Source organism: Saccopteryx leptura, chromosome 1 (genome assembly GCF_036850995.1).
Source record: "Saccopteryx leptura isolate mSacLep1 chromosome 1, mSacLep1_pri_phased_curated, whole genome shotgun sequence".
Lineage (NCBI taxonomy): Eukaryota > Metazoa > Chordata > Mammalia > Chiroptera > Emballonuridae > Saccopteryx > Saccopteryx leptura.
Window position 1 is genome coordinate 239752804 of NC_089503.1, and position 142370 is coordinate 239895173.

The window sequence follows — 142370 nt, forward strand, 5'->3', positions numbered from 1 at the left end:
GGGCTGGTGACACGCCCTCTCCAAGATCCCTCTCTCTGTCTAAGCCCACCTGGCCTCCAGAAGTGGTCTGACTTTGCCTAGAAACACAGAGACTCAGGCATGCCTTAGGTAGCAAGACCTAGAAGTGTCTGTGGTCACGGAAAGACGGACATGATAACGACAGAGAGAGCTGCACTACGGTCCTTCCGTCGCGAACAAGGAGCATGCTGCAGAATGCAGAGGTGACAGCTGGCCTGGGAAGAGGCAGTAGGAGGTAACGTCCTTTCTGCCCTGATCTCGGTGCCCCGTTCACTTGTATTTATATGTCTGCAACAGCCAACAACTGCGGGATCTGTGTGGCTGTTTGCGTGAGGTACACGCCTCAGGGGAAAGAACACAGAAATCAGCGACTGGAGGTCTGAGTTCTAGTCCTCGTTCACTCACTGCCTCACTGAGTGACTTGGAGTAAATACTCCACACTCCTTGAGCCTTGAACCCCCTTACAAATGGAAATAGCAAAACCTGACTTCATCTATCTCCTCGAGTGTGGAAGATGGACCTCAGACACCTGCCAGGAACTCACCCACTTGACACAAGAGAGAGCTGGGGCCCAGAGACAGAAGGGGCATATGCAAGGTCATGCAGTAGACCACACAGGTCACACAGCAGCGGAGTTGGGTTTGAAGCCAGATCTCTGACCTCGAAGACAGCGCCTGCTCCCTTGACTCAGTCTGAACAGTGTAGATCTTCCCAGTTCTCAGAAGCATGAGGCTCTGTGTCCTCCAGCAGAGAGACCAGTGTGTGCAGAGCAAGCTGCAGGCGGTCGATTCTGTCATGGCAATCTCAGGAAGAAACAGAACCGCAGGTCCTGTTCTCCTCATGCTAGCAACAGAACTAATGTGTCAGCTGGAAGTCCTTCTTGGTGTCCGGTGTCACCGCTACTTTTACCTGCTTCAACCCACTGGTGGTATTCTGTCTTCAGTGTCTAAACTCAGGCTTAGTCAAGCAGGGATGCTTGCCTGCCCACCAGACACTGAGCCCTGTTCTTAGCAGGGAAGAATAGCCTTCTTATCTGGGTTAGATTTTCAGGTGGTAGATGATGCTTTCCAGAAAGAAGACAGAGATAAGATGATAAGTGGTGTTTCATTTCTTTTAATCGCTAGAAATCTCTGATCTATCGGGTGCCGAGCATGTCGTGTAATACTTCCATGATTGTCAATGGATCTTCCTCGACCAGAGTCTTTTAGACAATGGACACCAGGGGTTCTACTTTTTGCCTTTTGCTTTCTTTCCTTTTTTTGCTTTGTTGAACTTCAGAGTTTCGTCTTGGCCTGGCTGACCAGTGATTGAGAGTGGGAAAGGGACAGGAGCATTGAGATTTAAAGTCTTCTTCTGAAGTTTCAGGTCCAAGATATCGAAAGTTATCTGTATCTCATACTGCAGCAGCTCCTTCAGGCATTCGATCTGGATGTGAATGGCCTCACTGATGAGATTTTCTAACTCCTGGAAGAAATGGAACACAGCTGGGGGACAGGGCTCAGGGGAGGGTTAAAGCCATCCGCAGACAGAGATCGTCAACAGGATCCAATTCTCTCCTTCCACTGGGTGCTAGGATCTCCCATTATTCCCTCCAGACCTCCTCTCTACCCTTCTCCACCCTTTGCTGGGCCCTGGGAGGCTGACTTATGGAGGCAGCGTCAAGCAGCTACCTTGACCTTTGTTTGGCTTCCGGTGGAGTTCCATCAGTGGGAGGTTCTGGCAAGAGGTCTGAGTGTGGGAGGAGAATGAGGTGTCTCATCTTCCTCCCAACCAGCTCTGAGTTGGCCATGGCTATGGTCCTCTAACTATAACCAGACCTCCAGTCCCATGGCCTCTCCTGTGGCTACAGCTCTCTTTTGCTCCCCTCCCCCCCTTCAGGCCTATTTTGGTGATAACGCTGTCTGAGTATGTCATTTATTGCTAACATTGTTCTGGGACCACAGGCCAGTGTCATATCCCCTCCTTTCCTTTTAGGTCAATGCAAGCTCCATTTGGGTATCAGTCTCCTTTGTTTTCCTCCTGACCTCATCTCATTCTCACATCTCGAAGTTCTAATAGCTTCTTTGTAGGGGATGGGAAATCTCTTAAGAGAGTGGGTATGTCCCCCCATCAGCCACCCACCAACTTCCATGTTAAACAGGAGACCCTCTCTGTCATGTAAATCAGGAGCATGGAGACATGGACTGTGTCGCTGTTTCTCCCAGTTCTCTGCTCAAGCAGTCCCACAGCAGAGGAGAGTTGACACTTGACCTCAGGGTGTGGGGGACATAGGTGGAGTAGCCAGTTGCCTAGAAGACAGTTCTTTGAGCTCTCATATTTTAACTTAAAATACCATGCAAAATCTTACATTTGCCTCAAAATGTCACCTTGATTGTTTTTTTAAATATAAAAATAATGTTCTTTCCCTAAATCTTTGGAAGGGTTGTGCTCCAAGAGGATGCACCATGTTTATTTTATGGCGTTGAGTGTTCCCAGCTCAGGCACACCATCAGGGACACACAGCAAAAGGGAGCGTAGCCACAATCCACCAGGCAGGGACTGGCAGCAAAGTGATGGAGGCCCACAGGGGAGCTGGGAGGAGCAGGGAGAAACAGCTGTGTGTGTGTTGGGGGCAAGAGCTCGACAGGAAGGACCCCCTTCTACCCCAGGCCTTGCCCACATCTTCTAGAGCAAGGTCCCTGGAAGAGGGTGGAAGGAGGCTGTCACTTGGGGTCTGTTGGTCCCTGTTGGAGGTGTTAATGCACCAGGATTATGTAGCAGCCTGATGTGCTATTCAGCTGGGACACTTGACCTTAGAAGAGTATCATTCATTCTGTCGTGTCAATTGTTCTTTAGAGATCTCCCCCCCACTGTTTTATATATACTGCTCACAAAAATTAGGGGATCAGGAAATGTGCAGATGCTCCAGTACTTTCAGCCTTTTTTGTAGAGTGCATTTTCACCAATGAAATAAAAGTTGGTTTTGCATCTCATTTGCCTAATTGAACAACTTTCTTTGACTTGTTATTTGCTTTTCTGATGTTCTGATGTTTAATAAAAAAAGATCAAATGCTTCTCTTTTTTTTATCGCTTCATATTCATTTTGAAATATCCCCTAATTTTTGTGAGCAGTAGCCACTCGCTCTTTGGCTGACAATTCAGAAACCAAAACCCTTTTGGAACACACAGGCCCTGTGACTCCCAACACCACACCCAGTCCCCCCTCTCCCATATGTGCTTACATGCACGTCATATCTCTGTGTTCAAAGATGATGTAACAATGATAATATCGGTGCTTATGTATAGTTAAAGAACAAGTTTCTACTCTGCCAGGTCTGCAAGAAGTTGTATGCCCTGGGGCCAAGCTAGTCACTACTTATTGAAGAGCTGGTCACTGAAGATGGGCTCTTTAGACCTATGAAGAGGGCAGCCCAATTTCTTAGATCCAAACACCAGACTCTTCTAGGTCCTCCCTGTACCAACTAGCCACACTCCTTTGCCCATCTGGTCACATCGCCTGCCCTGAGCTGTGGCCCAGGGCCCTTTCTTCATCATCCCCCCCTCAGGCCTTGCTGCAGGCAGGCAAAGGGCACCGAGAGACCCCGTGTGGTTCAGAGCCTGGGGGTCTTTCTTGGTGGAATCAATCACTGTTTGATGGTACAGCGGAAAGAAGTTGGACTTTGGAGTCAGCCAGGCCTCAGTCCTAATCTAAACTCTACCACATGCTAGCTTAGTGACCTGGGACGACTTGGTGAAATCCTCTGAGCCTCAGTTTTCTCATCACGAAAATGGGGGCATGAATTACACTTTATTATAGGGATGTTTCGTGAATGTGCATACAAAGCCTGTAGCAGATGGTCAGTGACTCGCTATCCTTTTCTGCCCCCTCCCATGTGTGCAGACAATTGGGGTCTTGTCTGTGCACCTGACTCCAGCCTGGACATTCTCTTGGTGGGAACAGGTGTTTGCTCACAGCTGGTGAGCAGCCTCCCACCTTGCGGGCACCGCCTTACCTCTCTCTTCAGAACTCGGCTCTGCTGCGCAGGCTCTTGGGAGAACATCTTCTGTAGCGTGTGCTCCAGCTCCAGCTGCAGCGTCTCCTTCAGGAGCAGCACGTTGGCGCGCTTCTGCACTTCAGCCAGATTGAGCTCAGCCACCTGCTGCTCATGCTTCCACAGCTCCCTGTCCTTGCCCTCAGCCAGCGGGAGGGGCCGGGGCGGGGCACATACCTCCAGGTGGGCGACGGTCAGGTTGACTTCCTGGTCCTGGCCCAGGACGTATTGGTAGAGTTTGTAGTGGCGGATAAAGGTGTTGTGGAGGTAGTCGCAAAGGGCCAGCAGATGGGTGGTGTTGAACTGCCCCTGGTAATCTCTGAGTTTGTTTCTTAGAATCATCACAGCTTCAGTGATGGAGCAGCCTGTGGGCAAAGAGTGGCAGGGCCTGGAGTGCGAGGCGGGGCACAGCTGCATTGATGGCTGATCAATACAGGCTCTACTGCCTTTTTTTTTTTTCTTAAGTGAGAGAAGGGTAGTGAGACAGACTCTTGCATGGGCCCTGACCGGGATCCACCTGGAAAACCCCATCTGAGGAATCAACTGAGCCATCCTCAGCACCCAGGGTTGGCTCAAACCAATCCAGCTACTGGTTTCTAGAGGGAAAGAGGACGAGAAGGGGGAGAAGGAGGGGAAGAGAATCAGATGGTTGCTTCTCATTTGTGCTCTGACCAGGAATCGAACCTGGGACAGCTGCATGCACACCAGGCCGACACTCTACCCACTGAGCCAATGGGCCAGAGCCCTACCTGCTATTTTGTATGACAGTTTATTAGCTTTTGAAAGCTATAGGGTGTATCATATTTCCCTTTTTACCTTGGATTCTTGGAAGCTCAAAGCCAACTTTATGTAATAGCGTATATTTATCCCATTTTTCCCCTTATGTGATTATTCCATCTCTTTAGTGTTATTTTTACTTTTAACTCTTGTTTTAGAGCCTTGACAGCTGTGCTTTCTATTGTTTCCACTTCAAACCCTTTGAGAAGGAGAGGAGAATGTAAAAAAGGGTGTCTGATAGAGTGGAGCATGAGATGATTGGAGAGACATCTCAAATTTATCAATTTTTTTTAGAGAGAGAGGGAAAGAAAAAACATCAATTTGTTATTCCACTTATTTATAAATTCATTGGTTGGTTCTTGTATGCGCCTGACCAGGGATCAAACCTACAACCCTGGCATATGGGGACAACATTCTAACCAACTAAGTTATTAATTTTTTAAAATTTTTCTTAAGTAAAAAACAGGAAGACAGAGAGATAGACTCCTGCATGTGCCCTGACCAGGATCCACCCAGCAAGCCCCCTATGGGGCGATGCTCTGCTCATCTGGGGCTGTTGCTCAGTTGCTCTGCAACTGAGCTATTTTAGCACCTTGAGGTGAGGCCATGGAACCATCCTCAGAGCTTGGGGCCAACTTGCTCCAACCAAGCCATGGCTGTGGGAGGGGAAGAGAGAGAGAGAGTGGGAAGGGAGAGGGAGAGAAGGAGGGGGTGGAGAAGCAGATGTTCACTCCTCCTGTGTGCCTTGACTAGGAATCGAACCTGGGACTTGCACATGCCGGGCTGGGCTGATGCTCTACTGCTGAGACAACTGGCAGGGGTCCAACTAAGTTATATCTGGCCAAGAATTTGTGTCACAGAGTCAAGCAAATTCTGTTTATACCAGAATGAAAAGACCAGCTCTGAGGGAGGTGCCACTGGCATCCCTCACACTTTGACTCTCACGGTATTCAGTCATTTATCTCTTCCCTCTGACCTCTGTGCTGCCCACCCACTCCCGGGACACGGCGTTGGCCTGGGACACCCTTCCTGCACAGCACCCACTCCTCACCCCAGGAGTGCCACTTCCCCTCAGAGTTCTCTCAGGTCACCCCACCCTGCTCCGTATCAGGCAGAAGTTAAAAGTTAAGTTTACTGAAAAGAATTTTTAAGAAATTAATTGTATCAATGGTTTTACTAAAAAAAATAACAACTTTGAATGATAGAAAAAAATGACAGCTTTGATTGCATTGCTGTTATCATTATGTATTTATGTAAATTGCTGCTTTGCAATGCAATTTAATAATTGCAATTTAGGTAAATAGATAAATTACATTAAATATTATTCAGAAAGTATAGTTACAATGTTAAGTTAGAGGTTGATAGCTTTTATTTTTTGACTTAAATTTTTTATTTAGTCTTCTTTAGCTCTGAATCAGATACAGAGGGTAGGCTTTGTATTAAGCAGGTACTGTACACCTACAGTATGTAATCAGATACACAGACTATGGTATCACAACTTGGTGGCGGTGGGCAATTGGAAAAAAAGGTCTAAAACACCTCCTCAATATGATCCAGCAATCCCACTTCTGACTATATAAATCCAAAGGTAATTAAATCAGGCTCTTGAAGAGATATCCACATTCCCATGTTGATTGCAGCATTATTTATACTAGCCAAGATTTTTTACACACAAAAAAGATTATTTACACACACACACTGGAATGTTATTCAGCCTTAAAAAATAAGGCCATCCTGTCATGCTGCAACATGGATGGACCTGGAAGACATTATGCTTATTAAAATAAGACACAGAGAGACAAATACTGCATGACCTCAGTTAGACATGAAATCTTAGAAAGTGGAACTCTGTGGGAGTTGATGCTTCCTGCTCCCTCCTTCCTCTCTAAAATTAATAAATAAATAATGAAAAAATTAAAAAAAAAAAAGAAACCTGACCCGTGGTGGCACAGTGGATAAAGCATTGACCTGGAACGCTGAGGTCACTGGTTTGAAACCTGGGACTTGCCTGGTCAAGGCACATATGGGAGTTGATGCTTCCTGCTCTTCCCGCCCTGCCCTCTCTCTCTCTTTCTCCCCCCCTTTCCTCTCTAAAATGAATAAATAAAAAAATTAAAAAGGAAAGTGGAACTCATAGAAGCAGAGAATAGAGTGATGGTTGCCAAGGGCTGGGGGTGGAGGAATGGAGAGATGTTGGCTGGTCAGGGAGGACAAAGTTCCAGTTACGCAGGAAGAACAGGTACTGGAGTCAACTCTATAGCATAGTGCCGATAGCTAGCAATACTATTCTGAGTACTTGAAATTTGTTAAGAGTAGATCTTAAATGTTCTCACTATAGGCTCTGGCTGGGTGGCTCAATGGATAGAGTGTCATCCTGGTACCCTGAAGTCAATGGTTTGATCCCCGGTCAGGGCATGTACGAGACCAATCAATGAATGAACAACTAAGTGGAACAATGCTTCTCTCTCTCTCTTTCTCTCTCCTTCTTTCTCTCTCTCTCTCTCTCTCTCTCTTAAATCAATGGATAAAAATGTTCTTACTACAAATAAAAGTGATAACTACATGATAGATATGTTAATTAGCCTGATGGTGGTCATCATTTCACAGTGTATATCAAAATAGAATACTTGTGAATTATTGACAATTGACAAAGTATTTGTCGATACCTCAATAAAGTTGGGAAAACACACACACACACAAATATTTTTAAAAAATAACTCCTAAGGAAAACAATAACAACAACCACAGTAAAAGGTTGAGATGCTGCTTTGGCATAAGCTACAGTGTGCAATGCACTTACTCCCCGTTTTCTCATTTCTTCCTGCATCCTCTCATCTGTGTCACAGACACCCAGTGGCAATGGGTCAGCGATCTCTGAATTCCTTGGCCTTGTTCTGGGAAACCAGCCAGCCAGGTTGCTGATCCCCGGGACCTTTTCAACCCTAAACCTGTGTAGCAAGTTGGTGGTGGGAAGGGGCCCAGGGTCAGTAGGAACCCTATGCTCCAGAATTGCCTGGAGCTTTCTAAAAATACAGAGCTCTGCCCCACCCACACAAGCACACACACATGCATGCACACACCAGATGGGGGCTGGCTTGGGCGTTGCTGCCTCCTAACTTTGACCGATGAGCCAGGTTGAGCCAAAAGAACTCAGACATTGACACACAGGGTCCACTGAGTCATCAAATGACCAACTGCAGAAGGATGGTGCCAAAGGTCCCTAATGCCCTGTTCTGCTGAGTGACCCTGACACGTGGTGTCTGCCCTCAAGACCCAGGTTCCCTCACCTGTGACATGACTGCTGGGTCCCTTCCTGCACATGTGTAAGCTTTGTGCTATTCATATTTAGTGGGCATTTTGTTTTATTTTGTTGTTTTTTTTTGGTTTGTTGTTTTTTATTTTTGGAGAGAGGGGTTAAAAATGACAATATAGAGTTTCTCTATTCTTTTTATGGTGCTCATGTACATTGTATGATTACAGAACAAGAGTTGAGGACTTCTCTAAAGGCAACATGCAAATTGGTGTCCAGAGCAAAACTGGGCACCCAAGTACAAAGAGGAGGAAGGGGAAGCACCGTAAGGCCAGGTAGGGGAGGCGCTCTTATCTCCGAGGCTGGGAGCCAGGGAAGCCTTCCTGCAGAGAGGACGCTGGGGCCCAGAAACAGGAAGAGTTTGGAAGAAATGACAGAAGGAATAAAGACTAAAGGCAAGTGGAGTACAGGGGGTCCTCGTGTTACTACACAGTTCCGTTCCTACGACAATGATATAACCCGAATTTTGGTGTAAGTTGAAACATACCCTAGCCTAACACAAACAGAACACTTGCACTTTTAACAGTTCAAACTGGCGGTAAACGTACTGAGGGACGCCAACTGCTTCACTCATAGGCTGCGTTACTGCATATCCTTCCGCTGTGCGCAACCGAACAAGTTTACCCATGTAGTCCATAAGCAGGCTGCTGATGGCGTAAGGCAGGATACTCATGTCTCAACTTTGTAAAAGTTTTTATGGGAGTAAGCATCGTAAACTTGAAATGTTGTTAAGTCGAGACTGTAGTAACCCGAGGACCCCCTGTGCTGAGTGGCTGTGTGCATAGACCCGCATAGTGCAGAGCTCCTGGAAGGCAAAAGCTGGAGCCCCGGGGACTGGGCTGAGCGACAGAGGGCTTGAGGTCTTCAGTTTGCAAAAGGCAAACATGCATAAGGCACAAGAAAGAGCTACACTTCAGGACAGAAGCCAAAATTCATTAAACCCAAGGACATCCAAGGATGGGCTTCAAGACCCTCTGGGACCCCTAGGAATTGCATCCAGGATTTTGCATGCACTTAGTGTCTGGGGAGATATGAACAGAGAGAATCATCAAATTAAGAGCAGCAGGAAAGTTAAGAATGGCACCGGTCGGTCGAGAGCTGCAGAGCCTCTCACAAGTGTTAAGAAGTGAGAGGTGAGATGGATGTTTCTGAGGGCTGGTGGTGGCACCTAGAGGAAGGCAGGGAGGAACAGTACAGGCTTCTCAGAGAGCAGGGACAGGGGGTGGGGTGAGGTCATCGGTTTGATCATCAAAGCTGGCCTGTGTGGAAGTCCAGGCCTGTGTGGAAGTGAGTGTGGACCAACTTTGTGAGGTGAATCACTGCCCCTCTGGGCTCCTTAGGAAGGTGCCCTGCCCCTTGGTGGCAGCTCGTGGGGCTGGCTCACAGGCTCCTCCACATGATAGCCCCACCACCAAGGCCAGCCCCTAGAATTCTCTGTTCTCTTGGCAGCCATTCACCCAGCTCTGGTTTAAACTGAGAAGTCTACAGACCCAGCAGTGCCGAGAGCTCCCAGTGTGTGCACGTGCTCACAGCCACCTGCCATCCTGGTAGAGACGCTAGCTGCTATGGGCATGAGCTATGGCCTCAGCTACGGGTCACAAAAAATAGTGGGGACCTTGTCCCAGGTCAACAGGGAAGGAGCCCCTGGGACAAATTCTAACTTTCAGTCCCAAGACACCCAAGCTGGCTCATGAGACACGCTTTCCTGGCCCCCAGACTGCTCTCCGTTTGCCGCAGGTTGAGAAGTCCTGATGACTCAGAGAGAGCAGAGGATTAAGTCTCAGGGAGCAGCCTCTGGCTGCCAGGGAGACAGATCTGTACCTGCAAGTGGCTCTTCAATAACAGGGAGTGGCCTTCATTTGCATTGGCTGCTGGGAACTTCCTGAAGATGGTCCCCAAGCCCCTGGAGGCCAGCACCTGCCTGGAGACAAGGGCACAGGAGTGGAGGAGAGCAGTGAGCAGGAAAGCGCGGGGGTGGGATGACAACACCAGATGCTCCAGAATCAAGGCGAAAAGGCACTGGGCTTGGACCAGGTGCTCTGGGCATCCTCCCACTGCCCCTCACGTGGGGGTCGGGACTGGGCAGGAGTAGGGAGACGCGCCACGTCCTGGTGGGGCTGCTCCTTCAGGGTGGGCGTGAGGGGGAGGATCCAGGTGCCTCTGGTGCCCCCTGACAAACCAGTTTGGTTGTCTCCACCTTGGCTCCCAGGGGAGGAACCAAGTCAGGCTGCAGCCTGGTTGGCTTAGCTTCCCAAGTCCCTGAGCGCAGCCCAGGGCTGACCCCTGATGGTGGGAAGTGAGCGAAAGCACAGGGCCCACACCGCCACCCCCATCCTGTGTCCCAAATGCTGCTCCTGCCCATCTTTCTGCTCTGGGCAAGGTCCTGCTGAACTCTGGCACGCTGGGATGCCAGGACAGTGACAGCTCAGAGGACAGGGTGTGCATTCCTTGAGGTAGCAGAGGACTGTCCTGTGAGGAGCTCCCACTGTGCCCCTCATGTCCTGGGTCACCTCAGGCCCCACCCAGCCGTTCCCGGCTCTTGAGGCAGGTGTCAGCACCATCCTGATATTTTCTGAGAAAAAATCCGAGGCTCAGAAAGGTCAGGGAGTTTACTCAAGGGCCCACTACAGGTGAGTGGCAGGGCCAGTATTCAGACTGGGGCCTGACCGGGAGGTCCCTTTCAGCCATCCAGCTCCAAGTGGCTTTGGGCTCTCATTGCAGACCTTTGGAGGTGGATACTGAGAGGAGCCCCCATCCTCTCTGTCCAAACAGCTTTCCAAACGATAGTCTGTCACAGGTAGTGATTATGTAGGAGTGAATGCTCCATGGCCAGAAGCCTTGAAAATACAGGGGGGTCCTATGGTTATGACACAGTTCCGTTCCTACAAAGACGTAACCCGAATTTTGGTGTAAATCAAAACACACCCTAGCCTAAGTCACTTACCTATCCTAACACAGTTGTGAAATCATAATCTAGAACACAAAAACACAGCTGAGCTGCAGGAAAAGGAAAAGAACATAAATACACTGTACTGTACACTGTACTGCGTATTCTTCTGCCACGCACAACCAAACTAGCTCGCCCACGTAGCCCATAAATACGGCACTAATGGCGTAAGCTGAAATACTCATGTCTCAATTTTTAAGTTTTTATGAGAGTGAGGGTTGTAAACTCGAAACTTCATATGTCAAGACTGTCGTAACCTAAGGACCCCTGTATATTGGATTAAGAGAAATTAAATAGAGTCCTTAATATGCTAATATGCTCAGTAAATGGCCAGAAAATGTTCAGCATATATAATGCTTCTCAAATTTATTTGCTTTGAATAGTTTCTTGGGACCAAAGAGCATAGTTTGGCAACTATTGAGCTGGTCTAGACGTTTCATTCTACAGATGGGAAACTGAGGCTCAGGGAAAGGAAAGGACTTGCCTAAGGCTCGTTGTGACAGTCAGGACCCGTGCTCCAGCCCAGGAGTTGGTGGTCTGAGACCTGTTGCCACTTGCATGTGGGGAAGAGACTGGTTTTGATTTTCATCATTGCCCCCTGGCCCTGGGGCTTCCTGGCAGGTCAGAAGTGTCTCAGAAGGGGGAGCTGAGGCCTTGCCTGCCCAGGGGAGGGAGCAGCTAGGTCAGGAGAAACGGATTGGGTTCTGCTCTGGGAAGTCTGCTCTGTGGCTACCCTGCTGACCCCTGGCCCCAGGGACAAGCAGGAATCTGGGCTGAGAGCCAGAGAGCTCTCCACCTCCTGTGGCTCCTGCCTGTCCCAAGGTGTCTGGGCTGCGGAAAATTTTCTGGGTTCCAGAAAATTTGGGACATGTGGTGCTGCCCAGTGCTAAGCTCTCAGTAAGTAATGCCACCCATCTTCCCTGGTATACTACTGTACAGTTTTATAGCACTTTAATTATCTGTCAATTTATTTAATTGTTTATAATCAAGCAACGAAATAGGTAAATTGCTACCATTTAACAGAAGAGGAAACTGAAGCTTAGAGAACTTGCAGAAAATCAGGACTCAAACCCAGGTTCCCCAAACCCAAGGCGAGCGTAACCACAGCTGCTGAAGTAGTTTTGAGGAGCTAACAGAAGAGATAGGGAACACACAGAACTATACTTTTTCCACTGGGGCTTTTTAATTTTAATTTCATGTTCATTGCAGTAAAACAGACATAACACAAACTTGACCATCTTAACCATTTTTTTTTTTTTTCTGAAGCTGGAAACGGGGAGAGACAGTCAGACAGACTCCCACACGCGCCCGACCGGGATCCACCCGGCACGCCCACCAGGGGCGACGCTCTGCCCACCAGGGGGCGATGCTCTGCCCCTCTGGGGCATCGCTCCGCCGCGACCAGAGCCACTCTAGTACCTGGGGCAGAGGCCGAGGAGCAGCGCCCGGGCCATCTTTGCTCCAATGGAGCCTTGGCTGCGGGAGGGGAAGAGAGAGAGACAGAGAGGAAGGGGGGGGGGTGGAGAAGCAAATGGGCGCTTCTCCTATGTGCCCTGGCCGGGAATCAAACCCGGGTCCCCCACATGCCAGGCCGACGCTCTACCGCTGAGCCAACCGGCCAGGGCCCATCTTAACCATTTTGAAATGTACAGTCCAAAGGCATCACGTACATTTTCACTGTTGTTTGGCTGTCACCACCAGCCAGCTCGGGGATAATTTTCATATTGCAGAACTGAAACTCCATGGCAGTTAAGGATGAACTCCCCACCCCCGCTCCCAGTCCCTGGCAACCACCATTCTACTTCTGACTTTGAACCTTCTAGGTGCCTCATGTAAGTGGAATCTACAGGATTTGTCTTTCTGTGAATGGATTCTTTTTACCTAACAGAGTATCTTCAAGGGTCACCCATGTTGTAGCATGCATCAGGACGCCCCTTTTTTTATAAGGCTTTATGATATTCCACAGTGTAGACGTACCACATTTTGTTTATCCATTCATCCATCGATGGACATTTGGGTTGTTTCCACCTTTTGGCTGTTGTGAATAATGCTGCTATGAATGTTGATGGACAAGTATCTGTTCAAGTCTCTGCCTTCGGTTCTTTTGGGTGTACACCCCGAAGTGGAATGGCTCATATGGCACTTCTATGTTTAATTTATTGAGGAACTGCTACTCTATTTTCCTGTTCACTATGTCTTTTTGTTTTCTTTTTTGGATTAGAGAGAATGTTGTCTTTTAAAAGAATTCTTCTCTGTCCACTTACCTGGGGCTCAAAGGGTAAACACAGGGCCACGTATTTTAAAGACTGTCAAGGGCTTTTGTTCAAGCTCTTCTCTTTGCCTACGGTGGTCTCCCTACTTTGTCTGTTTAGCAAATGCACTACTCACTGTTCCTTGCTCCCATTCCTCAGAAAGTCAGTATGCTCAAGGCTAAAGAAGTTTGGCAGGAAGAACAGACTCTGGGAGCAAAAGGTCTCAGGGTTAAAGCTGGTTCTGCTTTTTACTGTGTGGTGATTTGCAAGTTACCTAACCTCTCTGAACCTCAGCTTCATCATCGTGAAATGAGAACAGTACCCAGCCACCACGATTGATGTGAACAGTAAATGAGCTGATCTGTGAAGAGAGCTTAGCGTGTCATGGCTGCTGAGTGAATGTTTTTTCTTCTCTGTCCCCGAGCACAGTGCTCTGGCAACGCTTGCTGGAGAATGGCAGTGTGAGTAGAGCAGGCTTACGCAGATCTGGGGGTTGAGAGGGCAGGTGCCATTAGGCAGAAGGCTCAAAGAGACAGAATTCAGTTCAGCAGCAGGAATAACTTTCTAGAAGCAAACACTTTGTCTGTAGAATGCCTCTTGTTTTGAGTAGTGAGGAAGCATTTAGTTGGAGAGAGAGTCCCTGAATGATGTGTGTGTGGTGGTGATGAGGCTTGGATCAGGTGACCTGTTGGGTCTCTTTTGACTCTAAGAAGCTATGGTGTCTTCCATGAAGCCAACAGTTCTTCAAAGCCACATCTGGGCACTGTGTGTCCTCCTGGCTGACCTCTCAGCTGTCTGAGGGTTGGTGAGGGGAGACCTGCTTGTAAATCTCTGTCACCAACCTTGTTGTCATCATCCCTGCGATGAAAGCAACCAAGTCATCCCACCGGGTCAGGGACAGGGCATTTCATATCTGTCCCTCACCCCTTTGATATGAGGGCCCTTCAGGACCACCAAGCATGTCCAGCAGACTGAGGAAGAACATAAGAAATTAAAAGTAGGGCATGGGGTCACTCTAAAGGGCTAGGGGTCTGGTCTCACGGCACCAGTATCATCTGCCCACACACTGGTGGCACCTTTAGACCCAGCTCACCCTCTCAACTGGTCCTGCGCCACCCACCACATTGGAGCCGTCCCACTGGGGGCCAGAGTCCCAGGCCCATGTGAGTAACTCCAGGTGACTCAGTTAGGACCCCAGCCCCCGGGGCTGCCCCTGGTTCCTCCGGGTTCTCAGCTCTCCCTGCACTGCACTGCAGTGCCTGCGGCCCTCCCGGCTCCTTAGGCCCTCTCGTGCCCGGTGTTCAGATGCCTCTGCTTAAGATGGAAGGTTGCATGGTGGGGCTTGTGCTCTGCCCTCAGGCAGACCTGGGTTCAAATCCCAACTTCACTACTGGAGATGCAGCCTGGGCTAAGTTACTTAAACACTCTGGGCCTCAGTTCCTTCATTTTTAAAATAATTCTTATGATGCAGGGTCTCAGTGAAGATTACTGATGATGCCATGTGTGAAAATGCCAGGTTTTGTTGTTTCCCTCTCTGCTGGAGGCATAGTTCCTCAGGGAATGTTCGGGAAGATTTCTATGGCACAGTCTTTATCACTGGCCTAACTGGAACAGTCTCTCCTAGTGAGCTAAGACTCCACTCAGTGCTATAGGCTGAATTCACATGATGTCCCCCTACCCCATGCCAATTTATATGTTGAAGTTCTAACACTCAGGACCCTCAAAATGTGACTGTACTCGGAGATAGGGTCTTTAAAGAGGTGATTCGGGTTACATGAAATCATGTGGGTAAGCCGTAATCTGATAGGACTGGTGTCCTTGTAAGAACAGGAGATTAGGACACAGACACACACACAGAGGGAAGATCATGTGAGGTGAGTAGCATGATGATGGCTGTCTACAAACCAAGGAAGGAGGTCTCAGAAGAAACCAATCCTGCTGACACCTTGATCTCGGACTTCCAGCCTCCAGAACTATGAGACAATACATTTCTATGGTTGAAACTGCCCAGTTTGTGTACTTTGTAGGGCAGCCTGAGAAGGCTAATGCATTCAGGGAGGTGATCTCTGAAATGATAGTTTCTCATTTGCCCCAAGAAATGTTCTCCCAAGATATCAGTCAGTGATCTCTATGGACACTTCTTCTGTCCATCAACAAAGAACCTGCTTCCAAAGGTCCCTCCTCTGGGTTTAGTGTGAGGGACATTGGGTTTATGCTGGGAAGGTGCTCCTGCTCCCTGCTGGTCTTGAATCACCGGAGGCTCCCCTATGTGGGGTGGGGTATTTAGGGGCTGGCAGATAGACCCTGGGCATGGCCATGAGCATGTTGGGAGGAAGGGTTTGTGCAGGGGAGGTCAGGGGGAGTAATTGCTTCCTGCCAGCCCCAGGCTGTTGGGGATGGATGGGGTGGTTGCCTTCCATCCTAAGGTTGCCTGGATGATATTTCCTGGAGAATCAGGAGTGGCGTAGGTGGGCTGCAGATACCAGTGCTGTGACACACTTCACCAGGCACGCACCTGGCCACCGTGTACCTCCACTGACTGATCAGCAAGACCCACTCCCTGACAGCCCAGATGTCTAGGTGGAGCATCAGAGAGAGGCCAGTGCTCACCAGATACAGATGATGACAAGGGGCAGAAACTACAAAGTGGCCACAGTGATGGTTGGTACAGAAGGCTCTGTGGATGAGCAGCGGTCCTGGGTCTCAGGCAAGTGTCTGCGCTGGCTTGCACATCCCAGCCCTCAACGCCCTGCTGAGTGGAGTCTGGGGCAGGGGGGCTGTTCCTCCTTTTCCTGTCCCCTGTTGCAATGTGCCAATCACAGAAAGGAAGTGTACCCTAACTCTCTGCAGCTCCCCCAAGTGGAGGAGGAGGCCTCATATGCCCCAACATCTCTCTCCATTTCTGGTCTTGGCAAGGTATGCAAAATCTGCCCATATCCTGCAACTTCCTCCCACTAGGACAGAGCTGGCAGCCTCTGTCCCTCTGTGCTGTGCCTGGTGACTTCATGAAGGGATCTACCCAGGGCTTCCGGGAGGCTGGCAGAGAAGGTGTGATGAAAGAACTCATTCTTCTGGCCTGGGGTTGAGACCAGAATGTCCTAGTGAGCCATTTGCCAGGATGTAGAATCAGCTTATGCTTTTGAATAATGAGCCACCCTTTCCCTCCTGGTCCTGAGGCTCGATTGAGCGATTGAGGGGAGAGATAAGCAGAGCTGTTGGCTGTCCTGGCAGAGCTCTGATTCATTGTTGTGCAAACATGAGTCTCCTTAAATGCTGTCTGCCAAATTTGTTATCTACTATGCAAGCAGAGCTCAACCATCTTTAGCCCCAGATTAACACACACACACACACACACACACACACACACACACACACACAGAAGCTACCTTCTGAGAATCATGACAGATCTGTGTGGATTTTAACTGAAATAGCAACTTAAATGTGAGCTGGTCAGCCAGCGGGACCCCATGACCTGTGTGATAGGTGGAGCATGTGCCCAGGCGGAGGGCGGGAGGGGGGGGGGATGTAGGATGGGAGGGACCTGACCTGCCATCTTCACACTTCCTGCCTCTGAATGCTTGGATCCCTAATGAGAGCAGTGAACAGATGTCTTGGCCAAGGATGCCTCCTAACATGTATACCTGAGGGTGGGTCACAGGTGTGGGGCCAGGCTAGAGTGTGCCTGGACCTCCATTCTGCTGTTCCCTGATTTGCACCCATCTTCAGTCTTGTTTGCAGGGTGAGGGGAAGATGAGAAATGGCACAGACAGCAAGCCCCCTGAGGGGCAGCATGCAGTAACTCCTAGTCCTGGACCACCAGCAGCTGCTGTGCGTCCCGCGGCAACTCCATGCATGACGGACACATGCAGCTAACGCTTGCCGAGCACTTACTCTGCGCCTGTCACTCTGAAATACATTTGGTGTACCCTGTCTCATTTAATCCTGCTAACTCTCCTAGGAGTTAGAATTATTATTGCCTTCATTTTAGAGATGAGGAAATGAAGGCTCAGAGAGGTAATGTTTTCAAGATTACACAGTAATAAGTGATGGAGGTGGGATTGGAAACCAGATCTTCTGATTGTAGAGTTTTGGTGTTTAATCACTCCGTTGTGCTGCTTCTAACATCACCTGGGCACTCAGCCCTCAGTGAAGTAACCCTGGGAGGAGGCAAGCAACCCACCCTCCTCTCTGAAAACAGAACATATTGTCTCCACGAGCATCAATAATCCATCCATTCATTCATTTCTTCATGCAACACCTACTGTGCACCACATGCATTATTCAGCACTGAGAAGATAGATGGAGAAAACAAATATAAAGAGGGGATAGACAGCCTCTTCAGGGGCTCAGGCCTCCCTTAGTCAGCCCTTTTTTCTGTCCACTTATAGGTCTTTGGGGGAGGAGTTTAGGTTTGAACGGCTCTAAACTCTCGGATGGCCTGAGGGAAACAGGGTTTGAGAAGGGTGAACAACAGCCATCACAGGCAGGAGGACCATGAGCATGCATGCAGGTGCTCAGAGAGGATGCACGGCAGAAATCCGGTCCCTGTGGCTCCCTCCCACAGAGCAGAGCTAGCGCTCACTGAGTATTTACCGGACGCCAAGCCCCATACTATGGGCTTTACCCACATAACCTTATTTAATCTTTAAAACAATCCTCAAGAGTGGGTGCTCTCGTGTTTCCCACACAGAGATGTGTAATCAGAGGTTCAGAGGTGATGTGACTTACTCAGGGCCTCACAACCAGTAGGGAATTGAATTAGGATTTGAATCTTCCCTTTGGATGCTGAACTTCTCTATGGCTTCTATTTTCAAGGAATTGAATTCCAAGTATGGGGAGCCCACCCAAGAGCTTTTCTATTCCCTGTTTGTACCAATAGTGCTCCACACATTTTGAGATAACTTAAAGCTAAGAGAAATTTAAAATTTAAAATGCTCAAAGTTTAAAGATGTCAGGAGAAAAGAAAAGATGGGCCAACATCGACAAGAGGGAACCAACGGGGATGATTGTAAAGTCCTGTGTGTACACGCAAAGTCGCCATTGCACAGGGGGCAGAATCGAAAAAACCGGTTTCCTTATGGGACCGCATGACCAATATGAATCAGTGTGACCTTGATGCTGATAAAGTAAATGCACCCGTAGGCTATATTAACAGCAACATCATCACCACGACAGGGGAGGTGATTCCTCCCTGATCATGTTGCTGATCAAATTGCAAGTTGTATTGTGTTTAGATCTGGATGCCATATTTTTAGAATGATACCGAAAGGCACAAGTGTTCCCAGAGAAGGGCAACAAGAAAGGGGGCAGTGGTGGGAAGACGCGGTGAAGGGGTCTGTGGAAATAATACTGTATTAAGAATAATAAGGCCCTAGCCAGTTGGCTCAGTGGTAGAGCGTTGGCCTGGCGTGCAGAAGTCCTGGGTTCGATTCCCGGCCAGGGCACACAGGAGAAGCGCCCATCTGCTTCTCCACCCCTCCCCCTCTCCTTCCTCTCTGTCTCTCTCTTCCCCTCCCGCAGCCAGGCTCCATTGGAGCAAAGATGGCCTGGGCACTGGGGATGGCTCCTTGGCCTCTGCCCCAGGCACTAGAGTGGCTCTAGTCGCAACAGAGCGACCCCCCCCCCCCGAGGGACAGAGCATCGCCCCCTGGTGGGCGTGCCGGGTGGATCCCGGTCAGGCACATGTGGGAGTCTGTCTGACTGTCTCTCCCCGTTTCCAGCTTCAGAAAAAAAAAAATCAATAAATAAAAAAGAATAATAAAAGGCAAGGGGGATGTCTAGTCTAAAGGCAAAGACATGATAGTCACATTATATAAAAAGTAAAAGGTATAAAAGGAAGATGTAGCTAGCTATAAAAAAAGAACTTCTTAATCTCAAAAGTGGTATACCAGGGAATGAATTGTCACAGAAGGGGGAGCTCCCTGTTGCTCTGGTGGTGCCCAAGAAGCTGGAAGAACCTCATTGTCTGGCTGGACTCTGCAGAGAGAGAATTTAGCGTTCTGATCACTACATTTTCTTCCAAATCTAAGGTTTTAGAAGCCTAGGAGACACAGACAGGTTGTGTTGGCAGGGCGTGTGATAACTAGGTATGCCAATAGCTCCAGTGCGATCTAATCTCCCCAGTTTGAAGTTTGGGTCTGCATCATCACCCACTGTTTTTCAAGGGTTTGGCTTCTGGAAGGCTCTGATGGAAACTTGAAAGAACCCGAGTTCCCACCTGCTTGGGCTGACATTCTTCTTCTCTCTAGTCAGTGTTTGTTCTGGCCATGAGCCACCTGCAGAGCTCAACCGAGGGAGTTGAACTCTGGTACCCATGCATTGCTGTGAGCAGCAGGAGCGGGACCCAGAGGGATGCCAGGAAGGCCCCGGGGTGCAGGGACTGGGGGGTGGCTGGGGTGGGATGATGTTTCTCAAGATCTCTGAAACCAGTCCAGGAGCAATGCTGTGTATTTCTCAAGCCTTCAGACCAGGACCACTGGGAGGGCATAAGGAAGTGGAAGGGCACAAGAAATAAAAAGTGGTCTTGGCTGGTTGGCTCAGTGGTAGAGCATCGGCCCAGTGTGCAGATGTCTTGGATTCATACCCAGTCAGGGCACACACAAGAAGCGACCATCTACTTCTCCACCCCTCTGCCTCCCCCTTATCTGTCGCTCTTCCCCTTCTGCAGCCATGGCTTGATTGGTTTGAGTGCATTGGCCCCGGGAGCTGGGGATGGCGCTGTGGATCCTCCCCCTCAGGTGCTAAAAGTAGCTTGGTTGTGAGCATGACCCTAGATGGGCAGAGCATCAGCCCCTGATGGGGGTGCTGGGTGGATCTCTGTTAGGGCGCATGTGGGAGTCTGTCTTTCAATCTCCCCTCCTTTCACTTGGAAAAGAAGAAAAAAAAAGAAAAAGAGGCTGGTTCAAGTACATGTAAGATGTGTGATGGGAACAATGAATGGCTGAAAGTGGAGAAGTGACAAAATTTTATTTGTCTCTATAAAAGAATCACTGTATTGTTTGGTGAATGGGTTCAGAAGTACAAGATTTGAAAGGTCAAGAGATGGGTTAGAAAGGGTGGTAGACGAAGGTGGTAAAAAGTGGTAGGATTCGTTGAGGTGCTCCTGATAGAACTGGTGGGTGAGCTTAGGGTGCATTGGGGACACCACACATCAGATACAGTAAGTATGACTTGAACACAAGCACTGCGATACCACCACAGTCAGAGAGAGCCACTAAGTGAACAACACAGGGGAGCATATACAGTGTGGGTATACTGGACAAAGGTATGGCTCATGTCTCAAGAAGGACAGAGCAGGAGGGCACAAGATTTAATCAGACTACTCAGAATGGTGCACAGACTACTCAGAATGGTGTGATAACTAAGTATGCCAATAGCTCCAGTGCAATCTAAGCTCTAAAATTATTTCTGGAACTTTCCATTTAATACTTTCAAACTGCAGTTAAATGCAGGTAACTGAATCTACAGAGAGCAAAACTGTGAACAAGGTGGGACCACTGTATACAAAAAACTCTTGAAGTTCAACAAGAAAACAAACTGATTGAAAAATGGGTAAAGATCTTAACAGACACTTAACCCAAAGAAGATATACAGATGACAAATAAGCATATAAAAAGATGCTTTACATCATATGTCACCAGAGAAGTGCAAATTAAGACATTGAGCTACTATTATACACCTATCAGAATGGCCAAAATCCAGAACACTAACAGCACCAAATGCTGAGGAGGATGTAGAGCAGTGTTTTTCAACCAGTGTGCCATGGTACACTAGTGTGCCATGAGACATGCTCAGGTGTGCCATGGGGAAATTAAACATGGGTCCCCAAACTACGGCCCGCTGCCAGCTGCCTCCCTCCGAACATAAACATTCCCCTCACAATCCCTCCAGCTATCAGCGACAGGAAGAGTGGAGGCACAGGGAATGCTCACTGACCAATCACCTTCTAGGATTCATCCTGACTACTAGCGATGAACCAATAGTAGGCCGCCTCTCATCCACACCCAAGAAGGTCCTCGCTAGGGCTGCCGCGCACTTGTCATTGTGTGGCCACGGCGAGTAGTTGAAGCTGTTACTCCTCCCCATGGTCCCGATTTCTAATCCTGGTCAGGACTGGAGGTAAATGTTGCCACCACTAGATGAAGCCTCAGCCTCAGCTGGTTATGTCTCTCCTGATGGTGTATATAGATATTTGACCTTTTTCTTTTTAAAAGAGGCCCCTGCAGAGGGTGATATACAATGCATCACAATGTTATCTAACTTTAAAGCTAAAGTTTGCTGATCTTCCTTTGGACAGTTTTTGGTTATCTGTTGCCAAGGAGTTCCCCATTCTGGCCAACAAAGCTATTTTGACATTGCTCCTGTTTTCAACCACATATCTATGTGAGCTGAGCTTCTCAAGCTTGACTGTGATAAAACTAAAAACATAGAGAGACTGAGAACTGTTGAGGAAGAGCTTCGTGTGTGTCTTTCTACCATTCCTGCCAGGATATCCCTTTTGTGTTCATCGAAACAGGTCCAGGTTTCACACTAAGTGAGTATAAATACATTTAGAAACTATATTATTAACTATATGTATAATATGTACTGTGTTAGAGTGTCATTTTGTGTCATTTTGGTAGGTGGTGTGCCCCAGGATTTTGTAAATGTAAAAAATGTGCCACGGCTCAAAAAAGGTTGAAAATCGCTGATGTAGAGTAACAGGAACTCTCATCCATTGCTGGTGGCAATGCAGCACTTTGGAAGACAGTCTGGTGGTGATTTCTTATAAAACTATATGCTTACCATTTGATCCAGCAAGTACACTCCTTGGTATTTACTTACAGAAGTTGAAAACTTATGTTCACACAAAACCTTGCATGCAGATATTTATTGGAGCATTATTCAAAATTGCCAAACCTTGGAACCAACCAAGATGTCCTTTGTAGGTGAGTGAATGAATGAACTATGGTACATCTAGAAAGTAGAATAATAGTCACCTTTAAAAAGAAATGAGCTCTCAGGCCATGAAAAGACATGAAGGAAACTTATACGTGTATTACTAAGGGGAAAAGGCCAATATAAAAAGGCTGCCCCCTATTGTGTGACATTCTGAACAAGGTAAAACCATGGAGACAGTAATAAGATCAGTAGTTGCCAGGGGTTGGGTAGGGGGACAGGTGACTAGGGGAGGCACAGAGGATTTCTAGGGCATTGACACTACTCGGTATGATACTTTAATGGTGGATACAAGTCATTATACATTTGTTAAAGCTCATAATTACAACAGCAGGAGTGAACCCTAATGTAAACTATGGACTTTGGGCAATGATGTGTCAATATAGGTTCACCCATTGTAAGAAATGTGCCACTTTGGAGGGAGATGTTGACAAATAGGGAAGCTGTGTGTATGAAGGTAAGATGTCTGTGGGAAATCTCTGTACCTTCTGCTCTATTTCATTGAGAACCTATAAGTCTCTAAAAAATAGTCTATTTTTCAAAAAGTACAAGCCTGACCTGGATTGACACAGTGGATAAAGCATTGGTCCAGAACACTGAGGTCACTGATTCAAAACCTGAGGTTGCCGGCTTGATCCTAGGATTGCTGGCTTGAGCCTAGGGTCACCAACACAATTTCAAGGTTGCTTGTTTGAGTACAAGGTCACCAGCTTGAGCCTGGGGTGGCTAGCTCAATCCATGGTCAAGGCATATAGAAGAGGCAATCAAGGGACAACAAAGTGAAACAATGAGTTGATCTTTCTCTCTCTCCCCCTTCCCCTCTCTCTCCCCCTTCCTCTCTCTCTCCCCCTTCCTCTCTCTCTCTCCTTCTCTCTCTCTCTCTCTCAAACAAACAACAAAATAGTACAACCTGAAGCCATACAAATCCTAGAGGAAAACAGAGGAGAAGCTCCTTGACATTGGTCTTGACAATGCTTTTTTGGGGGGATATGACATCTAAAGCACAAGCAGCAAAAGTGGGACACATCATAATAAAAAGCTTCTTCACAACAAAATAAATGATCAACAAAATAAAAAGGCAACCTATGGAATGGGAGAAAATACTGGCAAACCGCATATCTAATAAAATGTTAATATCCAAAATACATAAGGGACTAATACAACTCATTAGCAAAAACTTAAATAATCCAATTAAAAATGAGCAAAAAACCTAAATCTACATTTTCCCAAAGGAGATATTCAAATGGCCAACAAGTATATGGAAAAGGGGCTTAACATTGCTAATCATCAGGGAGATGCAAGGCAAAACCACAATGAGATATTACGTCACACCTGCTAGGTTGTTACCAAAAAGCTTAGAGATAGCAAGTACTGGAGAAAAGGGGACCCTCATGCACTTTTGGTGTGATGTAAACTGGTGCAGCCACTGTGGCAAACAGCATGGAGGTTCCTCAAAAATTAAAAATAGAACTATCATATGATCTGGAAATCCTACTTTTTTTTTTCTTGTGGGAGAGACAGAGAGAGTCAGAGAAAGGGACAGATAGGGATAGACAGACAGGAAGGGAGAGAGATGAGAAACATCAATTCTTCCTTGCGGTTCCTTAGTTGTTCATTGATTGATTTATCATATGTGCCTTGACCGGGGACTACAGCAGATGGAGTGACCCCTTGCTCGAGCCAGCAACCTTGGGCTCAAGCTGGTGAGCCTTGCTCAAACCAGATGAGCTTGCACTCAAGCTGGCGACCTCGGGGTCTCGAACCTGGGTCCTCTGCATCCCAGTCCGACACTCTATCCACTGCGCAACCATCTGCACTCTATCCACTGCACAACTGTGGTCACCTGGTCAGGCCAGAAATCCTACTTTTTAATATATGACTGAAGGAGATAAAATTACTGATTTGAAGAGGTAGCTGTACTCTGATGTTCACTGCATCATTATTCATAAACACACAGAAATATTATTTATCCATAAAAGAGAAGGAAATCCTAACATTTGTGGCAACATGATGAACCTTGAGGGCATAATGCTAAGTGAAATAAATCGGACAGAGAAAGGCAAACACTATGATTTCACTTACACGTAGAATTTTAAAAATGAACACAACCTTGGCTAGCTGGCTCAGTGGATAGAGACTATAAATGTCCTGGGTCTGATCACAGGTCAAAGCACACATGAGAAGCTACCATCAGCTTCTCTCTCCCTCCCTCTCCCCCTTCTCTCCCTCTTCTCCTCCTGCATCCAGTGGCTAAACTGGTTTGAGTGTCAGCCCCAGGCACTGAGGCTAGCTCGATTGGTCCAAGCCTCAGCCTCAGGCACTAAAAATAGCTTGGTTGATTTGAGCATCGGCTCCAGATGGGGGTTGCCAAGTAAACACCAGTCAGGGTTCATGTGGGATTGTGTCTCATTTTTTTCCCTTTCTCTCACCTAAACCAACCAACCAACCAACCAACCAACCAACCAACCAACCAACCAACCACCAAGCAAGCAAACAAACAAGAAACAAAGAACTGAACACATGGAAACAAAAAACAAACTGATGGTTGCCAGGCATGGGAGTAAGGGTTGGGGAAGTGGGTCCAACTGGTCTAAAGGTATGAACTTTGAGTTATAAATAATTTCTGGGGATGTAGTATACAGACTGGTGACTATTGTTAACAATACTGTATTGTGTATTTGAAAGCAGCAAAGAGAGTGGAGCTAAAAAGTTCCCAGTATAAGAAAAAAATTATAACTAGGCATTTTGTAATATATATACATGTATCAAATCATTATGTTGTACATTTTAAACTAATACAACATAATATTTCAATTATATTGCAATGAAACTGGAATAAATAGTGTAAAAATTTCCCCAAACTATTTAAAGTGACCCAATAATGTCCCATCAGCCTAGAGTCTTTTCACGTGCATTTGCCAACACAAGGACAGCCATCAGAATCAGGTCACCCTTGACTTACCACTACCATCTAATCCTCAAACTTTGTTCAAGTTTCTCCAGTTGTCACATTAATGTCCTTTATAACAAACAGATCCATTTAGTGGCCACATCTCCTCAGTGCCTCCCAGTTTGGAACACTACCTCTGTCTTTCCTTGGCTCTCAGGACCTTAGTATTTTTTTTTTAATAATTTTATTTTTTTAATGGGGTGACATCAATAAATCAGGATACATATATTCAAAGATAACAAGTCCAGGTTATCTTGTCGTTCAATTATGTTGCATACCCATCACCCAAAGTCAGATTGTCCTCTGTCACCTTCTATCTTGTTTTCTTTGTGCCCCTCCCCACCCCCTTTCCCTCTCCCTCTCCCCCCTCCCCCCCCCGTAACCACCACACTCTTATCAATGTCTCTTAGTTTCACTATTATGTCCCACCTACGTATGGAATAATACAGTTCCTGGTTTTTTCTGATTTACTTATTTCGCTTCGTATCATGTTATCAAGATCCCACCATTTTGCTGTAAATGTTCCGATGTCATCATTTCTTATGGCTGAGTAGTATTCCATAGTGTATATGTGCCACATCTTCTTTATCCAGTCATCTATTGATGGGCTTTTTGGTTGTTTCCATGTCCTGGCCACTGTGAACAATGCTGCAATAAACATGGGGCTGCATGTGTCTTTACGTATCAATGTTTCTGAGTTTTTGGGATATATACCCAGTAGAGCGATTGCTGGGTCATAAGGTAGTTCTATTTTCAGTTTTTTGAGGAACCACCATACTTTCTTCCATAATGGTTGTACTACTTTACATTCCCACCAACAGTGTATGAGGGTTCCTTTTTCTCCACAGCCTCTCCAACATTTGCTATTACCTGTCTTGCTAATGACAGCTAATCGAACAGGTGTGAGGTGGTATCTCATTGCCGTTTTGATTTGCATTTCTCTAATAGCTAAAGAAGATGAGCATCTTTTCATATATCTGTTGGCCATTTGTATTTCTTCCTGGGAGAAGTGTCTATTCATATCCTCTTCCCATTTTTTTATTGGATTGTTTGTTTGTTTGTTGTTGAGTTTTATGAGTTCTTTGTATATTTTGGATATTAGGCCCTTATCTGAGCTGTTGTTTGAAAATATCATTTCCCATTTAGTTGGCTTTCTGTTTATTTTGTTATCAGTTTCTCTTGCTGAGCAAAAACTTCTTAGTCTGATGTAGTCCCATTCATTAATTTTTGCCTTCACTTCTCTTGCCATTGGAGTCAAATTCATAAAATGCTCTTTAAAACCCAGGTCCATGAGTTGAGTACCTATGTCTTCTTCTATGTACTTAATTGTTTCAGGTCTTATGTTTAGATCTTTGATCCATTTTGAGTTAATTTTTGTACAGGGGAGAGACTGTAGTCCAGTTTCATTCTTTTGCATGTGGCTTTCCAGTTTTCCCAGCACCATTTATTGAAGAGGCTTTCTTTTCTCCATTGTGTGTTGTTGGCCCCTTTATCAAAAATTATTTGACTATATATATGTGGTTTTATTTCTGGACTTTCTATTCTGTTCCATTGGTCTGAGTGTCTATTTTTCTGCCAATGCCATGCTGTTTTGATTGTCGTGGCCCTATAATATAGTTTGAAGTCAGGTATTGTAATGCCCCCAGCTTCATTCTTTTTCTTTAGGATTGCTTTGGCTATTTGGGGTTTTTTATAGTTCCATATAAATCTGATGATTTTTTGCTCTATTTCTTTAAAAAAACGTCATTGGAAGTTTGATGGGAATTGCATTAAATTTGTATATCGCTTTGGGTAATATAGCCATCTTGATTATATTTATTCTTCCTAGCCAAGAACAAGGTATATTCTTCCATCTCATTATATCTTTTTCGATTTCCCTTAACAATGGTTTATAGTTTTCATTATATAAGTCCTTTACATTCTTTGTTATGTTTATTCCTAAGTATTTTATTTTTTTTGTTGCAATCGTGAAGGGGATTATTCTTTTGAGTTCCTTCTCAATTGTTTCATTGTTGGCATATAGAAAGGCTATTGACTTCTGTATGTTAATTTTGTATCCTGCGACCTTACTGTATTGGCTTATTGTTTCTAGTAGTCTTTTTGTGGATTCTTTGGGGTTTTCGATGTATAGGATCATATCATCTGCAAAAAGTGATACCTTTACTTCTTCTTTTCTGATATGGATGCCTTTTATTTCTTTGTCTTGTCTGATTGCTCTGGCTAGAACCTCTAGTACCACATTAAATAAGAGTGGAGAGAGTGGACAACCCTGTCTTGTTCCTGATTTAAGGGGGAAAGCCTTCAGTTTAGTGCCATTTAATATGATGTTAGCTGATGGTTTATCATATATGGCCTTTATCATGTTGAAATATTTTCCTTCTATACCCATTTTGTTGAGAGTCTTAAACATAAAATTGTGTTGTATTTTATCAAAAGCCTTTTCTGCGTCTATTGATAAGATCATGTGGTTTTTGTTCTTTGCTTTGTTGATATGGTGTATTACGTTAACCGTTTTACGTATGTTGAACCATCCTTGAGATTCTGGGATGAATCCCACTTGATCATGATGTATTATTTTTTTAATATGTTGTTGTATTCGATTTGCTAGTATTTTGTTTAGTATTTTAGCATCTGTATTCATTAGAGATATTGGTCTGTAGTTTTCTTTTTTTGTGCCATCCTTGCCTGGTTTTGGTATGAGGGTTATGTTGGCCTCATAAAATGTGTTTGGAAGTATTGCTTCTTCTTCAATTTTTTGGAAGACTTTGAGTAGAATAGGAACCAAGTCTTCTTTGAATGTTTGATAAAATTCGCTGGTATAGCCGTCAGGGCCTGGACTTTTATTTTTGGGGAGGTTTTTAATGGTTTTTTCTATTTCTTCTCTACTGATAGGTCTGTTTAGGCTTTCTGCTTCTTCTTGACTCAGTCTAGGAAGGTTGTATTGTTCTAGGAATTTATCCATTTCTTCTAGGTTGTTGAATTTAGTGGCATAAAGTTTTTCATAGTATTCTACAATAATTCTTTGTATATCTACGGTGTCCGTGGTGATTTCTCCTCTTTCATTTTGGATTTTGTTTATATGAGTTCTTTCTCTTTTTTCCTTGGTAAGTCTTGCCAAGGGTTTGTCAATTTTGTTGATCTTTTCAAAGATCCAGCTCCTTGTTCTATTAATTTTTTCTATAGTTTTTCTGTTCTCTAATTCATTTATTTCTGCTCTGATTTTTATTATCTCCTTTCTTCGGCTGGTTTTGGGTTGTCTTTGTTCTTCTTTTTCTAGTTCCTTAAGGTGGGAAGTTAAGTGGTTCACTTGGGCTCTCTCTTGTTTGTTCATATATGCCTGAAGTGATATGAACTTCCCTCTTATCACTGCTTTTGCTACATCCATAGATTCTGATATGTCGTATTGTCATTTTCATTAGTCTGTATATATCTTTTGATCTCTGCTCTTATTTCTTCTTTGACCCATTCATTTTTTAAAAGTATGTTGTTTAGTTTCCACATTTTTGTGGGATTTTTTTCCTCTTTTTTGCAGTTGAATTCTAGTTTCAAGGCTTTATGATCAGAAAATATGCTTGGTACAACTTCAATTTTTCTGAATTTGCTGATGTTGTTTTTGTGGCCCAACATATGGTCAATTCTTGAGAATGATCCATGTACACTGGAGAAAAATGTATACTCAGTCACTTTGGGATGAAATGTCCTGTAGATGTCTATCATATCCAGGTGCTCTAGTGTTTTGTTTAAGGCCACTATGTCTTTGTTGATTCTCTGTTTGGATGACCGATCTAGAGCCGCCAGCGGTGTATTGAGGTCTCCAAGTATGATTGTGTTTTTGTCAGTTTTTGTTTTAAGATCAATAAGTAGCTGTCTTATATATTTTGGTGGTCCTTGGTTTGGTGCATATATATTAAGAATTGTTATGTCTTCTTGATTCAGTGTCCCCTTAGCCATTATGAAATGGCCATTTTTGTCTCTGAGTACTTTTGCTGTCTTGTAGTCAGCATTATTCGATATGAGTATTGCTACACCTGCTTTTTTTTTTTTATGTTATTTGCTTGGAGTATTGTTTTCCAGCTTTTCACTTTGAATTTGTTTTTATCCTTGTTACTTAGATGAGTTTCCTGTAGGCAGCATACAGTTGGATTTTCTTTTTTAATCCATTCTGCTACTCTGTGCCTTTTTATTGGTGAGTTTAATCTGTTTACATTTAGTGTAATTATTGATACTTGTGAGTTCCCTATTGCCATTTTATATCTTGCTTTCTGTTAGTTTTGTGTCTTGTTTGATCCTTCTCTTTCATTTTTCTATCTTTTATTTTTATTTGGTTGTATTCCATACATCTTTCCTCTGTTGCTATCTTTTTTATCTCATGTGCTTCTGTGGTGGTTTTTTCAATGGTGGTTACCTTTGAGTAATGAAAAGGGTCCCTACCCTGTTCATTGTAGCGAACTATTTTGTGAGTACTTTTGCACTCCATCGTCCTTTGCTACTGTTAATCTCCATCTTCTCCCCCTCTTTCTTTTTGTTGTTGTCACAGTTTAAATTTGGTTTTATTGTGTTCTTCTTGGAGCTTTTACTTGTGGCTCTGTTTTTTTTTTGTTCTTTGTATCTGATTGGAGAACCCCCTTTAGTAATTCCTGGAGTGGGGGTTTTCTGATGATAAATTCCCTCATCTTTTCTGTATTTGTGAATGTTTTTATTTCTCCTTCATATTTGAAGGATAGCTTTATTGGGTATAGTATTCGTGGCTGAAAGTTCCTCTCTTTCAGGACTTTAAATATTGGGGTCCACTCTCTTCTAGCTTGTAGAGTTTCTGCTGAGAAATCTGATGATAATCTAATGGGCCTTCCTTTATATGTTGTATTCTTCTTTTCCCTGGCTGCCTTGAGAATTTTTTCTTTGCTGTTGGTTTGTGTCAATTTCATTATGATATGCCTTGGAGTAGGTTTGTTGGGGTTAAGAAAACTCGGAGTTCTGTTTGCTTCTTGAACTTGAGGCTTTAGTTCTTTCCACAGGCTTGGGAAGTTCTCATCTATTATTTGTTTGAGTATGTTCTCCATTCCATTTTCTCTCTCTTCTCCCTCTGATATACCTATTATTCTTATGTTATTCTTTTTGATGGAGTCAGATAATTCTTGTAGGGCTATCTCATTTTTCTTAATTTTTGAGTCTCTTTCTTCTTCTCTCTGTTGTGCCTCAAGTTGCTTGTCTTCTATTTCACTAATCCTCTCTTCTATCTGACCTGTTCTATTAGCTAAGCTTGTTACTTCGTTTTTCAGCTCGTGAATTGAGTTTTTCATCTCTGTTTGATTTGTTTTTATAGTTTCAATTTCCTTGGACATATATTCTTTGTGTTCATTGAGTTGTTTTCTGAGCTCCCTAAATTGCCTTTCTGTATTTTCTTGTATATCTCGGAGGATTTTTAGGATTTCTATCTTGAATTCTCTGTCATTTAGCTCCAAGGTTTCCAATATATTAAATTTTTTCTCCATAGATTTTTCCTCATCTAGCTGTGCTACCTCTTTCTTTTGTATCCATGATATTCAATTTTCTCTTCCTTAATGGCATCTGAGGGTGGTTTTGTTGATAGTATTAATGAGATTTAATAAAGAATAAAAAGTTAAAAAAATAATTAAAAAAATAAAAAATCAAAAGAGTTTTTTTTTTAAAAAATTAATAATGAAATAAAGAAAAATAAAATAAAATAAAAATTTTAAAAAAAGGAAATTATTCCCCCCCTCTTTTTTTCCTCTCCTCTCCTCTCCCCTCTTTCTTGAAAAAATCTTGTGGTGAACTGTGAATTATAACAAACAATGCCTGTGATGGAGGGCCTGAATTGGGGAAAAGTAATAAAGGAGCAAAAAAAAAAAAAAGAAAAAAAAAGGAAAAAGAAAAAAAAAGAGCGTATGGACCCACAAATAGCAAATAAGGAAAAAATTTGGGTCAAGAATAAAATGATTTGCTTTTAGGTGTTGGTTGCCTAAGAGTTATGATGAGAGGAATAAGAGGAAAATGGAAAAATTGGGGGACAAATTAAAAAATTACTATTGTATTTAGTGGAACAAGAACTAGATAAAATGGAGAGCCAGGGATGGGAGCACTGCTAGTGAGTTAAAAAGGTGAAGTAAAACCCCCCCAAAATGCCACAAACATAAGTTTGAGTCCCAGATAAGATGATTTGTTTGTTATTGAGGTTTGAATGAGAGGAGATGTAAAGGAGAAAGGAAGAAACTAATATAGAGGGAGAAAAGAAAGAGAGAGAGAGAAAAAAAGAGGGAACCACTAAAAGAAGAAAAAAGCGAGGAAAGAGAGAGAGAGAGAGAGATAAGGGTTTTGGAGTGCAACCCTCATAGAGAGAAAGGAAGAGAAGAGAAAAGATAATGGGAGATGTAACACTTATGGGTAGTGTAGTTCAAGGAGAGGAGAGAGTAAGACCGGCAGAGAGTTAATTGGCCAAATTGGAGGAGGAAAAAAAGTATCAAGAATGAAGATAAGAGAAACAAACGAACAAATATAATAAAATGGGATAGGTTATAAAGTCTGCAGATTATTCTTGATTTTGAGAGGTTATCTTCTTGCTTTTTCTTTTCTCTCCCTCTTCCTGGTCGGTGACTCTGTACCCTGGGTTCTGCCCCTTTGGCACGCTCAGGTAGAGGTTTGCAGTTGATAAGTCTCTATGGCGATGTCATGTATTGTGCTTTAGTCTCGTTGGCAGTCAAGGCTCATTAGCATTTATAGGCTCCGACAGTGAGAGAGTCCGTGTTCCTGGAGCCTTTCTCCTAGTCTTTCCTTCCTCAATTAGTAGCCTGATAATCCAGCTATGGGGTTGCTGCTGCCTCTGCCTGGATAGTAAGAGGCTCAAAGAGCTGGCAACTCCCCACTCTATTTCCACTCAGCACAGGGCTCTGGGTAAGGCTCAGTCAGTCAGAGCTGCTAGCATAATCAGGCGGGCTTTCCGCCCACTCAAAGACCTCTGGCTCTGCCACTCTGTCCGGTAACACAGGCGGGCGCCCACTTCCCGGGCGCTTGGAGGAAACTCTCACTCACTGTCTGCGCGCGCAGACCAGGATATCCAGCCAGCAGTCTCACGCTCTGAGTGAAACCCCCAACCGCAGGGAAAAGTTGCAGCGTTGGAATTGAGTCTCGCTCAGTCCCTGTGCGCGGCTTTTGCAAGGTGCTGGGGCGGCCCGAGATTCCGCTTTGCCCCACACAAAGGCCCCTGACTCTGTCCCTCTGTGCGAGGCGCGCACTGCCGAGGCACTTGGAGGAATCTCTCATCCACTATCTGCGCGCGCAGACCAGGATATGAGGCCGGCCGCGTTTCCCTCTGAGTGAAACCCCCTCCAGCACGGAAAATCTCCACCATTGGAATTAGTTCTCACTCCCTCTCGTGTGTGGCTTTCCCAGGGCATTGGGGCTGCCCAGAGACTCTGCCCTCGGCCCACAGAAAGGCCTCTGACCCTGCCTCTCCGTGGGGCAACACGGGCACCCACTCCCGGGGCCTAGGAAGAAATCTCTCGCCCACTAACTGTGCGCACGCCGACCAGGAGACCGGGTAAAATGGCCGCCCCGCTTGTCTTTCTTTGTTTGGGTTTGGTGCGAGTGTTAGCTTGTATTGCCCGGGTTGCCACAGGATCAGTTTTTCATCGGCTTGGATCTCCGTGCCACAGCCTGGTTCGGCCGTTTGTGCCGCGGCCTGGATCTATTCACCCCCTTTGCCCGCCTCAGTTTCTATATTCACAGTTACCAGAGAAAGCCGCCCTGTTTAGGTTAGTGAGGAAGGCGGAGCATTTCTTACTCCCTATTTCCTTCGGGGTTTGGTTATATATTTAGCCAATTTTTCACTCGATCATACCTTTGGGTGTATTGCGAAGCATCTGGAGGCTCCAAGTATAGGTTTTTCTGTTTCTGGTTGAAGCTCTTGTTGAGTTTTGGGGGAGATTTATCGGTATCGCTTCCTACCCCGCCATTACTCTGACGTCATCTCTCAGGACCTTAGTATTTTTAAAGCATACAGGAGAGGGACTCTGTTTACACCCCTAACTTGATGTTTTCTCATGATCAGATCAGGTTCTGAGTCTTTGCTAGAACCATGGCAGAAGGATGCTGGCTTCTTTTGCATCCTACCAAATGGCACAAGATTCTTACTGATGTCCTCTTACTGATTATGTCCACTTGGATCATTTGACTAAGGAGGTGTCTTCCAGGCTCCCCTACTGCCTAAGTGTTCCCTTCCCCCTTGTGATCAGTAAGGATGTTGTGGGGAGGTTCTTACGAAATATGAAAATATCCCATTTCTTATTAAGTATTCTCCCACTGGTTTTAAATATCTACTGATGATTCTTGGCTGAGTATTACTGTGATGGTGGCCATAGAAGACCTGCTCCATATATTGTTCAATAAATGAATCTGCATTTCACAGCCCAAGAAGTCGACAGGTGTGAGAACATCCCTGTGTGCCAAGAGTCTCAGAGAGAGAGGCTCATTCTCTTCTTATGAAGCTCAGCATAGGGCAGGGTTCCCGCCATAATCTACCTATAGATGCTCCATCAGTAAACTGACCTGACTATGCCTGACCAGGTGGTGGCACAGTGGATAGAGCATTGGATTGGGATGCAGAGGATACAGGTTCGAAAACTCGAGGTCGCTGGCTTGAAGCCCAAGGTTGTTGGCTTGAGCAAGTGGTCCCTTGCTCTGCTGTAGCCCCCCGCCCCGCCATCAAGGCACATATGAAAAAGCAATCAATGAACAACTAAGGAGACAAAAGAGCCGCAATGAAGAATTGATGCTTCTCATCTCTCTCCTTTCCTGTCTGTCTGTCCTTATCTGTCCCTCTCTCTGTCTCTGTCATAAATAAATACATAAATAAATAAATAAATAAATAAATGCACCTGACTGCTATATCCTCATCCCTGCCAGCAAACTGATGCCTGTATAAGATTCCCTCGAGACTCTCAGCAGAACAAAACCTGATACTGGGAACAATCAACAGTCTTCTAGGAGTGCAATGGGAAGTCAATGAAAGGTTTTAAGCAGAGGCGTGACACGTTTGATTTATGGTAAGCAGAAACAAAACAAAACAAAACAAAAATTCTGAATTACAATCCTTTCTCTCTCCTCCCTAAAAAAATTTGACTTCCCTCTGAGACTACTCTCATCTAGCTGCCCCAGAGATATTGATCTGATGATGAAATTCATACTAAAATGTCAATGTCTGACTGGGAAGCGAACACCCTGGCTGCTGTGTGAACAGCTAGGAGTGGTACAAGCTTTTTAGCTAGGGGGACTGGTGAAAAGACTCAGTGAGAACATTTTGTTTGCTCCACTTACAAGAGAGCCTGGACAGGGACCCTGATGGTGTGCGTGTGAGTCAGGTAAATGCCAGGGGGAAAAGGAAGGCGCTCCCAGCTCTTTAGAGGGCTCCTGGGACGGTGGACTGCAGGACGGAGCTGTGCATCCCTCTCCCCCTGCAAGCCTTCGACTCCGCCCTGCATGCCCCATACCTTTGCTTTCCTTGAGCATCTCTTCTGTGAACTTGACCACCTTGACCACCTCCACCCATGGGAAGCCTTTGCCCACGGCAAAGATGACGCTTTCGTAGAGGGTATCCAGCAGGATGCTTCTGCGGGAGTCTCTCACTTCGTCAAACTTTTCCCAGTTCAGCAGTCTCCGTAGGTGCTCCAGACCTTCTGGTTTCTGTGAGGCATGATGAGAGGGGTGGAGGGTGACACTGAGGAATCAGGGTTACTGGACAGAACACACCTGAGGCCCCACGTGGCTCCCCACTGTTCTGAAGAGTGACCAAGAACAATGCTCTCATTTCTGGACAGCTTTCCCTCCCCTTTCTGGGGATGTACTCTTCTCTCTAGCACTACTCATCCCTCTGAGAGTTCTCACGCTTAGCCATGGCAGCTCTGAGTGTGCAAACCTCCTGCAGGCTTCAAGTCCTGAATTACGGTCCTTCCTTCCTCTTCTCTAAAACAAAATTTGACTATTCCTTGAGCCTACTCTTCCTTAGCTGCCCTAGAACTATTGATCTGATAATGAAATTTATACTAAAGTGCAAATGACTGACAAGAGGCTTAGTGAGGCAAGAAAGAATGTATCTTGCTTCATGAAACTCAGGCACACTGGCAGGCCAGGGGGTAAAGATTGATTAGGGTGGTTTGTTTTTCTTCCTATCTCTAGGTAAGAACCCATTTTACTCGAGAATTTATCTAGCCTTTCTAGAAAGTTCTTATAGATCACCAACAGATATAGAAGAAGCGAGTGCCTTAAAGAGAGAGGGAGTAAGAAATGGTGCAGCATGGAGTGGCAACCATGAACACTGGGGTGGGAGGAGGCTCTGGCTGGGCAGAGACTGTAGATGAGGCACTGATGGCTGACTCAGCGCCAGAGGGAGGCCCGGTCCCAGGGCTTCCTGTCCACCACCACCACTCTCCTGCCTGACCCGGCAGTCCTTCCCACAACCCTCACACATCCGCAGGTTGGTGTTTGATGAAATAACTGATTGGAAGATGTAGAGAAGGTGGCAAAAGCCATGTCCCAGGGCAGGGGCAGAGACCCCACCAGGGGCAGCCTTTGCCCGGTGCCTGACCATCAGCTCATAGCTGTGGCTCAGAAGCTGTCCTGAGCACACAGCTGGCATGGGACCCTCTTGCCTGAGGTCTGCAGCAGTGGTCTGATCCCCCTCTGTGGACAGCCCTGTTCTAGAAGGAGCTTACTGAGAGGTCCAGGCCCTGCGGGTTGGGCCTCATCACTCCCTGCCATACCTTTTGACTTCAAATTGGCCTGAGACACCAAGGAAAACTGTCCCTTCCCTGCCCTAAAGCAATACCCTCCCCACCACATTTCTTACACACTCTGGTATATGAACCCAGAGGGCTCACAGGGTCCTGAGGCTTCTTGGTAAGAAGTGCCACCCTCTGTGACCAGCCCCAAGGGCCTCCCTGGCCCTCCTCGAGTGGAGGCAGGCGCAGAGCCAGCCTGCACACCATTCCCTCCTTCTTTCCAGCGGGCTCTGGGCCTCAGGGGCCCTCACTGTGGGCTCTGAAGACAGCTCCCAGCTCCAGGGGCTCGTGGGCCTTGGCCAGGCATTCCAGAGTGTGCACACCCATTGCAGGCCTCAAGGTGGTGTGCCGGGAAAAGGGGTGGTGTCCAAGGTGTCAGTCTGAAGAGGCACTGCGGAGGGGCCACTTCTCACACACACCTCACCCTAGACCAGCCTGAGCAAATGTCCTTTTAAGGCCACGTTTCCTCTTCACCTGAAGTTGGAAGACTCTTTTCACTCCCTGGGGTGTTAAGAGTGCCATGGCCCCTGCATCCAGTTGCTAGGAGACCCAACCAGACTGACTCAGAGTTCCCAGAACCTGGGGTGAGGGCGCGGCTTCGTGAGGTCATAAAGACCTGCTTCGAGGAGGCTGTTTTTCAGGCTCCTTTCCTCCAGGGGCCCCTCCACAGCTGGGCTCTGGTCTCCTCCCACCTGACTGGGGACCCTGATCTCTTTCCTAGCTCCACCTTCTCCCTCACAGCCCGTTTGCCTTCCGCAGGTGAGCCTTCTCATGCTTCCCTGCAAGCACACCCATCCCCCCATCCCATAGGAGCCCCGTTTTTCTTCTGGCTTCCACAGTCACAGATTTCTTTCCATGAATAGACGGGCCTCAGTTTGCTCTCTCTACTGGAATCTGGCTCCCCCCACTTCTTCACTGACCAGTGGCATAGGCGACTTCGTTTCTCACATCCTGACTTTGCTTGGGGTTCAGGAAACAACTTCGACAGGCTGTCCCCAAGTGCAGTGCCCACGCACCCATGGGCCGAGATTCATAAGGCTCCAGTCTCTCACTCCCAGCTCATTTTATACTTCTCTGTCCTGGAAGCCCTGGTGCCTGTTGGTCACCTGAGAGACAAGTCCTGTTCTCCCCTGCTTCCTTGACTCTGTGCCCAAGAGCCTCAGTGAGAAAAGCCTGGGGTGTTGGCTGTTGGTGACTGAGCCATCTGGCCCTGGAGTAGCCTCCACTGGTACCTGGCCAAGCTTCTTTGTTTATTTGGGTTAGAGGCTGGCTGGGGGTATTCCTGTCTGGGGGTGAGGGCAGCCACATTAAAGCTCTTCCCCCTGTAGAGGAAGGTGTAAATGCTTCAAAGTTTCCAGCATCTGCCACCTAAACTACTCAGGGCCACCTCCCAGTTGGCCACATGACTCCACCAAGGCTTGTTGCATGGCCCACCTTCCTTACCCTTGTGGTCATGCTACTTCCGGGCCCTCACTGTTCTTCCCACCAAGAGGAAGGCTTTGGTTAGGGCCACTGTGTTCCACCATTGCAGATTACTAGGAGAAGAGGATGGAGATAGGTATCTTTTCCTTCTGTGAGGCTCCTGGGATCCTCATGTAATCTTACCCCATGCTTTCTTCAACAACTTTCACACTCTGGTTTATCCACGGAGGGAATGAATGTACAAAGCATACCCCTTTGCAACATGTAGTTGCTAAGTCATGGGACCCTTTCCATCTTTGTCATCCTTGGTAGATGCGTCTGTTGAACATACGTTTACTTCTTGGCTTCTAATAAGCTGCTCTCTCCTGAAAAAGCTTCTGTCTCTCCATCCATTCCTTCCTGGCCTTCCATGAAGACTTCTCTTCCTCTGTTCATCCCTTACATGGTAATGCACTCCAGGATTCTGCCTGTACTCTTTTTTCTTTCTAGATTGCATATTCCTTTTTAAAAGTCTGTGGAGCCTGACCAGGTGGTGGCACAGTAGATAGAGAGTAGGGTTGGGATGTAGAGAACCCAGGTTCGAAACCCTGAGGTCGCCAGCTTGAGCACGGGCTCATCTGGTTTGAGCAAGGCTCACCAGCTTGAGCCCAAGGTCGCTGGCTTGAGCAAGGGGTCACTCACTCTGCTATAGCCCCATAGCCGCCCCCCAGCCGCTCCGGTCAAGGCACATATGAGAAAGCAATCAATAAACAACTAAGGTGCCGCAACGAAGAATTGATGCTTCTCATCTCCCTTCCTGTCTGTCTGTCCCTATCTGTCCCTCTCTCTGTCTCTGTCACACACACAAAAAAGTCTGTGGCAACTAGAACACAACATGAGATCTACCTTCGATCCATTTTTAAGTACACAATACAGTATTGTTAACAACAGGCACAATGCTATCCACAGATCTCTAGAACTTTCCATCTTGCATAATTGAAACTTTATGCCTCTTGATGAGCAGCACTCCGTCCTCCTCTCCCCCAGACTCGGGCGACCACCATCCTGCTCCCTGATTCTGGGAGTTTGACTGTTTTAAATATCTCATAGGAGTGGAACTGAGCAGCACGTGTCCTCTGTGACTGGCTTATTCCGCTTAGCATAATGTCTTCAAGACTCATCCTACAAACTCTTTTTATTTTTTATACTTATAATTTATTTTTTCTGTTGGGGTAAAATATACATAAGATTTACTTTTTAGACCAGTTCAGTTAGCAGCGCTGAAGGCATTGATGTGTGCAGCCCTCGCCACCAGGCATCTCCAGAACGTCCCCCAGTTCCCAACCCGCAATTGTCCCCATTAAACACTCCCCACTCTCCCCTCCCCAGCTCCTTTCAAACCAGCATTCTACTTCCTGTCTCTATGGACCTGACTACTCTGGGCATTAATATAAGTGGAATTATATGGTAGTTGCCCATTTGTGACTGGCTTCTTTGGGTTTTTTTTTTTTTTTTTTTTGGACAGTCATACCACAGAGCCCCACATTTCCCAAGGGCAGAATGTGCACAGCTAAAAACATTTCCCTGCCTCCCTTGCAGATAGGAGTGGTCCTGTGACATAGCTCCTCAATGAATGTTCTAGGCTTTGGAATGTCCATTTGATCTTTTATATGTCTTCCTTCTGAGCATGTAGAGGTGGTTTTCTGAAGCAGCAGAAGCCGTGTTGCAGGTACGTGAATGAGAACCCCATCCTGGGGACCCTGATGATAGCCAAGTTCTGCTGTACCGGCCACGGACTACTGACCTCTGCACTTTTTGTGATATAAAAGAAAACAAAAAGAACACCCACGTCTTGTTTGAAACACTGTTATTTGGATTTAGTGTTACGTGTAACTACAACTTAATCTCTCAGAACTATAGCGACTAACATCTGAGGCTCAACTTGGGTCAAATCAGGTCATGAGATGAACCAGGCAATGAGGGGTTCTTGTTCACAGAAGTAAAGCGATTTGCCAGAATCAGGAAGTGGGAGCATTTAGGTTGCAGGATATCTCCCCTGGTCACCAATGTGAGCTGCGCGTCTGACTTCCTGTCAGAGTCCTGAGAAAGAGACAGTCGGTCATCTTGGGAGACGTTTTCAGGGCTGGGGGAGGGTGGGAATTCTGCTCATTAACATAAAAGGAGCCCCATCAAGGACAAATCACCAGGATGAGCCAAGAACCTGCCCTATTGTGGACACTGCTCAGGAGATAAATTTAGGCTTTGTGGACGTGCAGCCTATTAGACAGGTAGGAGCCCTTAGTTCCCCTGAGGAAGAGCCCCTGGAGGTGGGGCAGGGAGATAAACAATCAAGAAAGGTCATTTTTAGGACACATTAAATCTTAGCATATTTCTAAGCAATCATTCATTCATTCTCTCATAAAATTGTTTATTGCACATTGAAGAGTCGCCGTCCTATTAAAAGCACGAGCCACAGAGATGCCTGTAAAGTCCTCTATGACGTGGCCCCTGACTTCCTCTTCCACCCCGTTTCCCAGCACTGTTTGAACTCCTCCTTCGCTTTATCTGCTCTGATGGACTTTCTAGGTCTTGGGGCATGCTCCTTCCTGGGGTTTTGGTGCACTTTCTTGCCTCTATTTTGAGGGTTCTCCCAGGTAGTGGCTCGGCCAGCTTGCTTCACTCGGGCCTTGACTACAGGTCACCTCCTCAGTGACACTTCCCCTGATCTCATCTTTACAGTGGTGGCTCCTCCCTCTCTATCCCCTCATTCTGCTTTATTTTCCTTCACAGCAGCATTACCGCTTTACGTATGCTTATTTACGATGTGTTTGTTGTCCTGCACTGGAATGGAGTGTCCGTGAGGGGAGGGTGTCTGCTTTGCTCACTGTGGGGACCCCGTGCCTAGAAGAGTGTCTGGTGGGAAACGGACACTCCATATGTGCTTATTAAATGACGGAACCTGGGCCTTGCCCTTTAGATGTGCCCCCTCCAGGGGAGGAGCAGACCGAGTCACAAATGTGCTGTCTAATGTACCAACAATGCATGGTGGGGGTGGGGGATGATGGAAGTGAGATGGAGAGCCCAATCCGGATGGGGATGGCTTCTTGGAGAAACTGACAAGGCCTTCCTGCCTGGGGTAATGAAGGATTAGTTGAGGGAGGAGCAGTGGCAGACCTCAGGGGGTGTAGGGCTCCCGGGTGGGGGGAACACAGTGGAGGGAGCTGGGTCTGAGGGGGGAGGCCACCATGGAAAGTCCTCAGCGGTGGGGAGGGGTGAGGACCAAAGGCCGTCATGTACCGCGGTGTGTCAGAGTCACTTTAAGATGTCCTTCCTCGTTGTGCTGTGAGGTAACCCTGACAGCTCTTCCTCACCCCCAAAGTCACAGATGTCTATTTTTGTGCACACCAGGCTGGTTATGGAGAAATCAAGATCAGTGAGGGAGGAAAGGTAGCAACTCCAAAGCCACTCTGTGTAGGACTGGGAATTTAGCAGTAGTACATGAGACTTGGGGGCTTAGAAGTAAATGTTCTAGCCCCCCAAATTCCTTCAGAGATGTGGGGAAGGGTGCTGAGTTGTCCGCCCATGTGCGGAGGGGTCAGGGTCTGTTTAACAGCTTTTCTTAGAAGAGAGAGTGACTGGGGTCTAATGGTGCTTTACAATAGAAGGGCTCAGATGAAGTGGTTGCTGAGAGGGAGGGGTGGGGTGGGGTTCGGGGCAGTGGGGCGAGCAGAGGTTTGGAAGAGCAGCTGGTGGAGAGCAGGATGGTGGTGGATGTACCAATAGCTCTGGTTCCCTCGAACTCACATGGTGGAAAATGTAACTCAATCAAAGCCTCACCACACTGAGCAGATGACTTGGTCAATGTCTTCAGTTCCCAGCAGGCCTCTCTTGAGAGGGGGGTGTGGCAGGAGGCCAGAGGCACCAGGACCCAGAGGCTGGCAAAGTGGGAGCCTGGGAACCTAAGGGGGGAGAAGAGACCGGAGACCCAGGACATTGGCCCTGAAAACGCCTTTTGTTTATTTGGCATCTCCAGTGCTTAGAACAGAATCAGACACATAATAACTAAATTAATATTTGTTAAATCATGAGAGAACCCTGGCTGGTTGGCTAAATGGTAGACCATTAGCCTAGCATATGGATACCCTAGGTTTAATTCCATTTCAGGGCACACAGGAGAAGTGATCATCTGCTTCTTCACCCCTTCCCCTCCCCCTGCTTTCTTCCTCTCTCTCTTCCCCTCCAGCAGCCATGGCTTGATTGGTTTGAACGCATCAGGTCCACTGCTGAGGATGGCTCCGTGGAGCCTCTGCCTTAGGCACTAAAGATAACTCTGTTGCGAGCACGGCCCCAGATGGGCAGAGTATCAGCCCCAGATGGGGGTTGCCGGGTGGAGCCTGGTTGGGGTGCACACTAGATTCTGTCTCTTTGTCTCCCCTCCTCTCACTTGGAAAAGAAGAAAAAATAATCAGTGAAGGAAGTTCCCTGCATCACTTCAATTTTGCCACTGGTGGCCCTGTTGGTTTCTAGTTTACAACTGGACAGATACTTCAAAACTGAGCCACGGTCCTCTAAGTTCTGCCTTATTTGCTATTCTGAAATAACTAAAGAGCTCATGTGTTGAGGTAGTGGGAGTAGGGTGGAGAAGCTGCAAAAAGCCAGAAGGATGATGTCTGTGTGGTTTCATTTGTACCATGGGCTGAATTGTGCTCCCCACAAGTTCCCATGGTGAAGCCCTCATCCCCAGGACCTCACAGTGCAAACTGCATTTGGTGATAGAGCCATTATAGAAGTAATTAAGGTAAAAAGAAGGCATATGGTGGGCCCTAATCCTATCTGACTTATGTCCTTATAAGAACAGGTTAGGACACAGACACTGGCAGAGGGAAGACCCTGTGAGGACATGGGGAGAAGATCGTCATTTACAAGCTAAGAAGAGAGGCCTCAGAAGAAACCAGCCCTGCTGATACCTTGGTCTTGGACTTCCAGCCTCCAGAACTTTGAGAAAATAATTTGTTATTTAAGCCCCTGGTCTGTGGTACTCTGTTATGGTAGTCTGAGCAGACTCACACGATGTGAAAGCTAGCACTTTATAAGTAGAATGGAGAGAGATGTGCACAATTAACAATAAGATTCCTTCCTTTCAAAGAAAAGGGAAGGATACTGTGACTTCTAGGGCAGAGAAGTGGTTCTGAAACAAACAATCTTCAGGGAAGAAACTGCTTGTGTTTTAAATTTTCAATCTGTTGCAGGTCAATATGTAAAAGACTATAACGTGAACTATTAGAAAACGTGTTATCCCTGTGCTGCTGGCTGACTGGCATTGGTGCTTCCTGGCCATGAAGAGGATGATGACTGAGAGCAGGGAGAAGCAGCAGCAGATGCCAATGCCATGAGCTTCTGGAAACTTTCCACAACCGGAGCCCTACGGTCAAGCACAAGTAGGGCCTGACCAGGCAGTGGCACAGTGGATAGAGTGTTAGACTGGGATGCAGAGGACCCAGGTTCGAATCCCCGAGGTTGCCGGCTTGAGTGCAGGTTTATCTGGCTTGAGCACGGGCTCACCAGCTTGGGCTTAGGGTCACTGGCTTGAGCGTGGGATCATAGACATGACCCCATGGTCGCTGGCTTGAGCCCAAAGGTCTCGGCTTGAGCAAGGGTTCAATTGCTCTGCTGTAGTCCTCACCCCCCCTCCCCAATCAAGGCACATATGAGACAGCAATCAATGAATAACTAAGGTGCCACAATGAAGAGTTGAGCTTCTTATCTCTCCCCCTTCCTGTCTGTCTGTCCCTGTCTGTCTCTCTCTCTCTGTCTCTGTCACACACACAAAAAAGAGCAAGCATGACATGCAGAGATGGCTGAGGCCCACTGGGCTCTGGCCCACGATGCTGATGGTAACAAAGGATAGAGGTTCCAGGAGCCTAGGGGTCTCTGCAGCAAGAAACGGAGTGAGCCACAACCACTGAAAATACCTGTGGGTTAAAGATGCAGCTCATTCTTAAGGGCTGGCAAGCCTCACAGGAAGGACAGAGCTGTAGGTGTATTGCCTGTTAGTCCTCTCTTTGTGGGCTAGAACTTGCTCTTCCTTGCAAAGAGGCAACACATCAACTTGAATCTCCCCCAAGAAACTTAGGGCCCATCCAGCCTTCTCTTCCCTTTGCTTGAGGTGGACCTTTGGATAATATGAAAGGAAGCAGTTTTAGTATCAGAAAGGTTTATTAGAAAATTCTCACTCTGACCTGACCGGGTAGTGGCACAGTGGATAGAGCATTGATCTGGACACTAAGAACCCAGGTTCAAAACCCTATGGTCGCTGGCTGGAAGCCCAAGGTCGCTGGTTTGAGCAAGGGGTCACTGGCTCAGCTGGAACCCCCCGGTCAAGGCACATATGAGAAGCAATCAATGAACAACTGAAGTGCCGCAACTATGAGTTGATGCTTCTCATCTCTCTCCCTTCCTGTCCCTCTGTCTCTTTCACACACACACACACACACACACACACACACACACACACACACACCTCACTCTGAATTGTGTAGCATATGATGCAGTATTGCCATTCATTAATACACCAACAGGAGGAAAAGAAAAAATGTTAGTCATACAAAACATGGGTCAGCTGGTTTCCCACTTGGATATTACCACAAAGTAGAATTGCTATACAAGTCTCTAAATGCTTACTCTCAGTATCTGGCCTTATCTCATTTTGTGCAGGTAACAGGCAGTTCATGACCTCACTTATAGCTGCACTCCACTCTCTTTGAGTAGCACCAGTCTAAGGCAACTTCCTTCTTCTTGGAGTCTGGTGTTAGAGATCAGACACATGGCTAACTATGCCCACGGAGAGCTCCAGAGGGACCCTGCCAGCTGCTGCTCCAGCAGTGGGGCCCTGCAGAGGTGGCCAGGGTTGGCCTGGCTGCTCGTGACTAGGAGGCCCTTCTCTGCAGTAAGGAGAAGGGAAGTGGGCATCCTTCCGTCCCAGGAGTAGTGAAGGGTGAAGAAGCAGAGTGAGGAGGAGGATGCAGATGATTAAAAGACAAAACTCGCCCTGGCCGGTTGGCTCAGCGGTAGAGCGTCGGCCTAGCGTGCGGAGGACCTGGGTTCGATTCCCGGCCAGGGCACACAGGAGAAGCGCCCATTTGCTTCTCCACCCTCCGCCGCGCTTTCCTCTCTGTCTCTCGCTTCCCCTCCCGCAGCCAAGGCTCCATTGGAGCAAAGATGGCCCGGGCGCTGGGGATGGCTCTGTGGCCTCTGCCTCAGGCGCTAGAGTGGCTCTGGTCGCAACATGGCGATGCCCAGGATGGGCAGAACATCGCCCCCTGGTGGGCAGAGCGTCGCCCCTGGTGGGCGTGCCGGGTGGATCCCGGTCGGGTGCATGCGGGAGTCTGTCTGACTGTCTCTCCCTGTTTCCAGCTTCAAAAAATGAAAAAGAAAAAAAAAAAAAAAAAGACAAAACTCCTCTGTCCAATTGTAGCAGCCATCTTAGATTTGAGGGCAGGATCTAAGGTGCGTTTCCTGTCTAGGCAGTCTGAGCTCTGCAGGACTGACTGCAGAACATAGCTTGCTATTGTGTATAAGGTGATCATGGCGATGACACTACAGCAAGACACCTAGCAATTTCTTTTCAGGGGATCTTCTATTCCTCAGTAAGCAGGGATGGTTTGAACCTTATGGACAAAAAGCCCAGCTCCTATTATCCTGACCAGAGGTCTGTTGAGACAGTGACTTGGGGAAATTATGATGGCAGAATAACTACAGTGAGGACTGGGCCTGCCCAGGGAATGGTGGAAACACTGAGGAGTCTCGTTGAAGGCCCAGTTACCGCTGAGACTGTGAGTTTGAAGGAACTTCAATCCACTCGAATGAGTGAATTCCTCCAGATGCTTCCAAACCCTGGAGGCGGACCAGAGGAAGGATGTCGCTGGACTGATCCAACAAGACAGTGGCTGAAGCGATGTCCCATGGGCACTAGGCTGGGGGCAGGGCAATCTCAAGCCAGGAAAGGGACAAAGGGATCCAAGGAGGGTGACTGCGGTCTGCTGAGGGTGAAACAGATGTAGTGGGAGGAAGAGCAGAAGAGAAGCCAGAGACAGAAGGTGCGGGACTGAGCTCATAAAGCGGAGGTTTCTGGAGCCAAGTACATCAGGGCACCGAGGCCTGGGGAGTGGACCGGGAGGGAGTGCTGTGGGAATGGTAGACAACGGGTCTCAGGCCAAGGGAATTTGAGGCCAGGCTGTGTTCTGGGTGCCACACAGCGTTGATGTTAGCTTATCTGAGAGTCCTTTGCATCTTCAGTAGTGGCTAAGGAAGTGCTGGAGTACAGTAGGTATATTGAAAACATTGAGATGTGAATCTCTTATAGATTGATACAAAGGCCTCTGAGGCTCAGGTACAAAAGTTCTAGTTTCCCTTTTAGAACTTGGAGTAATTTAAATAGCTTTTCTGGAGGACAAAGTCTATTTGACCATGCAGTTCATGGAATCATAAACACTTCCACATGGTCCTTTTAGAGATAGGGTTGTCCTGGGGCCAAATGACCCAGGGTAGTCTCGGGTCACTACTGTTGTCCTGAAGTACTTAATAGTGCCTTGTTTCACTCCCGAAAGTGTCGTGGTTTGGCTGATTAAATAAACCGTCTCTCCGCTTGGTTTACTCACTTCATTTCACAAATGTGGACGTCAGACAGATTTATTTTCCCTTTACTTGCAATGATTCCCATGTTTTTTCTGGAAAATAAAACAGCCAGTGAAAGATTTGATTGTCCTTGTGTGCTGACTCCCAGGTTCAGATGAAGTGGGTTTAGTAAATCCCAATGAATGTTGTACAGTTTACAGGTGCACAATAACTGTGAGCCAACACCTACCATATTCCGCACTTTGCATGAATAATCTGGATTTCAGCCCATGACTATTGTGTCTGACAATGTTTGTTCTAACTTATTAAAATTACCCGGGCAAGCCCAGTGTGATGGTTAATTTTATGTGCCCCTTTGACTGGGCTAGGGATGCCTCGAGAGCTGGTACAACAGTATTTCTGAGTGTGTCTGTGAAGATTTTTCTGGAAGAGACTAGTATTGAAATTGGTAGACTGAGTAAAGCAGATCGGTGGGTGGGCATCATCCAATCTGCTGAGGGCCCCCATAGAACAAAAAGGGAGAGGAAAGGTGAATTTGGTTTCTCTGCTTGAGCCGAGACCTTTACCTTCTCCTGTGCTTGGACATAAGTGCTTCTGGTTCTTGGGCCTTTGGATTCAGACCGCATCATCAGCTTCCCTGATTCTTCCTGAGTTCTCCAGGGTGTCCGCTTGTAGACGGCAGATTGTGGAGCATCTCAGCCTCCATAATTGCATGAGCCAATCCCTCATAATAAATTTCTCTCTTTATATCTGTACATAGCTTGTTGGTTCTGTTTCTCTGGAGAATCCGTACCAGCACGCTGTAGTTCATAGCCATGCACACCGGATCGTTTGAACTGAATGGCTGTAACTAGCAACCGACAGCAAGCCTTGAGTGATTTCCTTGGCAGAATTGATCAGTCATATTGATGTTGAACATACACTGGCTCAGTTTTTACCTCTTGATGATAATGCAGTCTCAGTCTCACCTGTGTCCACAGGTGGCTCTTCAACCTAATTAATTCCTAGTGAGGAAACCACCACCTTCAGGTCACATAGTTCATTCCCGCCTCCAGGCCACCCTGCACATAATCACGGACATTCTAAGAAAGAGTAGTCTTCTGCTCCCAGACAGAGTGAATTGGATCATTACAGGCTTCACTAGTTGCCCCAAAGTGTTGCCAACATAAAGCCCAGAGGATCAGTTTAGCCTAAAATGAGGAAAGAGGTTCCTCAGAGAAAGAGACTGGTTATTTGGCATTGGCATGGGTAGAGAAAACAGCTGATAAATGGATTTCATTGTCAGCTGGGTATTTCAGGGATCCATGTACCTAATTCCTGTCCTGTGGGATGTCATCAGATTTTCTTTTCTGCTTTATTTGGGGAGATGGGAACCAGCCAGCCACCTTTATCCCTGCTGTCCCCCACTCAAGGACTTGTGTTTTGGTGTACCGGCCACTCCTGCCAGCAGACTCCATGTAGCCCACCCAGGTGGCTGGTGTCGGGTGGGAGGTGGGAGTCCCCGGGGCTTGGAAGAGTCCTTGCAAGCCCATGGGACTGTGTTTAACAGTCTTAAAGAGTGTACCCTTGGGCAGAGGGCCAGGAACAATCCATTTAACCCACTAAGCTAATTATTCTCTCTGCAGATGGTGTCCCCCACTAATCCTCTTTGGGTTTATAATAATCCAGCCCTGTTCTAGGAGAGTTGGGGGGTAGTTGGCCTCAGTGTCAATGGGCTGTCTGCTTGGATTGAGGAGGCAGGGTGGACTGGGGTTCTGGACTCTGGAGCCAAGGAGAGTGGCTGTGAGGACCCCCCAGTGGAGAGCCACCAGCCCGGCAGCTCCTGGAAGCCGAACCAGCCATAAGGAAAGCGGAGACATTCAGAGTGGCCTGACATTCTCCCGGGGCGCAGGGGGCTCAGGGAGCCAGGCATGTCCTTGTTCTCTCAGGAGGATGGTGAGTCTGTGTCCTGTGGGTCATCTGCTTGAGGGCAGAGTGTCTTGATGCTGGGAAGTCACAGCCAACGGAGAGGCGTTTCAGCCTGAGACTCTGGGACAGATGAGTTGAGCAGGATGCTCATGGTGAAGCAAGGTTGGGTCTCTTCCCTCAGCCTGCCGGGCTATTTGGTGTTAGGTCATGTTTCAACACGGCGCAACTGGGATTCAGGCTCCTGCTCGTTGGTTTATGGGATGTTAATATTATCACCTGTCTGGTTCTCCCACCTGGACCTGGAGGGCGAACAATGCAGTCACTGGAGCCAGAGAAGGAGAAATCCCTCCTGAAGGCCCTTCTATGGTTCTTGGCGTGGCAGGGGAAGGGGGACTCCACTCCTGCAGGATGAGACCAGCCCTTTGAGGGATTCGGGGGGGTTACATTTGTTTCTCAGAGGATCAAGACTTCAAGAGAAAGCTATCAAGAGTCAGAGCAAATATAGAGCATAGAATGGAGTTAGGGTTCCCTAGCAATGGCCTCATTAAAATTTCTCTGCTGGCCTGAATGTGGGCATCATGGGGCTCACTTCTGCAAAAGAAGAAAGCGAGGCACCCAGAGATGAAGTGGTGAAATGTCCACAAAGTCAAAAGTGGTTCCCAAACCTATATGCTCCTAACTGCTCTTCTTATGGTCATTTCTGGGCAAGGTCAGCGCCCAGTGTTGACTGGCCAAGAGGCCAAGGCTTGGGGATGGGTGACTTGCAGAGGGCACACAGCCAGTGAGGGCAGACCTGCAGCCACGTCCACTGTGATTGCCACTCACAGTCCCTGTGCCTTGCAAGGTTTTATACTTCTGTAGGCCACTGCTGACACCTCACACTGAAGGCTCTCACCACGGAGGATGAAACGCATCCCATAGTGACGGAGAAGAGGGAAAAAGCCACTGCCTCCCGGAGGTGCAGCTGCAGAGGTGGCCCTGGGAGGGCCTCTGGTCCCTTCCCACAGCCCAGAGTGCACCTCAGACAGTGAGAACGGCCCCTACTCGGGGCACCCTCCAGAGAAGTGTAACCCACCTCCTTCTCTGTCTACCCTCTTAGATATATGAACATCATCCCGAAATCCTCTTACTGGTGGTGGTGACCTCTGACGGGCCTGCTCTCCTAGTCTAACCTTGGAGCAGAGAGGAGTGCTGGTTGCCATTTTCAGCACCTTAGTGCTTAAATGCATGCTTGTGTATGTGTGTGTGAGTGTGCATGCCTGCAGGGCGTGGTGTTTGTATATGTGCGTGGGTGTTTGTACACCTGTGTGTTTATGCACATGCTGGTTGGGGAGACCAGGTGTTGTGGAGAGACTACCGGACCAACCGTCGCAAAGCGTAACCCTGCTCTGGCTCTGCTCTGTGGGCCTTGGTTTCCCAGGTCGGATGAAAGCAGGTTGGACTAAACAAGCCATAGCTCCTTCCCAGCGCAATAGCCTATGCATGCAGTGTTCAGCAGCTCTCTCTGCTCCAAACTAAATAACCCCAGTCCCTATAACCTTTCCCTGTAAAGCACATTTTCCAATCTTTTAATCATCTTGGTTATTTTCCTCTGAACTCCTTCCAAGATACCTATGTCATTGGATAAGTATGTCGTATATATTAGTCAGTAAATCAATCTGTCAACAATATCTCTTGTGCAACCACCCTGTGGCTTGCAGGAGGTGCTGGGCTGATACAATCCAACCACATAGGATCAAAAAGAGAGTTTTCACCCTGGCCCAGACCAAGGGTTTATTTGTCCAGCAGTGGCCCGAGGCACTTGGGTCATGCTGGGATATGCTGGGAGAACATGGCTCCTTTTAATGTCATCATCCCCCAAAGAATAGAGCCTTCCCTCAACATCAGTGTCTGAATTGCTTTAAGTAAACATCTAAGGACACCTGCTCTGTTTGGAGCCCTGTGCTGGACTCTCCAAGGGTTACAAAAGTGGGAGTGATGCAGACCCTGACCCTCAGGAGGAGAAGCAGATGCATAAGGTAGAAAGGGGAGTTCAGAAGCAAAGATGGTCCTATGTGGGGAACTAGCCAATCACAAGGCTGCAGAGGGGCTATTGGTGTCAGATGTGGGCTGCTGTGAAAGCTTTTCTCCCAGGTGCAGCATGAGCAATAATAAAGTGAAATCGTCAAAAAAATTCAGAATTTGGAGAAAACTACTTTTTTATCTGAAGAATGGTTTCACTACTCATTAGCTGGGTAAACCATGGGCAAGTTATTTAAGCTATCTGAGCCTCAAGTTCTTTAAGGATAACATGGTAGGCCTGACCAGGCGGTGGTGCAGGGGATAGAGCGTTGAACTGGGATGCGGAAGACCCAGGTTCGAGACCCCGAGGTTGCCAGCTTGAGCGTGGGCTCATCTGGTTTGAGAAAAAATTCACCAGCTTGGACCCAAGGTCACTGGCTCAAGCAAGGGGTTACTTGGTCTGCTGAAGGCCCACGGTCAAGGCACATATGAGAAAGCAATCAATGAACAACTAAGATGTCTCAATGTGCAACGAAAAACTAATGATTGATGCTTCTCATCTCTCTGTTCCTGTCTCTCTGTCCCTGTCTATCCCTCACTCTGACTCTCTCTCTGTCTCTACAAAAAATAAAAAAAATAAAAAGAAAAAAAAAAGAAAAAAAAGAAAAAAGGATAACATGGTAGGATTACACCTACCCAGAAGAACTGTTTAAGCTTTGATGATGTCACATTTGTGAATAACTTATGTTGTAAGCAATCCATATGCATAATCTCTCTTCTCAACAAAAGTCATGGATCAGTTTCAGAAGAGTCTTCAGCTCCTCTGGATGGATATATGGTGTTGTCATCCACTAGTAGGGGTTCTCAGTTCTGTTAGGTGATAATGTGATGTGCACAATAGTTTTGTCTCTGCTTATTGATCCTAAAGTAATTTTCTTTAAGGTTGGCAATTTTTTATTTATAGTAAGCTCTATGATTTTATAGTCTTAGATCGACAGCTATGATCTTGGATCTTGGCTTTTATCTTTATGTTTGGAGGTGGGTTCATATTCTTTTTTTTTAAATTTAGCCTCAGTTTTCTATATTAGAAAGAGCACTTGGCCCTTGATTGAGACCTCTGGCTAACCTGGCAGGGTAACTTTGGACAAGTCACTGAATAGCCAGCTTGGTGCAAAGCAAATGCCTCTTAAACGTGAGTGTGCGTCAGAATCATATAGAAGTCTTAGTGAAGTACAGACTATTAGGATCCACCCCAGAGTTTCTGATTCAGTGAGTGGGTGGAGCCCGATCATTTGCATTTCTAAGAAGCTCCCAGGTGATGCTGGGGCTGTGGTCTAGGGCCAGCACTGTGAGAGCTACTGCTATAGGAAGAACAGCTCTGGAGCTTAGTGGAGCTTGGCCAAGTGAGTAGACCCTTCTGAGCCTGCTTCTTCATTTATAAACTTCTAGTTTACAGATTAGAGTTAAAGGTAATAATGAAACAAATTATGATATGGAAGGCACTTTATATACTATAAAGCACAATATAGCTATTAATAGCTTAATATTTCCTATCAGTTCTAATTTAGTCACATAAAATGGGGATAATGATGGTATTTTTTTTTTAGTGAAAGATAGAGAAAGACAGAGAGAGAGAGAGAGAGGGACAGAGAGAAAGGAAGGGAAGATGAGAGGCATCAACGTGTAGTTGCAGCAATTTAGTTGCTCATTGATTGCTTTCTTTTATGTGCCTTGACTGGGGGGCTCCAGCCAAGTCAGTGACCCCTTGCTTAAGCCAGCAACCTTTGGACTCAAGCCAGTGATCTTGGTCAAGTCAGTGACCCCTTGCTTAAGCCAGCAACCTTTGGACTCAAGCCAGTGATCTTGGTCTTCAAGCCAGTGACCATGGGGTCATGTCGATGATCCTGCGCTCAAGCCAGCAACCCCACTCTCAAGCTGGTGAGCCTGTGCTCAAGCCAGATGAGCCCATGCTCAAGCTGGTTACCTCAGAGTTTTGAATCTGGAATCTCAGCATCCCAGGTCAACTCTCTATATCCACTGCGCCACCACTGGTCAGGCAATAATGATAATTTTTAAAGAGATTAAGTGGGATGATCTATATAAAAGCAATTTGTGAAGTATAAAGAACTATGGAGTCTTTTTCTTATAACTTCCCTAAGCCTCAATTTCCTGATCCATAATTTTGGCAGGATGGATTCATCCTGTGTGCCAACTTCAGTCATGTGCAGTTTATTATTCTAAATGGGAACGAAAGCTGGTATTTAATACACCTCTGATGCTCCCATGGGTCTTTGTGGCCTCTTTGGTCAAAGCTGTTCTGTTACATTACTTCCAGCTGCAAGAAACAAAATTCCCAGCTAAAAATAGCTTTAAGTTTTGGGGTTTGTTGTCTCATCTAACAAATCTAGAGGCAGGGTGTTTCAGAGTTGTTTATTCAATGGCTTGACCAAGCTAAGATTCTGTAATTGTCTTAGCTTTCTCCTCATGGTCACAAGGTGGCTGCAGCAGTGCCGAGAATCACATCCACATACAATAATAATCAAAAGCAGGAAGAAATGCATCCCTAACTTGTATCCCTTTTAATGGATAAAAGTACTTTTTTAGAAGTGATTTATTGGCCAGTGTTGTATTACATGCTCTATGACAAGGGAAATAGAATTAGATGATTGGCTTAGACTAGTCAACTTCTATGGCCACTATGGGAAGAGGCCTAAGAAACATATGGTCACCCAATCAGGCCTCCATCAGCAAGTGAGAAAGTGGTGTGCGAATGTCTGGGGCCGTGGTGGGGGAATAACCAGCAGTCTCCTGCACTCCAGGGTCTCTTTCCAGTAGGAATCACACCCATCAAGCTTTAGTTACACATCTACTAACAGCATTGCGTGATCTTCCCATAGCTGGGAACACAGCTAGAAAGGGGCTCCCTGCAGAATCTCGAAAAACTGCTTAAATTATTATTTGTGAACCTTTGCAGAGAGATTGGGCTCTCTAGGACAATCCAACCCTCCCCCACCCCATCCTGGAGAGAAAGATCTAGAAGGTCAGGGCAAGACCGCAACCTAGTGAACTCAGAGGTCTCAGGGTTTTTCTCAGGCAAAGTGCTTGACCCTGAGGATTCACAAGTCAGAGTCACAGGTTTATTCTTGTGGGTGGGGTTTCCTCCTGAATCTAGCAGAGGGCCAGTAGTACCACAGCAGGCACCTGACAAACATAAATGATTCCTTAAGAAAGAAGCTTGAACTGCCGAAACCCAAGTGGTTTGGTCAACAGGGGGGCGGAGAGAGTGAAGGAGAAGGCTCTCATGGAATAAGTTGGGCTGGCGTTCTAAGGAAGTCGCATTTGTGGGTTGTTCCAATCTCATTCTTCCTTCTTGGCAGGATCTTTGTAAATCTGTTGGAGTGGCAGATCCAGGGGTTTTCTAAGGGAAGGGAAGACCCCTGCCTGTTTTTTTTTTTTTTTTATTCTAAGAAGCAGGCTCCCGTCTAGGCTCAGGGATGGCCATCAACTCTGAAAGGAAGCAGGGCTGGGAGGGGAGGGCACGGCTGCAGCCTCTCTGTTCTGACCCCTTGTGCTGGCAGGGTGGGTGTCCTTGCCCAGGAGCCCCCCTTCTAGCTCCTATTTAGTGTCGTGGGAAAGCTGTGAGGTTGAGACTCTTGCAGGTGTCTTCGAGGGAGGTACCTGCAGGACTGGGAGCAGAGTACTGAGAAAGTGGAAGGTTGTGACCAATTCCTTTATGTGTGTCCATGCTCAGCAAGTGATTTCTCTAAACAAACTCCCAGCCGAGTCTCTTTCCCTGCACAAGAGTCGGAGAACAGCAAAGCCAAAGGGAACCTGTTGCTCTTCTGGTTTGAAGCTCTTGTTTTACTGGCAAAGACATGAAGGCCACTTCAAAGGAGAAAGGACTCCGAACATCAGTGTCCAAGACCCAGCCCATCACCATTCCTGGTGATGTTAGTTTTAAAAGCTTGGAAGTATGAACCAGATCCATGTAGGAGGGGATGCTGTAACTGCTGGATTTCAGAGCTGGGTTCTCAAACCTGCTCCTGGGTTAAACCTGCCTGGGGCACTTGAGAAACACAGCTACTATAAAATAGGTTGGCTATTATTAAAAGAACACGGGCTCATGAAAATGTGGAGGAACGGGAGTCCTTGTGTCCTGTTGGTGGAAATGCGAAACGGTGCAGCCACTGTGGAAACAGCATGGCGGCTCCTCAACAAATTAAACAGAGGTTAGGATTACCACATGACCTGGCAGTTTCACTTCTGGGCATTAGACACAAAGAATTGAAAGCAGGATCTTAAACAGATATTTGAATCCATATTCATAGCAGCATTATTCCCAATAGCCAAAGGTGGGAGGAACATGATATGTTCATTGATGGATGAGTGGATAAACAAAAAGTGGTGTGTGTGTGTGTGTGTGTGTGTGTGTGTGTGTGTGTGTGTGAATAAACTAGTCAAAAAAAGGCTAAATACTGTAGGATTCCATTTACATGAGGTTCCCAGAGTAGTCAAATTCATAGCGACGGAGAGTGGAATGGTGGTTTCCAGGGACCGGGAAGAGGGGGGAATGGAGAGCCAGTGTTTAATGGGAACTCAGTTTCAGTTTTGCAAGATGAAAAGTTGTAGGGGTGGTTATTGTTGACAGCAGCACAACATTGTGAATACACTCAATGCAACTGACCTGCACTCTGAAAACTGGTTGAGATGGTAAATTTTGTTACGTGCATTTCACTGCAATATAATAAAGAACCATAGCAACAACAATAAAAGCATGCTGTCAGCTGTCACAGATTGGGTTCCCCAGAAAACAGACTCCAAAAGGGAAGTTAAAGTGCCATGGGTTATTAGGCTATGCCTTCGGACCGATCCCTGGGGAAGGAAGAGAAAGAAGGAGGAGCAGCTGAAAGTGGAGCCAGGCTGCCATGTTGTCTCAATGGCGACTCAGCCAATTTCACAGCTCTTCAATGCTGTCCCAACTTGAGGCGGGGGTTCACTCCCTAATCTGAGGTGTCATTGAATGTGCACTGCCTGCAAGATTGTGGCCTTGGCCAAGGCTGTCTTCTGCTGAAGCAATCCTTATGGAAGGGTGACAGCTGAGGTCTGTCATTTGAGAATAATGGGTGCAAAGTGCCTAAGAGCACAGGCACACTACAGACCTTCAATATCCATCCTTCAGTCCTCACTGCGGTCTTAGTCCTCTCTGAGGACAACAGCTTCTCCTTGGCTTGTATGTAAGGCATGTAGCAGCTAAGTCACTTGCTGGCAAAATTCAGACCTTCTATAGCGGTAGAGCGTCGGCCTGGCGTGCAGGAGTCCCGGGTTCGATTCCCGGCCAGGGCACACAGGAGAGGCGCCCATTTGCTTCTCCACCCCTCCCCCTCTCCTTCCTCTCTGTCTCTCTCTTCCCCTCCCGCAGCCAAAGCTCCATTGGAGCAAAGATGGCCCGGGCGCTGGGGATGGCACTGAGGCCTCTGCCTCAGGTGCTAGAATGGCTCTGAATGCAATGGAGCGACGCCCCAGAGGGGCAGAGCATCGCCCCCTGGTGGGCATGCCCGGTGGATCCCGGTCGGGCGCATGTGGGAGTCTGTCTGACTGCCTCCCCGTTTCCAGCTTCAGAAAAATGAAAAAAAAAAAATTCAGACCTTCTAGTCTGAATCCAGGGCTTTGTCCATGCCTGCCACCCTTAGATGTGGGCAACAGAGGCTCTGCCTTGGGCCCCAGACATTAGAAGGGCTGGCTATCATCCTCTTTCAACTATACCCCTTCTTAGAGGGTAAGGAGTCCCCAGGGATCTGAGCTGTGTCCCACTCAGAGCATGTATCCTTTCTTCTCTTTTTACCCACTACTAGAGACTCAGAATTTCCTGGAAGATTCTGAGACCTACATCAGCTATTCTCTGGGTCCATCCTCCTTGATAAGGTTTACAAAATCCTTCAATGGCCCAGAAATGAAAGACAAAGGTCTTAATCTAATACACAAGGCACCGAGCCATTTAGAAACTAGCACAGGTGTCCATACTTTGGAGCTCGAACCCAGCTTTGGTCTTCAGCTGCTGCTTGCCTCTGGGCAATTTAAATCTCTGAACCTTTATTTCCTCCATCACAAAATGAGCTGATGATATTCCCTCATGGGTGTGTGTGGGGGGATCAAGCCGGCCCCAGGAAAACCATCCATAAACAATGCTGATGCTCCGAAATCCTCATCACCATGGGCTCCTTGGTTTGTATGTAAGGGTCTGATGCCCGCGATGCTATTTGCATCACACCTTCTGCTTTTCCTGACAGTGCTTGGTCCTCACCTGTCTCCCCGACTCTAAGCTCTGAGGTGCAGGGATGGTTTCCGTCATGCTGTCAGCGCCGAGTCTGATCTCTGTCTGTGTCTGCTAGTGAGGGAGTGAAGATGGGACAAGGAAGCCCACAGCTGTTGAAGGAATTGGGCTTCCTGAACAAGACAAAGGGCAAGCAGAAGGGGAAGAGAAAGTCAGAGTCAGCAAGTGCCCCCCACGTCCACAGGGTGAACTCTGAGTTCACTGGTGGCCAATGTACAAATGTGTCCTCCACCTGGCCTGGTCATGACACGGGGACTGTACTCCCTTGCACAATGAGAAACAGTCTGCTGGATATGTCTCAGAGCATCACCTATCATTTACAGGTGATCCATTTCAAAGTTGGGAATGTGGAGGCCCAGTAAGCAGAAGCCAAAGGCTCAAGGTCACACGATTTCTTCCCTTCCTGTTTTGGCAGGCTGTGCCCATTCTGGGACATGTTAACCACGATTCTCCAACCTGGCCAGGCTTCAGAGTCACCTGGAGCCATTGCTCCTCCCCACTCTCCACCGCAGAGGTTTGGATTCAGTACTCTGGTGTTTGGAAAATCTGTGACTTCATCCAAAATCTGATGGTTTGCTTGTATTTGGTGTCAAAGACACATGTTTGGGAACCACAGGTTTGGAGGAGATCTTTACAAAAATTAGTTGAAGATTTTATTCTTTTCTATTTATTTATTTATTTTCTCATTCTATTTGCTTATTTTCTCATTCCACAAGGGTCTGAAGCATTATAAAAATGCAAGACAGCACCGTGTGGGGTCACTCAATATTATGTCAAATGACATTAAAATAAATGGTCATTAGTACAAAAATCAGTCAACCTGGCCGTTAGAGTTATATAAACTAAATAATTACTTGGCTGAGCTTTTCATCTTTAGTGGCAATGATAGCCCCTGTATTGACAGACTGTCAATTCAGTAAGGATCTCTGAGCAGGGCTATGGGGGTTCCTAACAGGCAACCGGATTCAGCATTGCTGTTTTGGCGCCAACAGAGCGCCCCCTTGTCGTGGGCTTCGTGGCATCCTTATGGTAAGCCAGTGAAATAGACAGGGATTTTGTTTCTGATTGTAGAAGAAAAGGCTGAGGCCAGCGAGATGAAGAGACCAGCCAAAAGCTAGAGAGGAAAAAGGCTGCTTCCATGTTTCCTATTCAAGATGTTGTGGTTTCCCCTTGACCCAGTGGACTCTCAGCAGTCACGGTTCTCCATACAGTTGAGAACCGGGTGAATCGGGCCTGTTTGACCTCTTGTGCCCTTTCAAAGGGCAGGGGTGCGGCAGGTGTGTGAGAGCGTGCTGTGTGCTGCCCCGCTCTGGGAGCTGCAGTTTAGAAGAGTCACTGGCTTCCTGCAGACTTTCAAGATGGGCAGGCTCTTTAGGGGCCACCTTGTCTGTCTTCTTCACTTTCTGGAGAAGAAACTAGAGTCCAGAGAAGGGGAGTGAAGTCCCTGAGTCCACACTGCCCCAGAGAACCAGCATCTGGTCACGTGGCCCCAGCCTCCATCTGATGCCGATGCTGGTAGCCGGGTCCTTGACTGGAGCCCAGGACCTCCTGGAGAAGAGGGCCAGGCAGCAGCTGCGAGCTTCCCCAGAGAGGGGAATCGCCTCTCACATCCCAAACCAGTTCCTGGCAACACACCTTCTTGTTGACAGATGTCGGAAGGTTCTGCTCCCCTCCCATTCTCTCTCTGCCCACCCCTGGCTGTGTTTGCCAGAATGACATAGGCTGTACCCAGTTTTATTGCTCTGGTCTTCTAAATCAGTTTCTTCTAACATTCCCGTTGCTTCCATTGGGTTTCCATGGATCTATCAGCATGTCTCTGGAACTGGGTGCTTTGCCACACACCACCACCTGCCCCGGTGAGAGGTAGCTGGCAAGCCCTCCCCAGCGGAGGGAAGAGTGTTTTTCCAGCGCCCACATTAGGTTGTTGGTGGAATGAGGATCTCTTTCCTGGTGCCCATCCTGGCTTTCCTCTCCCGGGCAGGAAAGACCACATTCCAGCTTTTTCCAGACTTTGTCACCTGGAAAAAGAGGCAGATGGGAAGACAGTGTTGATGTTTCTCTAGGACATTAACAAATTCTTGCCCCTCCTTTCTGAGAAGCGAAGAATGTGTCTCTTATCACTGCTCCCCAGGTCTGGCAGCTGGCTCCCTGCAGTTGGCCATCCTATGGAAAAGTCCAGATTAGGAGCCATCAGAAGAGGAAGATCGAACACAAGCCCCAGCTGTGTGCCAGGCATTTTCAAACATGTGCTCCCCTGCAAAACTCGGAGTCGTTTCTATTTTCTTTTTTCAGATGAGCAAACTGAGGCTTGGCATCCTAGTTAATTTACTCAAATTATGTAATTAGTAAGAGGAGAGAAAACCCCAAATTGGACCGCACCTGGGCAGCTCCCAGCTTCATTGTGCCTTGATCGAAGCTCTGCATTAAAAAAGCAAAGAAAAAGAAGCTTCTTGGCTTTCTTCTTAAAAACCATGTTTTACACATTTTAAAAGTTGATCATAGTTTTGCTAGAGTGGATGCTCTCTTGCTCACGCCTCCGAGTAGTACCGCTTATCTGTTCTCCATTTCCATAATTTTGTCATTTCAAGAATGTTATATGAATAGGGTCATAGAGTAAGCAACACATTACATCATAATTTGCTGTGTTCCTTGTTCCTTTTTATTGCTAAGTAGTATGAATGTTTAAGTGTTATGTCATTGAAGGACATCTGGGTTATTTCCAGTTGTTGGTTATTATGAACAAACCTGTGTACAGGTTTTTGTGTGAATCTAAGTTTTCATATCTCTGAGAAAAACGTACAAGTGAACAATTGCTGGGTTGTGTGGTTGTCTCAGGTTTAGTTTATAAGAAACTTCCAAACTAGTTTGCAAAGTGGCTGTACCATTTCATACTCCCACCAGTAATGTGTGAGTGACCCAGCATCTCCATATCCTCCCCAGCTTTTAACAGGGTGGGGAAAGACATGTCCTTGTGATTTAATTTGCATTTCTTAATGGCTAATGATGTTGAACATCTTTTCACCGGCATATTTGCCGCCTACATCTCCTCTTTGATGAAGTGTCTACTTATGTCCTTGGCCCTTTTCAATGTTCCCTGTTGTGTCTTGAGATTTCTTTATATTATATATTCTAGATACTAATTATTTGTTAAATATGTGGTCCGTAAATTTTTTTCTCTCACTCTGTAGCTTGTCTTATTCTCTTAATAGGGTCTTCTGCAGAACAAAAATTTTAGATTTGATGAGGTCCAATTTAATCAATTTTTCTTTTTTCAAATCATGAGTTCAAGTCTAAGATCTTTTAACTAGCCCTAGATCCTGATGATTTTCTTCTATTTAAAAAATTTTTTTTGTGGTATTATGTTTTACATTTAAGACTGTATTTTTTTTTTTTTTTTTTTTTGTATTTTTCTGAAGTTGGAAACGGAGAGGCAGTCAGACAGACTCCCGCATGCACCCGACTGGGATCCACCGAGCACGCCCACCAGGGGGCGATGCTCTGCCCATCCGGGGTGTCACTCTGTTGCCACCACAGCCACTCTAGCGCCTGAGGCAGAGGCCACAGAGCCATCCTCAGTGCCCAGGCCATCTTTGCTCCAATGGAGTCTCAGCTGCAGGAGGGGAAGAGAGAGACAGAGAGGAAGGAGAGGGGGGAGGGGTGGAGAAGCAGATGGGCGCTTCTCCTGTGTGCCCTGGCTGGGAATCGAACCCGGGACTTCTGCACGCCAGGCCAATGCTCTACCACTGAGCCAACCGGCCAGGGCCTTAAGACTGTAATTTATTTTGAGCTAATTTTTGTATAAGACATGAGCTTGAGGTTGCAGTTAATTTTTTTTTTTTTTTGATTATGGATGTCCAATTGCTCCAGCACCATTTGTTGAGAAAGCTACCCTTTTTCATTTTGTTTGTCAAAAATTAGTTGAACATATTTTTGTGGGTGTATTGTTGATATTGTTGAGTTTTCTATTCTGTTTCATTCACCTCTGTGTCTATGCCTCCAACAACTTTTGGGGCTTTTAGGAAATTATTTTTACCACTTAAAGTAATATATATATATAGTGTGTGTGTGTGTATATATATATATATATATATATATATATATATATATATATTACATTATAGTATTTAAAATATACCAAAAAGTGTTTTTCAATTACCTATAGATACCATCATCTAAAGACAAAATCATAAATATTTTGGCATGTTTTCTCCATGCATATTTTTAAAAATGTGTATTTTTATTTTGTTCTCATGTGTATTATATGTATTAGTGTGGATAGGCTAGGTAATGTTGAAGTGACCAATCTCAGTGGCTTTTATACAGGATCATTGTCAATCCAGGCATTCCTCTGGGGCAACTACTGTCCCATCAGCAATGACTCAGCTGTCCCAGCTCGAGACCTCCATATTTGCTGCTTCAGCATAGTAATGACATGTGTTGTATCTGTTCACATTCCATTGGCAAGAGCTGGTCACATGGCTCCCTGACTGCAGAAAACAGAGAGTGTTGTCATATACGAGGAAGGAGGACGATAACACAGGCTTTGATGAGCCATGGCATTACATTGGCTCCATAGGGAATGAAAAATGTTGTATTTTATTTTATTTTATAGATTAATATAAAAATCTCTTTCCTACTTACAAATTCTCTAAAAAAATTTTTAGAGTGATTTATAGCCTAGAAAATATCTTAGAATTTGATGAAATAAATCTTTTGTTACCTAAGGAGTTAACATATGTAAAATGGCTCATTCTCCAACTATCTGAAATACATAAGGCCTCACTGTCAGAACGGTTTCATTGCTAAGAACAAACTGCCAGCCTGACCAGACGGTGGCGCAGTAGATAAAGTGTTGGCCTGGGATGCAGAGGACCCAGGTTCAAAACCCTGAGGTCACCGGCTTGAGCTGGGCTCACCAGCTTGAGTGCAGTGTTGCTAGCTTGAGTGTAGGATCATTGACACGACCCCATGGTGGCTGGCTTGAGCCCAAAGATTGTTGGCTTGAGCCCAAAGGTCACTGGCTTGAGCCCAAAGATCACTGGCTTGAAGCCCAAGGTCACTGGCTTAAGCAAAGGGTCACTGGCTGGAGTCCTCTGGTCAAGGCACGTATGGGAAGCAATCAATGAACAACTAAAATGCCACAACTATTGTACAAATTGATGCATCTCATCTCTCTTCTGTATCAAGAAAGAAAGAAAGAAAGAAAGAAAGAAAGAAAGAAAGAAAGAAAGAAAGAAAGAAAGAAAGAATCAAAGGAATGAATTATTGCAGTTCTTTAACTTTTCCCTCCTGTGATACAGTCAGAGTCCTGTTTAAGTCCCCAGCATCCAGGAAATGTTCATCATTTCCAAGTGCTTGCGGATAAATGGAAACGTGTTTGCATGTGTGTTTAACTTGCATAGCAAGCTTAGCCAGTACTTGTTGTGTTCACATATTTAACCCACATCAGCCATACCTGAAACCAACAAAATATGACAAAGCAGGTTTTTTTCCGATTGTTCTTTCCTGTGGTGGATTTAGGGCATGTTCCCTGGGTCTGTGTCTGTTCCCTGCTCCGGCCTCTCAGGGCGTCGGCTCCAGGGCTGGGTGCCACTGCCACTCTGCAGAGGGCACCGGGCTGTGGGGCCGCAGACAGGAGGGTGGGGCCATCTGAAGAACTAGCTCCTTATCAGGAGGATACAGTCCTGAAAAATCCCCCCACCCCCAGAGCTTGTGTTTCCTTTTGGATGTCTGAGCATCTTTTGATCTTGAAACTAATCCATTTTTCCTCTCTCTCTTCCTATTTCCCCCCTCTCTTTCCCCTCCTGTCTCAACCAATTTAGGGAAATAAGAACCTGTGTGGGAGATAAGTTCCCATAAATAACAGCGGGGTTAACTCTTACCTTGCAGGAAATCTCAGCTGAGTTGTAAGTAACCAGAGCACCTAGTATATATCAAGAGTGTTGCGTAACTACAGGGGAAGTTCTTTTGGACTGTATTTTTCATGGAGATGTTTATTCCTTTATTTATTCCAAAAAGACCTGAAAGGGTCTTCTGGTCCCTGCATAACAACATACACAGTAAGTGCTCATTAAATTTGATTTAATTGGCTAGATTTCAGTGTAGTAGATAAATACTGGAGGAGATCGTGGGCTCTACTCAGGGGCAAGATGAGCCTGTCACTCACCGATTCTGTGACAAGCTGGAGGGTGGGGGAATGTGAGCTGATGCCTCTGAGTGTGCAAGCATTGAGTCTGGGTCCAGAAACCCGATCCAGAAGATTTTGCTCTCTCCTTACCAGCTCCGTGGGCCCTGAGCAGGCCTTTCTCCTCTCTGGGTCCCGTGATCTTGTGTACTAAACGATCTACCTGTCTGTCTTCCTAACAAGGCTGCTGTGGATCAGCTGAGAGTGGGTGAAAGAGTTTTGTATACTGCAAAGAGCTTCCCAAACAGGGCTTTTGTCATGGTCTCAGGTCCGATGGCCGGACCAGCTGGGAAACTGTCTCAAGGATCTGGGCAGACAGGCGAACCCTTGCTCCATTTACTGTCGTCATTCATCGGAGCACCTGGCAGCTTCCTGAGGGGCATCTGTGCCCAGTCAGCCTCTGCCCATGAGGATGGGCTGGTTCCGACCTGCTGCAGCATCAGGCCCAGCTCTGAATTACCTAATCCCAGCTAAGAGCATTTCTGATTGCTTGACCCCTGACCTCCCGCAGCTGGATTATCAGATGTGGCTTTGGGGAATAGGCTTGTTTATAATGCCAGAGACAAAGGGAGGAAACGCAGAGCAGTTAAAACAACAGTCCTTCCTGTTGCCCCAGCGCCTTTCATCCAAGGAGGTCGTTATGAAGCAGGCTCCTGGAGCTGGGGGGCCCTGAGATGCCATTCGAGGGGGAAGGGGAAGGAGGAAGGTACTGGCTGTGTGGGAAGAGTGCAGGTAATTCCCACCACAACCCTGCAGGGCAGGTGTTGATGTCTCTACTTTACATAGGAGTGATGACCACACTCAGACAGGGTCGTCCATGAGTCCAAGTTCAATCCTTTGCAGCGGCTAAAGGGTAGCGCTGGGGCTTTGGGATGTCTGGCCGACTCCAGATCTGTGTCTCCTCTCTTGGCCTCATGTTGCCATCTTCATGCTGGACAAAGTGAGGTCTAACCTACTCTGCGAGCCCCCAGCACCAGCCTTCAGTGCCCAGACATGAGGTGTCTCAGAGGCTTTGTTACAGACTCGGAAAGGGTGAATATTGGAAGGACCCATAAGCGTCACTGAGTCCAAATAACTAATTTTACAAATGAGGAAACTGAGGCCCAGAGAGGTAAAGCAGCACATCCATACTCACACAGCGCTCCCCACTGCACCTGGCAGAAGGCAGGTCATCCACAGAGAGCTGCCGAATAAATGAGGGAACTCGTGGTGGAGCTGAGTGGAAGCCCCCCCCCCCCCCCCCCCCCGTCTAGTTTCTTGGCCTGTGTCAGCCTTTTCAGTGGGGATGGTTTTGTCCACAGGTCAATGTGGTGGCCTGGCCGGGGGTGGTTCTTGTACCTGGTGCCTGTAAGCGTCTACCTGCGAACCCCAGCTGATCTTGACCCTGCTATTCATGTTTTTAAAGCCACTAATATTTATTCTGAAGTAGTTCCAAAGCTACTGAAAAGTTGTAAGAAGAGAACAGGGAACTCCCACCTCCTCCATCATCTCTGCAAGCTCCCATCACCCTCACCACCTGCTTCCACGACCAACAGCTCTGTGCAGGGAGGGGAAGGAAGAGAAGAGTGGAGGAGATGGGAGGTCATTAGAGTTGTTTAAATCCCAGGGTTTTCCCTTTCTCCATTCTCTAGTTTCCCAGAGAGTAGAACATTAAAGAACTCTGTCCTGGGAAGTCTTCTTTCTTGTAAATGCCCAGGACCTAGTAGGTATTCAGTAGGTAATTGTGGAATGAATTGGTCTCACACAACAACACAAGTTTTTTTTTGCATTTTTCCGAAGCTGGAAACGGGGAGGCAGTCAGACAGACTCCTGTATGCGCCCGACCGGGATCCACCCGACATGCCCACCAGGGGGCAATGCTCTGCCCATCTGGGGCATTGCTCTGTTGCATCCAGAGCCATCCTAGCGCCTGAGGCAGAGGCCACAGAGCCATCCTCAGCGCCCGGGCCATCTTTGCTCTAATGGAGCCTCAGCTGCGGGAGGGGAAGAGAGAGACAGAGAAGAAGGAGAGGGGGAGGGGTGGAGAAGCAGATGGGCGCTTCTCCTGTGTGCCCTGACTGGGAATTGAACCTGGGACTCATGCACGCCAGGCCGACACTCTACCACTGAGCCAACCGGCCAGGGCCCACAACAACACAAGTTTTATTCGTTACAGTCCCTTAGACACCCAAGAAGGAGCAGAAGGTACATGCAACATTGGGTCTTTAGGCTTGGGTTGGGATGACAAGGCATGGTAGAGTGACAATACCCAGTGGTTACCTTGGGAGGGTGCTGGGTATCCAGAAGGTGATCCTCCTGGAGGAGGTGGTGGGATCCCAGGCCTCAGAAGCTCAAAGGTTGCTTGGAAAGCACCCGGCCTTCATCTCCTCCTCCAGTTTTTCCAGTGAGACTAAGTGACTTCTTCAGGATAAACATTGGTTTATGGCAGATTGATGATGAAGATCTAGTCTTCTGACTCCCGGGCTTTTGTTTGTCCCTCTGGGACTCTTCTGCCAGCTTCCCTGCCAAACCTAGAGCCTCCTTCAGCTCCAGAATGTGGTCCCTGAGCAATACCAGTAACTTTGGAGTGGCCCTGGCAGTCATGGAAACCAAGTTCCCGCACGAAACAACACCGGACCCAGGACCCACCTTCTATACTGTAACTGTTTTGCTTTCTTTGATTTGAACTTCCTCAGCTAGTCACGCCACAGAGGATCAGTTCATACGCCTGTAGAAGCCTCGGAGATGCCAGTGAAGGTGAGGTTGTCCTGTAGGCAGCATCTCGTCCTGCGGTCCATGTGCTGAGCGTCCTGCTCCTCTTGCCCACAGTGTGGTTGCCGCTCCTTCTTGGATCCTGGGAGAGCATGTATTCTGAACTGTTTGCAGAACAGAGCGGGTAGACATGTGGTTGAGCTCTGTAGGAGTAGGGGTGTGTCAGAGAGGAGCCAAGCTTACGTCTTCTCTCCCCTCAAAGGTGCCTCCATCACTTTTTGTCTTTTCTTTTTTGCTCAGATAGCTGTGGTGTGGTCCAGCCTAACCCTCTGAGCCCTGTCTGCCCTGCTTCAGGAGGCTAAGGCTGCCTCAAGCCTGCAGGTGGGGAGCAGGGTGAGGTTGGAAGCCTGGTCAGGCCCTCAGCTACCCTTCTTCACGGGCAAAGAGAGAAGGTAGGGGTTTTAGAGTCATAAAGCCTGGGTTGCCCTCACACCTGTTAATCAGTTTTTTTCACCTGTAAAAATATGGGTAGGGTGGAGGAGGATATTAGTTCCAATATCCTTCATGAGACTATGTGGTGATTATATACAATAAGATGAAAATGCTTTGTAACAGTGACCCACCATGAATTAGTGGTTACTATATGATTTGATATAGGTCTGGAGAACTTTCTGGGGTAACTTGGATCACACACAGCAGGTTCGAGGTCCCTTCTGGCACTCTGGGGTTAACACCAGATTCAGGAAGGATAAAAGAGATGATGTTTTACTTCTCTTCCAGGACTGTAGGCAACTCTGGGTAGACTTCTGACTCTCCAGTGCCGCCCCCGGGCCTGGCGCATGGTAGGGCCATGGAGGGTGTTTATGGAGCTGAAATGCACTTAAGGTTTCCAAGTTGTTACTGGCACCCCTGCCCAGGGTTTCCTTCGGCTGGGGTGGGAAACATGTGGGATGTTTGTTAAACCTCAATCCATTCTTAGTTCTTGGACATTAGGTTTAACCTCACGGTCTCCCTTGCCCTCTGGCTTCTTGCTGGGTTTGCCAATGGGAGGCATCAGCTGGACCTCAGAGGGCAAGAGGAGAGAGAGGCCGAGGTGTGTATTTGTTCCCCCACCCCTGCCAGGCCATAGTTTCGGCAATGTCTGTATTTCTCTACTCAGGGCCACCGGTTGGCTGTGCTGTAGCTTCGGCTCTCACTGGTCCACAGCGCTGTTGCCCTCCTGCCCCTTCAGGCACAGGGGCAGTAACAGCTGTCCTACTATGGCCCACGTGCTTCATAACCATGGTCTCAAACCTCCTGGTAAACACTATCACCCCCATGGTGCCCAGCAAGCTCCAGACTCCAGGAATGTTTCTCGGCAGTCTCTTCTGCATACACGTATTACAGGCAAGCTGCTTCCATCCATTTCCCAGCAGAGAAAAGCCTGAATAGAATGTTCTGTCTCCATCCCAGTGAAGGCTCCCAGAGTGGAGTGCTAGCCAGTGGTGACTAACCCTCAACAGGGAAATCACAAATTTCCTGCCATGCTTGCACCTTATGGTTGCCCCAGGTTATTTCACAGCATTTGCTAGAATCAGTGATGGTTTTTATGTGTCAACTCGACTGGGCTAAAGGATGCCCAGATAGCTGGTGATATGTTATTTGGGTGTGTCTGTGAGGGTGTTTCTGAGATCAGCATTTGAATCACTAAACTGAGAAAATATAGAAGATTGCTTTCCCCAGTGTGGGTGGGCATCCTCAGTCCACTGAGGGCCTGGATGGAACAAAGAGATACAGGAAGGGAGAATCCTCCTCTCTGTTTGAACTGAGACCTGTCTTCTGTCCCTGGACATCAGTGCTCCTGGGTCTCAGTACTTCAGGTTCTAGGAGAATCTACATCAGCTCCCTGGTTCTCAGACCTTTGGACTCGGTCTGCATTATAGCCCTGGCTCTCCTGGGTCTCCAGCTTACAGAAGGCAGACCTTGGACTTCTCAGCCTCCGTAGTCACATGATTTAATTCCTTATAACAAATCTTTTTTTTTTTTAAATCTCTCTCTATATCTTACGGGTCTTGTTTCTCTGGAGAGCCCTGACCAGCACACAGTGATAGTCTGTGAAAACAGGAACACCCCCACCAGCCTCCACCTTCTGCCTCCTCTTCGGGCAAGGTCTGTTCCCATCTTTGCTCCCTTTCCTTCCCCAACAGAACCTAGCTTCTGGTGGCCCCTCGCAGGTCCCCTCCCCCACCTTCTTCCACTCTGTGAAGCATGATGACAAAATGACAAAAACATTCTCAAGGAAACGAACTGTCCCGCTCACGGAGGCCACCGTAAGTGTCAGAGAAAGCAAGGGTTGGAGTTATTCATTCTACTTCCATGGAACGAGTCCAAATCCGTGCAGGGCCAGTTCCCCCCTTCCTGTTTTTGAATCCAGACTCTGGCTGTCACAGTGTGGTCCTGCAGTGGTGCACAGTCTTCACGGGTCATCCTTGGTTTTTGTCTCATCAAACGAGCTGTTTCTCTTCTGCCTTCAACCTGCCCTCATCCAGAGATTGCAGCAGCCTGGGAGGCAGAAGAACATGGCATTTGTTGTCTAGAAGTCCACGAAGCCTCGCCTGTCGTTCTCCACCCGCGGCCCAGAGACAAACAAACCCTGGCACTGTGCCAGGCCTCGGGCTTCTCCTTTGTTCAGTGGGGTTTCCTGGCCTTGCCTCCTCTTGGAGGTTAGCCGTCCTCAGACATGCTCCTGATCTTGAATCCTTCCCTCCCGGTGAATAGAGCATTGTCCCCTGCTGTAACAAGTATGGTCACATTATACATGTTTAGAAGAAAGATTACATTCTGTATGTATGTATAGTTAATGATTCTTGAGGCTTTGTGAACTCCTGCTGAGCTATGGTTGTATACTCATATGTATTTTAAAGACGTGCCCTCTCCCCATTGCCGGTGGGTTTTAGGTACTGTAGCCATGACAGTATCTCCACGTGGGCGTTACTCTGCAAAGGCCCTTCAATCCATCCTGCTGGTTGACCTTGGGTGATCACCACTTTCATGACCTCAAGTCTGTCATGGCTCCCAACTGTGGTGACTGCTTTATATTTAACGGCTTCCCCCTAAAACCAGGCAATGCCATAATTCCTGAGATTCTAGCTTTTGCTCCATCAAGAAGGCTCCACTTCACCTTGCTCTGTCAATCAATGAACATCTTCCCCTCCCCCACAGTCCCATCTGGAAGTTTCAGTCAAATTCTCTGGATTCCATGATGAGTCTTTCCTTTTAAGAACCTCTGTTGGGTTGAGACTTAACATCACATAGGTTGGCATGAAGTTCGCATCCGGTTGTGTCTGGGTGGTACTTTGCTCAGTGTTTTTCAACACTGGCTGGGAATCAGCTGGGGGGATTTTAAAGATTTCATTTACTGATTTTACAGAGAGAGGAGAGGGAGGAAGTGAGAAGTATCAACTCATAGTTGCTTCACTTTAGTTGTTCATTGATTGCTTATTGTATGTGCCTTGACCGGGCAAGCCTAGGGTTTCGAACCAGCAACCTCAGCATTCTAGGTTAACGCTTTATCCACTGTGTTACCACAGGCCAGACCAGCTGGAGAGCTTTTAAAAGAAACTGAAAATATTTTTAAATACTAAAAATTGCTTGGGACACAGGCCAAACCAAAGGCTCTGAATCTCTGAAGGTGAGGTCTGGCTGTCGGTACTTTCAAAAGCTTTCCAGGAATTTTGGGCTAAATTGTGTCCCTGCTCCCACCCCACCCTATCTTGCCACATACATACATTAAAATCCGTCGCCAGTTCTTAGTGCCTCAGAATGTGACTGTATTCAGACAAAGAGCCTTTAAAGAAGTCATTAAGTAAAATGAGGTAATTTATTAAGGTGGGCCCTTATCCAATATGACTGTATCTTGCTAAAAAGAGGAAATTAGGACACAGACATGCACAGAGGGAAGACCATATGAAGTCAAAGGGATCCTGGCCTGTGGTGGCACAGTGGATGGAGCATTGACCCGGAACACTGAGGTCACCAGTTCAAAGCCCTGGGCTCGCCTGGTCAAGGCACATACGCCAAGCAAGCAATGGACAACTAAAGTGAAGCAACTATGAGTTGGTACTTCTCCCTCCTCCTCATCTGTAAAATCAATAAATAAAATCTTAAAAAAAAAAAAAAGACACAGGGAAAAGATGGCCATGTGTAAGCCAAGGAGGGAGGCCTCAGAAGAAACCAACTTGCCGACACCTTGATCTTGGACTTCCAGCCTCCAGAACTGTGAGCCAGTATGTCTTGATTGAAACCACCAGAGTGTGGTAGTCTTTATGGCAGCCCTAGTAGACTCATGCACCAGGTGATTTTACTGCACATCCAGAGAGCAACCCTTCTTCTAACCCGCTCTCCCCACCCCACCACCCAGCTAGATCATCATCCCCCTGAGGGCAGGGGTGGAGCTGCACCTTTTGATTCCCTCCATCTCTAGCTGGCTATTGACCCACAGGTGACAAACCAATGCTTGTTATGCCAGAGGACACGGCCTCCTTGCACTTCTCTTCATGGTCCTTTACTCTTGATGTCCCCACTGCACTGGGAGATGCTTGGACTTCTTTTCCCCAATGTTTTCTTTAGGCTTATCATCTTGGCAGTTTTACATCATAAACAACTTGTATCAGTTTCTGTTAAAGGCCTTTTTCTGTTCCAGGGATCACAACATTTAGTTGGCCTCTTAACATTTTCTCTTATTTTGGGTAAACACCTTTTCCTTCTCCTTCTCCTTCTCTTCTCCTTCTCCTTCTTCTTCCCTTCCTCTTCCTCCTCCTCCTCCTCTTCCTCCTCCTGTTTCTCCTCCTCCCATCTTTCTCCTCCTCCCATCCTCCTCCTCCTCCTCCTCCTCCTCCTCCTTCTCCTCCTCCTCCTTCTCCTCCTCCTTCCCATTCTGGTAAGACTTGAAATCTTATTCAGTGATGAGGCTGGCCTCACTTAGGTCCCTTCTCTCTGGGGTCATCGAAATTTCTTCCCATTGTGCATTCAGGACATATATTCCCTAAGGCTCACTACTTCCACATGCCCTGTGTGTCTCAAGGTCATCACACCTAGGAAAGCCCCTCTTTTCAGAAACTGGACTGTCTTGAAAACCACTGGATTTAGGGTTTGGAACTGAATTTGGAGGTTATTTTACTTATGAGAAACAGGTGCTCGTGGTCATAGAGCTAGGCAGTGGCCAGGCCCGTGTTGGAGGCTGTCTGCCTGACAATGCTGAGATCTTTTCTCTCCTGCAGATGGGGATTTCCTCTCCTGGGAAACAAGGTGAGCATAAAGCAAAGCAACCCCCCCCCTCCATTCTCCAGAATTTGCCTTGATGTTCTCTCTCTATCTGTTCCTTAAAGCCCTCAAAATTTACCTTGCTTTCTCCACTTGAATGCTGGTGATGGCCCGGAGTGGTCATCAGTGACATATCTCATCTCCTGCCACTGCTATGGTCATTTCCAGCTCCCCAGGCAGACAGCTAGGGCCGGGGAAGTAATCTCTGCAGGGGGAGGTGGCAGAAGCTGTGAGATGAAAGCATCAGGTCAATTTCCCACCTCAGTAAGTGCCTCTTCCTGTCCTCCTTGCTGGAGCGAGGATGGGTCGCAAAGAGAAGGTCACAGAGCTGGAAGAGAGCAGGACAGGGCTCTAATACTCAGATCTCCACACTCTGCTCCCAGCCTGGGGTCAAGTGCAGAAGTACCAGTGATGGAGGAGAAATGTTGAGATGAGGTGAGGGACACTCCCACAGCAAAGGGCTTTTGTCGAGGCAAGGTGTGTGATGGAGCTCTAAAGGAGACCTCCTTTTGGACTCCCTTCACTCCATACCCACTCAGGACAGGGCCTCGTCAAAGTGTGTTTGGAGAATTTCATTGGAGGAGGTTCTGATGTTCAGCTTTCCTGAGCCACTTGGGTGCCGTGGGATGTGGTCAGGACCATGCAGGTGCTCAGGGATGGCTGTGAAGCTGTAGTCTGAGTAAACACAGTGACTGATGAAGCAGACCTCTAGTAACAGGTTAAATGGGTCTCAGTCAAACTGCAGGGCTCACAGCAGCCATCTTGTGACAATGAGGAAACTAGGAAAATTAGCAGTAAGGCTAACAGGGCAGAAATACAGAAGGGGCCGGAAACATTGATGCTTCTCATCTCTCTCCGTTCCTGCCTGTCTATCCCTCTCTCTGACTCTCTCTGTAAAAAAAAACAAAAACAACAAAAAAAATCATGGAGTTTCTGTACCAGCTTAGAGTGTTTATCTCTAGACTTCTTTTATGTGAGAGAAAAATAAGCTTCTACCCATTTTAAGTCTTTTTGGGAGGAGGGTCTTTGTTACTTGTAGCTAAGGCAATTTCTGATACAGCAACCATCTTGAGATCACTCCAGTTGTTTAAAAGTTGTTTTCTAAGGTGAGCTGAGATCAGCCTCAGTGTCTAGGAAAGTCCTGGCCATTCTTACCCCCTAGTCTGCCCTCTATAGTCATCCCCCCAAAGAATCTAATTCCTTCCTTCTTTCCAGCATTGACTTCTCCATCTTGAGATCTTTTCTCCATTGCTTTCACTTACAATTGTATGTTTGTTGGACCACAGGCCCCCTTAGTTGCTTTCTCAGCTGCTCACGCCCATGGACAGCCCAAGGACGTGCACCCTGTCTGTGCACTTCACTGAGCCTCCCAGCTACCTCCAGCCATGGCAGTTGTTGGATTTCCACTTTCCTTGGCTGTTTATATGTTCCCTCCGTGCACTAGCAGCCCATGCCTGGGCAAGAGAGAGTTTTCTGCTCTTGGGTTGTCCTGACCCTATTTTATTATTATCTTTGCTAACTGTACCTCTCACCTAAACCTTACTACAGCATGGTCTTCCAAGCATAATTTATTCAGCAGCAGGGACAGAACCAGAAGCACTCACTGCCTACAAGGAGCTCAGACATCCCACTCTGCACATTCTGCATTGCATTTTAAGCCCTGTAAATCCAAGCCATCTCATTAGCCTACTTCCCTTGTTGATAAGCTATCTAGAAAATATTAGCACGTGTGTGTGCATGTGTATGGGAGGGGAACAGGAAGATACTCCAATGCTGGGGGTTTTTTTTTTGTTTTTTTTTACAGTTTCCAAGGATTTTAGTTCCCATGTCAACCTCAGGGTTCTTCAAGTCCTAAGTCTCTTTCCTGAGTTGTAACCATGTGTCCTTTTATCACCAGAAAGAAAGGGAACCATTTTGGGGAGACTTTTCCCAGTAGCTACAGGCTGAACAAGAGATTTTAGATTCACAAGCCCAATCCCTTTTCTTCTTTCTAAGCTACATCATCAGCACATATTGGTCGGCCCAGAGTGCCATGGTCTTTCCCTCTGTGGTCCCTTCTCTTCTCAGTTTCCTCATCTCCAAAAACTACATCAACGGTTCTATTTTGTGTTGTTATTATAAGTTCTACTTTCTTAGCAAATTTCTATTATACAACACAGTGTTATCAACTACAGTCACCATGTTTTACATTGGATCCTCAGACCTAGACTAAGGTTTTTTTGTTTTGTTTGTTTTTAAGAGTAGGCTAGGGTGGTGGGTGGGGGATGAGGAGAATTTGGACTTTGACCACTTTTTCATTTATTTATATTTTAGAGAGACAGAGAGAGGAAGGGAGGGTGGGGGGTAGCGTTCATTTGTTGTTTTACTTAGTTGTGCATTCATTGACTGCTTCCCTACATCAAAGGTTCTTAACCTGGGCTTTATGGATCTCGGGGCGGGGGGCAGGGAGTAAGGGGCTCTATGGGTGGGTTCCAGTAGTCATTGAATTGTATGCAACATTTTGTGCATATGAGAATATGCTCATTTTTTGGATGGGGTGTTCTTCATGGTTTTTACACTGTAATTTTGAAAGGGAAGTGTTTTACCTGGAACATTTTGAGAACTAATGCTTCCGATATTTTCTCAAGAGGTCTTCCAGATTCAGGGATAATTATTTATAGTACAGTATCATGTGCTATCTTTTCCTATAACTCCTACTATATACAGTGTGTCCGTAAAGTCATGGTGCTTTTTTGACCGGTCACAGGAAAGCAACAAAAGACGATAGAAATGTGAAATCTGCACCAAATGAAAGGAAAACTCTCCCAGTTTCATACCTATTCAATGCAGTTCGATGTGGGCTCACACACAGATTTTTTTAGGGCTCCTTAGATAGCTATCCTGTATAGCCTCTACAGACTCGTCACTGACTGATGGCCTACCAGAACGGGGTTTCTCCACCAAACTGCCGGTTTCCTTCAACTGCTTATCCCACAAAGTAATGTTATTCCTATGTGGTGGCGCTTGTTATAAATGCACCGATATTCACGTTGCACTTTGGTCACGGATTCGAATTTAGCGAGCCACAGAACACACTGAACTTTCCTCTGTACCGTCCACATCTCGACTGGCATGGCCGTGGGCTGCTCCGCTGTATACACGGTGTTACATCATCATCTGCGCATGTGCACATGCTGCCACATTATCCTACAGAAACTGGGAGGATTTTCCCTTTATTTGGTGCAGATTTCACATTTCTATTGTCTTTTGTTGCTTTCCTGTGACTGGTCAAAAGTGCACCATGACTTTATGGACACACTGTATAAGCTCTGTAGCCCTTTAGTTTACACCTTGTTTTATGATTAAAGTAATCGAAGCTCAGAGAAGTCACATAGATTGTCCACAGCCATCAGCTAGTGACTGGCAGAACCAAGGGGGGCTCTCAGGCCTGGGGCCCTCCAGAAGCAACAGAAACATTCATGTACCAAAGTGTGAGTAGTTCTCTCTTCCTCCTTGAATTATAGATCCATGAAGCATGAGTCCATCAAACAGCACTGAGCCTCCTTCTCTGTGTCTCACATAATGGGCATCAGTGTTTGTGGCTGGATTGCTTTATACCTATTAATCAAAAGTCTTACTCTCATCTGACCCTCTTTCCTCTCTGTTGATTCTGTTTCTGCATCTACCGCTCAGAACCGTGAGCCCAGGGGGTGCCTGTTCTGCCGTGTGGCACGAGTGTGGTGTTCCCTCTCTCCTCACACTTCAGCACCCAGCTTTGGGAAACCTTCATCCACCAAATGGCCTTTCTTAAAGGACAATTCATTCCACTCGCTGCCTTTTCATTTTTCTATGATTCTACTTCACATCTTCTATTGTGACAAAAATACATAATGTAAAATTTACAGTTTAACCATGTTAAGTGTATAGTTCAGTAGCATTAAGTCCATTCACATTGTTGTGCAACCATCACCACCATCCATCTCGAAAACTTTATCTTCCCGAAGTGAAACTTTGTACACATTTAAACACTAACTCCCCATCCCCCCACCCCAGCCCCTGGCAGTCACCAATCTACTTTTCGTCTCTATGAATCTGACTGCTTGAGGTACCTCAGATTAGTAGAATCATATAGATTTGTTCCTTCATGTCTGGCTTATTCCACTCAGCATAATGTCTTTAAGATTAATCTCTTATAGCATGTGTCAGAATTTCCTTCCTTTCTAAGGCTGAATAACATTCATTGTATGGCTATACCATATTTGGTTTCTCCATTTATTTGACAATGGGTACTAGGGCTGCTTCCACCCTTTGGCTATTGTGAATTATGCTGCTGTGAACATGGGTGTTAATATCTGTTCAAGATCCTGCTTTCAGTTCTTTTGGGTGCACACCCGGAAGTGGAATTGCTGGATCGTATGGTAATTCTATATCTAAGTTTTTGAGGAACCGCTATTCTATTCTCCACAGCAGCTGAACCATTTTATATTCCCATAAGCAAAGTCTCCATATCCTTGTCAATATTTGTTGCTCTTTTTTTTTTAATAATAGCTATTCTGATGGGTGGAAAGTGGTATCTTAGGGTCCCCGCCTTCTTCCCAGGAGTCATGATCATCGTTTGATCACCATGACGTGACTATCAGGTTGCAGCCACTGGCTCCCCGATGCTGTCATCCTCAAGTCAATCAAACTCAAACCTGAACCGGTGCTGTGGCTTTCTCATGAATACGCGTCCAGCCTGTGCTTGGCTCTTTGTCATACTGTATTTCACTGACTTGAATGCACACTGGTTTCCCCCCACGTTTCAATATCTCTGAAATCAGGATGCATCTGGCAATTAATAGCATGTCTTTGTCTTAAGTTTGTCACCATTACTCTTTCTTGCTTCTTGGCTCATAAAATAATGCCACTCCTTGGCAAATTCGAGTCACTAAAAGGTGATGCTGAACATGGCTCTAGCCCCTAGACAGCCCATGTAGACCTGTGTGGCGTGGAGGACCCTAGGAGGGCCCGGATGGAGGTCCTGTGCCTTTTCTTCCGGGGACATGTACTGTTCACCTCGTGGCAGCCTCTTCCAGCTGTTCACGTACGATATCAATCAACCCTTCAAGGTTGCGCCCTGGTGCTCTCCCCACCCCCTTCCTGCCTGTTCCCTCTTTGGTGTTCTTTCCTCACAGCTTTCCTCCTGCGAAGCCCAGCCCCCACCCTGCCTGCAGACTCCTCTCACCCTGTTTATTCCCTTCCCACTCCTGCTGCCAGCTCCTGCCTCCAGCCCCTCACCCTGGCCTAGCTCCCTTCCAGGGCTGGTGACAAAACTGCTTCCTCCCCTGCAGGCCCACCCTGCTCAGTTCCTCCTACCGCTGTCACCTTTTGAAGCATTTCCTGTGACTTTTATTTTTTTTTCCTTTGCCCCTTAATCTGTTTCTGTCTGCATCCCTCTCCCTGCCCACAAACAGCTGGAATGCCTCCTCTGCTTTCTTGCCCTGCTTCCTCCTGAAATCCCCTGGCAACCCTCCCTCATCCTTTGCTGACCTAAATCAAGCCCAGGATTGCTCTGACTGGTGCTGTGGACCCTGGGGCTTGCTGGGCCCTCACGATTCAATCCCCCAGTCTCAGTGTTCATTGAGGCCACCTATCCCCTGAGCTCCTGTGAGGTCCTGTCCCGACCCCATGGTGCTCAGATGACTCAGAAAAGGTGAACATCAGAGCCTCCTGTAATCTGCTCTGCCCAGCACACCTGGATGAGGCGCTGTCCTGAGTGGGAGTGGGGTGGGGAATTCCAAAGGAGGTCTCCCTTGGAGCTCAGCCATGGGGATGACCGCACAAAAGCCATCTGCTGTGGGAGTGTCTCTCAGCTTATCCAGACTTTTTCCGACTGCCACTAGTACCGCCCACTGGACCCCATGCTGGGACTGGGGTGGAGAGCTGGGAACCAGGCTCTACTTGCTGTCCCCTGGCTCCTTTCCCTTCTTCTCTGTGCCCCTGCTCCTTGACTCCTGGCACCTGCTGGTTAGTCATCCAGTCCTGCTGGTAGCTCCTTCTCAGCCTCTGGGTCAGTCCTCTTGACTTCACTCCACTAGAGTTGCCGTCATTCACCAGTAACTTTTCCTGTTCTCCCAGGTGCCATCCTCCCTTCTGCGCCAGACGGTCTAAAATATTAGAATGACATGCACTGGGAAGGCTCTCACTGAACACTCAAGCTGGATCCTTCACCACACTTTTGCTCATACGCCCCCACCCTGAACGCCCTGAGTGGAGCAGGGATGGCAAATGTCTGGCACCTGTGTGGTCCTTCTTTGCCCTGACACCATCGTAATATCGCTAACTGATCACAGAGCCTGAGCACCTTTTCCTCCCAGACCTCTCATTCACCCCAACCTGTCAGAGTTGGCACCAAGGCCATATTTATTTGCCATGCTGGTCCCAACCTCTTCCTTCTCTGTCTAATCCCTTAATTGTGCTTTAGGTGTCTGCTCATGTCACCACCTCCAGGAAGTCTTCTCTGACTTGTCATTCCTCTTAATCTGCTTCTAGTCACACCCTGTGTATAATATATCTCGATCTCAATCTCTATTTGTATGTCTATATCTCAGAACATTTCTTATGCTACATGTTAATAATGTACCTACTTGTCACATTAGGATGTGAAGCTTTTGCAGATGGGTACCATGTTTCAGTAATTGTATTTCCAGGACCCTGAAGAGAGCCTGGTACACAATAGCTGTTCAGAAATCTTTGTTTAGTACACAAACAAGTAAATGAATGATTGAATAAGTAAATAACCAGGTGGGACCAGGTATTATTATTATTATTCAGAGAGAGGAAGAGGAGAAAGACACACACACACACACACATCAATTCGTTGTTCCACTTATTTCTGTATTCATTGGTTGATTCTTGTATGTGCCTGACCGGGGATCAAAGCCGCAATCTTGGCATATTGGGATGGTGCTCTAAGCAACTGAGCTACCTGGTCAGAGCAAGGCCAGGTTGTCTTGAAAGTGAAAGAATCAAAATTTCATTTAGCCTCTTTGAAAAAGAAAATTGACTTGCTTCTCCCTTTCACATGGTTACAAAAGGAGGTCATACTTTTCAGCGACTCATCATGGGGATGAAGTTGAATCTGTCTGTTTCCATTGATGAGGCTGGAGAGCAAGCTGTCACCTCATCTGTCTGAGAGGAGTGGGGTGATCTTTACAGTCTTATATGCCCTACCTTTCACAGTTGATGGGGCCAGGCCGTCCTAGATCCTCTAGCTCCTTCTCCTAGGTCCTAAATTTTTTCTAATCCATGTGTATACGAGCATGTGCCCCCATATATGTGTGTACGTTGTGTGCGTGTGCCTGTGTGTGAGCCCCCTGAAGGTAATGCAGAAATCTTGTCAGTTCTATGAGTGCAGGTACATTCAGTGAAGGGATAATCAGTAACTTCCCCTGGTGCTGTGTGCTTGGTCTCGTGTTAGGAGGGAGCCTTCATGGTGGACCCCAGCTGCTATCAGCCTGATTCTTGGTACTTAGGATGCTTTGGGGGACATTTCTTTTTTATTTCTAAAGTCTAACTGGCAGTTCAGAATTCCAATTCAGAAAGATGTTATATTCTAGAAGAATGTCAGTAGAAAGGGGCAGTCAGCTACTTGAGCGGATGTAGTGATGTTATGCTTCTGCCTGGGTCCTCAAGGAGCCATGAATGAACGGCCTTGGCCTTGTGTCGGGCAAGGTCGTGCTTTACCTGGAACTCTCCCCTTCGCCCTGCAGAGCTGCTGTCTGAGAGGACTCCAGAGAGCTCTTCTCTACCCAGAAATGGGCTGCAAGGAGCAGAAACCCTTAGAGGGAGCAAGGAGGCTGGGGACATGGCGATGCTGGGAGACACAAGGACACTGGAGGACACGGTGATTATGGAGACACAGTGACAGTGGATGACATGACATTGGGGATCATGATGACACTAAAGAACACAGTGACATTTGGAGATACAGTGATGATGGGGAATATGGTGATCATGGGGGACATGGTCCCCCAATGTCACTGGGCCCCCCCGATGTCACTGTGCTTCCCACTGCCATTTCCCCCAGCATCAGTGCGTCCCCCAGTGTCCTTTCTTGTTCCTCAGTGAGGGCCGAGAAGGATGCTCACTGTCACAAGTGAAAATGAAAATCAAGTGGGAAGAAAAGTCGGTCCTTCGGGAAGGCGGGATAGAGTAACAGCACCGGCAGCTGCAGGGCTATTAGTGGGCAGTCTGAGAAAGCAGCTTAAGTGGATTAGTTGGAGGGAGGAGGCTGGAGAAGCTAATTATAAAGTTTGTGCCAGAGATGAGAGAGGATTACTAGGCCTCTAGGTGCACCAGGATTCTGAACATGGGAGAACCATTTCCTTCGAAAGGGATGGGGTAAATAGAGAGGCAAGGTAAGGAAGGGAGTTGTGGGCGCTGGAGGAGCTGCACGCAGGATCATGGCTGCAGTGAGGAGGGCCGTGGTCACGTGCAGTGAGCATGCACGTTAAGGAGGGTCCTGCATGATCTGAACCACGTAGATGCAGGGACAACTCCTCACCTGTTCACAATTACTCTAATGTCAGCTTTTTGATAGGACTGGGTTCTGTTATGAGGCTCTGTGAAATATCTGCCTTGTTCATCAGCATGGGTTTCCTGGGTCCTTGCTATGTGCCAGGCTTGGGGCTGGGTGCCCCAAGGGAGCACATGTTCTGCCTCTCAGGCCTTGGGCTAGCTGGCTAGGAAGGGTACGGCCCAGGATGTGGGAAATGTTGGGGAACCATGCTGAAAATGGGGGTTGGGGAAGGCTCCACAAAGGAGGGAAGCCAGCCAGGGTGCAGAAGGATGGGGTTGCCATGCAGGGGGAACCCGAGTCAGGCAGCCTGACTGGCATGGAGAATTCACACAGGAGAGAGCAGGAGCTGGGGCTTAAGGCGCAGACTGGAGCAAGACCAAGAGGCCTTGAATTGTGGGATAAGGGGCCTGGGTCCTTTATCTTCTGCAGCTACTGTGAACCACTGGAAGGACTTGGAGCACAGGAAATATCTGGGTAAAAACTGGGTTTCAGGACAACTTGGCCAGCAGGTCTATAGAACAGAGCATGGTATGGTGACCTGGACAGAAAGAGTTAGGCTTCTGCAAGAGTCTCAGGTGAGGCAGTGAGCTAAACCACTGTGATAATAGATACAAACAGTTGGACAGACAGCCTTGACCCAGCTACAGCTGCCCTAAGCCTCCAGTCTGCCATGTCGGTGGCAGCAGGCTGGGGTGCTCACTCATCCTCTAAAGACCTCTAAAGACTTCGGAGGCATGTGAGGGGGAGTATTCTTTTCATATGAAAGCAAACCTCACCATATAATGGAGAAAGCTTACAACACCAAGTGGTGACATCCTCTTTGGGTTACAAGTCTCTTTGTCTGCATTCTGGTCCCTGAAGGGTTTGGGACTGAGGGATTCTGCTCTGGCCCTCTTAGCTGGTAGTAGAAGAATAGGAGTCCAGAGAGTTGAGCATCCCTCAGGCCCACAGGGGAGACTTTTGCACTAAGAGAGAGTGGGCATGGTGCCCAGGCCTCCTGACGGCCCTGTGTTCTTGCATCTGCATTCCAGTCTTCCCTTTATTTACCTACCCCTTTAGGAGATAAGCCTTAGGGTATTCAAAGGTTTTCAGGTGGTAGAATTGGGTAAGAGAAAGGGCAAGAGGAAGGAAAAAAATCAAGATGTATTGGTGCCTGCTCTGTGGCTGGTGTTCTATCTGCATAAACTCATTTGCACATGATAACCAACCTGCAGAGTAAATGTGGCTGACTTTGACAGGTGGGTCCACCAAGCACGGAGTATGTCACGCACCTCCTAGGCCACACAGAATAAGGGGGTGAGGTAGAGTTTGAACTCAGATCTGGCCAATGCTAAATCTTCGGCCTTCCTTCTGTTCCATCAAAACAGATTAACCTGCCTCTACAGAGCAGAGTGGAACAAATTAGAAGTGGGCAGGAAGCACTGTTATAACGAAGAGGAAAGAGAAAATGTAGACACTCTTAGCTGCTCTCTGACTTTCTTCATTTGATGGGTTTCAGCTGCCTGGGCCTCCACGCCATGAACAGCACCCCGAGGGGTGCCCCGGCCCCAAGCTACCGCGAGTGCCTCCTGCCTTCTGTGGCTCGGACTCCGTCTGTCACCCAGGTCACTCCAGCCAAGAAGATAACTTTCCTCAAGCGAGGGGACCCCCGGTTTTCCGGGGTTCGCCTGGCTGTCCACCAACGCACCTTCAAGAGCTTTGGCGTGCTGATGGATGAGCTCTCCCAGCGCGTGCCTCTCTCCTTCGGGGTGCGCTCCGTCACCACGCCCCGGGGCCTGCACGGCCTCAGTGCCCTGGAGCAGCTGGAAGATGGTGGGTGCTACCTCTGCTCCGACAAGAAGCCCCCCAAGACCTCTGGTGGACCAGGCTGGCCACAGGGAAAAGGCCCCTCTGCTCAGCAGTCTCAGGATGTCGAAGGCCAGTGTGAAGCACCAGAAACATCCTCTTCCCAGAAAAATCCTCAAGCTCTGAGGAAGATAATGTTGGTTAAGAATGGGGACCCTCGATTCCAGCAGACAGTGGTTCTCAGTCAGAGAAATACGAGGAGCCTGGCAGCCTTTCTCAGCAAAGCCTCAGACCTTCTTCACTTCCCCGTGAAGCAGGTGTTCACACCCAGTGGGAAAAAGGTAGGGCTGTTGGGGTATGTGCCGTTGTCTTAATAAAGTTCTCTGGACCTCAGATAGAACGGGGAGGTTTTCCTTAAAAAGAGGCACTGGCTGCTCGCTGCTAGTTAACGGTGGGTAGAGTGGAGCCGTTCAGTCAATCACACAATTGTTTTTCATATTACTCGGTACCATTTAGCAAGCATTCACTGAGCCTAGACACTGCCTTGTACACTTTCATTATTGTATCTTTTTAAAATCCAGTTCTCCTATTATCCAATCCATTGTGGTGAGAGTTCAGTGCAGGAAACAGAAACTTCTCAAGTACCTTAAGCAGGAAGCAGTTTTATACAGGGCATTGGGGGGGCTCCCAAATCTTTGGACATCTAGAGGGATGAACTCGGGGTTTACAGGAATGGCTCCCAGTGTTCCGCAGGAAGGCGCTGCCTCTGCCTGAAGCTACTGTGATTATTGAGTTGTGGCATCCAGGCTTATGAAGCTGAGATCTGGGAAGTGCCACCTCTACATCTGGACACGCAGGAGCCCTGGGGCGCTGGATCCAGCCGGGATGCCTGAGCTGCCATCCACTCCCGAAAACATGGCTAGAGCTTTCTGAGCTCTGACTGCTGGGAAGCACCTCAGAAAGAGAGTGGAATAGACGTGGAGAAATGTAGGGCGTAGCTTCCACCGCACAAACTCAGGAGGCAGTTAATAGTATGCTATTGTTAGAGACAAGGAAACGGAGGCACAGAGGTTAAGTGATTTTCCCATAGTTGTGTGGCTGGCAAATGATAGGGCTAACCATGAGGATTTCAGAGCTGTAATGTAAGAATGTTTCTAAACTGTGGTGCATGTGCTGTGTACTAGCATGTGCTACATGCAGATTTTACTGACAGATAAGGCTAGGCCCCTCCCATCAATTGGCTACTGTTTAGTGGGTGTGATGAGAGGGAGAGAGCAGGTACAAAATAAGTGAATTGGAGAAAAGATTATATTTTCATAGAGACTTACTACAGAGCTATTAGGACAAGCTGTGTCACAATCATCCGTTGGCGGGTCCTCAACTGGATGGACCCTCTCAATAATGCCCTTTTTCTTTCTGTGGATCCAAGACCTCTACTTCTTTTTGAAATGGGAGCATCAGTTTGCTTCAATTCCATTTTTTTTCTTTCTTTTTTTTTTTTCTTCTTTCCTGAAGTTGGAAACAGGGAGGCAGTCAGACAGACTCCCGCATGCGCACGACCGGGATCCACCCAGCATGCCCACCAGGGGGCGATGCTCTGCCCATCTTGGGGCGTCGCTCTGCCACAATCAGAGCCATTCTAGCGCCTGAGGCAGAGGCCACAGAGCCATCCTCAGTGCCTGGGCAAACCTTGCTCCAATGGAGCCTTGGCTGCGGGAGGGGAAGAGAGAGACAGAGAGAAAGGAGAGGGGGAGGGGTGGAGAAGCAGATGGGCGCCCCTCCTGTGTGCCCTGGCCGGGAATCGAACCCGGGACTCCTGCACGCCAGCATGGCTATATCTATAAATTAATCGAGTTGGGTCATTTTGCTGTGTGTGTGTGTGTGTGTGTGTGTGTGTGTGTGTGTGTGTGTGTGTGTGTGTATGATGGACCAGAGACCTAAATCAAAAGAAAAATGTATACCTGGTAGTTTGAAACCAACTTTTAATTAACTAGGTGAAAAGATCTGGTGGACACCAAACTTCACGCCATTTTGGGATGAGAAGACAAGCATTCTCTCCTTCTTTCATTTCCTTGTTAATGAATAACCTTCTAATTTGAGAAAATGAAAAAGAACAGATTCAGCACTTTAAAGATGGAGCTAAATTCCCCAACACTGCTCATTACAATGTAATGCTATAAATAGTGCTAACCCTTAGATATGCAGGGGCCTCAGGGCCACGTGAGATTTTGCTAAAAGCAGGGACCTGCTTCCTGGAAGGCAACCCAGCACCGATGTTGTCTGCTCCACTCTCAGCCCGCCCGTCCTGCTGGTGGGTGTGGGGGTGCTGGGGAGGGGATGACACTGCAGCTGGGAAGGAGCCCAGAGAACCTGGGAGGAGCCCGGGATGGAAGGGCTACCCGTGCAGAGAACAATGTCTTGTCCTTCTCTGCTTCACTAGGGGCAGAGACAGTGGCGGTGGGCTCAGATTATACTGGAAAACACAGGTCAAACCCAAGAGAAGGCTCTGGAAAAGGGTGAGAGAAGGAATCAGGTCTCCATATGCAAGCTGGTTGCTTTAAAATAATACCTGTTTGTGAGGGTGCAAATGTGGGCAGGAAAGCAGATCGAAGGCTTCATGAAATGTTTCCCACCTGAGGCATCCCGAATAACCTCACCCCAGGAGGGTACAGGCAGAGAGGGAGACCATGGCGCGGGACCTAAATCTCCAGGTATTATGGAGGTATTATGGCAAGTGGATGGGATCCTTCCCTTGGATCAGAAATCTAGGGGGAGATGAGTTAAACACCAGGGAAGAGCCGGTGTGACTCGATTCCTCCTCTACCTGAGTCTTCCTGAGCAGAAGGGAGGTTCTGCGGATCAGGCCTCCTGACCCACTCGCCTCCCTCAGGTGGATTCTGTGAAGGCTCTACGGCACAGCCCCTCTGTGCTGGTGTGCGCTGGTCACGAGTCCTTCAGACCTCCGGCAATGGAAGGGACCACAAGAGGCGGGACTGAAGCTTTATCGGGGCAAGCTTCAAGGATCAAAAACGGTGAGTTGGTTTTGAAGTTTCCCCAATGTTATTTGCACTGGAGAGTGGCTCAGGAGAGCTGGGAAGGTAGTCAATCTATATAATTTAGAAAACCTGCCTTTGGTTCCAATTCTTGGGCAACCAGTTGCTCGGGGTCTGTCTTGCCCCTTCCTCCTCTTCTTATTGCCATCAACCTTAATTGGGTTGAGCATTTGACTGAGGTATGAGAGAGGATAGTCTGGTATTTCAAGAATAGGAAGTAGGAGCTTTCGAACTCTAAGTTTCTAAGATCTAAAATAAACTTTATTAAGGACCATGGTGGGTATGAGATTATGAAGGCAGTGTACCATGTGTATGTGGCATTTGCATCTGTCAAGAGTCATGGCTCTCTTAGACAACAGTGGGGGCCAACTGGACTAAATCTAATGATACCCATCGATTCTCCATCCAACCCATCAGCCTGAACATGCAACCATACATCCATCCAAAGCATACTGTGTGCCAGTTTAGGCTTTGTTATTAAAAAAAAAAAATACAACACGTGTTGGTTTTTTTTGTTGTTTTTTTTTGTATTTTTCTGAAGTTGGAAACGGGGAGGCAGTCAGACAGACTCCCGCATGCGCCCAACTGGGATCCACCCGGCATACCCACCAGGGGGCGACGCTCTGCCCACCAGGGGGCGATGCTCTGCCCATCTGGGGCATTGCTCTGTTGCAACCAGAGCTATTCTAGCACCTGAGGCAGAGGCCATAGAGCCATCCCCAGTGCCCGGGCCAACTTTGCTCCAATGGAGCCTTGACTGCAGGAGGGGAAGAGAGAGACAGAGAGGAAGGAAAGGGGGAGGGGTGGAGAAGCAGATGGGCGCTTCTCCTGTATGCCCTGGCCAGGAATCGAATCTGGGACTCCCGCACACCAGGCCGACACTCTACCACTGAGCCATCTGGCCAGGGCCACAACACACGTTGTTTTAAAAGTATAATTAATGACTGTAGAATAAGAGTTTCAGCAAAAGTATTGGAATGACAAAGGGCAAATTTTGGCAAGTAAACAAAATATTATCTTTTATGACAATAATGCTGTCCATGACTGTCGCCTGCCAGGTGCTGGAGGTAGAGACCATGTAGCCATAGCCCCTCTCTGGAGGAGCTCACAGTGGCCACTTGGTGTTTCTGAAAGAGCAGAGCTTGACGAAGCCTTCTCCTGCTCAGATGGACACATGGTGGTTTGTTCTTTTGCTGACCAGAGGCTTACCCTCCACTAGCCCCTTCCTCTTGTCAAGTGTGAGCTCAGGAGATAAAATGAGAAAGCCTTAGGGGTTTCATTCTTTCTTGAAGTCATTTATTTCTATGCACAGTAGCCCCTTCTTCTCTTTTTCATGGCTGGGGTGCAGGCTTGACTATCAGGACCTGCAGTTGTGTGTCCAGGTCCTTCCTTACAATCATTTATCAACCCCAAAGCTTGATGAGTGTTCAGATGATAAATCACTACTAATAACCACAAAGCATGTTATAGTCTACAGTCAGGTGCACATGCAGCAGCTTATTGATTGTACTTCCTATACCACGGCGGGTGGGAGCAGGGCGAGGAGTTAGCACTGGGCACTCGGCTCTGGCCGCTGCCTCTGCTACCTACCAAGAACACACTCTGTGCAGCAACACTGCAGGAAAAAACATTTTGGAAGTTTTATATTCATTGCCTTGCGGTATTCAAGCACACCTCCAAATAGATACCATTATTGTTATTTTAAAACTCAGAAAAGGGGTTCTGCCCAAAGCTACACAACTAGGAAGTAGAAGAGGGGAGATTGAATTCAGACTTCTTCAAGTTCATGTCACTTTGCTCTGCTGGTATCAGACAGCAGACTGTGGGCATCTGTTCTAGAATGGTTTCTGCCTTTACCATGTGGTTTTGGAGGTGGCAGGGGTGTTTATTCAGTGAGAGGAGGGGAGGCAGAGAGACAGACCCCTGCATGGGCCCTAACCCAGATCCACCTGGCAAGCCCACTAAGGGGTGATGCTCTGCCCATCTGGGGCATTGCTCCATTGCTGAGCAACAAAGCTCTTCTTAGTGCCTGAGATGGAGGCCATGAAGCCATCCTCAGTGCCTGGGGCCAACTCAATCCAATTGAACTATGGATACAGGAGGGGCAGAAAGAGAGAGAGAGAGAGACAGAGAGAGAGAGAGAGAGAGAAGCAAGAGGGGGAGGGGTGGAGAAGCAGATGGGCGCTTCTCCTGTGTGCCCTGACTGGGAATCAAACCCAGGACATCCACAGCCAGGTCGATACTCTATCACTGAGCCAACTAGCCAGGACCGGCAGGGGTGTTTCGGTGGTGAAAGGCTCATGACCAACCCCTTTTCTCCTGCCCTGAAGTGCCCCCAGCAGCTCACCATCTTTTGCTCTTTCCCCTTACTCTTCGCTGTGTGCCAGGAAACTGGGGCCCAAAGGCCAAGCAGAGCACGATCCACTCAAGGTCCAGGTCGGACAGCAGGACGCGGCAGTTTTCCCTGCTGTTGGAGAGGTCCGGTCCCAGCGACCCCCTGGCGTCCCTACATCATGGCTGGATGGGCCCCGCTCCCGACAGGCACCCCCAGGACACGCCTGCTCAGCTCGGCCCGTTGGTGGCCGGTGATAACGTTGAGAAGACGGTCCACATGAACGAGGACGGCAGCCTGTCTGTGGAGATGAAAGTCCACTTCCACCTGCTCGGCAACGACATGCTCCTGCGATCTAAGAGGGTCGGGAGGGCCAGTGCCTCCACAGCGGCCGGCGGGGAGGGCCCTGCTCCAGGGGAGGCGGACCCCGTCCACTGTGTGTGCGAGGGCCACTCTGGGGGCTGCTCAGAGCCGAGGGCACTAGGCCTTAGGGCCCAAGAGGCAGGGTGCAAGGAAGTCTTTGAGCGAGGCCGTTGGCAGCCAGGGTCCCAATACGAGATCTGGACGAACCCCCTGTACAGCGCCCAGGGAGTGGGGACGGCCTCTTGGAGGAGGCCCGGGCTGACCCAGCACTCCCACCCCAGGGGCCTCTGGACCCAAGGGGTTGCCAGCAAGAAGCGGAGCAGCAAGGACAGTGTCAGCCCTGCCTCCAGTGACAGACCCCCTGACGGCTCTGAGCCAGGCTCCTCCTGCTGCTCCGGGTCCCCAGAGGGCAGTGAGGGTGGCTGTGGCCCGCAGCCGGCCACTGGGGCCGCTTCCCAGAGAGGCTTCGGGTGGGAAGCCAGCAGCACGCCCCAGGCTGGGGAGGGCCCAGGTCCAGAGGGAGCCATGCTGGGCAGCAGGGGTCACCGCTGCCTGACCCCTAGGACCCGAGGTGTGGCAGGTGCTCCGTCAGTCTCCGCGGCATCCCAAGCGGGGCCCAGTGAATGGGGCAAGCAGCACCAGGGTGGCCCCAGTACAGCAAGGCCCATGATGTCCCCACAGAAGTCCACCCACAGGGAGAGACCCTGCTCCTCTGCCACGAATCTCTTGTCTCTGAGGAACAAAGACCTACAGGCAGAGGGAGGTGAACAGGCCACCAGACACCCCCAGGGCAGGGATGGGTCTGGGGCGAGACTGCCCCCGGCCTCAGGCCATTTTGGCTCTGGGGACACTGCAGAAGTGTGTTTCCCGCCTTCCACCTGCACCTCAGCCACAGGCAGGCGGAGAAAGAAGAGCAGAGCCAGCACTGTGTCCTCACTCAGCATGTCTGGCCTCGACCAAGAAGCCCAGAGAGGCCGCCCCAGGCAGCGCCGCAGCCGAACGGACACCCACTGCCTGCTCAGCTCCCCTGTGTCCGGGCAAACGCGGGGGCCTCCCAGCACGGGCAGGGGCTGTCACGCCGACCCAGCACCCCGCCTTTCTGGAAGCTCATCTAGCGCCAGGAACCAAGCCTCTGGGGACCCAGGGCCCCCCTCCTCTGCCTCTCTTCATTCCCAGGACATACAAGGGGTCAGCAGTGCCTCCATTACTCCTGTGAGTAATTCAGACTGTGCTTCCGATTTCTACCCCCCATACTCTCCCTCTCCTGAGACCGAAGGGAAGACTAAGTTCAGGGCTGACTCACTTACCAACACATCTGACTCTCTCGGCTCCCACGCTGATGGCCTGGGGGAAGAGGCAGGGGGCAGCGTCCCCAAGCCTTTCGGGCCCTTGCTTCTGCCAGCTGGGCAGCATGAGCGGGGGAAACCAGGAGCCCCGCAAGGGAGCTGCTACTCACAGATGGGCACATCCCGGGTCTGCAGGAGCCCCGGTGGTGAGATGCAGGCCCTGCAGGCCTCCCGGCCGCGGGGCAGCCAGGGGCCCTCCTCTGTGGCCTGCACGGTGTGCAGCAGATACTGTCCCACACCCCCCCGGGCACAGCGCTCTGGCAAGAAGCACCCTTCGTGCAGCAGCAGTGACCACTGTGCTGACTGGGGACCAGGGAGGGGTGAGCCGGGGGAGGAACAGCTAGATGTGCAGTGCCCACGGCCCTCCAGCCCGCAGTCAGGGGACAGGGGAAGGGCAGCCAGAGCAGCCAGAAGGGGCAGCCCCAGCCTCGGCCCCAGGCCTGGGAGAAAGTTCCAGGGCCAGGCTGCTGGAGAAGGGGAGGGCAGGAAAGAGCAAAAGGACAATGGCAGCGAGACACCGAGTGCTCTGCCCCGAGCCTCACCAGAAGCCGTGGTCCGTGAGTGGTTGAGCAACATCCCAGAGGAGCCAGTGCCCATGAAATGTGAGATGGTGGATGACAGCATGGATGTGGCTGGGGGCGGCCTGAAAGGCCCCACGGAGGACCCTGGTGACAAACATCCCCCTGAAGGCCTGGGGGAGCCAGCTCAGGCCAGACGACCATCCCTGGAAAAGGCCATCAGTAAGAACGAACCAGAAGGAGCCCTCCCAGTGACTGGTGACACTGGTCCCCAGTCAGGAGAGGGTCTTCCTCACAGCGGAGTTTCCAAAGTCCCCAAGGAGGCCGGAGCAGGGGAAGGAGCCGTTGGGGACTGTGGGGAGGGCCAGTGTGTGCTTCCCTGCAGGCTGTCTGCTTCCATAGAGATCATGAAAGCGCTGATGGGCTCCAAGCAGGGCCGGCCCAGCAGCCTGCCCGAAGTGTCCGGCCCGGTGGGCCAGCGGCTCAGCCACTCGGCTCAGGCCCTCGTCACCTGTCTCGCCAGGCTCCACTTCTTCGACGAAGACTTTGGGTCTCCCACCGGCAAAGCGAGGTTCACAGACTCTCCTCGGTACCAGGAGCTCTTGGGCACCTTCCGGACCCTGTGGCCGGGGTGTGGCCTCAGGCAAGGCGAGCTGGACCCAGGCCTCCGGGAGTCCGGCCGGTGTCAGGCTCTGCCGGGCCTCGGGTCCCACGCTGTGACTGAGGACTTCACGCCAACGTCCTCGTCGGGTGTGGATGTCGGTAGTGGTTCCGGGGGCTCGGGGGAGGGCAGCGGGCCCTGTGCCGTGGACCGTGCCCCGGTCTCTGAGAAGACAGAGCTGCCCTTGAAAATCTCCACCCAGAGGCCTGGTTCCAGGACCTCAGAGAACCCGGAGGGGCTGGGAAACCAGGAGCAGGGTGGCTCCACTGCCTCCTCAAGCTCCCAGGCACTGGCTTGTGCCCCCCGAGAGGACGAGGCAGAGGGACGCAGCGGGGAGCAGACGCTGGGCTGTCGCCTGGACCAAGTGGTTGAAAACACGGTGCAGGAAGAGGCAGAGCAATTAGAGAAAATGAAAGAAGAGAAAGAAAGAGCAGGGCTGACAGGAGAGGCGGTCAGTGGATTTCCCGAAGAGGAAAGAACCGCGGGGCGAGAATCCTCAGGGGCTGGCCCTCAGGGCGGGGAGGGCGCCCGGGGGGCGGAGGAGGCGGGAGCAGACCCTGCCTCGGCCCCGCCGCCCCCTCCAGAGCGGACGGAGAGCCGGACAGAGACCCTCGGGAGCCTCCCTGAGAGGGACTCAGATGTCAGCGGGAGTCCAAGTGGTCCCAGCGCCGACCCTGGTTCGGAGAAGCTGCCCGCAGCAGCTGAGGTGGCCCACACGCAAGCCCCGGCCCAGTTCACCCAGGGGGCTGGAGAGCGGGGCCCTGCTGGGGCTCACAGAGTGGCTCTGGACCCCGACCCCCTCTGGGTGTCCGGCCTGCTGACGAAGATGGAGAAGGCCTTCCTGGCCCACCTGGCCGGCGCCGTGGCCGACCTCCGAGCCCGCTGGGGCCTGCAGAGCGACGACCTGCTGGACCTGCTGGTGGCCGAGCTGCAGCAGGATGTGGCCCAGCGGCTCCAGGACAGCACGGAGAAAGAGCTCCGGAAGATCCAGAGCCGGGCGGGGAGCAGGGTGCCGGGGCCCCCGCGGGCGGCCCGCAGGTGGGAGACGTCCCTGCCGACCGCGCAGCGCCGGAGTCGCCTCCGGGGCCTGCGCAACCTCTCGGCCTTCTCCGACCAGGCCCGGGCCCCGAGCACCTTCTCCTTCTCCCTGGAGGACAGACCAAAGGTCAGGGCAGCCCTGGAGGCCCGGCTGGGGAGGGAGGCCGAAGGGGAGGAGTTCTGCCCCTGTGAGGCCTGTGCGAGGAAGAGCGTGGTCCCCGCGGCCCCGAAGGACACGGTGGGCACAGCCAGTGCGCCCATCAAAGAGGCCTTTGACCTGTGGCAAATTCTGAAGAAGGAAAAAAGGAAATGTGCTAATGAGGAGATGACAGGGACAGACCCTGAGAAGACAAGGATGGAGCTGCTTCAGAGGGACCCCTCGGGGACAAGGACTGTCCAGGAATCTGATGGAGGCCTGGAGCTGGGGTTAGGCCAGGACCCCGGGTCAGAGGCGGGGGATGAGGATGAGGGCAGCCAGACCCTGGGCAGAGGGGAAGGTCCCGGAGGAGGAGGAGGCGAGCAGGCTGCAGCAGCTCCTCAGAGGGGAGGGGGGAGCACAGAGCCCCACGCAGGCCACCCCCCGGAGCAGGGCATGGGCGACAAGGAAGAGAGCACAGCAGAGGGTTCTGGGGCTGAGGTCAGTGTGGAGAGCGGAGTCTTGGGAGGAGCTGACGGAAGTCCAGGAGGGCAGAATGAGGGTGCCAACTGCACAGAGGTGCAGCAAACTGAAGGAGAGGGACAGTCAGAGTCCGGAAGAGGAAGTCAAGGTGAGAAAGAAGGGAGTCCACAGGCTGGCCCAAGACAAGGCCAGTCAGGTGAGGTTTCTGGACACAGCAGCCCAGACCAAGAGGGGAGGCCCACACCACCCCCTGCCCCAGGTGGAGACACCCCCAGCCAAAGATCAGGCCCAGAAACAGCACCTTCCTCGTCCAGAACATCATCTCTGGGAAACTGTTCTCAGCTCTCCCAGAAGGGCTCCAAAGAGGAACCTTCCAGTGGAGACACGAGGACCTCTGGAGACGAGCCCAACGGAGCCCCTGGTTCAGAGAGCAAAGTCACGGGCAGGTATCCAGAAAGCTCCACTTCTGAGGAAGAAGGGCCCTGCTCGGGCTCAAGGCCTCCGGAGAGAGGGACAGATGAAGGTCTCAGTCCAGAGCCCAGAGCAGACCAAGGCTCTGCCTTAGACGACGAGAAGGTAGTCAAAAGTCTCTCTGGGACAGAAACGAGCTTTAAAGGTCTGGTCATGGACCAGATAGATGGCCTTGGGCAAGACGATTTAGATTTCTAGAGATCCAGCTGTGAGGTGGTCATGAGTCCGGAGCTCTGTTTTTATTCATATTTTGTCTACAAACCTGGGAGTGGCACAGCTCCCTGGAGATGTACAAAGAGCATGGGGGAAGATCAAGGATGTGCCGAGGACACAGCCGCACTGTGCTTTCCTGAGGTCCTAGATGCTGGGGCTTCAGAGGGCCAGCCCACACACTGTGAAGGAGGTCATCTCGGACCTGCCCTGTTACCACAAGTCAGCCGGCCTCTTTCCGTTTGGCTGCTGAGCCCAAGAGGACAGAACTGCTTGGGAATGTTCCAGGAGAGTTTTTGTTTGTGGTTTTGGGGCTTTTTTTTGCTAGTAAGTGTTTCTCTCATTCTTTTGCCTATTGATCTCCTGTTATTTTTCTCCTTGGCCTCTCTTGGCACTCACCTTGTTCGACTTTGAGGTGCTTTTCTCTCGTCTTGAATATATGTGGTGACTCTGCAGATGTGAAAAAAATCCAGGGAGAAGCAGAAAAATTCAGGGTCATTGGACAAAGTTTGTTCTTAGCCCAGAAGTCCAACTGTGTTTCCTTAATTTGTGGATCTATTTTTTTAGGAGCAATGGAAAGTGGAAAATTCATAAAAGTGGGAAGGAGGCAAGTCATAAGCCAAGATTCCATCACTCAGCCACAACTTGTGTTCGAGGTTTGATGCTTTCCCCATCAATTGGTTAGAAAAACCATTTGGATGTCATTCTAATACATCTCTTTCTTGAACTTGACAAGATAAGAATTTTCCCTTTTTATCTCCAGATCTTCATAAACCCATTTTTAATACTCGAATAACACACTATGACAGCCTGACCCGTGGTGGTGCAGTGGATAGAGCATCAACCTGGAACGCTGAGGTTGTCGGTTTGAAACCCTGGGCTAGCCTGGTCAAAGTACATATGGGAGTTGATGCTTCCTGCTCCTCCCTCTCTTCTCTCTAAAATGAATAAATAAAATCTTTAAAAAAAATACACTATGACAATATAAATTACTCTACTACTCCATTTCACTCTTGTTGACTATTTAGATGGTTTCCATCATTAAAAAAACAAAAACAAACCCCACCTTAACTGCAGATGATTTCTTTAGTATAGGTGCCCAGGCATGGAGTTACTGAGCCAAAGGATATCAACTTCTCTTTAAGGCTCTGGATATCTTGCCAGTAAATTATTTTTCTAAAAGTCTGTGCTAATTGATGTCACCTGGACAACACCCTCTCCTCACTGTTTTGTCTAATCATTAAAATGAGACCTCTTTTGCTACTATAATGGGAAAAAAGAGTATCTCATTTTAATGGGGGGCTATTTGATCAGTAATGAGATTACAGAGTTTTCTAGGTTTTTTAAAAAACTATTTGCATATAAATTATATGTGCATGTGTTTTGCCCATTTTTTAACTGGAATCCTACTTTTTTCTTTTAACAAATTGATTTCTATGTGCCCTTTAACATTTTTGAGATTTGAAAGGTGCTCTTTCTCCATATTCTTCTACGGCCAGCCTTGGCCTGGGTCCTGTCTGGGTGAAGAGTTTCTTAAATTCTCTCTCTCTCTTTTTTTATGGGTTGATTTTAGAGGGAGAGGAGAAATATCGATTTGTTGTTCCACTTATTAATGCATTCATTGGTTGATTCTTGAATGTGCTCTGACCAGAGATGGAACCTGCACCCTTGGGGAATCAGAACAATGCTCTAACCAACTGCATTACCCGGCCAGGGCCTAGGTAGGAAGCTTGGTGATGGGGCAGAATTTCTCTGAGTATTCTCACCAGCATTATGCTCATACATGACCATTTTGTGTATTCAAACTTCTGAAAATGGGAGTCTATGCTACAAGAGCAGGTATTGCTCACTGGTTATTTAAATGTAAATGTTCTTCATAAAAATAAATGAATAATAAAAAATAAGGCAAAGGTTGGGCCTGGGCTGTGTCCTCATGCCTTGTAGCCATTGTTCTGCTGTTTCTGAGTGCTGGAGATGTTCTTAATAAAATTTGGCATGTTTTTAAAATTTCTGTGGAGGTGATTCCTTAAAGTTTTTACAGTAAAAGTCTATCTCTCTCTATAGGAACAGGCATCTCCGCCAGAAGCTCCCAGTGGAGCAGATTGCATTGTGAGCTTGGCTTAGATATGAGGCCATGCACTTCTTCTGTGACTTAAGTCCCCAGTCACCTCCTCAGAGATGTTCCAACCATGTTCTGCTCTCTCTCCAAATGACTGAGACAGCCATCCCTGGCACATACTGATCTGGCACTAAATGGCATTGCCTATTTCTGGTCGAGAGAATGCAAGAGAAAAAGCACAGGATTTGGAGTTAGATGTCTTAGATTCAAGTTCAGTGATAGCCCACAGTTTCAACATCTGTGAAATGAGTGAAGTAATGTGTTCCTCACTGAATTGTGGAGAAGCAGGTCAGATCACATATGAAACTCCATTACATGTCTGTTGGGAAAATATCAATATTTTAATTAGAACTTCTGCTTTTCAAAGCCTATTATGTGTCAGCTACTGATTTGGACATAAATGATCCCATTTAACCTTTCCAGCATATCTGCAAAGTAGGCAAATCAACATTGTCATCCCATTTCACAAATGAGGTGACCAAGGGAGGATACACTTGCATAAGTGTGTCCAAGCTCACACAGCTAGTTAGAGGCAAAGCCAGGATTTAAACCAGGCTATTTAAGACACTCAAGTCCATGTTCTTTTCCATTGTATCATATTTTCTTCATTTCGATTCGGGTCCTATAAATCACTGACTTGACTAGAGGTGATCAACACTTTGTTGAATTAATTTACTGTAAAATAGTTAAGACTTAAGAAAGTAAATAAATAGGAATTATTTTGCTTAACTGATTGCATGACGTTAGTAATGTTCTACTTGTGCACAGACACCAGGAACTAGAGGAAACCTGGTCTTATAAAGTGAGACTTAATCTCTTCCAGGAGATTCTCCTTTTAGTTACAAACTCACCTGCTTTAAGCTCTCGAAGATTTCTGACCTTATTTATTTATTTATTTTATTTTTCCTCCCACATGCGCCTGACCAGGGTCCATCTGGTATGCCCACTAGGGGGCGATGCTCTGACCATCTGGAGCATTGGTTCGGTGCAACCAGAGCCATTCTAGTGCCTGAGGCAGAGGCCATGGAGTCATCCTCAGTGCCTGGACCAACTTTGCTCCAATGGAGCCCAGGTTGTAGGATGGGAAGAGAGAGAGAGAGAGAAAGGAGAAGGGTGGAGAAGCAGATGGGCACTTCTCCTGTGTGCCCTGGCCAGGAATTGAACCCGGACTTCTACACACTGGGCTAATGCTCTACCACTGAGCCAACCAGCCAGGGCCCTGACCTTTATATATATATATATATGTTATATATATGTATTATATATTATATATTATATATATATAATATATATATATAAGTGTTGCTGTTAATGGCAAACTCTGTGTTTGGTGTTCCTGTCACCTCAGCTCATCCCTGATTCAAAACTTAATTCATTTGTCTCTTCAGAGTTTTGCCAAAGTACTTAAGTATCAATAGTTATGCAGATGTTTCTAGCCAGTGAGTTCCCCTTGAACTAAGTGGAACAGGAGAGTAAGTGGTGGTTGAAAGAAGCCAAGCTCTTCTGCCCTAGCCTCTTAGCTTGTGAGGATCAGAGATTCCAGCTCAAAGGACCGTCTCTCAGTGGCTGAGAACTAAAGACCAGGGCCAGGTCGCAGGCCCGGAAATTCTGACCTTCCTGGTCGGGACTCAGGTCCCAACACACTCCTTTGTCAAACCCCCAGCTATGAATAATGTTCTGTTGAGGTGGCCCATCCCTGATTTAGTCCAGCTCCATTTTCCCAGTTGAGCAGATGGACCCACCTCACAAAAGAGAATTGCCTATATCACACAGCTGGATATGCGGCCACGCTGAGACCAGAGGGCAGGCCTTTGTCTGCCTCCCACCTCGTAGTCCCCCTTCCCAGAGCTTGGGCAGCCCTGCAGGGAAATGCAACAAGCAGCAAACCTGCTCCTTTGTAACCCAGACCTGTGCCCCCCTCCCCTGCATGCCCACCTACCTTCCTTCCTCTTCACCCCAGTTCCCTCTGTCCAAATCTGTCCCTGAGACCCAGGCTCTGCCTCTGGAAGGGCCCTGCTCAGGTGTCCAGCGAGGAGTCACCTGCCTTTGAGGGGATGTGTCCTGAGAGGTTTCCAAACCAAGTATGGGCCAGGTTTGTATTTGTTTACTTATTTTTCCCCTCACTTTAATGACCATGTAAACCACGCGGAGAGCTTCAGTAACATGCACAGTTCCACTCAGGAAATTCTGGTTCTGTGTGACTGAGGGCAGGCTCAGAAAGAGATGTGTCAATGAGCACCTGGAGGAAACCCCATATTACCCCCTCCCGCCCAGCTGCCTGCCAGACCATCGGCTTCCCTGTTCTCTCTCACTATGTAAACTCCCCAGGGGACAGTGCAGGTCAGTCGCAGCCAACCCCTCTCCCTGCCTCCCCTCCTGAGAGGCAGTTAAGGTGGGTAAAGGAGGTCCCTCTCTGCTGGTGGTCCTACCTGCCCCCAGTGTCCAGAGGCACAGCTGTCAACCCCGGCTTCTGGTTGTCCATGGGATTCACCTGGGGTGGACACGGACCTGGGGAAGACATGGACCTGGGCCACCGATGTCCTGGAGCTTAGGCCCCTACTAACACAGCTATCCAGGCAGAGGGACCCAAACCTGCTTCATGACTTTCATTGAAACAAGTCAGGTATCACCCCCTGGGGTGATTGGTCCAGGGTTTCAACCCTCCATCTGTTGATCCTTCCCGGCATTCAAGCTGAGCCCCAGCATGTGGGGCAGAAGGCAACTGCCTAGTGCTGCTTGTCCTCAGGACCAGGTCTCCCCCCTCCCACTGTTTCCACATCCTTACTCTGGTCTTCTGCCTGTACTTCCATTCCTCTGGGGCTTATAGAGACCTACCCATGTCCTCCTGGGCTCTACATTTTTAGACCTGGTTGGGGTTATCACAGCCCAAGGCACCCATTTCTTCAATGAGAAGCCCCACAGGCAAAGAGAATGCCCCACCGCCCACCATTGCTCCCCTCCTTCCTCCATTTTCATCTCTATCCCCCTCCATCTCAACATCTCAACCCACCACCTTACTAACCTTGAAATCCCAGCTAGTTGCTTATTTGCCAAACACTGTTCTTTGTTGTTATTGTTTTTATTAGTCATCAGCTCCCTAGATCAGCAGTTCTCAACCTGTGGGTCGCGACCCCGGCGGGGGTCAAACGACCAAAACACAGGGGTCGCCTAAAGCCATCGGAAATACATATATGTGTGGTGAAAATTAAAAAGGGGGGTGAGGGTAGGTGGAGATGGGCAAATGTACATATATGTATTTCCGATGGCTTTAGGCGACCCCTGTGTTTTGGTCGTTCGACCCCCGCCGGGGTCGCGACCCACAGGTTGAGAACCGCTGCCCTAGATGGTGGTGGCCCACACCTCTAAAGCCGCCTCTCTGGCTCCGCTACAATGTCTCCTCCTCGCGCCCCTCACTAGCCCAGTCTGGCTCCTCGTTCTCAGTCTACACTTTGAACTGGAATCACTGGCATCTCCTCACGTTCAGCCCACTGCCCTCTCTCCTCCTCATCTCCCTGGATGATTCCACCTACTCTTGCTCTTTCTGCTCCTGCTTTTCTACTCATGACTCCCAAATCTAGGGCTTAGGTTTCCAGCCCCTATATTTTCCTCCAGATCAATAGCTCCAGAACAGAACTCATCCCTTTCCTCAGCCTGCTCCTCCCACCACATGCTCACGTGGTACCACCAGCATCCATCCAGACTCATCTCCCGCCCACCACCACAACAGCAAGGCCTCTTTCCAGTTTACTGTCCAGGAAAGCGCCAGGTGGACAATGACACTTGGCCTGGGTCTTGCCTAATTAGCCTTGCCGTGAGATAAGTGAAAGGGCATTCCAGTTGAAGAAGCCAAACAGCAGGAGCAAAAGAACAGAGAGGTCAAGCATGGGCTTGGATGGGAAATAGTGAATCGTCAGTGTTGCGGAAGCCGAGGGTGTGTGAACATCTGAGCGTGGACATATGCAGGGCCTGTAGCAAAGGGCACTTGAACCCCCAGGCTTGAGGAGGGCACTGACCTTCGACCAGAGGCAGTGAAACAGTCCTGGGGTTAATTTGGGCTGCTATCTTTCTGGTGGGCTTGAGTTCTTGCCTTGGAAATTCAACTGCTTGAAGTGCCCTTTGATGGAGGGTCTATTGAATATTTTGTTCCTGAAGGTGCAGTTTCCTCCTATCCACGATAGGAGGTATCTGGAAGAGGCTTTTATGTACATTGTCCCCTTTAATTCTTGCCACAACCCCCCGATCGCCACTTTATGGATGAAGAAGTGGGTTCAGAGGTGAGTTGCCCAAGGATGTATAGTTGATAGATGTTGAAGCCATGATTTGAACCCCAATCTGACTCTCCTGACTCTCCTGGGCCTGGGCTTCCTCTTCCACACAATGTGGCACCGAGCCCTGACTCCCCTGACTCTCCTGGGCCTGGGCTTCCTCTTCCACACAATGTGGCACCGAGCCCTGACTCCGAGGGTCCTCTCACCTTGCCTCCCTCGGCACTGGGCCCCACCATCTCCCCTGAAGTCCCATTGCCAGATGCTGGCGGGCTGGCTGTGCTCTACTGGGCTGCACCTCTGGCCACATTGCAGGGCTGCCCCAGATCTGCTGGGCAGAGTCTTCCAGGGTCACACAACTTGTCCCAGCTGGTGTCACCTTACCCCAGGGCTCACCCTCCTGGGGGGGCGCCCCTGATACCTCACTGGCCTGTCCCTGATAAGGGGAACCTGTGGTCTTCCAGTACTGGGCATCCTGGGGAAAGCACTGGGTGTTTTTGTTTGTCACAAAGGCTGGGAGCACCAGTGGTATCTGGTGTGCAGGGCCCAGGATTCTGAATGCCCTGCACCACATAGTCCGGTCCCTCAGGAGGATGGTGTTGGTCAAATAAGTTTGTAAATATGATATATAGGTTTGCTCGCTTATAGTTTGCATTGGGTATGGGGGACAGACTGTAAGCAGGCAGGGTTGTTATAGCCTAAGGCTTAGTTATAAGACTAAGCTTTTCCCCACACCCTTGACTGTTGCATGATAGAGGGTGGTGCACTCTCATGAGGAATCCCATTGTGCCTCAGATAAGTGACTTTGTATCAGAGACTTTCTTGTTTGTATATTGGATTAAAGGTTTTGATTTCAACACTGTACAATGGGGCAGAGGAGCCCATGCTGGAGGATAGCAGAGAGGAGAGCAGAGAAAGGCCACGTGGAAGAGAGGAGAAGCAGCCAAGATGGCAGAATGCTAAGGGAGAAGCCAGATTGTGCAGAGTTTGTGCAGAGGGAAGGAGATGGGGAACAGAGGTGAATAAGGCTGGTGAGGTACAAACCTTTGATCCTAGGAAAACTCGGATAAGTCAGTGGCTTTGGGAGCTCTGAATGGAAAGGGAAGTGTTTTCCCACTGTGTGTATTTCTTGCCCGCCAGGTACAAGCTAGGATTAAAGCTAATGGCCCACCAGTTCTTGGTTCCGTTGTTTCATTACCATCTGTCCGAATCAAATGGGAACCTGCACGGGCCAGGTGGCTGTGATGGTGGCTGTGGCTACTGGCTTTACAGATGGGTAGTCCCACCCCAACTGCCATATACATTATTGTTGCTGCATTTCTAATTGAGGAGACTGAAGTTCAGGAGCATAGTGGCTTCCCCAAAGGCACAGGGCTAGGAGCGAATAAGCACCCTTCTCCTGATACCTGTCTCTTTCCACTGTATCCCGGAAAGGATGAGATCGTTCCTTAACATTCCAGGCTGACTTGGAAACACCCTGCCTCAAAGCAAAGGAGTGAATTGGGTAACCTATCAAAGCTTCATCAATCATAGTAGTTCTGGGAAAGGACAAACCCAGGGGCAGATACCCGCTGGGCGCAGTGGATGGTAGGGTAGGAAGGGCGAGAGTTGGAAAGTGACTCATCTCTTGGGAAAGGCTAAACCCCAAATCCTATTCTGTTTTGCCCCAGCATGGGGAGCTTTTCCTGGGCCAGGAGACAGGCCTCGACAGAACAGGCAGCTCTCGAGAATGTTGGGGACACAAGGGTTAATAGAAAGCTCTTGTTCTGCCGTCAGGGAGCGATGATCTCTCTCCCGCTATTAATCTCAGTCTTTCCTGCACACCTGACCTTCTCAAATACATATCAGAATCAAAACCTCAAAAGAGCTCTAAATTTAAGAGATGAGGGTGAAGAGATAAAATGCCTACATGATAAACTGAGTCTGTGTGCTCCTGGGCCCAGGGTCCTTTGTAAACCCTGCTGTGACACTAGATAGCACCCAGTTCAACCTGGTCTTGAAGCTGAAGATGATGACTTCTGCCAGTGGGTTCATTGCAGTCAGATGCCACAACAGCGCCATGGAGGTGGGTTATGATAGGGTCGCCCTGAATTACTTGGGCCTGCATCTCAGGGCACACAACTCACCAGGAATACGGACATTTCTTAGTACTTTCATCCAACATATGCTGAGCAGCCATTTGGTGCCAGCTGCTGAGGATACCACACTGAAACCACTGCCCCTGATGTGCCCCTTTTCCTATCCCTGCCTGCATGGCCCTCCCTGGGGTTCACTGGTCAGCGGTGTCACGCTCCCAACATGTAGGTAAGATAGTAGAGCAGTGTTCCTGCCCACTGGTGGCACTCACAGCAGAAACCCCAGACGGTGGCTGAGGAAACTAAGAAGTGCAGTAGAAGTGGCCTCAACAGCAACCACAGAAGCAAAAGGCCAGGTCTGCCCAGTGGCTCTGGGGGTCTGGGTAATGTCCAAGCAGAAAGGACTGGAGTCAAGATGGGGCAAATTTGCAGTGAGCTGAGACTGAGGGCCAGGGGGCTGAAGGAGGGGGCTGACAGCAATAAGGAGAAACCATGGAAAGGCATGTGGTGTGCGGGGGTAGTCAGTGGGTAGTGGGTGTTGGGTGAAGAGGGAGCTACGAGTCACAGAAATGATGCCTCCTTGAGAAGGAACTCTGATGACTCCCCCGCACCTACGCCCCCAGGCCGGTGACCTGAGATACCTGTTCTGGTAGGCAGGAGATTTTTGTTAGAAAAAAGGAGGGTGGGAGCAGGAAAGGAGCTTTGACTGACATGAGGACAGGCCTCTTTCCATGCCTCTCAGAAGGCCAGGCTCCTGCCAGCCCAGCTGGCTCTGGTCGGCCCTGGCTCAAAGCCCCGACCAGCCATCAGGTCTCCAAAACACAGACCCAGGAAGGACTGACTGAGAAGCTCACAGCAGTGAGGGTTGTTGTCAGGCTGGACGCAGCCAGATGAGGCAGAGAGAAGCCGGGACAATGGGGACCCCTGGGTTCCTGGAGGAGGGGTGCAGGCCACCACCAAGGGTGTGGTCCCCTCTGTTCCAGGTATTCATACCTGAGACCCTGCACTCTGACAGTCAAGATGGCCTCCTCACTGTCCTCAGCTTCTAGTCCTGGCTGTGTCCTTCCTTAACCAGAAGAACGACCCTGGGTGCCCGTTTCCTAAGAGGGTCCAGCACTCCTCTCCCTAACTCGGGGAGCCAAGGGTTCATGGGCCATCCCGGTTGGTAGCAGCCACAACAGGGGAGCCAGAACGAGAAAGGATGACTTCCCAACTTACCCAGAAACACGTGGCTGCCAGGGCTGCTGGCAGTGAACTGTTGGAAAAGTACTGCTGGTTTCCAATTCTCTTTGTCAAAGAAGCACGAGACCTTCAGACCAGGAGCGCGGCACACCTGCTACATCTTAGCTCTGCTGTTTATAACTCTGTGTCACCGGGGCTCAGCGTCTCATTTGACAGATGAGAGAGCAGAGGTCCAGAGAGGTCGCACCTTGGCCCAAGGTCACCGGCCTAGACACTGGGTTCCGATCTGCGGGCTCCCATTGGCTCCACAGTCGCCGAGCGGAAGACTCAGCGCCCGCGCCTCCTCTGCTCCTGTGGGCGGACAGCGCGGGCAGGGAGGGCAGTGTCCCAGCCTAATTAGAAGCTGTACAGAAGCGGGGACACGGGGGGCCGTGCTCGCAGATTAGCGCCCCCTCCATAGATCATAGGCATGCCAAGGACATAATAAATAATCTGCCCAAAGGTTTTAAAGGTAAAAATCAGCAAACCATTAATAACGTTCCCGGCACCATACATCACGCTGAAATCTTCCCATTACGGCTCCTTGAGCCGATTCGCATTTTCTAGGCTTTTTTTTTTTTTTTTAATTTCCCCTTCCCTTTCCAGTGTGCTCTGCTGCAGCCCCGAAGCCGCGCCTTGCCCCGCCGCCTGCCTGAGCCTGGAGGGAAAGGAGTGAGGAGTGCGAAACCTTTTCGGATCTGCCACCGAGGTTCCGTCCAGGCCCGTGGAAGGATGAGCAAAAGAGAGGCGTATGCTTCCCTTTCTGGGGACCCGTGTCTCTGCTTCCGCTTTTTCTTTTTTCTTTTCTTTTTTTTCCCGTATTTCTCCGAAGTGAGAAGCGGGGAGGCAGACAGACTCCCGCATGCGCCGACGGGATCCACCCGGCACGCCCACCAGGGGGCGATGCTCTGCCCACCAGGGGACAATGCTCTGTTGCAATCAGAGCCACTCTAGCGCCTGAGGCAGAGGCCACAGAGCCATCCTCAGCGCCCGGGCCATCTTTGCTCCAGTGGAGCCTTGGCTGCGGGAGGGGAAGAGAGAGACAGAGAGGAAGGAGGGGGGGGGGTGGAGAAGCAGATGGGCGCTTCTCCTGTGTGCCCTGGCTGGGAATCGAACTGGGACTTCCACATGCCTGGCCAACGCTCAACCGCTGAGCCAACTGGCCAGGGCCCCGCTTTTCCTTTTAGCCAACGGGCTGGAGTTTGCCTATCTCTCTCTCTGGCTTGAAGTAGGAATAACTCTGTGGCCTCCCTCTCTGAGAAGCCAAGGAGATTTACTTAAGTAGCGCAACAGAGTCACTTTAAATAAAAAAGTGACTGCATGCTTTCCAATTCCTGAGCTCTGCGGAGACAGCAGGGGGCTGGGGCCTGGGTTCTGGAATTTGGGTTCCCTGGACACGGTTCATAATTTGAGAGCAACCTGTGGTATCAAGCAAATCAAGCGCTGGCGTGAGGAAAATTAGGAAGGGCAAAGCCTGCCATGTGGGGTGGCACCAGGATATGGTGACAGTGCAGCGTGGCAGAAAGCCAGGCAATTACACTTGTAGCATGAGTGAGCGGCTTGGCCACGTCACCCCCTTTTGGACTCAGCTTCCTCGGTTGGAAAACACAGTCCTTTGCAGTGGCCATGTGCCACCCTCTGTGAATTCTTTGAAAGGCATGTGGATGAGTGGCTCCTGTGACTGCTGTAAGTAAGTGGTTTCTTAGATGCAGAGTTCATGCTGAAGACAGAAGAAGAATGCCATGCTAGCTAGTGTTCCTTCCTACAAAAGTCCCCTTATGGGACCACTGTAAGGGGACTCCCTGGCAGTGTGGAGAAGGGGGTCCTGTCTCAGCCCTGTGGTCACAAGCTGGGTGACCTCAGACTAATCCTTTCACTCCTCTAGGCCTGTTTCTTCACCCACCACATTCCTAGAGTCCCTTCCCGCTCTGACTCCTGTGCTGAGTCACTTCCCTGACTTTTCATCATAGAGCACAGTTATGTGCTGGTAGTTCCGCAAAACCTCTGGAGCAGCCCTGGGTTGGGGCCTGGGACCTGCCAGCCTCTGCCTTTTTTGACCTTGACTAGGACATGTATCTCTCCACTGCACAGGGTTCTGTTCCAGTGCCTCCACTGGACCCCCCCACCCCCGCCCCAGTCCAGCTAGCCACCCCTCACAGGCGAGCAACATTGCACATTACAAAGCCCAGCCTGGTTGCCTTTGCCCCTCAGCAAGACCCAGGGGAGAAGCCAGGTAAAATCTGCCTCTCCCATCCGATGGACAGGGAGCCGAGGCAGATGGATGAGTTGGTGGACTGAAGAGGTAGAGGCGTCCTGTGGAGAGCACTCAAGTGTGACAGCCAGTGGCAGAGGCTTCTCTGAGAGCCTGAGGAGACCGATGCCAGCCAGATAAGGGCGGTCCCTCTCCGTGGATGAAGTTCCTGTCCCTTGAGCATCTTGGGGTTTGGTGCAAACCACGCACACTGTGAGCCAGAACTCAGCTGGGAATCACATTTCACCGGGAAGACTCGAATCCCCTAGGCCTGTGTGTGCCATCCTAGGTGGACTGCGCAGGATGAGTTGAAGCAAGGCCCCAGCAGTCAGAGAGGAGATTGGGCCCAAGGCCACCAAATGTGCTGGCTTCTCCTCCCAGCAGGTAGTCAGAGAAGCCCAGTGTCCTCCCAGGCTGGAGGGATGTGTCAGGACCAGATCATCTCCGCCACCTGTACCCTGAGGGAAGTCTCCATCTAGTGGAGAGGCCCCAGGGGTACATGGGCAGATCTCGAAGGCCCCTTTGGCAGACCCCTCTGTTGTGCTTTCTTTGTACCCACAGTTTACCAATTTGCTACACCCTACTTACCAGTCTTATCTGGGGCAAGTCACCAATGCCTGTGAGCCTCAGTTGATCCATCTATAACAATGAGCCCAATACCCACCTGACTAAGTGGTTGTAAGAATAAGATGGTGTAATAAATGTGGACATGTGCCATAGTAAATATTTAATAAATAACTTATTATTGTGACAGGTTGGAAATCATTTGCTTAAGAGGTGTAGAATGCGCTGGGCGTTCAGCAGGAGCAGGAAAACACATTCAAACCAGAGGAGAGTACATTGGGAAAGGTTTCACAAAGAGATAGCCTTTGATTGGCACTTTAAAGAGAAAGCAGGGTTTTGACCTGGAGGAGTTGGGAGCCAGGATGGGAGATTCCAGGGGAGGGGACAGAAGAGTCAAAAGTACAGAGGTTTGGGAAGCAGGGAGCATCCAGCTTGACTAGACACAGGCATATGGGGGAGGGGTGAGCATTTGCCCCTGTGTCTGGCTCCAAAAGGCCTCCTCCTCGCCCTGGGCTGTGCTCCATGGCCCAGGCATCAATTCTGATGATAGAATGCACTTTGCCACCAGCTGTCCTGAGAGATTCTGGCTTCCCTCAACTCCCTGTCACCATGACAGACCCTCGACCCCTCTCAGGTCTTGATGGATGGTCCCCACACTGGATTTCATACATCTCCGTCTTCCCCAGATGCTGTGACACAAGTAATTGGTGTCATCTCTGCTGATTGCATGCCAAATGCTGACAACACAGTCCATAACAGGGCGCTCCGTGCACTGCCCTTGATTGTGTGGGTGAGGGAGCTGTTGGGAACCCACCCAGCATGGCCTCCCAGCTCTCTTGGGGTGGGGGGCAGACCCAGGGAGAGGCAGCTGGCCCAGCTGGACCATCTGGGAGCAAATACAAATGGACCGAACCTGGAGAATGTGCTAGAATCTTTCTAAACGGCTGCAGCTCAGTGTTCAGCTTCCAGGATTTGCCCCCAAGGCTGCATGTGGTGTCTGACACATACCTCTCTGATCAATGCCATCCATGTCTGCTCTGCATCCTGGGCATATGGAGGTGGAGACCTTCGAAGGCCCCTGGTTCCTGCCAGCATAGGTGCTGCCTTTCCCTTATACAGATGATGCAGCTAAGGTTAAATGAGTTTCACTTGCAAACACAGATTGAGGTGTGGGCGAGGGGCAGTGTTTGGGGTTAGGGTGGGAGGTACTTAGGAGAGTAAAAGCCAGGTCACCTGCTCATGACCAGGTAGACCTTGCACTCAACCAGGCCCAATCTGGCTGTGCTGGGGTCTTGACCCTTCTGACCTCAAGGGTAGGGAGGGCTGAAGTGGCCTCTCAAACCTCCGATCTTTCACAAGAGGATGGCAGCCCCACCCACGGCCACAGCTCAGCAGAGAAGCCTGCGTGCACCAGGAGCACACACAAGGCCCTCCCAGGAGGCAGACAGAATCACCTGCAATGTACCTCCAACTCCTGACCAGAGTCCAAACGAGGGAAAACAGGGTCGGTCGAGGATCGCCCAGGGCTGTGCAGAGTGTCAATTTTCTTGATAACTAGAATCTGCCCTTTAAAATGTTGCCTTAAAATTAAGCTGAAACAGCAGACAGTTGACTCAATGGGCTATATCCCAAGGGCCTCCTCCTGGGGCCCCAGAGGCGGCCCCGTCTGACAAGCACAGCAGCTCTGGGGAGCAGGCTGGCCTTGCTGGGGAAGGCGTCACGGCCTTCCTCTGAATTCTCTCTGTGAGGACTTAGGCTGAGAGTTGGTCTTTGGTTTTAATATCAAAAATAACATTTTGGCTTTTTCATTTTGCTCCTCCCAGACAACTGTGGCAGATCACGTTTCTCTGTGTGGTGACGGCTGCCCAAGGCTCCCCTCACCGGCACGTGGGACTTCACCATCGGCGCTGCTGCAGACGGCCCTGTCTCCTGGCTCCACCCACCTCCCTGCCCGGCCTTCTCCCCTCCACTTGCTTGTTTTATTTAATCCTCTTCTAGTTTCTGCATCCTGTAGGTCAGTGGTCCCCAACCCCTGGGCCAAGGACCGGTACCCGTCTGTGGGCCGTTTGGTACCGGTCCGCAGAGAAAGAATAAATAACTTACATTATTTCCGTTTTATTTATATTTAAGTCTGAACGATGTTTTATTTTTAAAAAATGACCAGATTCCCTCTGTTACATCTGTCTAAGACTCACTCTTGACGCTTGTCTCGGTCACGTGATACATTTATTCGTCCCACCCTAAAGGCCGGTCTGTGAAAATATTTTCTGACATTAAACCGGTCCGTGGCCCCAAAAAGGTTGGGGACCACTGCTGTAGGTGGCTGTGAAGTCCTTTTCAGTATAAAGTGAACTAAGCAATGAATAATCAGACACAGTCTCAGGACCAGCGATCTGGGTTTTGTACAGGAAGCAGGCAAATGTTCCTCAAGGCTCATCATTGGTCCCTTGGACCCCTGCTCCTGTGGCCTCCAGCTCTAGTCTGGGGAAGGAGGAGGTTGAGTGTGCAGACAGTCTACACACACCTGCTCCATACCTGCTCCATGCCATCTGCCATAGAGAGCATGGTGGTGGCACTCCAGGAACTCTGGTGGACTCTCCTGGCTGAGAGCAGAGGACTTGACCTGCAGGACAACTGGGTCTAATGTTGGGCCAAACCTCAAGATATTTTTCTGTCTGCTGCCCCCAACAGCCTGTCCACTTGAGTGATTGGCAGGCCTCTCCGGTGTCCTGTGTGCCCTCAGCTGCTCTGCAACTATTGGGGAGTGTTGAAGAGCCCTCCTGCTTGGCACGGGACAGGCAGGGAAGCAGGACAGAGAGTTAGAGGTCGCAGGGCCTCGTGTGGTCCGCTCCGTGGTCATCCTGGAAGTCACTTTCTCCTTGTTCTGACTGTGGGACACTTGCCCTCCTGACCAGGGAGGGCGGGAAGGTCCCTCCTTGGGTTGTTAATTCCCTGTCCACACCTGCTCCACTTGCAGAGAAAGGGTGTGTGTGTGTGTGTGTCTCTTGGGGCTTGGAGCAATGTGAAGGCTGCTCTGGGGAGAGGCAGCCTGGGGCTCCGGGCACTCCCCCTAACGGCCCCAACACAGAGCAGTCTCCAGCCTGGCCCCTGGGACCTGCAGATCCTTCCTCGATCCCGCCTGGCCTGGGAGAGTCCCCGCGGCCGGCTCATTGTCCCACTCCTGCCACTTTTCCTCTGCCGCATTGTTCCCGTTATCAGCATCCTACATGCTGCAGCGGCTGCACAGGAAAACGTGGCTGCCGCTGAGGCCGCTGCTGGGCCCAGGTGTCCTGCTGGCCGGGGCCGCCTGCACAATCAGGTCCTCCCACGCCTGTCTGAGTCCCGGCGGTCTGCCAGGGTGGTGGAGGGCAGAGCGCGTGGCCGAGCTCGCTTTGCGGTACGTTGGTTCTTGGTGCTTGAGACTCTGGGCCCAAGTCCCTGCTTTCCAGCTACGCTATCAGGAGGCACGTGCAGTTTCTCAACATCTCTCCATCAGGGTCCCGGCACACGTCAGACCCCCCCCTGCCCCCCCCCCCCACCCCCGTGTCGCAGTTTCCTTCTCCGTTAAGCGCAGGTCTGTCTGTTTTATTGACAGGACCAAATAAGGCCGAGAAAATGAAAGCGTGAAGGGCATTCCTCACCCACAATTCCCAGGCCCTTTCTGAAATATAGGGTTTAGATCAGAGCACGCCTCACAAAGCAGCTCCTTTACAGAGCGTTTGGGGAGAAGGGTGGGGGAAGGGAAAAGGAACCCCATTTCGGTCTGCACTGGGCTAACACATTTTAGATGTCTTAGGAGAGCTGGGTGGTACAGATTTAACAAATAAAAAGAAAGGATACCCAATTCAATTTGAATCTCAGATACACAAAGAATAATTTGTACAGTGTAAGTATGTCCCACGCAATAATTTCCGGACTTGCAGAGACTTGCGGGCTGGAGGTGGCTATCCATCCCGGGTGCAAGAGATGCTCCAAGTCCTCACAGCAGCCCAGGCCAGACGTTTGGGCCCAGTGCCCTTTGCAGCCTCCTCAGGTGGGGCCACCACCTCAAGAGATGCGGGTACATAAGGGTAAATCCCAGCGCTGGCCTGGTAATCCAGGAGGACCCAGGAAAGAACCCGGCTGTGGAGCCAACTTTCTTCCTACCAGCGGGGATGTTTCGCCCTCTGCTGGCAAATGCAGATATGACAGGGTTTCTCATTCAGGGATGGTCTCTGGAGAAATGGAGGGATAAACCTCATTGACCATTCATCTTCAACTCGCCTTTGCTTTGCTCTGGGAGAAACTGCATTGTGGCTTTTCTGTGAAGAAAAAAATGTATCCTCACGAAGCTTTGCTGTTGAAAACCCCCAGTTTCTTTTATGCTACCCAAGCAGGAATTCAGAAAAAAACAAAATAAAAAGTTCACTACTTTTATCTCTCAGAAGTTGAGCTCAGCAACTTTTAGAAATACAAAAGTACACAATAGTTAGTGAGGGGATGTCATTCTATGTCATTAACAGTGATGGGAGCATCGGGGTAGGATGACCATGCTGAAAGGCCACTTAGCACCTCTTGACCCCACTCACCAAGGCAGGAGGCCATTATTTTGTTTACTGTACCAGGAACTTAGTTCTAAAGTCACTGGCTTGTGTAGTTCGCTATTTGCTGTTCTACGACATGGATCATTTGACTTCTTGTGACCCCTTTGTTTTAGCTCAAGACAACTCCAAGTGACCAGAAATCTAGGACAAAATTCTCTGCACTCTACTCAAAAGGCCAGTGACACCATTTCTACAGACTCCAGCCAATGGAGTGTAATGAAACAATAGCCCTACATCATGTGCTGAATACAGAAAATAATAGACACATTTTCCCAGTCAAGATGTTTATAATCTGAATGAAAAAATGACATAGTTATGAGTTAATATAGCTGCTGGGATTTATAACATAATAACAGATTGGGCCCACATTTTGTGGGGACCTCAACAATTTGGGAACTTCTTTTGTGTGTGTGTGACAGAGTCAGAGAGACAGACAGATAGGAACAGACAGACAGAAAAGGAGAGAGATGAGAAGCATTAATTTTTTGCTGCAGCCCCTTAGTTGTTCATTGATTGAGTTCTCATATGTGCCTTGACCGGGGGCTACATCAGACCAAGTGACCCCTTGCTCAAGCCAGCGACCTTGGGCTCAAGCTGGTGAGCCTTGCTCAAACCAGATGAGCCCGTGCTCAAGCTGGTGACCTCCGGGTCTCGAACCTTGGTCCTCCGCATCCCAGTCCGAAGCTCTATCCACTGCACCACCACCTGGTCAGGCTGGGAACTTCTTAAAGAAAAATAATACAAAATTGTAGATGCATAGCTAGGCTCAAAAGTGAGTATTTATTTCAAATGAGTAAATAAATTGCATATTCTTAATAGACTTTATTTTCCTTGGAGCAGTTTTAGATTCACAGCAAAATGAAGCAGAAGGTACAGAGGTTTCTTGCCCCCGCCCTGCCCCACACAGGCCAGCCTCCCCCATCGTCAACATCCCCCACCAGAGCGGTGCATGTGCTACAACTGATGAGCCCACAGTGACACATCATTATCACCCGAAGTACATAGCTTACATTAGAGTCACTCTTGGTCTTGTACATTCGGTGGGCTTGGACAAATGGATCATGACATGCACTCACCACTATAGGATCATACAGAATAGTTTCACCCCCCTAAACCTCTTCTGTGTCCCACCTTTGTACCCCTCCCTCCTCCTCACCCTAGCAACCAACAATCTTTCAACTTTCTCCACAGTTTTGCCCAAATAACATATTTTTTAAAAGATGAAAAACTCCACAAATATCATGAAACCCAGAAAATTCATTCTGTCAAGCTTTTGGCTCTGTACAGTTCAAACCTTGTGTCTCCTGTGCTTGGTAAATGCTTCCAGTTCTGGGACCCTAAGGCATGTTCCTACCCAGGCCTGTTTCTGACCTTGAACTTTCATCCCGCGGCACCAGTGGGCCATTGGGTGTGCCTGGAGCCATTTCTACACCAGGACAGTTAGTAATGTCTAACTGCACAGGAATGACTAAAGCACGTATACATATGACAAGTATGATGGAGGGGAAGTTAGAGTGGAAATAAACAACAGTCTTAACTAACTTGTCATTAAAGTATCATACTTTTTGCACATTTCACAAAAAACATATACTGTTTGAAGACACTGTGAGGGCACTTCGGCCAGTGATGAGGGAGCCTTCACTGGCCCCGTGGTAAAGCTCAACCTGCATATAGACCAAGGCCAGATCTCAACACTGATTATCCACGATAATGTGGCTAAATACTTAGAGAACAACACTATGGTTATTTTCAGTGTTTCCAGTGTTGTGGGGGCATTTTCCCAAGAAGCATAGCCCGTAAGAGTGATTCTGATTTTGTGTGTATGTGTGTTTCACAAAATCAGGCTTCTGACCTACAGACCCCCAAAATAATCAAATGCTCTTTATTTACTGTTTGTAAGTTCTACCTTTATCCTGAACTCCCAGAAATGTTCCTTTTGATCTGCTAATATTCAACTTAGGCCGAATTTGTACTGTCCCAGCCCTACCCTGGGCCACACCCCAGGGACTTTAACATGGTGGGGAGTTCTGGGTAAACAAGAATAATAGAGGGAAGGCATCTCAGGGAAGTAATCCGATCTGCTGCAATATGGACACAAGGTTCAAAGTCAGTGGAACAGAACAGAGGAAATACAACACAATGGGTACAGGTTGGGTTAACCATTTCTTGAGAAGGAGGACTGCTACCACAGGACTGAGTTCCCAAGTAGGACAGGGGTGTGCTTGTGAACTTATGACCTTCTCATCTGTCGGGCTGGTTTGGAACTGTTTTGGAGGAGACAAGAGAACCAGTCAGATCACCACTCCTAAGGCATTCAAATTCTTTCTCTTATCCTAGGTTCATGCTTAGATTTTAGGTAAACAGCGCCCTCTACCGTTAGATAGCTTCCATGACAACTCACAGGGCTCTTTCCCGTGTGAACCCCGAAAGGGGAGTGGAACAAGGTGGAAATGATGGTTTCAGCCCTAGGACACCAAGAGTTTCAGTACCAGATTTAATGATAATCAGAAGACCCTACCCTCCAAAACCCAGGCTGTTTTTCTATCTACAACTGCATTTCAAATACTGCCAGCTCCTAAGGGTTCTAAAAGTTCAGGTTAGCAGGCCTTCACCCTGCCAGGCACTGGGGTGGGGGGTGGGGGCATGTCCCCGGAGCTCCCAGCCAGGCTGGTGGGGCAAAGCTGCTGCTCTCCATGGAGATCTCTGGTTCTTCTAACCGCTCTCCGTTGGATTTCTTCTCTAAGCTCCTTGGCAGCTAAGGACAGGAGGGGAGAGGCTGACAAATGAAAAATGAGTCTCTGATATTTAACCAGGTGCCCCATGAGAGGTCCTTGAAAATAGCTGTGGGCATGGAAACCATCTCAGAAGATAGTAAATAACAGTGACAGACAGAAACAGGTCTGAACGCCCTGCCCCACCCCTTAGTCTTTGAGCCTGGGTTCAAAGTGGACCTGAGCATTTTGTTCTGTTCGGGCCTTGGTATGAAAACACACATGCCAACTTCCTTCTGAATGCCAGGCAACCTAATGAGAACCAGGAGAAAACTCTCCAGGAACAGGGTCCTGCTTGCCCTCCCCACCTCCATCTCTAGTAGGTCAGCTCTATGTCTGAGGAGTTTGGCACCCTAATCTGTGCTGTGGTTCAAGTGGGAAACTGGGAAAGTGAAAAGCCAGGCCTAATATCCTGTGCATGTGCACACACACACACATGCGCGCGCACACACACACATACACACACACACACACCCCATCGGACTCTAAATACAGGATTCAGTCTATAAAAGAAACAATAAGAGCTGGATTCAATGAGGCTCCCTCCGGCAAACGAAGTGTTTAGGGTTTTGTTGGGATTCTATTGTGTAGACTGGAGTTTCTTAACACAGTGAGATAGCAAGCGGCTTCCTGTTATGGAAACAGCCAAACCCCGACATTCAGAAAGTCAATCTATACAGCAACTGGATAAACAACCAAGATAATGATCAGCCATAATGGGCACAATAGCCAAAATGGGATTGCTCGGAGTAAAGGGGCTGGCGCAGGCCCAAGCGGTGCAGATGAATGCGAGCCATCTCCTGTGTAACAATCCCCATTCACTGGACCCAGGGCTGTGCACACCACCCAGACGCGCCGGCCGGGAGTGTGCGGTACCGATCCCAGCGCTATTTATAGTAGGCTTGCCTGGAGCCGTGTGTCTGGCTCCCTGGGTGACCTTCTGAAGACCTGAGACATTGTGCCAGGACAGGTGTCCCCTGTCATTGTCAGAGTTCAGACTGGTGCCACATTCCATGTTCTGTCACTCGTAGGGGATGAGCTCATCCAAGGCACTTAGAATCTGGGTCTCAGTTTCCCCATCTTGATCGGGCCATCCTAATAGTAGGTTCGGGCCATCCTGCTGTTTTCTCTGAGGGCGGCACAGATGACCACGCCTTTGGATAACAGAAGAAGGGACAGCAGAAATGACTTTGTTTTATGAAATGTCCGAGCACAGGCTCAGCCCTTTGGCACCTGCAGGACTGGGTGCTGGGAGAGCCATCCTCTTACCCCCAAACTGCTCTGTCACTGAGGGGACCTGGTCCCCCCTCAGCCCTTACTCAGCATACATCCAGCTAGTTCACCTGACCTGGCTCAGACTAACACAGAGAATGACCCAGTCTCTCTAACTTGGTGGCCAGTGGTCGCCCAGGTGATCTGACTTGGAGGGCCCTGGAAGATCTTGCCAACGCCCAAACCTGTCACTTCCCAGCCGACTTCTACCTGAAAGCAAGTGCCCACCATTTAACTCACTTCTCTGAGTTAAACTAAATGTTGTTGTGCATCGTGAGTGGGGACATCATGTCGAGAGAGCCCCTGTCAGCATGAGCACAGCCTGGGAGGGAGACCTGAGGTCATCAGAGTGCCTCGTGTCTTTCTCCCTGAATGTTTCTGTTCGAGAATATGCACCATAGGCCTGGGGGGGGGGGTATGTGTCAGAGGGTGGCCACTGCCAGGGCCTGGGTAGGACATTCCAGTGTCAAGAGGGACAGAGAAAGGCCCTGGCCGGTTGGCTCAGCGGTAGAGCGTCGGCCTGGCGTGCGGGGGACCCGGGTTTGATTCCCGGCCAGGGCACATAGGAGAAGCGCCCATTTGCTTCTCCACCACCCCCTCCTTCCTCTCTGTCTCTCTCTTCCCCTCCCTCAGCCAAGGCTCCATTGGAGGAAAGATGGCCCGGGCGCTGGGGATGGCTCCTTGGCCTCTGTCCCAGGCGCTAGAGTGGCTCTGGTCGCGGCAGAGCGTCACCCCCTGGTGGGCAGAGCATCGCCCCCTGGTGGGCGTGCCGGGTGGATCCCAGTCGGGCGCATGCGGGAGTCTGTCTGACTGTCTCTCCCCGTTTCCAGCTTCAGAAAAATACAAAAAAAAAAAAAAAAGAAAAAAAAAAAAGAGGGACAGAGAAGCCTAGTAATGGGGACCCAGAGTTAGTCAGCGGGACAGAGGGGAGGATGAAAATTAGTCAATAGTTTTTCTTGCCTGTAACCTTGAATTCTGAAGTTGAAGAGCAAAAAGGTTGCAAAACATTTCAAGTTTTCAAAGGGCCGGAATTTACTTTTCAGAGTGAGTATTTCAGAGCCAGGACAGGTGCCACCTGCCTTTGCCAGCACTCAGATTGGTGTCACACTCCAGGTCCTGCCACTCATAAGATCTCTGAGGTCATTCCAGGCCGAAAGCAGAAGCTGGGAGGGAGGATGTGGCTTTCCCAAGGTTTCAGAGCATGTGACCGAGGGGCTGGAGCGGGAACCCCCCTTTTCCGAGTCTGTCCTTCTTCTCCCTACGTCTCACCGCTTCCATCCCTTAGAGACTGTGACGATGGCAGACGCCCTGCGAGGCATCAGAGAGGGGGCTGACCAAGGGCCCTGCTCAAGAATCTCTGTGGTCAGGATTCTTCCAACGCCCCTGGCATCTCCTGCCTCTACTTGGGAGACAGGAGAGCCTGACTCCTTGACGCTCTGGTCAGTCCCTGCCCAGGAGCCCTGACCTGGGCCAGGAGAAGCCCGTGACCTGCTGCTGCATCTCGTTTCTGGCGGCTTCACCTGTCCTGCACTGAGGGAGTGCTGGAGAGACAGTGAGGGCCAATGAGTGACGGCCCTGAGCAAAAGGAGAGTCTTCAGGTCAAGAAAATCAGTCTTAGCACTCAGAAAACATGACACTTGCCATTTCTACAGCGCTTTACAGTAGGTACAGTCCTTCCATGTCCATAACCTACTCACCTGACAGCTTTCCTGTGGTCTTAGAATCCCATTATCCCACTGTCCAAATGCAAAAAAGCTGATGCCCACAGGGCTAAGGTACCTCCCTAAACCCATGTGCCCATTGAATCCTGGAGTCAGGAAGTCACCAGCCCTTCTGCTCCGAACCCAGTGTTCATGTCACTGAATCTCCCCAAACCTGAATCTACAAATCCTCTATTTCAACACTAGGAAGTGTCCACTTACACCAGGATGAGTGTTTATTTTGTCTGCCTATATGCATCACAATGGGTAACTTTCAAACTTACATTAGATGCCGTGGGTTCAGATTGAAATCTGTGGTTCTATCAAACTAAAGTCCTTGAGAGTAAAATAAAAGACTCAGTTCTCCAACAAGGTAAATCTGGCTCGGCCCACAATAGTCCACAACTCTTCATGGTGGAGAAATCAGCTGCTTTCAATTATATAGAATAATAAAGACAAGAGCTGAGCAAAGGGGCCTGGGTAAAGGGAGATCCCTCTGTCCAATTCCCACTCCCCAGAAGGTTATATGGGGGCCCCAGTTTCCAAGTTCTTTTTTTTTATGACAGAGATAGATAGATAGAGATATAGATAGATAGATAGAGAGAGAGACAGACAGACAGACAGGCAGGCAGGGAAAAAGATGGAAAGCATCAATTCTTCGTTGTGGTTCCTTAGTTGTTCACTGATTGCTTTGTCATATGTGTGACCAGGGGGCTACAGCAGACTGAGTGACCCTTTGCTCAAGCCAGTGACCTTGGGCTCAAACTGGTGAGCCTTGCTCAAACCAGATGAGCCCATGCTCAAGCTGGTGACCTCAAGGTTTTGAACCTGGGTTCTCTGTGTCCCAGTCCAACGCTCTATCCACTGTGCCACCACCTGATCAGGCAGTTTTCAACTTCTTATGGAACACAATCAGCTCTGTGACTTGGAAGACAGATCAAGCAGTCTTTGCCCTAAGCCTGGGCTTCCTCGTCCTATTCTTTCTTTTCTTACAGGGCCCCGTGCCGGAGCAGGGTCTGGACCCCTTGCCTGTGCTGCATCCTTGCTTGTGCTGATAATCACAGACCCCAGACTCCAGGTTTCCATCTGGCTGGGTTTTTCTGAGGTGTTCATGTCAGGTGTTGAAATCTAGTGCCTCAGATGGCAGGTCAGTCAGAATTTATGTGCTTCTCATAGCAGCCCTGAGAAGGAGGTATCGTTGTTCAGCTGATTGGCAGGTTAAAGCTTGTAAAGGTTTCCTTCTTCATGTTCCACAGCTCATCAGTGGCTGGACAAGAAGTTGGCTGAGTTGGGTTTGTTGGACTCCAGGACTGGTGCTCTTTCTAGCACACTATGTGACCCCATGTTGGTCTTCATCCAAGGAAGCTCCTGAAACTCCTGGCTCAGCCAGACCTCTGGCCTGGCCTTCTCCTGCCTGCTGGCCTTTGGGACTCCTCTCTCAGAATGACCAGATTAGATATTTTCACACTGCCTAAACAGATTCCACTTGTTCACTCCTCATAACCATTCTTCGCACATTCTCGAGGGCACAACTTTCAGGGATTTCATCTGCCTTTCTCTTCTGTCCTTGGCATTGACAACATGGTAGGAATAACAAGAAAAAGATCCCAGCCAGCCAAGTTCATGTCCAAGCTACACATACCTATAGAGGGGCGTGAACAAACATGAAACAACCAGGCTCCTGACTCACTCTGCCCAGTATGGGGCCCCCAGTGCAAGTGTTACAGGTGGGGTCTCCACCTTCCCAGAACCCATAGCATGACCTGCAGTAGCGTGAGGTCATTCTTAACACTAGCCAAGAGGCTCAGGGCAGGTGGCTTCTTTGTCCTTCAAACCTTCTGTGATGCTCTTTTCCACAGGAAGTCCTGCCTGCCTGGCAGTCAAGGCTTCCATGATCCGGCTTCCCCGTGCCCTCTGACTGCCCAGTCTGCTGCCCCCTCCCCCCCCCACTTCCTCCTCCTCTCCGTACCCACCTGCCAGCCTTCTCTCCATTTCTTCAAACCTTACTCACCCTTCCAGGTTCAAATCCCATGATGGCTCCTTTGTGAAAGCTTTCCTTATGACCCTATTTTGCAAATGAGGAAATGCAGGATTAATAGGATTAAATAACTTGCCAAAGGTTACACAGCTAGTGAGTGGTAAAATACAGATTTCAAACCAGGCTCATCAGACTCCGAAATCAAGGCTTTTTCTACTAAACCTTACCGCCCCTCGACGAACATGTAAGTTGGCATACTTAGTGTAGTACCAAAGATGACGTGCCCAAGCTCGGGGAACCCCCTTCCCACCTGCTTGAGAACACGAAGCACAGGATGTGAATACGGTCCTGCCCACACAGGTGTCTGGGCAGTCCCCTTCCATAGAGACCACACTGTTAACTGATAACAGCAGCTCCACCTACTGTCTTTACTGATGACAGTGACTGCCATTTCCTGAGCCCAACTATGTATGGAGGACTCAGCTAACAATAAGTGTATTACCCTGTTTAATCCTCACCCCCCCCCCCACATCATATGTTAGGTATTATTATTTCCATCTTCAGAGGAAGACTCTCTACTTAGAAAGACTCAAACTGGGCATTTTCGCCATTAGGTCTCCCAACAACTGTGTGAAATCGAATGGTTATTTCTACGTTACAGTTGGTGAAGTTGGGACTCAAAGGATTTCAGCCCCTGGCCATTGTACGTGGTGGAGCTGGGTGAGAGCCCAGGCCTGATCGTTGTTCCCATGAGGCCGCTCTGCCTAGGTTTATGGAGTGTGGATGGGGGCCCTCCAGGTGGGACCCCTGCACCAGTCAGTGTGCCCCCTGTATGAGCAGAGTGGGTTTCCACTGTAGGACTGAGTAGGGGAAGAGAGGAGGAAGGTGAGGAAGAGAGCAGTGCCCACTCACAGGGAACAGAGCGTATAAGGAAGGCCTCATGAGGAGCGGCGGGCAGAGACATAGAGACACGTCCGTGCAGGCCCAGGGACCCAGGCTCGGGTGCTCAGGATGGGGAGGACTCTGGAGGGAGAGAGGCTGACGGAGAGGTGGGCATTCCCTCACCTAGGGACTGTCACCATGTTCTCTTCCTCAGCCTGGCACGTCAAAGTCGAGGGCCCCGTCGGGACCCCAGCCACCAGTCTTCAGCCTCCACGCCTTCGAAAGAGAGACAACTGGGAGAAAAGAAGTCTCCTTTCTGTACCTCCCTTAAAGCAGGCATTGGGTCTGCCTTGGGCCGTAGAAAAGTAGGAACTTTGTTGCCAATGGATGGGACCAGCCAAGAAGCCCCTACAGAAGGGACTCACTGGGCAGGTGGGGCACTGGTAAAGGGAGCCGAAGATTAAGCTCAATTCCACACAGGCACTGAACGGGACAATGAGAGAGACACGACCTTGCTCTAAAGTGCTAACTCTCTGGGAGGGTCTGGGAGCCAACCACAGCTGGGACCAGTTAATAAAGTCTATCCAGTGTTCCATATATGTGTGTTGATTGCAATAAGCATTTATTGAACTGGACTCCAAAACAGAAAAGGAAAATAAGATGGCAGACCCTTAACTACAGTGCAGGGCTCCGGTGGGATATACTAGGCCACAGGGCAGTGCAACTTCCTTGACTCTTGGGTTCAGGAGAGCTAAGCAAGCTTCCAGGAGGCGAAGGCATCTGACTTGGGCTTGTCACTGCTTTCAGGGACAATGAAGCACGTCTCATGAGGCATGAAACTGTTAATCGACTAGGGTTCCTAAGACCTGAGATGGGAACTGGCCTGTTACTAGCTGTGTGTCATGGGCAATAAACCTGACCTCTCTGAGCCTCCATGTCCTTTACTTGGGGATAACGGTAGCAAGGGTTTATGTCTTCATTCACCAAATCATCTACTGAGCGCCTGCTAGTGCCCTTCCTGGTTTGGAAACACAGGGGCAAGGGTGACAAACTAGGACCTGTTCCCAGAGTGCTTTCTCTCTGGTGAGAAGCAGCAGAAGGTGAAAGAGTGAAGGCGTAATAAGAGCCGATCAGGTGGTGATAACTTGATAACTGTTATGAAGAAATGAAGAATATGAATGGGATGAGAGAGAGAGAGAGAGAGAGAGAGAGAGAGAGAGAGAGAATACTGTGTGGGTCTGTCCCTACTGACTCTGTTCTCTGCCTTGGCAGGAGCCAGGTCAAAACTTTTTCTCAACTGATCCTGTGTCATAAGTTACTTGCCTCTTCACGTCTCCCACAAATTCACATATTGAAATCCTACCCCCCATGAGATGGTATTAGGAGGTGGGGCCTTTGGGAGGTGATTAGGTCATGAGGGTGGAGCCTTCATCGGTGAGATTAGCGCCTTTAGAAGAAGAGGAAGAGACGGGAGAGCTTGCTTCCCCTTCTTGCTCCCACCACGTGAGGAAGTGAGGACACAGCAAGAAGGCCTCTGTCTGCAAACCCGGGAGCAGATCCTTACCAGACACGAGATCAGCTGAACACTTCCATCGTGGGCCCCTAGCCTCCAGACTGTGAGAAGTAAATTTTGTTATTTAAGCCCCGAGGTCTGCGGCAATGTGTGAGAACAGCTCGAACAGATGAAGACACGGGTTCTTCTGTCTATCTACTCATCTCACTGCCCCACGGGCATGAAAGCACTGGTCTCACTGGTGAGCATAGTCTTGCCCTCCTTCTGGGGATTCCAAACTCTGGAGTGGTTGATGTGTTGGTTCAGCATCTTGCAGCTCTGGCAGCAACTGCAGGCCAAGCCAGAAACCCAGGGGCAAAACTACAGCTGCATGAACCCGTGGTGACCCCCACCACCTGTCCTCCCTGCCTCCTATCCTCCCCTTCCAAAAAGCATGCAGATCGGAAAAAAAACAAAAACAACCCAGCTGACACAGCCAGAGCCTAACTAATGCAGTAAGTTCCAGCTAGGGCAAGGGAAGCCGGGAGGGGTGGAGTGCGGGGCTGCCCTGCTTTGTGCCCATGGAGTTCTGAAACGTGAGATTTTGAGCTCAGTTTGGAAATTGCAAAACTGCAAGGGGTGTGGTTTGGTAATAAAAAGGGTGGTGGTGGGGGAGACAGCGCCCTGAGGAAGGTGATAGAGAGCTGGAGCTGGCAGGGTGTGAGGGGGTGGGGGAGGCCTGACTGTGGCTGCCATGTTTGCTGCTCCAATCCGGAGTCTTGACCGGAAGGGTGGCTGGGATCTGGGTGGCCAAGCGCAGGTGGGAAGGACCTTCTCGACTCAGAGCAGCACCAGCTTCCTGCTCTCGGGTGAGGGGGTAGCTTCTCTGCAGCCTCCCCTGCCAGGGCTTCTGGATGGTGTAAGTGGGCCCCAAAGGGCACTGCAGCTATTGTAAAATCAATAAAATTGGAGGAAATATAGAGAATATCCAATGTAATTCCCTCACTTTACAGGTGAGGAGACAGGGTCAGAGGGGAAGGTGTTCACCTAGGACCACACAACTAGTAAGTGGCTGCCTCATAGTCTGACCCAGAGTTTTGGCCTCTGGGTTGGCCCCCTTCTTCCTACCACAGTCCTCCTCCGTGTTGTGCTGGGTGGTCCCACGCCCAGAACGTGCGTACAGACTGCAGGATGGAGAGGGGAGGGCATTGTTGCCAAGCTTCAAGTCTGGCGCTGGCCCTGTGCCTGCTTAGCTAGCTGCTCAAGGACCTGGAGGAAGACCAGGGTCCCCATATTTGTTGTAAGAAACACTAAAGTCATTCGGTCCTGGGGGTGCATAAAGTCCAACAGATTTCCCCAGTGTGGACACTATTCAGCCCACGTAGCATCTTCTGGTGGTGCCCCCTGGTTCCTGGTTGAGGGAAGAGGATTGTCTCTGCCACGCACTAGTTATGAGATCCCTGACACAAATACCGCCCACATGCTTTCATAAGTCTCCATGCTCTTGCTCATACAATAATAACATATGCCTTTCTTACATCATGCAGTTATTAGACCCAATAAAATATCTGACACAAAAGGTATATGGCTCCGTATTCAGTCTGAAGCTGTTTATCTGTGTATCATCAACACCACCATTACCATGTTCATCCTCGTCACTGTTGCCTGGAGGAAGTGAAGGTGTACATTATCTTGAATGTTGCAATGCCTAACTCTAATTGCAAATTAAAGACCTTAGGTGACGCATCAAGATAGTAATCAGACACCTGGACTGTCCCTAGTCAGAACTTGCTCTCTAAACACTGGCAACCGGCAGGCCACTCTCCTCCCAGGAGGTTCTTAGAACATGTTTATTCCCTGGCTCTCCGGCCTGTCCTACAATGGAACCGAGAGAGGCTAGAAGAGGTAGGACTCAGGGTCTCCGGTCAGAGGTCCTGTCTGCCATAGTGATACTGCCAGAATGGAGAGGTCCTAACTAATGTGCTCTAGGGACCATGGGGTCAGCCTTCCATGGATTCCAGGTAGTGTCTTCCCTGGGTTGGGCAGTCACAACAGGCTTCCTGGAGAGGGTGGGCCTTCCTGCTTGCGATGGAGGAGGAGAGACCGATTCCCTGTGCAAGGGTCAAGGCCATGGCTAGTCCAAGATTTCTTATTCATCCAGCTGGTGTGTGTTGTAAAACCATTGACTGTTTAAAGAGCCAAGTCATTCATGGTACATTTTCTACCTCAAGAGAATAAGACCCTCACCTGCCCATTTCAGAATAAAAATAGTTAAAATGCAGCCTAGCCATTCTAGTGTCTTCCTCAGTACCTGGTGACAGGAAAGCTGCTTTGGTGGGGTTCCTCACCTGGTGGCAGGCAGGTGTGTGCTCTGTGGCTGTGTCATGTTGGCATACACTGACGGGGAGCTGACTCCTGTCCCCACGGTCCCAGAAAGGCTGCTTTGGTGGGGTTCCTCACCTGGTGGCAGGCAGGTGTGTGCTCTGTGGCTGTGTCATGTTGGCATACACTGACGGGGAGCTGACTCCTGTCCCCACGGTCCCAGAAAGGCTGCTTTGGTGGGGCTCCTCACCTGGTGGCAGGCAGGTGTGTGCTCTGTGGCTGTGTCATGTTGGCATACACTGACGGGGAGCTGAACTGCTGTCCCCACGGTCCCAGAAAGGCTGCTTTGGTGAGGTTCCTCACCTGGTGGCAGGCAGGTGTGTGCTCTGTGGCTGTGTCATGTTGGCATACACTGACAGGGAGCCGAACTCCTGTCCCCACGGTCCCCCTTTGTTCACCAGGCTGACCTCACTCATCTGTGCTCCTCCTGGTTCTTGCAGGCATTTCAGACCTGAGCCTCCTTTTCCCCTTTGGTTAGAAGCACTCCTGTTTTTCAGTCTGATTTCTGATCATGGAAAATAGCACTGGATGGGCAGTGTGCTCCGACCTTCCCTTTGGGGAAATAAGGGGAACGCTTGGTGAGGGAATAACACGCTCAGGGTTACAGGGCAAGTTAGCATCAGATTCCAGAAGAGGTCCTCACATGCCTGCTTCCAGCTGTCTCTCCAGATGTGCGCCTGGGTTGGCATTTCTCAACCCTCCCTCATAGATGGTATCCTTCTCAGCTTGTAACCCAATCTTTTCTGCTGCTGGAACCTCCAGGCTCCTGGCCCGAGTTCCTGACCATGCCTCTGTCACCCGTAACTCATGACCACCTGTCTCCGTGGGCACCTGGGTTCCCTCTCATGAGCTTTTCTTATCGAATTGGGCGAGGCCTGTAATACGGTGACCCCTTCCTCCTGCCCACCCTCTGCTCTCTCATTCATTCTAGAACAAATCCCACGGAGTCTTGACCTGAAGGGATGAGAGCGTGTCCATCGCCGCCACCCAGGAGCATAGGCCCCAGTGGCCTGTACGGCCGGCCGGGAGGTCAGGGGAACGGAGCAAGGGGCCGGGGTCAGGGCCAGGGGAGGTCTGGCACCCGTGGCCATCCCCAAGTCTGAATGAATAGAAGTCCCGGCGGAAACACCTGGTGGTAACGGAAATCCAGGACAACTTTTATTATCCCTGTTCACAGGTCCATTCAGACTACATTGGGGGCTTCCTATTTCCTCTGCTGGCACTTCACACTCATTCATAACAAGAAAAGCCATTGTGCTCCTGAGTTATGGGCCGCGGATCCCCACGGGGAAGGCATTAAACGCAATGGCCCGGAGGCTTATTTTTAAAATTGTATTCCCTACTGGGTTGCAGGCTCTTATTTTTTCCCCCTCCCACAAAGAAAACTTTAATAGAGGGTAGTTTTCTCCCAAGTACGAAGGTGGAAAATAACTGTGCAGTCCATTTCTGAGTCCCCTCGGCAGTGACGGTGTGGGATCCCGTCACCTGGAAGGGGCGCCGGCCTTAGCCCCATCCAACTCTAGATTCTGGTCCTGGCTTTGCCCGCACCTTCGCTGGCTGATGTTGGGCAAGGTATTCTACCCAAAGGTTCAGCTCCCAACACTCGGATGAGAGAGTGGGCCAGATATTTAGGGTTTCTTTTAGTTCCCAAGTGTCGTGAATACCAATGGAGAGCCCTAAAGAGCCAAACCCTCCTCTGGGACATGCCCCATGGAGATGGGCCACTGTTTAGAGAAGGCAAGACCATATCTGTCCATGTGTTTGTTCACCAACCAGAGCTCCAGATATCAAAGCTTCCATAACAGCTCTGTCCAGTGCTTCATGATGGTAGAAGACTGTCAGTGGGAGAGGGTTGCTATGAGTTCAGCTCTTTTTTTTTAGTCAGGGCCTCGGTATACAGGTATCCAGTTTTGGTGGCCACTAACTGAGTAGTGGTCCAGCTCTGACAAGGGATCAGCAAAAGGCTGATATCTGGAGCTGCTGAGACTTCTGTCCATGTTTCTAGATTCCTCTCTCAGAAAAAGAAATCTGACAGCCTGGAATCTCCCACCTGGTCATGACTCTGTGTGTTGGTAACAATCCTTATCACTGCTCCCCAAATGGCCAGCTAGACAGAACTTAAAACTCATCTGCCCATACCTGTATTCAACAGAGCCACCCTGACAGGGCAGATATTTATTTCTTTGATTGCTTTTAATATTACCTGTTAAAGGAAATATTATTCTGACACTCATTAAAACAGTGAGGAAGATTTAAGGACTATCATGAAGGATGTCAGGACTGGTGCCTCCCCTATCGAGATGGGGAAAGAGATGTGACTCTCACCTGGAGGCAGGTGGGGAATGAGGAATTGGATGGTAATCAGATGTTGGTGGTAATCAGATACCGAGGGTGGAAGATTCTCCCTAAATGGACCTAGCTAGACTTGCTAAAACGGAACTCTGGAAGGAGGAACACAGATGCACAAGAATGAGGCCCTGTTGGAAAGAGGCTCAGAGAAGTCTGTCTAAAGTTTGGTCAAAGAGACAACCTTTGTCATACCGGGGAATGGGCTTGCCATGGGAAAAATAACAGCTTTCTCTTCTGGGTCTCAACGACTTTCCTCCCGGGGCACACCACTGACGAGGTCTACTCTCCTATCTTCTCCGAGTGGGAGGGGCGGGAGCGCTGGTTCTGGTGGCAGCTGGGTCTATGTCCTGACCCAGCCACCTTCCCATCCTGAGCTGGGGATGGAAGAAGTGCTTTGGAAATGACATGGAGGACTGCTGGGTTCAACCCGAAGCAGCCTGTGGGAACTTGACTGTTCTTTGTCCTTTTCCTCTCGTTTCCTTAGCTGACTGTCGCTGGGGGGTGGGGGAGGAGCAGATTGTAGGGACACATGGATGACCAACTCTGGGAGGACCGCAGGGTGTGGGGCTTTTCCCCACCATGTGCCAGTGGCGTAGGGAACATAACTGGCGCCCGGGGCACGACACTTTATTGGCGCCCCCTCCCCTTCTACTACACTTTTCCTGTTTGTCTTGGAGACCATTTGGCACCTCTTGCTATGCTACTGCCATATGCCAGGCCTTGCTGCTTATCCACATAGCGGCTCAGTGAGGACTGAGTAGCGAACGCCTGATATACTGTGTGAAGGAACGAAGTCAGGCGCGGGGTGGGGAGAGGCGGAGCATCAGCCGTTCACAGCCTCTGAGCTGCTGCTCGGCAGACCTGGGGGGCTGAAGCTCTGTGAGGTTAGGGGACCATTGGCCCACCAAGGGTGCTGAGAAGGGTCCTATGAGTGCTGAGCTGAGATTCTGCTAGTTTGGGGCCACTGGAAATGAAAAGTGAGAAAGAAAATATGCTGATCATCCCAACTTCAGCTTAGTTTTAGAGGGAAAAACGATGAGCAGAGATTTCTAGAGACAGGCCAAGAGTAGGTGGCCGCAGCGTGCTCCGGAGTAAGTCCCGGCTCTGTGCTCTGTGACCTGCGCTGTCTTCAAAGGGGAGGGAGGACAGGAGGAGCTGGCACAGCTACAGTGAACTCTGTTGCACAGTTATAGCCCTCATCTCATCAGCCACCACAAGACTCCTCCAGCAGGTATTAATATCCCCATTTTACATCTCAGGCTGGGGTTCAGAGAGGTCAACTGAGCCAGATCTCAGCCCAGTCTCCCTGGCTCCCAAGCCCCAAGGGAGCATGCCCGGCTAAGCAGCAATGGGGTGATTCTCACTTCATTTCCAGTGCCATGGTGAGAAGCACACCTGGGAACGCACCAGAGAACTCACAGGAGTGTGGCTTTGAGCCCAGAGCAGTGTGCCATGTGCAAGGGCTTCTCAGGGTCCCTCACAACAATCCTGGGCAGAAAGACAGCCCCTTTCTCACCTTCTGATTGTCCCCGTCACAGCAAACCAGAGCCTTCCTGGAGAAAAGCAAACAGACCAGCAGTGAACTGAAGGAAGGCCTTGAAGAAAGCTGGCTGTGAAGAGAAGTGGGTGCCCCCACCTGTTCCTGGGTGAATCTGGGGGCTTGGTGTGCTGTGGCCACTGACTAGCAAAGAACCCTGTGGCTCGAATTGCAGGCTCTCACTCTGGTGGCGGCACACGTGTGCATGCCAATGTGCATATACACATGCATACACATGTAAATATGCACTGAACCTGCATGCACATACAAGCATACATATACACTGGCATCAATATGCATGTGCACGTATGCATACCTGCACACAGTTGGCATGGGAGTTTGGGGGAGGTGCTGTCTTGCCTCCCTAGAAAGGCATTTGCTTACCCTACTCTTTGTGTGGCCTCAGTGGGTCAGGATTAGCAGCCTTTCCCCAAGTGCATGAATCCCTGAGCTTCGTGAATCCCTAAGTGCCCCACCCCCTTATATCTCTTTCCGCCACCAACTTAGACCGCTTCTGTCCGTGACTGTTTACCTCCCACAAATGGGTCCAACCTCCATTCAACCCTTCTGTCACTGTCACAAATATCATTATCCTTCTGCCCAGGACGGACCGAAACCTCGACCAAAAGTCCATGGATGCCCTGGGTGAGCCTTAGGCCACCAAAATGTAAATGGGTTCTACACTGAGGAGACGGCGGGGTGGAGGCACGCGCTTCTCTGGTGAAGGTTCCGGGGCTCTCAGACATCTCCCTCGTGGCACCTTTAATTTAATTTCAGGTCCCACTTCTTCCTGTCCATTGATTGCTCTATTTCTTCGGCCACTTGACTATTTCCAAAGTCAGTGAACTCCTGGAGATGATCTTAGAGAAAAAGTACCCCAAATCCTCCTGTTCTGGATTGAATTGTGCTCCTCCAAAATTTATATGCTGAAGCCCAAACTCCCCTCACCCCCACATATTTGGATATAAGGCCTTTAAAAGAAATAATTAAGTTAAAGTGAGGTTATTAGGGTAGGCCCTACCAGGCATCCCCAAACTACGGCCTGCGGGCCGCATGTGGCCCCCTGAGGCCATTTATCCAGCCCAGCCGCACTTCCAGAAGGGGCACCTCTTTCATTGGTGGTCAGTGAGAGGAGCACTGTATGTGGCAGCCCTCCAACCGTCTGAGGGACAGTGAACTGGCCCCTTGTGTAAAAAGTTTGGGGACCCCTGCTAGTCCAATCTAACTTGTGTCCTTATGAGAAAAGGAGATTAGGACACACACACACAGAAGGAAGGCCATGTGATGTTGAAGACGGCATCTACACACCAAGGAGAGAGTTCTCAAGAGAAACCAACCCTGCTGACACCTTGGTCTTGGACTTCTAGCCTCCAGAACTGTGATAAAATAAATATCTATTGTGTAAGGCCCCAGTCTGTGGTACTCTGTATGACAGCCTGAGCAGACGATATTCCCACAGTGCATGGACCAGTCAGGCCGTACAGTGCACCGTCTGAGCGGAGGGGCTGCTGGGAAGCCCAGGGGTGTGCTGGCCTGCGGCTCCCTGAGGACAGGGCCACCGTCTTCCTTGTAGCCTGTCATACCCCAATGCTTGAGCATAAGTGGGGCTTCGTTTCTTTAAAATTTTTATTGATTAATTTCAGAGAAAGACAGAGAGAGAAACATCGACTTGTTTTTCCACTTATTTATGCACTCATTGGTTGATTCTTATATGTGCCCTGATGGGCGATTGAACTGGCAACCTTAGCGTATTGGGACAATGCTCTAACCAACTGAGCTACCTGGCCAGGGTGAAGCTTTGTCTTTTGAAAACTTCCCACGTTTACTAGGGAGTAGAGCCCTAACTGTCAGAAACTGCTCGGAAACCCCCGGGTCACAGTGCACCCAGCAGTGGCTGTGAGAGATGCGTTTCCGAGGGAAGTGTGAGTCCTGCAGGGGCCGAGGCAGGACTCGTCAGAGCCTTGAGGACCCTTCTGGGAAGGTTCCTTGGGGAACCGGGTTAGACAGGGGCTCACAGAGGCACGGGGTATGGTGGTGTGGAGCGGGGGTGCCCGAGAGGGGCAGGTGCCTGGGAGCCCCAGGCAGCCTGTGGATTCCCTGAGCTGCAGCCAGGATGCAGGGAGAGAAGGTGTGAGGTCTGGGGGACCAGGCCAGGAAGAAATGAGCCCACATGTGCAGGGTGTCAAGAAGGAGGAGCAAGCGGAGTAGGAGGCTGAAGCTAAAGAGTTCTCGAAGCTTCATTTCGAAGTGGAAGGAGCCTAAGCTCCCTCAGGACCGCCCTTTGTCTGCAAGCGTATACCCTGACGGGGGCAGCCAGCCTCAGTCTGAACACGCAGGTGGGACAGCCCTGCCCAGGAGCTATGGGTTCTGCTCCTGGCCAGCCCTGGGCTCCCTGTGTGGCCCTGAGCTGGTCCATGGCTTCCCAGCCCCACGATGCCTGGTCGCAGTGGTACCGGGGTGACCTCTGGCTCACACACGCCAGGCTCTACTTCTAGGGATGGGTTCACTGCTTTCCCAGGGCTGCGCCACCTCCTCTAACATCGGGAGGCATCCTTTACTGACACGAACTAGACCTCCAGTACTTCCCACCCTGGTCCAAGTTCTGCCCTTCAAGTTAGTTACTCAGAGTAAAAGCTCTGCTCTGTGACCGTCCCTGATAGGCCAGGGAGTCCCCACAATGCCGCCTGGTTTTCTGCAGGTGGGACCTTCCAAAGCCACTGCGCTGCCCTGCTGTCGACACCACCTCCAGGCCTCCCATCCGTGCAGCCCCTCCCACGGGCAGCCCCTCCCACGGTGCCCGGTTCCTCCAAAACTGTGTTTGCTCTCTGGGGCGGCACCTGGGGCTGGTGGGTGACAACCCTCACCAGGGACTGCCCCAGTCCGTCTCCGCGTCCTCGTGCCCTGTAACCTGTCCCCACATCCCAGCACTTCACCTACATCCATGATCCCAAACTGCTTCTCACCCAAGCCCTTCCCGGGACCCCGCATTTCTGTCCCCAGCAAATCGGGGCGTGGAGCCAGGGTCTGGCCCTGCTGTGTCGGCCTGCTGTTCGGGGGGAGCCCTGCTCCTGGCCCTGCTCCTGGCGCTGCCCCTCTAAGGGTTAACAGAGCCCGGAGCCAACGAGGCCAGGATAGGAAGCTGGCTCCAGGAAAGGGGAAGGATATCGTGCTTTTTATCTGGGTGACAATGCTGAAAGTGAGCCAGTGGGGGAGGGGCTGGAGGCCGACAAACAACCGCCCCCAAATAAAATTATGAATGGGCTGACTCCACAACAATACGTGAAGGTTGTGGCGAGAGGAGGGAGGCCCGGCCTGTTGACAAGCAGCAAGGTCACGGCCCCCTGCCAGAGCTGTAAACAAGGGCTCACAATGCCCTCCTTTCCTCCAGAGCCGGCTCCTCTCCTGGCCCTGTCCCCTGGGTCCCCGCCTGCCCTGTCCCTCATCCTCGCTGGAGTCTGTCACTGAGAAGCCACCACTGCTTCCTCAGGGAAAACCCGGCCTTTTGTGAGCTCCTACTTCCTCCTCCTGTGGGAACCACTCCGGGCCTATGACATCTGCTGCAAGGCGTCTTTCTCAGGGGCCCAAGGTGGGAAAAGAGGAGGGGTGCTGGCTGGGGGGCAGGGGGGCTGCAACCTGTCCGGCTGGGATTGTCATCACGCAGCCCAGGGCGGAGGGAGAACAATGAGGGGACCCCGGCCCCCCCTGCGGGGTCGATGCTTGGTGGGAGCTTCCTCTTCCCACAAGCCTGCTCTTTTGTGTGTGTGTTTATTGGGGGGTCAGGGGAATTCTTTTGTTTGCTTTTGTTTCCCTTTTTTTTTGTTGTTTGGCCTTTGGCTAGCCCCTGGTTCAGGATCGGACTCAGGAGTCTGGAGGGTGGTGATGCCAACAGGGAGGGGATGGAAGAGCCTAGAGGGAACTGGTGGTGGTGGGGTTTGAGGGGAGGTTAGTGGAGCGAGGGAGTGAGATGCTGGGATGCGCTCACTCCACCTAAGCGTTTCCGCTGCGTAGCTGTGGCCGCAGCCTTTGAGCTATGTTCACGAGGTCCTTGGGCAAAGGCCACCACATGACAGGTGCCCTCTGACGAGTGGAAGGGCAGGGTGGGTGGCGCAGGGTCAAGAGCTCGGTCTGGAGGAGAATCTAGAAGCAGCTCGGAGCCTGTGACTCAGTCACCCTGGCTGCCATGCTGGCTGGGCAGGAAGTGGGTCCGGGGAAGCCCTGCCAATGTCCTAACACACACTGCCCGGTCTGCTCCTTGTGTCTGGCACCCAAGAGATTTATCCCAGGACACCCAAGGGAGGACAGAGAAAAGTCACTCGCTTGGGAGGGTCACTGCCTTGACTCTGGACTCTCTGGGAGCTCCAGGGTGAGGCTCAGGGTGCGGGAGGCTCAGTTGTATTGAGAGAGCTCTGTTCTCTAGAAGAGCTCCTGGTCCCTGAGAGAGGGTGGCAGGAGCCACTGAGCTCAGCCTGACTCCCCAGCAAGCTGGATTTAGGCCAGCTTTCTGCTACTCATGGAAGCCTGTGTAGATGTCAGGGTGGACACCCACATTTTTTTGAACTCATATCTAAGAGGACCACAGCCTACTTGGGGGACGATTCAGAAGGATGTCCCAGGAGTTATTTTTTTTAAGAAATTGGAGTGGTAGGCCCCAATGCCATTAGCCAAAGCCCCTGCAGCTCCTGGGAATACCTCACTTTGGCTTCCAGAACAGCAAATCTCAGTGCCCGCTGCTCAGTGGAATCCGGATGACAGTAAAGCAACGTCAGACAGCTGCTCTGGAGAAGAGTTTCACAGTTGTTTCTTATAGAACGGAACATGCACTATCATAACACTCAGCAAAACACTTGGGCATTTGTCGCAGGGAAATGAAAACTTAAGCTCACATGGAAGCCAGTGCACGACTGTTCCTAGAAGCTTTATTTGTGCTGGCCTTAAACTGGAAACAACTCGGGTGTCCTCCAGTGGGTGATCAATGACACACACTGTGGCACCTCCTTACCATGGGAGACCACCTAGCGAGAAAAGCAAGCAGTTACCTATACACACCACACCTGCAGGCACCTCAAGGGAATTGTGGCGAGTAAAGGAAGCCACTCTCAAAAGGTTACAGACTGCCTGATTCCATCTATATGCCATTCCTGAAATAGTCAAATTATCGAAATGGAGAACCAATTAGTGGTTGCCACAGGGCAGCAATGGGGTGGTGGGTGATGGTGACTTGAAGCAGCCTTGTGGTGATGGGACAGCTCGGTACCTTGCTTGCACGTGGGATAAATGGCACAGAACGACACGCACACACATGCACAAGTCCAGGTAAACTGGTGAAATCTGAAGTTGGGTGGATCGTACCAATGTCAACATGATATTGTCACTGGGGGAAACAAGATTAAGGGTACACGGGACCTCCTGTACATTATTTTGCAACTTCCTGTGAGTCTATAACTGTTTCAAAATAAAAAGTAGCAACCACAATCAAAAATGAAACATTCTGGCCTTTATCTCTACCATCCAAGCAGATTCTTGTCAAGCATACACATGAGACAAGATCAAGACCTAATAAGACCAGCCACTGTTAGTTTATTTCATATAGTGACGGTGAAATAAAGAGCAAGCCAAGGGTGCTATTCCCCTGAGAGCTCGTCCCACACACAGCAAGGGACAACAGGGACAAGGGGCTGGGTGGCTGCGGCAGGAGCTGTGACACGGCCTCACACAGCTCCTCGCAGGCTCCCTCCGCCCCGGGGTTCGGCACCATCACGAGCTGTCCTGCCAAGACCCAGACCAGCTGCGCCTCACGCCTTGGCTTGTTTTTCCCGCAGCCTCTGTGGATCTGTGTCAGTTACCAACACACCATGGCGGGGTCCTTTCCCGACTGCTCTCTCAGAGTGGGCTTGGGCATCAACAGCTTTTTTTTCTTTTTCTTTTTAACAAGACAGAGAGACAGAGAAAGAAAGAGACAGAAAGGGAAAGAAATGAGAAACATCAACTTGTAGTTGCGGCACTTTAGTTGTTCATTGATTGCTGTCTCATATGTGCCTAGACTGGGGGACTCCAGCTGAGCCTGTGACCCCTTGCTCAAGCCAGTGATCCTGCACTCAAGCTGGTAAACCTGCGTTCAAACCAAATGAGCCTGCTCTCAAGCCAGTGGCCCAGGGGATTTGAACCTGTGACCTCAGCGTCCCACATCGATGCTCTAGCCACTGCAGCACCACTGTTCAGATTGGGCATCACTAGTTTTAAAAGCATCCCTATAATTCTCTAGGAAGCTGGGTTTGGAAGCCCAGGTCTAGCTCTGCCAGTGAGGAGCCACAGGTTTGCGTTTGATTCTGCCATCAGCTCACCCTCCGGCAATTCAGCAACTCAGGTGGAGCTCAGTTTCCTCACCTGTGAAAGTCGGGGGGGGGGGGTAGTCAGCTTTTAAAGGGAAGCCACTGGCTATAGGGTTTGAGACCTGCTCCCTGGGACACCCTAGCACCTGCTATTATGAGTATAGCCTCCCTATTGGCAGGGAAGTGCAAATGGCCCACTCAACAACCACAGGCCCCAGTGAGGTTTTCTCCAGGAATAGAGTAGGAGGATAAAGAAGCATAGAGAGGGGGTGCTTTGGAGAGAGCAGGGAATCTGCCAAAGTATAGCATAGCTGGCCCTGGCCAGTTGGCTCAGTGGTAGAGCGTCGGCCTGGCGTACAGAAGTCCCGGGTTCGATTCCCAGCCAGGGCACACAGGAGAAGCGCCCATCTGCTTCTCCACCCCTCCCCCTCTCCTTCCTCTCTGTCTCTCTCTTCCCCTCCCGCAGCCAAGGCTCCATTGGAGCAAAGATGGCCCAGGCGCTGGGGATGGCTCCTTGGCCTCTGCCCCAGGTGATAGAGTGGCTCTGGTCGCAGCAGAGCGACGCCCCGGAGGGGCAGAGCATCGCCCCCTGGTGGGCAGAGCATCACCCCTGGTGGGCGTGCCGGGTGGATCCCGGTCGGGCGCATGTGGGAGTCTGTCTGACTGTCTCTCCCCGTTTCCAGCTTCAGAAAAATACAAAAAAAAAAAAAAAGTATAGCATAACTGGATGCCCATGCACAGAGACTTCTGGAAGTTCCTCTCTCAGATCAGAGAGTGTTTTGCACATAGGTGTACATAGAAAGGAGAACATCATGGTCTTCACTTACCCATGGAAACAGATCACAATGATGTCCCAGATCCTAGCTCATTAGCTTTCTCCTTCATTCGTTCAGCAAATTCACTTGTTTACTCAACTAGTCATTCATTCTTTCAATCCACAAACATTTTAAGTAAGTCTTATGGTTATTTGGCACTGCTTACGTCAGCTGTCAACGTCTCATTTGGAACTGCATGCTCAGGCTTGAATTCTGGCCCCTCTAGAAAGCTCCAGATACTTACTTGATATTAGTTATCCGGACCTGAAATATAAGAATGTAACCACAGGAAAAAACAAGGCTGGGGTATCAGTGAAGGAGCACAGGGAACTGGGCTGGGATGTCTATGAGGAAAGACCCAGGACGTATGCCTGTAGCCAGCATCTCTGTGCTCGGCTGGGCAGCACCTTCTGCATGCCTGCGTTAGACAGCTGCGTCTGCCTGTGCTGTTTGTAGGATGCTCACAAGTGTTATATGCAAAAAGGCCTTCAGGGTCATAAAAGTCTATGAAAGGCTGAGTCTTTCAATAGGACTTTTTTTACAGGACTTTCCAGAACCTTTCCTGGGCTAACATCATTGTGTATCCCTAAGGGGTTGGTCCCAGGTCTACCTGAACACAGAGATTTTATGAGACCCCGGCAGTGCTCTTTGGGAAATGCTGTCTGATGTTAATGGCGGGACCTGTTGGCCTGTTGCACAGTGGAGGACTGACTCTGGGCCCAAAGCGAGGCCAAGCTCGTGTCAACAACAGACAGAACCAGGCAGCTAGGTGAGGGACGTGGGACAGGGAAAGGAGGAAAGAGGGTCAGTTAGAAGATTTTGTAGGATTTGGGACAAATAACCAAAATTGAAAAGAAGGCATTCTGTCTACTTTAGGGGGAGTGACTGCTTCTTCCCCGAGGGCCTGGGAAACTTGGGGACAGATGTGAGACTGAAAGTCCGGCTTAGTGGGAAGGTCAACTCAGAAGATCCAGAAAAGGAGCGTGAATATCTGAGAAAAAGTCCTGGTGAGAGAAAGGGCAGCCCTGGAGAGGCCACCAAGGCCTCCCCAGCCAAGGGAGCTTGGGGACACATAGCCCAGGCAGCATGAGGCCTGTCCGCCCAAACCTCTGTAAGCGGCAAGTCTCCTCCGCTGTTTTAGACAACCATGAACATCTGCCACCTAGTGGCAGAGAAAAATGCTGCTTGACAATGGATTAGTGCACTGCGGAGGAACATTTTCACAGATTCCATGTGGCTTAATTGAATCTTACTTAATGCAAAGCATCTGCTGCATAATTATGAGTTGCTGATCTGTTCCAGCAGATGATGTCAGCACGTTGGGAAAAAGCAGTGCTGATTACCAAACTGCACGGCCCTGTTCCGGGGCTGATCAACCTTCTGTGTCCAGGCCGTTGAAACCTCAGGTTCCATAACACCCTCAGGAGGTGGCTGGACCTGGAGTTCAAGAACTCAAACCCTGTCACTGGCTCTGGGGTCCGCTCAAGGAGGACCTTGTGTCCTTGTCCTCCAAAGCCCTTCCAGGGGAGGAATATGTGCTCCTGACACAAATGTCTGAGTTAAGAGGAACCTGCTTGTGTCTGGGCTCTTTTTTCTCCTTCAGAGTTGCCCAGTTATAGTGGAACTATCACAGTGTATTTCCATGGTGGGATGATAGGAGACTTGAAGATACTTTAAGTTCTTAGTTCTCCAGGTTTTAGTTTCAGTTCTTGGCCAGTGTATTAGAAGCTGTTGTCCATGGGTCACCATTAGGAGATGTGGCTCTTCTCCTTGGCTTTGTCACTAGTGAATGGCCACAGAGTGACAGTTTAGCCGGTGAGGGGCACTTGCCTCTTTACCTGCCGAGCTGGACCTCAGAGAAGTGCCTCCTACTCCAGGTCCCCACCACTGTACCTTAACCAACAATATTTCATCCATTCATTCTTTTTTTTTTTTTTTTTTTTCTGAAGCTGGAAACGGGGAGAGACAGTCAGACAGACTCCCGCATGCGCCCGACCGGGATCCACCCGGCACGCCCACCAGGGGCAATGCTCTGCCCACCAGGGGGTGATGCTCTGCCCCTCCCGGGCGTCGCTCTGCCGCGACCAGAGCCACTCTAATGCCTGGGGCAGAGGCCAAGGAGCCATCCCCAGCGCCCGGGCCATCTTTGCTTCAATGGAGCCTTGGCTGTGGGAGGGGAAGAGAGAGACAGAGAGGAAGGAGGGGGGGGGGGTGGAGAAGCAAATGGGCGCTTCTCCTATGTGCCCTGGCTGGGAATCGAACCCGGGTCCCCCGCACGCCAGGCTGACGTTCTACCGCTGAGCCAATCGGCCAGGGCCCATCCATTCATTCTTACATGCAATCATTCCAGGGAAACTCCAGCATCTGTTTCCTCCTAGAGTTGGGGTGGACAGAAATCCCATGCTCTTGGGGGCCTCTATCTTAAGTCTCTCTGTTTCTGGTTGGCTGTGGGGGGGGGGTCTATTGGGCCAGGCTGCAGGTGTGGCCCAAGCACAGCTGGGATGGAACTCCCAGGCTGAAGGAGGTTTGCAGAGGTAACCCATAGGGCCGCCGGTGCCTGGCCAAGGACAACCCACGGTCTGTGGGAACTTTGACATGCACTCAGAGTCTGTGGGAACTTTGACATGCACTCAGAGGCTTCAGTGAGTAAGCAGGGTGCTCAGCTTCACTGATGTGCAGAGTTGCCTTAGCTTAGATCCTTGTTGGCAATTCTTTGGGTCATATGCTGGCCTTCTATTAGGCAATAGACACGAATTCTTTCAGCCTGTAGGAAAAAGCTCTTGGAAATGATTGGGAGGAGTGGACACGGTAAGATTTATTTTTAGAGAGTCAGGGAATGGGACTGACTCCGTGGCAGAGCTCCATGGAACAAAAAGAGGCTCTAAAACTTGAAGTTAGCTCAGATCTAACTCCTGAATCCTGGTGGAGACTCTAGAATCTGTCTTGTGGCTCTGAAAATCTTGGGAAACATCAAGGCCCCTGGACACAGATGAGCCCAGGTATAAGTTTGCTAGGACAAATGACCTTAATTCTGAATATTCCAACCTCAGCCAGGAACTCCCATAGCAACCTACAGGGGATGTCCCAACTAGGATTCTGCACATTCCTGCTCTTTCTTTTCAACACTGAGAAAACCTGGAGTGATAAAATTTTAGATAGATTTCAACAAATTTGTTAAAAGTCCATAAATTTTCCAAATACATAAGTTTTTCTGCTCATAATGTCTGCCTTTATTTTGAATTTGCTATCTTGTTTTCTGTGCATGGTTGTGGGGAGGGTGGGTTGGCTAGGAGTGAGGAGATTTTAAAGGCCATAGACATGGACTGAGGAGCCACGGGCAGAATTTAGTCACTGGAGACCTCAGCACTGGCCAGGGCCTTTTCCAAATGGGTGGATTCGCTTTTTTAAAACACTCCGGAATCACTCAGAATCGAAAGGGGTTCGTGTCAGCTCATCACTGCTGTCGTCGAGAGTGGGGAAACAGGCTAGCCAGGTCAGGTCGCACTCGCGTCGGCGTGCATGCTTCCAGCCTAGCTGACTCCTTCTTCCCTCCTGAGGAGTTGCATTCTCCTCCACCCAGTAATCTAGGTTCCTTCCTTGTCCCTTGTCCAGTCCATCAAGTCCCATCTGTTTGGCCTCTGAACTAGGTCCTGAGCCGGTAGACTTCTCTCCCTCACCTGGAATGTTCTCCTCCCATGCCATTGGCCTCTCCCCTGGACCACACACATCACAGTGCCCGACTGATGCACAGGCAGCCTCTCTACTCGCTCCCAAAGCTCCCTGATACAGCCACAGGGGCCTCGCCTCAAATGCAGATTGGGTTACATCACCCTCTGCTGAACTCCATCCATGGCTTCCCCTGCTTGTAAGAGGAGGGCAAAACTCTCTGTACCTTGGCCTCCTGGGTCACGTCCGCTCTGCCCTTGCCCAGCAGCCCAGCTCGTCAGCGTCTGCACCCTGCATGCCCCCGAGTCCTCACTCCACAGCCGCCTGACCCTTCTTCAGACTCTCGGATTCACTGTTTCCTCATGCTGAGGCCTTTGCACATATTGTTCCCTTCACCTGGAACATCCTTTCCTCCGTTGTTCTACTTATCCCTTTCCTTCTATCTGTTTCAGTGTGACCTGTACAGGAAGCCCTCCAGGGTGCCCCACACGGCTGGACCCTCACCTCGTTTCCGCTTCGTCACTGGCTGTGCCTCTTGCACCACGTTTATTGCAGCTGCACTTTCTCCGAGATGCCTGTCTTCCCCTCCACTGAGGGACGGCTGCTCCTTTCAGCCCAGGGACCTTTTCTCAGTGCGTGTCTGTTCAATGGATGAAAGACGAAACAGAGGCCTTAAGGGCAAAGAAAATGGGAAGTGTCGGCAGGGGAGGACATTTAGGGTGAAGAGATTATAATAATTAGAATTTAGAACCTCCTTTTAAAATAGCTGTTGGATCCCCCCCACCCCCAATGATGCAGTGATACACATTAATTTTTTATAAAACGTATGCATCTCACTTGAAATGTCTGGTGGCCTGGAAGGCGGCCACAGGGGCAAGGGCTGTGAGTGAAGGCAAAGGCGACCTCACAGTCCCTAGGGTGGGAAACCACATGTAATTTGGAACCAGAGCCTGGCTGGCTACACAGGGTTCGTGGTTTTCTGGATGGTTCTCAACAACCACGTGGCAATGGCCCAGGAGTGGGAAGTTCACCACTTGCTCCTGTGTGCCCTTGGACAAGTGATTTCAACCCCCATGGGTCTCATTTTCTTCATCTGTCAAATGGAGATAAATAGTATGGCCAACTTCCTTGGGTCACATTGATTTAAAATGAGATTTTACAGCACACCTGGTGCTTAACAGTGCACATAAATGTGTTCAATATCTATCATTATTATATTAATCCTTATCCAAGGGTCATCAAGACAGACTCCCAGTACCCCATCTCCTCCTCCACCATGGAATAAAACCAATAGAGTGACTAGAGGCCTCATTCTCCTTATCAGCGTAACTTGTTCCTTTTCCTAGTAATTGACTGAATTTTCATGATTAGGCAGGAAAAATGACCCCTTTAACAGCACTTTGAAGCTTTTTCTACCACAAAGCAAGAGGTTTATCAAAATGGAGAGGCTTATCTTGACTTTTTCATTCATTCGGACTGAATAAGTCCTCGAAGATTTTCAGCTTGAGATTCTGCCTAAGAAATGTGTTTTCTGCCTGAAAATGGCTCTTGTAGCAGAAAAGCAGACTTTGCAGATGAAAGCATGGGATCCACGTGGCCCTTCTGTGCTGGCTTCCTGGGCTCAGTCCTCGGGAGGTGAGAAAACAGCTTTGCTTTCTTTTTTTTTTTTTTTTTTTTTCCATTTTTCTGAAGCTGGAAACAGGGAGAGACAGTCAGACAGACTCCCGCATGCGCCCGACCGGGATCCACCCGGCACGCCCACCAGGGGCGACGCTCTGCCCACCAGGGGGGCGATGCTCTGCCCATCCTGGGCGTCGCCATGTTGCGACCAGAGCCACTGTAGCGCCTGAGGCAGAGGCCACAGAGCCATGCCCAGCGCCCGGGCCATCTTTTGCTCCAATGGAGCCTTGGCTGCGGGAGGGGAAGAGAGAGACAGAGAGGAAAGCGCGGCGGAGGGGTGGAGAAGCAAATGGGCGCTTCTCCTGTGTGCCCTGGCCGGGAATCGAACCCGGGTCCTCCGCACGCTAGGCCGACGCTCTACCGCTGAGCCAACCGGCCAGGGCCCAGCTTTGCTTTCAACCCAACGCTCGCTCTGCAGGTTACAGGAGGGGGTGGCCCTGGAGCCCCGGCAGTGGCTTTGCTGTTATTAACTGCCGTGATTTCGAAAGCTCTCTCAAAGAAAGAGATTTCTCAAAAGTTTTGACTTCAGGGTATCAGTGAGTTAGAAATGGGATCTCTGGTTTCAATCAAATGATCCCTAGCCTTTTAACTAAGAGGAAGAGGAAAAGCTCTCAATACCTTTACTTTCAACACGTGAAGATATTCCCTTTTGTGTATTCACATGACAGCTGACTGAGGCAAGGCAGGAGAATGAGTCCCCCCTCTGCCCCAGGAATCTCCAGTTATTTTCTGCAATGCTTTTCACTGTTTGGTCGCTCCCCACTGCTGTTATCCAAACTTGTGGTGGTTCTGTCATTTGACTATCCCTGTGGGCAGGAACTCTGGAAAGCAGGGATTTTGCAAAGGTCTAGGGGTGAGGACTTCATTCTAGTCACTGAGAGCCCCTGGGACAGGGAAGGATGAGGAGACACTATTCCATCATTCTTGGTTGTTCGCTTCATTGCCTCCAATTGACTCATTGGTCAGCATTGCCGGGGTTAGGAATTAAAGCCTTTCTGTGCAGTTCCTAAATCTTGAACAGCTTTGCCCAGGCAAAATAAGTCACAGAAAAGCTTGTCGTCCCTCTGGGACACACAGCCCTCAGTTCATCCTTCGGATATGGCACTTTTATTACTGCATCCATCAACCTCTGATGCTGCCTGGGCACTCGACCTCCACCAAGACAGGAAGCGTGCCCTGCCTGTCATTGTGTTTCCCAGCACAGAGAAAGGCACTTAGTACTTACTCAGATCAATATCAGAGTGAATGAATGAATGAATGAATGAGGGAAGGACTGTAGTTTAAAGCCAAGGGTGATTCTGTCTCACAAGGTCATTGTCTCGTGAAAACAAAGGCAACTGAGAAGGAGATCAGTAAGAAATCAGTGCACAGGATTGCTTCCTGTGCCTTTTGACTTTCAGCTATGAAGCATGACCTTTACTGCTTGTTGAGCACAGACTGCTTTTAAAGGATATCCTTCCACTGCCCTCCCAGAAGAAGGGGAGATTGGATGGTGCTCAGAGCCCACCTCTTTTAGGACCTTCTGAGCATGCTTGGAAATAAGAAGACAATAAGGGAAGGTGGCAGCGGAAGGGAATTTCAAAGCTGTCCTGGAGGGAGCTGGGTCCATTTTTGGCTGATGGGGTAGGAAACAGTCTTAGTGGAACTAGTTGATTTATTGAGAGTCATCTGAATGTGAAAGAAGACAGGATAATTGAGCAAACGTCCTTCCCTCAAGCTCTCCCTCCACAACTGTGTGCTTGCAGAGACACGTGCACATGCAACATACACACAAATGCACACATATGAGGTCCTTCGGGAAGTAGATCATGGGGTGGACACAGGTATCTAATAGAAAGCTGATTCCTCAGAAGAGGTAAAAACCCAATACAGTGAAGATCCAAGATAACATAGCCCAGGGTAACAGGAATTTGGACATAACAGAGTTGGCATCAAATATTCTCATGGCGGGATGGGGGGTGGGGGCAGGCTGGAGTAAAAGGCAAAGCTGGGTGGAGAAACTGTAGGCAATCCTGTTTCAGGAAGTGGAGAAGTAGAGCATGGGTCCCTGTGCCCCAACTTTCTTCAAAACAGCCAACAAAATGGTGCCAGTTAAGGGAGTCCTGGAATCTGCATCTGTCTTGCAAGTTCCAGCAAAAGTCCTAGGACCCAGGATCACCTTTGATACTTAAGCCAGAGCAGACAGCTGCCACCAGCAAGAGCCTGGGCTGGGACAGACAGTTCATTCATTGAGATGAAGCATGCCAACCTTGCATTTTAGGAGCGGGTTTCTCTGCCCTACTTATGATGTCATATCAGGGTTTTACTATAGTGATTTTCTATAAAGTAATGGTGATCCTTTGGATATCTAGCATGTCTCGTAGTTTACCAAATGCTTGCCTTATTGCCAATCTAGGGGGAGGGGCAGCCATTGATGGGATAGGGGAACACAGAAACTCTCAGAAAGCTCCAACCAGTGGTCAGGCAAGGAGCTTCTTCTACCTTCCCACCCCTCATGGATATATCTGCTGCTCCTGTAGACTTCCAGGCATCTTGGGGCCTATTCAAACACTCTTCATTTAGAGGATGAAAGAATTTTGTTCTCAGACACCTGGTAGATCTTTTGCCTGAAGTCACTCTGCCACCTGGTGGTGACATCTGAGAATTATAGCACTGTCCTGGCCAATCCCACATAATAAGCTTCATTGGCTATGTTCCCTCAGCTCCAAAGCTCTCCCCAGCAACTTAATCAAACCCTATTCATGTTGCAAAGCTCTGTGCAGCTCTGTTTGGCAAAGGCACCCGATACTATCGACAATGTTCTCTTTCCATGAGGCAACATGATTTTGTCCCTCACTTCCTCTAGGTCTGATTTCACAGTCACGTCCTCAGTAACAACTGCTATAAAGCAGCCTGTCCCTACATCTAGCCATTCCACCCTTTCTTCTTTCTTTCCTTCCCTTCACTGTGCTGTCTCCACCTCTCATGTTCAGTAATACATTTGTTTATTGCTAGAAAGTAGGCTTTCTGAGGGCATGCTGTCTTGTTCACTGTTCTATCTCTGCGGCCCACAAACGTTCCCAGTAAATGCTGGATGAATGAATGTCCTGAGCCACATGCACACCAGGCCGTAATAGTTTTGCTTTCTCTAAACAGTTGCTTTCTGTTTTGTAAACTGTATTTCATCATTCGCCATCTTGCACAGAGCTTTATCTGTTTAAATCTCTTATTCCCTCCTGGATTACGAAAGGATTATGTTTGCATTTTCTAACTAACTGAAATAGAAGCTCAATAAATAAATATTTTATTATGAATACTATATTATTATTATCATTAATAGCAATCCCTCACATTTATAATCTGTTTTATAGTTTCTATCACTTTCCACATGTGATCTTCTCAATTTTTCTATGAAATACTGAAAGAAGAATTATGAATTCTATTTTTATATGTGGAAACTAAGACTCAGCAAGGTTAAATGACTTGCCCAAGGTCACAAGACTCCCAAATGGGCATGCTGGGACTTTTCCCTTCACACTGAGCATGCTGTTCTTTGTTTCCCCTGATTAGCGTCCTACAGGAAGACTGTAACACAGATGAGATTGTTGGGGAAAGGTGATATGACAATGTGGGTAGAAGGATGTGTGCAAAGAGCCTGTGGTTTGTAGAAAAGCTGATTCTCTAACATTGTTGCTCAGGCTTCCATAATAAAATGCCATAGACCAGAGGCTTAAACAATAGAAATGTGTTTTCTCACAGATCTTAAGGCTAGAAGTCTGGGATCAAGGTATCAGCAGGGTTGGTTTCTTCTGAGGCCTTTCGCGTTAGCTCATAGATAGCCGTCTTTCTCTGTGTCCTCACATAGTCTTCCTTCTGTATGTTTGTGTCCTAACTTCCTTGTTTTATAAGGACACCAGTCATTTTGGATTGGGGCCCACCTTAATGACCTCGTTTTGCCTTAATTGTCTCTTTAAAGGACCCACCTCGAAACACAGTCACATTCTGAGGTGCTGGGGTTTAGAACTTCAACATATGAATTCTGGGGGACACAATTCATTCCATGCACTCCTGGCCCCTTTCAGACGAATGTCACCTCCTCTCCCATGGGCCTGTGCACTCTTTGGAGAGCCTCTGGGTGCCTTTCTGCTGTTCAGAGTTGCCAGCCAGTTGGTTGACAACTGGCACATGGGAAGGCAAAGTCCCAGGTCAATACCAAGAGGGTGGGAAACCCCAGAAGCCACGGAGACACTTGCAGGCAAAGCAGCACGTGTGTCCATGGCTCCTGCATGACCACTTTGCCTGGCAACAATTTAAAATCCTGAGCAAGTTCTCAGGGGAAGTTGGCTTTAGGGCCAACATCATGAGGAACTTTATGTACACATGGACTTAGAGTTCAACTTGAGACACATAAGAAGCTCTTCAAATTGGTCCCTGGACCTCACTTTCTTTTTTTAAAACTTTTCTTTTTTTCTTTTTTTTTTTTTTGACAGAGACAAAGAGAGAGTCAGAGAGAGGGTTAGACAGGGTCAGACAGACAGGAACGGAGAGAGATGAGAAGCATCAATCATTAGTTTTTTGTTGTGTGTTGCAGCACCTTAGTTGTTCATTGATGCTTTCTCATATGTGCCTTGACCACGAGCCTTCAGCAGACCGAGTAACCCCTTGCTCAAGCCAGCGACCTTGGGTCCAAGCTGGTGAGCTTTGCTCAAACCAGGTGAGTTCGCACTCAAGCTGGAGACCTCGGGGTCTCGAACCTGGGTCCTCCGCATCTCAGTCTGACGCGCTATCCACTGTGCCACCGCCTGGTCAGGCAGGACCTCACTTTCTTAACCTGTAAAATGAAATACTTGAACTGGATCAAACAGTAAGATTAAAAGAAGGGTTTGGGTCTCAGCTTTAACACAACTAGCTAAGTGACCTTGGTCAAGTCACTTAACTTCTCTGCAGCCTTGTCCCCATTTCATAAATAAAGAGTAGAGTCAGGCAGTCTCCAATTCAGTGCTAGCTCTGAAATTCTCTTTTTAAAAGAATTTTCAAGCCATTATAAACCTACAGAAAAGTA

The 142370-nt window shown here is 49.2% G+C and overlaps 2 protein-coding genes across 4 annotated transcripts; one reads left to right on the plus strand and one right to left on the minus strand.

Moving 5' to 3' along the window:
* Positions 1 to 1245: 1245 nt before the first annotated feature.
* On the minus strand, positions 1246 to 36534 carry C1H8orf74 (chromosome 1 C8orf74 homolog). The gene is made up of 4 exons (XM_066360949.1): positions 36487 to 36534; positions 34726 to 34918; positions 4011 to 4414; positions 1246 to 1482 (listed from the first exon to the last, which is right to left on the minus strand). Exons 1-4 carry the CDS (start codon positions 36532 to 36534, stop codon positions 1246 to 1248), a joined length of 882 nt encoding a protein of 293 aa, XP_066217046.1.
* Positions 36535 to 47753: 11219 nt separating this feature from the next.
* On the plus strand, positions 47754 to 92454 carry RP1L1 (RP1 like 1). Of its 3 annotated transcripts, none has more exons than XM_066388122.1 (4): positions 47754 to 47982; positions 80501 to 81128; positions 83678 to 83819; positions 86228 to 92454. In XM_066388122.1, the coding sequence occupies exons 2-4, from the start codon at positions 80520 to 80522 to the stop codon at positions 91384 to 91386; spliced, it is 5910 nt and encodes a 1969-aa protein (XP_066244219.1). In that variant the 5' UTR covers positions 47754 to 47982; positions 80501 to 80519; the 3' UTR covers positions 91387 to 92454. The 3 variants fall into 3 exon arrangements, with proteins under 3 accessions (XP_066244219.1, XP_066244228.1, XP_066244220.1); XM_066388131.1 differs by lacking the exon at positions 47754 to 47982 and adding an exon at positions 76735 to 76751; XM_066388123.1 differs by lacking the exon at positions 47754 to 47982 and adding an exon at positions 78784 to 78841.
* Positions 92455 to 142370: the final 49916 nt, after the last annotated feature.

Bases quoted from the DNA above. Each gene is read 5' to 3' on its own strand.
- C1H8orf74 (XM_066360949.1), bottom strand. From the start codon at position 36,534: ATGGCACTCTTAACACCCCAGGGAGTGAAAAGAGTCTTCCAACTTCAG. The intron at 34,919-36,486 runs GTGAAGAGGAAA...CATGCCTCACAG, and splicing joins AAAGAGTCTTCCAACTTCAG to AAACCAGAAGGTCTGGAGCA. The intron at 4,415-34,725 runs GTATGGGGCATG...CTTTGCCCACAG, and splicing joins GATGCTCAAGGAAAGCAAAG to GCTGCTCCATCACTGAAGCT.
- RP1L1 (XM_066388122.1), top strand. From the start codon at position 80,520: ATGAACAGCACCCCGAGGGGTGCCCCGGCCCCAAGCTACCGCGAGTGC. The intron at 81,129-83,677 runs GTAGGGCTGTTG...CGCCTCCCTCAG, and splicing joins TCACACCCAGTGGGAAAAAG to GTGGATTCTGTGAAGGCTCT. The intron at 83,820-86,227 runs GTGAGTTGGTTT...GCTGTGTGCCAG, and splicing joins AGCTTCAAGGATCAAAAACG to GAAACTGGGGCCCAAAGGCC.